Source organism: Salvelinus namaycush, chromosome 10 (genome assembly GCF_016432855.1).
Source record: "Salvelinus namaycush isolate Seneca chromosome 10, SaNama_1.0, whole genome shotgun sequence".
Taxonomy (NCBI): domain Eukaryota; kingdom Metazoa; phylum Chordata; class Actinopteri; order Salmoniformes; family Salmonidae; genus Salvelinus; species Salvelinus namaycush.
Window position 1 is genome coordinate 26,459,423 of NC_052316.1, and position 144,179 is coordinate 26,603,601.

Genomic DNA, 144,179 nt, shown 5'->3' on the forward strand with positions numbered 1-144,179 from the left:
CTGTGAACAATGCCAATTCTGGAGCTCCAGTAGCAATACCTGGTCATGTGACAAAAGCCCCTTTCTTAACACCTACAATATGTTATTCTTTTTGACCTCTCTCTGGTTCAACATCTCACTGTTGTAGCCTTTTCCGCCATTCCTCTCCATCTGCTCTATCTTCCTCAACAGATCTGTAACCTGATCGCATGCTTCCTTTTTATCATTGTTGAATGATATTTACCAGCAAAGTCCTTGGTGAGGGCTTGTAGAATTGGGTTGTTTGTCCCTTAAACTGATCAACATGGGTGAACAGCACAATGATATGTGACGCAGCATCCTTTCCAAAATTATTCTGAATCCAGTGCACAGCTTTCCTTACCTCTTCCGTCAATCTCCCCAGCCTGATCACCTGTAGAATATCATCGGTGGTTGTGTGTGGCTTCAAATACTTATCTATTTCCTTTTTCAAATATTTGTACTTCCTTCCTGGGGTGTCAATCACATTAAAGCTAGAATCCTTTATTGAAACAATAACAAAGCGGGCACCCCGCCTCAGTTTTGGAAGAAAGCTGAGGGATGGGCCTGGAAAAATGTAACCACTCAAATTCATAGACAGAGGTATGGATGCAAGGATTGACCATCCATGATTTCAAAATTATAGTTTTAACCATGTTTTGAGACTATTCAGTGTATGTTTACCAACATTGGAGCAAACCAAACTTAAATTCTGGGTTCTGATGGGGTATGACAGTTGAACTAAGCTCATGAGGCATTTATGAGTTATACTACATGACCAAAAGTATGTGGACACCTGCTTGTTGAACATTTCATTCCAAAATCATGGGCATTAATAAGGAGGTGGTCCCGCCTTTGCTGCTATAACAGCCTCCACTCTTCTGGAAAGGCTATCCACTAGATGTTGGAACCTTGTTGCAGGGACTTGCCTCCATTCAGCCACAAGAGCATTAGTGAGGTCGGGCACTGATGTTGGGCGATTAGGCCTGGCTCGCAGTCGGTGTTCCAATTCATCCAAAAGGTGTTCGATGAGGTTGAGGTTAGGGCTATGTGCAGGCCAATCAAGTTCTTCCCCACCGATCTCGACAAACCATTTCTGTATGGACCTTGCTTTGTGCACGGGGGCATTGTCATGCTGAAACAGGAAAGGGCCTTCCCCAAACTGCTGCCACAAATTTGTGTGATGGAAAACGTTATGTTGGTGCTTTTCTATTTATATATTTCTGTATTCTCTGTTTGTGCTTTTCTATAAACCAATTTCTGTGTTCATGCAAGTTACTGATTGAACGAATCCTCACTATCAGTGTCTGCAATTTGGCAGTATGCCCAGAACCTTGTTTAGAGAAAGGGATATCTCAGTTTCAAGGTCTCAGCTTAGCGAAAAGAAGCCTCGTGAGGTATTGGTCTGTCACATGCATGACCCAGTATTGGACAGTCACATGAATGAAGCAAACGTTAATGAATCATTTATCATGAATAAGCAAAATCATGCAAATATGACTTGTCAGTATATAAGAGAACTAAACGGGACTGTCCCATTAGAGCTCCTGACAGACGTTCACTATGGTGCATCAAGTTTGTTGGAACCTCTCCAGAGCGCTGACAATAGACAAAGATTCATTTAACCTGTTAGGCGGGCTGTCCCGACATCGGTACACACCCCCCACCCCCCCCACACTGATTAGCATCGCTAGCATAGCGTCACAATTAAATAGTAGCATCTAAATATCATTAAATCACAAGTCCAAGACACCAAATGAAAGATACAGATCTTGTGAATAAAGCCACCATTTCAGATTTTTAAAATGTTTTACAGGGAAGACAAAATATGTAAATCTATTAGCTAACCACGTTAGCAAAAGACACCATTTTTCTTTGTCCACCATTTTTTCTCTCCACCACTAGCTATCACCAATTCGGCCAAATAAAGATATTGATAGCCACTAACCAAGAAAAAACCTCATCAGATGACAGTCTGATAACATATTTATTGTATAGGATAGGTTTTGTTAGAAAAATGTGCATATTTCAGGTAGAAATCCTAGTTTACAATTGCACCCACCATCACAACTCGACTAGAATAAATACACAGAGCAACGTGTATTACCTAATTGCTAATCATAAAACATTTCTTAAAAATACACAACTCACAGCAATGGAAAGACACAGATCTTATGAATTCAGACAATATTTCAGATGTTCTAAGTGTTTTACAGCGAAAACACAATAAATCGTTATATTAGCATACCACATGTGCAAACGTTACCAGAGCATCGATTCAAGCCAAAGAGAGCGATAACGTAATCATCGCCAAAATATATTAATTTTTTCACTAACCTTCTCAGAATTCTTCCGATGACACTCCTGTAACATCATATTACAACATACATATAGAGTTTGTTCGAAAATGTGCATATTTAGCCATAAAAAAACGTGGTTATACAATGAAAATAGTAGCAAAACATGCCTGAAAATGTCGGTCGCCATCTTTCAGAGTGATCTAGTTTAATCAATAGCTAATCATATACTTGACTAAAAAATACAGGGTTGACAGGTATCGAAAGACAAATTAGTTCTTTATGCAATCGCTGATTTACATTTCTAAAATTATCCTTACTGTGCAATACAGGGTTCGCCAAGCGAAGCTATAGCAAACAAAATGGCGGAATATGCGTTTAAAATTTTTCGACAAAACAACGAATTATCATATTAAATATTTCTTACTGTGAGGTGATCTTCCATCAGATTCTTGGGCAATGTATCCTTTCTTGGGTCTAATCTTCTTTTGGTCGAAAGATGTCCTCTGTCCGTCGAAATGCCCACTAACGTTCGACCGGGACCCCGAAACGTGCCCAAAGCTTCAAAGAGCATCACATAGAACTTCCTCAAAATCGCACTAAACGGATATAAATTGCTATAAAACGGTTTAAATTAACTAACGTATGATGTTTTTAACACCTATAACGGGTAAAAACATGACCGGCGCTATATTACTGGCTAAACAAAGGCTTGGAAAAAGCCAAGTCCGACGTCCTTCTTGCGTTGAGCGCAGGGTCCAAAAGAACGCTACTTCCGGTATTTGGTCATTTATAGAGGCACTGATTGCGCAATCGACTCCATTCAAATTGTCACCACTTACTGACATCTAGAGGAAGGCGTGGGCAGTGTTTGTATCCTCATAGGATTTACAGAGACTTTTAAAACTGATCTGGAACCAGAGGCCAAGATGTCTGAAATCTGACACACTGGGAGGAAAAGTGCTGTAGAATGAGTTCTGTTTCACTCAGAGACATAATTCAAACGGCTATAGAAACTAGAGAGTGTTTTCTATCCAATAATAACAATAATATGCATATTGTACGAGCAAGAATTGAGTACGAGGCCGTTTGAAATGGGCACGATTTAGCTGGCTACTCAGTAACGCCCCCTGCAGCCATAAGAAGTTAAGATTGACTTCGAGTCTCCTGTGTAAGAATGTACCTTGTAACTTCACTTTGACATTAAAGTAGCTGTTGAGAAATAACGTATAAGATTTAGCCACACTCTTTCCCCCATACTATTTCCATGACAGAGTCAGTACATTCATATATTGTTAGCTGATAACACTGCCATATTTTTATTTGCATAAAAATGTGTTTAATACTGACTCTCATTCCCATAATTTCCGGAGGATGTGTTGCCCATTGTCATACGTTCTTTGTGTAGCTATTAGGGATAAAAAATTACCACAACTATGACCCTTCATATTAATATGCCCAATGAGTTGTCAATATTACTCACTTCTTCCTCTTCAGACATGTATCTATGGGATATATTGGCTGACCTATAGATGGTGATTAGACATTGACATGACAAAGTGTCACGCCCTGGCCTTAGTATTCTTTGTTTTCTTAATTATTTTAGTTAGGTCAGGGTGTGACATGGGGAATGTATGTGTTTTTTGTAGTGTCTAGGGTGGTTGTAAGGTTTAGGGGGTTTATTAGAGTAGTTGGGTTTATGTTTAGTATAGAAGTCTAGCTGTGTCTATGGTTGAGTGTAGGTATCTAGGAAAGTCTATGGTTGCCTGAATTGGGTCTCAATTAGAGACAGCTGGTTATTGTTGTCTCTGATTGGGAGCCATATTTAAGGCAACCATAGGCTTTAGCTGTTTGTGGGGAATTGTCTATGTCGAAGTGTTTTGTGTCAGCACTTATGTTTGATAGCTTCACGGTCGTCTGTTTTGTTGGTTTGTTTTGTTTTTCCTTCTTTAAATAAAAAGATGTACTTTCCACGCGCTGCGCCTTGGTCCTCTCTCAGTCCCTTTGACGATCGTGACACAAAGATATGATTTGATCTCTTAGAACACAGGTATAATGCTTTGCTTTATCAAAAACATGTCCCAGTCATTTTCCAATGGAACTATGTAAAATTGTCTTGCATGTTTCTGAAAAAGAAACAGTAAGTCTTACATTCTTTCATAGATTGAAAATGTTGACAAGACCTCCTGCTCAGTTTATTTCAAGTCATGCATACAAATGAGCTTGCTTTTAATAATTTGTTGTTCAATGTCTGTTTCTACAGGGTCGTACCTAGGGTCTGAGTTTTAGTGAGGTCGGCAGGCTTCGACTCCAGTAAAGAAGTTCAAGCTCATTTATTGCATTTCTATACAATGCAAAAATACTATTTGGAGAACAGCAAAAACAAGCATAAATTACCCTAGCCATTATCACACATTGAATGCTGCATGTAGCTTCATTCACACCAGTCAATCTCAAATAAAATAAAATTGTATTAGTCACATGCGCCAAATTCAACAGGTGTCACCTTGCAGTGAAATGCTTATTTACGAGCCCCTAACCAACAATGCAGTTTAAAAAATAAAAATAAATATGGATAAGAATAAGAAATAAAAGTAACAAGTAATTAAAGAGCAGCAGTAAAATAACAATAGCGATACTATATACAGGGGGGTACCAGTACAGAGTCAATGTGCGGGGGCACCGGTTAGTTGAGGTAATATGTACATGTGGGTAGAGTTATTAAAGTGACTATGCATAGATGATAACAACAGCAGCAGTGTAAAAGGGAGGGAGGGGGGGGGCAATGGAAATAGTCTGGGTAGACATTTAATTAGGTGTACAGGAATCTTATGGCTTGGGGGTAGAAGCTGTTTAGAAGCCTCTTGGACCTAGACTTGGCGCTCCGGTACCGCTTGCCATGCAGTAGCAGAGAGAACAGTCTATGACTAGGGTGGCTGGAGTCTTTGACAATTTTAGGGCCTTCCTCTGACACCGCCTGGTATAGAGGTCCTGGATAGCAGGAAGCTTGGCCCCGGTGATGTACTGGGCCATACGCACTACCCTCTGTAGTGCCTTGTGGTCGGAGGCTGAGCAGTTGCCATACCAGGCGGTGATGCAACCAGTCAGGATGCTCTCGATGGTGCAGCTGTAGAACCCTTTGAGGAGCTGAGGACCCATGCCAAATCTTTTCAGTCTCCTGAGGGGGAATAGGTTTTGTCGAGCCCTCTTCACAAACACAAACTATTAGCTATACAATTAGCCTTAACACATGAACTGTTAGCAGGAAAAACTGATGTGGAGACCTTGATCTGTTAGCAGAAAAGGTACTTTACAGAACCTTTTTCAAAAACAAAAATCAAACTTACAGAAAATATCCTGAAATTCTACACATTTTGCCACAGGGTGGGGAGAAAATGTTGTGCCCTGCGTACCTGGTCATTATTCGGCCATGATTATTACAAGTTTTGATAGCTGGCTAAATTAACTAACCAATCTAAAAAATGTTAACTGACATAGGCTAATGCACAACCAAGTTTCGAAATTGTACCTTGTGTATTCTACTACTCTAACTTTCAACAGTAAGTTGAGACACTGACTGAGTTCCTGAAAAAATAAAAAATATATATATTTGAAAACATTTACCAGGTTCGGACCTCTGTGTCCTCATATGTAGCTATGGCCCTGTGTTGCTATAATTTTTTGAACTCACTTTTCATTCTGAGGATGAAAAAAATCAACATGTTTGGGAAATATTTGTCAAAGGAATCAGATCCACATGTGATCTGGAAACAAACCGCCATTCATTTTACACTGAGAGGAACACAACCCATGCCTCTTGCGCTGCCTCCCCGTCTCCCCCTTTGCGTTACAGTAATGAGTTTATCCATACTGTGGCATCTAATTCAACACAGATGCACTAACTTCCACATCTGCTTTATTTATACTCTGTCCAATGAAGGCCTGAGGGTGGTGGGTGTGTGTGTGTACGAGCGTAAATACTTGCGTGCGTGTCTGATTCTGTGATGACTGAGAAGCTGACCTACAAATGTAATTAAATTGAAAACATTTCAAACAATTTTTGGAGACAAATACAACACAGCCCCACTGCAACTTCATTCACTGTCCCCAATGGCAGTAGCAAGAGTTCAAGCCAAGCTTTTATCAGGGCAGTGTGTGTTCATTCGTACGTGCAACATCTGTTTGGGAGTTGTTTTTTGTTCGTTGCTTCAGATATATTCTATAACTAAAGCAAAGTGGTTCCCTCAAAAAAGGTGGTCTTGGTCCGATTCAATTTGTACCGTGGTGCGGTTCACTGTAGGTGAGAACGCTGTCTGGACCAAACACAGGAAAAGAACCAGAGTCGCGCAGTCTTATTGGTTGTTTGACTGGGAGCATTTGATGAAATGCAGCACGCAGCATCAGAACTTGAGATCTGTGCAACATTCTGAGTATAACAACACATTTATGCAGAACAGGGGAGACGGGGGCTATACCGGGGATATAGGCTATTCAAGTCACAGTCAGTTTCCTCTCGCATTTGTTGTTGGAAGACCAGAGCAAAAGTAATATGAAGATTGGTACACACAAGTGATGCTTCATGATAATCATAGATTATTTACGTGAGCATTTCTGTCCATTAAACAAATGAATTGCATAGACATGGTTTTGTTTAGGCGTTTTAGTTCGTTTGACATTTGGCAACGTGAAATCAACTGGACCAAAAAAAAAAAAAGCTATGTAACAAATAATCTAACTCTGATTCAAACTATAGCTCAAAACTATGTGTGAAAATACCCTTAATTCTCTCTATTCCCTTTGCACCCATCCGTCTCTCCCACTCATCCCTCTGCACCTCTCATCCCGCTGTACTCTGACTCATCTGGTGACCTCATGATTACTCATCATACTGTTGGCAGTTTTAACGAGCGTTTCCAGAAACCTCCACATTACCTCTTCCTGCTGGAGATTCTGACCACAGATCAACCAGTCTCACACTGACCAACATCGACCACAGCCTGGGGAGTGATGAAAGGGTTTGAAAAAGGAGAAAACGTTTTAAAATGAGGTGAAACTTGTCCAATAAGAAACACTTGTTTTTTTTCCTATGTTGTGTTCTGCTGAACACACTTAGGTCAAACAGGACAGAGGAGGAGGAGATTCTCTCTGGGGTGGAACAGCAGGAGGAGATTCTCTCTGGGGTGGAACAGCAGGAGGAGATTCTCTCTGGGGTGGAACAGCAGGAGGAGATTCTCTCTGGGGTGGAACAGCAGGAGGAGATTCTCTCTGGGGTGGAACAGCAGGAGGAGATTCTCTCTGGGGTGGAACAGCAGGAGGAGATTCTCTCTGGGGTGGAACAGCAGGAGGAGATTCTCTCTGGGGTGGAACAGCAGGAGGAGATTCTCTCTGGGGTGGAACAGCAGGAGGAGATTCTCTCTGGGGTGGAACAGCAGGAGGAGATTCTCTCTGGGGTGGAACAGCAGGAGGAGATTCTCTCTGGGGTGGAACAGCAGGAGGAGATTCTCTCTGGGGTGGAACAGCAGGAGGAGATTCTCTCTGGGGTGGAACAGCAGGAGGAGATTCTCTCTGGGGTGGAACAGCAGGAGGAGATTCTCTCTGGGGTGGAACAGCAGGAGGAGATTCTCTCTGGGGTGGAACAGCAGGAGGAGGAGGAGATTCTCTCTGGGGTGGAACAGCAGGAGGAGGAGGAGATTCTCTCTGGGGTGGAACAGCAGGAGGAGGAGGAGATTCTCTCTGGGGTGGAACAGCAGGAGGAGGAGGAGATTCTCTCTGGGGTGGAACAGCAGGAGGAGGAGGAGATTCTCTCTGGGGTGGAACAGCAGCAGGAGGAGGAGATTCTCTCTGGGGTGGAACAGCAGCAGGAGGAGGAGATTCTCTCTGGGGTGGAACAGCAGCAGGAGGAGGAGATTCTCTCTGGGGTGGAACAGCAGGAGGAGGAGGAGATTCTCTCTGGGGTGGAACAGCAGGAGGAGGAGATTCTCTCTGGGGTGGAACAGCAGGAGGAAGTTCTTTCTGGGGTGGAACAGCAGGAGGAGGTTCTTTCTGGGGTGGAACAGCAGGAGGAGAAGGATGTTCTTTCTGGGGTGGAACAGCAGGAGGAAGAGGAGATTCTCTCTGGGGTGGAACAGCAGGAGAAGGAGGAGATTCTCTCTGGGGTGGAACAGCAGGAGGAGGTTCTTTCTGGGGTGGAACAGCAGGAGGAGGTTCTTTCTGGGGTGGAACAACAGGAGGAAGAGAATATTCTCTCTGGGGTGGAATAGCAGGACAGTGTGCTGCTCTGATGGTAATGTCAACATGACTTCATACACTGGACATTAATACAAATCACAACAGGCAGGCTGGAGAATGGGTTATTGATAGACATTTGGCTCTCATACGTTTACATCATTCCCATTCTCCCTCCCCCAACCCATTGAAACATACACCCTATCTCAATGGTGAGGAGAGATTGCCCAGGAAATTCAGGGATCAAGGAAGGTAGGGAGGGGCAGACGACTCAGCCTTCAGTGTGGATGAGAGAGAGAAGGGGGGAGGGAGAAGGGGATGTTAAATGAAAACCACATGCAGGTTGAATCTCTCTTATTGTCTTGAACTCAAACCAGCTGGCTGCTCCTGGTTCATCCTCCAATATAAACATCCCTGCAGTCTCCCATGCACACACACACACACACAGGCTTCTGATCAATACTCAACCCAAACCCTGCAATACCAACTTGAACCTCAGGGGCTAGCCATCTTCTGACGTTGGACCCCTGATATCACTATGCAATGCCTCTCTCAAGTCGGTGGGGGGTTGTGGGGGCAGGAAATAGCCTTTCCAGCTCCAAAGCCTCTGCTGTTGATCTTGGAACGCTGCAAAGCATGCTGGGGGATACACTGCAGCTGAGTGCACTAACAGGCCTGCCCTGGCCAACACACACACACAGAATGTAGAGTGTTTTATTGATTATTGCTGAGTCACATATTACTATTCCCCTTTTCCTCTTCTCCTTCCGTTTCATCCTTATCCTTTAATGACTCCATTCCCCCTTTCCTTTCCCACTCTCTCCCTCACCCCCTCCTTTTAACGCTCTCCTACTCTCTTCCTGTATTCCCACTCTCCGTTTCCTCCCTCTCTCCTTTCCCTTTCTCACAGTCTGCCACGTTGTTACATGTGCCATGAATATACACTGTTCTCATTTTCTCTTTGTCACTTTTTGTTCTATCTCTCCCCCTCTCTCGTTATCTCTCTGTGCATTGAGCTGACACCCCCCGATTCCTCCAAGGCTCCAGGTAAACAGCCCTGCCCACAGGACATCCTTTCTGTCAGACACTACAGAGACTGACGTCCCTACCCTGCCCCCAGTAGTGACACACTCACGCAAACATGCAACACGCAGTAACACACACTCGCACCACACATTCACACACACACGCACAAGGGACTGACACACACATGGACGTTCATGCACGCACACAAGGAGGCAGGCAAGCAAGGAGGCAGGCAAGCATGGACGCGCACGCATGTGCACAAACACACACACAATAACTTGTGTGTGGCAGGAGTGTGGCCAGAAAGTTGATTGTGGTTTTCTCCATCCTACGGTAACGGTTAGCAGACCGTAAGACTGAAAAACTGCGAAAGAAAGGAAGAGGTTGCAGCATGTTTCTGTTGTTGAGTCATTAGACAGCCTGTTGTTTGTCCAAACTGATCAAAGACCAGACACTCTCTCCGTTTATGACCGCTGGGGAGTGTGTATGTGTGCGACTGCGTGCGTGCGTGCGTGTGTGTGCGTGTGTGTGTGTGTGTGTGTGTGAGCGTGCGTGTACTGGCTCAATCCTCCTACCAGATGCTGTTGATCTAAATGTTACTGTTAGTACAGCTCTCTGTTTCTGAGCCAGGCACACACGCCAGGTCTGTCTGTCTGTCTGTCTGTCTGTCTGTCTGTCTGTCTGTCCAGGAGATGTGACAGCAGGAAGAACCATCAGCAGGACAGAGTAGGGGGCCGGCGACGGTATACAGCTATCGTGGCCATGAACTCAGTTATAGGACACATCAAGGGTGTTCCCGTTTCCTATATATGATGATGCCCCTTTGAGAGAGTGGGTCATTTCATGGCAGTGGGTGAGGGGTGAGGAGAAGGGGGAGAAAGGTGTTGAGACTGACAGAAACGTGTGTGTCTGGTGTCACTCTGGCTCGCTCACACACACGTTCACACACAGAGAGGACTGTAAATAGAGCTGATGGACTCTTGATGGTCTTCTTCCTGGGGAGAGAGAAGCAGGAAGAGGAGGGAAGAGAAGATGAAACCGCATGAGTGTGCTGCCATGTTGTTGGTACTCAATGCCTGAACCTCCACACACACACACACACACACACTGACACACACACACACACTGACACACACACACACACACACACACACACTGACACACACACACTGACACACACACACTGACACACACACACTGACACACACACACACACGACAGGTCTGTTTGAGTAGTCAGTGTTCCCAGATAGATCTGTCAGGCATGTGGATTATCCCTGGAGGACGATTATCAGCACTCTGACCTATGCGAAGCTCTGAAGTACCGACTCTGAAAGTCTCTCTCTCTCACATGACTCTGTCATTGTTGTTCTGCTACTGCAGGCCTGTGCAAAGGCCGGCCCGGGGGCCGTATGCGGCAGACAGTGACTGACAGGCTGACACACACGTCACAGTTACAAATTGCGCAAAAATTAGTTTTCAAAGATTTAAAAGAAAAGGAAAGTAGACAATGAATGTAGGGTGTTCCAGCAAGAGTTGACATCAAAATCTTTCTTTATTGAGGTATCAGGGAAAGCTGTGTACTTATTGTGCAAAGAGAGCATCGCTGTCTTGAAAGACTACAACTTGTCCCGACACTTCCAGACAAAGCATGCAGAGAAACATAGGAATGTCTTCTGAGCAGAGGGCAAGTGCATCGAAAGACTTGCTTTCTCAGTTGCAAAAGCAGCAAGGACTTTTCACAAAACTGCATTCACAAATGTCGGAATTGCGAGAGCTAGCTATGTATTGTCCCACAAAATTGTAAAACATTGCAAGCCATTAAATTCATTAAAGAATGTTTAATTGACTCTGCAGCAATACTTCCCTGTCAAGACGAACAGTGACGCGGCGTGTTGAGGACATAGCAGAGAATATGGAACAACAGTTGAAAAATAAGGTAAAGGATTTCTCCTTGGCCCTGGATGAGAGCAGTGATGCACGTGACACGGTGCAATTGTTGATATTCTTACGAGGCATAACACCAGATTTTGAAATTACAGAGGAGCTTGCTTCAGTGCTGTCAATGAAGAGCACAACCACAGGGAAAGATTTATTGGAGGAGGTTAATAAGTATGTGGCAAAGCTGGGACTGAGTTTTGAAAAGTTATCCAGTGTGACCACTGATGGGTGCCCAAACTTGACAGGAAATAACGTTGGCCTTTTGAAAAGGATACAAGATCAAATAGCTGAGCCGAGATCCGTTTTTATTTTGTCTTGCATTGCATTATTCATCAGGAGGTGATCTGTAAATGTGTTCTGAAAATGAGCCATGTTGTGGATACAGTCACTAAAGCGATAAACTTCATAAGAGCAAAATCTTTAAACCACAGGCAGTTTGTCTCACTGTTGGAAGAGACCGAGTCAGGTCATGCAGATCTCCCCTACCACACAAACGTGAGATGGCTGAATTTGGGGAAGGTGCTTAAAAGGGTGTGGGACCTGAAGTCGGAGATTGCTGAGTTTTTGCAAATGAAAGGAAAATGTGGATTTCCCTCAACTGCAAGATAGAGAATGGTTGGCTGAATTTCCCTTCACCATGGATATCATGGCCCTCATGAATTAACTGAATTCCAAACTACAAAGCCTTCAAGGGAAAATTACTTCTCCTGACCCGCCAAGTAGAAGCCAACAATCTCAACCACCTTCCGACACTACTAGTCTGTTCCCTATCAGATGACCAGCGGGAGAAGTATACATCGCTGCTGTGTGCTTTGAACGGTGAGTTCTCGTCGTTTTGAGGATTTCAAAGTATTGGAAAATGACATGCTGTTGGTTTCCTCTCCTTTCACCTTCATTGTGGATAACGCTCCCACTGACCTGCAACTTGATCACCTGATCACCGACAACGATGAGATAGCCTATAGAGAGGAGGTCAGAGAACTGTCAGTGTGGTGCCAGGACAACAACCTCTCCCTCAATGTGAGCAAGACAAAGGAGTTGATCGTGGACTACAGGAAAAGGCGGGCCGAACAGGCCCCCATTAACATCGACGGGGCTGTAGTGGAGCGGGTCGAGAGTTTCAAGTTCCTTGGTGTCTACATCACCAACGAACTATCATGGTCCAAACACACTTAGACAGTCGTGAAGAGAGCACGACAAAACCTTTTCCCCCTCAGGAGATTGAAAAGATTTGTCATGGATCCCCAGATCCTCAAAAAGTTCTACAGCTGCACCATCGAGAGCATCCTGACCGGTTACATCATGGCCTGGTATGGCAACTGCTTGGCATCTGACCGTAAGGCGCTACAGAGGGTAATGCATACGGCACAGTAAATCACTGGGGCAAAGCTTCCTGCCATCCAGGACCTCTATACCAGGCGGTGTCAGAGGAAAGCCCATAAAATTGTCAGAGACCCCAGTCACCCAAGTCAAAGACTATTTTCTCTGCTACCGCAAGGCAAGCGGTACCGGAGCGCCAAGTCTAGGACCAAAAGGCTCCTTAACAGCTTCTACCCCCAAGCCATAAGAATGCTGAACAATTAATGAAATGTCCACCGGACTATTTACATTCACCCCTACCTACATGTACAAATTACCTCAATTAACCTGTAACCCCCACAATGACTCTGTACCGGTACCCCCTGTATATAACCGCGTTATTGTTATTTTATATTGTTACTTATCTTATTTTTTACTTTAGTTTATTTCGTAAATATTTTCTTAACTCTTCTTGAACTGCACTGTTGGTTAAGGGCTTGTAAGTAAGCATTTCACGGTAAGGTCTACACTTGTTGTATTCGGCACGTGACAAATAAAGTTTGATTTGAATTTGAGATTATCGATCTTCAGTCTGATGCAGTGATAGGAAAGCTATTCAGAACAATGTCACTGATGAGGTTATACGCATCTCTCGATGAACAAAACTTTCCAAAGATTAGGAGTCATGCTCAGAAGATGTTTGTACTGTTTGAGTCAACATATGTATGTGAACTGACACTTTCAGTGATGAAATATAACAAGTCAAAGTACATATCATCTCTTACTGACCCTCACCTCAGTAATCCTGCGTATATCGACGTCAGAAACTATACCTGACTTCACTGCTCTAGTCAATGCCCATCAGAGACCTCACTCCTCACACTGATTGAGTAGTTTAAATGTAATGTTGAGCTCTGTCTCTTTGTTGTGTTTTTGTGCATACCCATTAACAAGAGTTCTGTCCGTGGTACTGAATGCACAGTGTACTTTTCCCTCCGTGTAGTTCATTGCATGTTTAATAATGAAAATATCTACCAAAAGGAGAGCATGGATGTGGTTTATTTCTGTGCATGTTAAAGTAAAATAATTAGCATATCTGGACGTGATTTACAGTAGATATATCTGTCAACAGTCATACACATGATGTATAATCCTGTAATATGATTCTGGCCCACGAGGGCAAAAATATATTCTAATGTGGCCCTCAATGGAAAATAATTGCCCAGGCCTGTGCTACTGGCTCAGTGTTTACTGGAAGACTCCAATTTACCTGGCTGAGCACTGAGGAGAAACGCATGTGTGTTTCTGCTGTTGGAAAGCTGTGAGTATGTCGGGTGTGTGTGCGTGTGACACTGGTAAGCAGTTATTCATAAAAGGCAATCCACCTCACAGAACTGTGATCAACACAACTCTTTCACACTACAATCTTAGAAAAAAAGTGCTATCTAGAACCTAAAAGGGTTCTTCGGTTGCCCCTATAGGAGAACCCTTTGAAGAACCGTTTTTGGTTGCAGATAAAACCCTTTTGGGTTCCATGTAGAACCCTTTCCACAAAAAGTGTACACAATTCTTTCACTACGTGACTACAACGCTTTAACAATATAACCACAACTATCACATCATAGGGGTAACTACATCGCTTTCACAATGTCAATGCAACCATTCCATAATAGTTTCTAAACGACAGATACATTGTGTTTGCTGAAACTCAGTGAGAACATAACTTCACGGTTGCTAACGACCCCCCAGGGAAAATAAATCCCATAATGCTTGTGGTTGTCTGGGTCAGAGTTTACTCTTTACAGAGGTAAGACCACGCATCTAGGACCTCAGAAATATTTGGGTGCTTTGCACCTGTAATGCCTGACTGCGGGTCTAAATATAGTATTCTTAATGGGTGTGTGTCAATACAAGCTGGACAGACCTCCACAGGGACACAAAGTTATGAAACATGTATAAATACCATATAAATAAAGTATAAATAATATCAGAGAGGAAGACTCACACCCTTCCTCATCCTCTCCTATTTCCTTATGGTTCCTGTTTTCAGGAAGTACTTTATAGAGTATCAATAAGGCACACACACACTCCACAGCCCTACTCCAGAGGAAACAGGGCTGTTGTGAACGTTTAAACAAAAAGACAATTTTAGAAAGTTCCTCCTGAGCAGGGAAACAAAGGAGGGAAGAGAGATGACGTCGCACAGCGGGAACTAGAGGGTCAACTTGTGGCACGGACGACACACCCAAGGACTTCACAGTACAAGGTTTACACACACACACTTAATGTAACCTTTCACACACGTAATACACCCACATTAATAAACACACACACCCAAGGTCTTCTGTGCCGGTCTTCTTATAGCCGTTTCCTTTTCCTCTATGCTTCGGTGGGAAGGATATTTACTGTAGGGATCATGAGGATGTTGTATCTGTGTGTGTATACTGTGTTTTTATAGCTATATTGGGATGCATTTACAGTTGAAGTCGGAAGTTTACATACATCGTAGCCAAATACATTTAAAGTTTTTCAAAATTCCTGACATTTAATTCTCGTAAAAATTCCATGTCTTAGGTCAGTTAGGATCACCACTTAATTTTAAGAATGTGAAATGTCAGAATAATAGTAGAGAGAATGATTTATTTCAGCTTTTATTTCTTTCATCACATTCCCAGGGGTCAGAAGTTTACATACACTCAATTAGTATTTGTTAGCATTGCCTTTAAATTGTTAACTTGGGTCAAACATTTCGGGTAGACTTCCACAAGCTTCCCACAACAAGTTGGGTGAATTTTGGCCCATTCCTCCTGACAGGGCTGGAGTAACTGAGTCAGGTTTGTAGGCCTCCTTGCTCTCACACGCTTTTTCAATTCTGCCCACAAATTTTCTATAGGATTGAGGTCAGGGCTTTGTGATGGCCACTCCAATACCTTGACTTTGTTGTCCTTTAGCCATTTTGCCACAACTTTGGAAGTATGCTTGGGGTCATTGTCCATTTGGAAGACCCATTTGTGACCAAGCTTTAACTTCCTGACTGATGTCTTGAGATGTTGCTTCAATATATCCACATAATTGTCCTTACTCATGATGCCATCTATTTTGTGAAGTGCACTAGACCCTCCTGCAGCGAAGCACCCCCACAACATGATACTGCCACCCCCGGGCTTCGCGGTTGGGATGGTGTTCTTCGGCTTGCAAGCTTCCCCCATTTTCCTCCAAACATAACGATGGTCATCATGGCCAAACAGTTCTATTTTTGTTTCATCAGACCAGAGGACATTTCTCCAAAGTCCCCATGTGCAGTTGCAAAGCGTAGTCCGGCTTTTTTAATGGCGGTTTTGGAGCAGTGGCTTCTTCCTTGCTGAGCGGCCTTTCAGGTTATGTCGATATAGGACTTGTTTTACTGTGGATATAGATACTTTTGTACCTGTTTCCTCCAGCATCTTCACAAGGTTCTTTGCTGTTGTTCTGGGATTGAGTTCCACTTTTTACACCAAAGTACGTTCATCTCTAGGAGACAGAACGCGTTTCCTTCCTGAGCGGTATGACGGCTGCGTGGTCCCATGGTGTTTATACTTGCATACTATTGTTTGTACAGATGAACGTGGTACCTTCAGGCGTTTGGAAATTGCTCCCAAGGATGAACCAGACTTGTGGAGGTCTACAATTTTATTTCTGAGGTCTTGGCTGATTTCTTTTGATTTTTCCATGATGTCAAGCAAAGAGGCACTGAGTTTGAAGGTAGGCCTTGAAATACATCTACAGGTAAACCTCCAATTGACTCAAATTATGTCAATTAGCCTATCAAAATCTTCTAAAGCCATGACATCATTTTCTGGAATTTTTCAAGCTGTTTAAAGGCACAGTCAACTCAGTGTATGTAAACTTCTGACCCACTGGAATTGTGATACAGTGAATAATAAGTGAAATAATCTGTCTTAACAATTGTTGGAAAACTTACTTGTGTCATGCACAAAGTAGATGTCCTAACCAACTTGCCAAAACTTTAGTTTGTTAACAAGACATTTGTGGAGTGGTTAAAAACGAGTTTTATTGGCCCCAACCTAAGTTAACTTCCGACTTCAACTGTATGTGCATACACACACACACACATATATATATATATATATATAACTGCCTGGTATATATATAGTATATATATACAGTGTATGTGTGTTTATTTATAGCTGCTGAGAAGCGGTCTTTTTGCTGATATTACCTAACCCTATTGCAACTAGCTATTAAGGTGACTGTATAACCTACCGAGTCATGAGGGCAGTCAAATTCCACGTGACCGTTTAGTCATAGTAATTAGGCTTATCCAAGCTCTGATGCTGCTAATGGTCATTAGTAGCCTACCAAACTTGCTAACTGCCTGATACTCAGCACCCTATTTTCCCTCTAATCACTTTGACATCAATGCAAATGTAATTGAAAATCTAATCAAACACTTCATGAGAGCCCATGAGCTCATGTTGCGCAACATTTCTATTGGCTATGCAATTGTGTGAGAAAACAGAATTTTGATGGCCTCTATTTAAAAGAGGAGGATCCCTTCAGCTTTCTATAGGCTAGACCTACTATATTTATTTCTCAACTTTCCTAATATTAAGCACATTACTTATATTTACAACAGGAGTATGGCCTACCTGGCTGGCATGAAAATGAACCACGGGAAAAGCGTCCTCCATTCACTATTTAAGTGCATCGATGACCTGTTTCGAGAAAGGTACATGATAATGGTCCATTCTAAATCAATACTAATTTCACACATATATTATTTAGTATATGTAAAGACAAGACTAAATCAAGAATAGTGTGATGGGTGACAATATTATATTGTGAATGACAGTGGTGTGCCGTGGGCCTGGGGCCTGGGCCTTCAGTGAGGTACTACACAGTCCCACCCGAATTAATCCACCTCATTATGATGCCATGGCTCTAGACACTATACATTTAGACAGAACGCAGTATAACCAGGCGTTGCGTCACCTTGAAATTGACAAATTGACATTTTTGGGTAAACAGTGTTTACCCAAAAACATGACACAATCAATGAGTCTTTTCAATATTTCCCTTCACCTTTTCATTGTGCAGCTCCGTTGCCCTGCGCACTTGTTCTTTGAGCTGTAGATCCACTCCGGTGTCCCCAAAAGTTTTCAAAAGCACCATTGCTTGTTAGTGCCCAGCCGTACTTTGGTGTCTCGTTGCTGCCTTGGTTAGACAACTCAAGTTTGCAAAGCCAGTGTGGCTCCAAACACCAAATCGATCACTTGCAAATAATAGGCATTCCCAGCAGTACAGTTTGCAGTGCTTCTCGGAGCCAAGGAGCCTGTGAGCCATTGACAGCGCTCGTAGTTGAAACTTTGAAAGTGGCGAGCGAACGAAGCACTTTCCCGCCTGTGACAGGCTTTGTGGCGTCGGGCGACCTCTCCTCACAATGTCTAACTTTTCTTGAAAAGTTCGTCTTGAGAATGGCGTTATAATTATATCCTCGACTAAATCGATATCTTCTCCTCCTTCCGCCATTGTGGGTTGAAAAAACAGCTTAGTAGTACGCGAATTAATTCGTTTATCAAATTCAGTTTCCTAGATCTCCATAGGACCTGCCTCTCAATATTGGTAATCCAATCAAAAGACGTGCACGCACTACGCCTGTGATAACGTGCGTCTCGGTGAGAGGTGTAGGAGTCAGGCGCAGGAGAGCAGGGATTACTGAGAAGCGTGTTTAATATAATAATTAATTATACATAGTCCACCAATACAAAATTGGCACAGATCTGTCTATATAAGGTCCCACAGATCACAGTGCCTAAATAGTGAAAACAAAACAGAAACTCGTGCCAAACGCACGGAGGAACAAACTCAGTTCCGAAAATAAACTACACGTGCGTAATAATGAGAACAAGAAACATCAACGATAAACGAGCGCAAAATACCCACAAGCATAATCCCGCACGAAATAAGGCAGGTAACAGGTGCCCTATACACACAGAAATAAACGCAATTGAAACCAGGTGTGAAAAGGAACACAGACAAAACAACCAGAAAAGGAAAAAGGGATCGGTGGCGGCTAGTAAACCGGCGACGCCGAGCGCCGCCCGAACAGGGAGAGGAGTTACCTTCGGTAGAAGTCGTGACAACGCCTGCTAGCTGGCTCCTGTGTAACACTGGAGCCAGCCAGAAGGCGTACAATAGCCAACTCTAAAGCTGATTGGTTGACACTAAATTTTCATTTCCATTCACTATAAACTACAAGCGCCCGCACTGTTGATTCTGAAGGCCTGAGGGCAGATTTTAGACCCCTGGCAACACATGATGGCTGAATATGATTGGATAAAAGATCTAACATAAAGACCAGCCCTCCAAATCTCAACCTGGGGCTGGAAGCAGTGCAACCAAGAGGAAAGCTATGAAATGAAGAGTATAACTCTTACTCTGGGGAATAATTTAATACATATTTGTGGGAAAATATATTTTAAAAAATTATATTATATTATAATTATATTCTGATGATGTTTAGGCCAGCAGAGAAGGCCTTGCAGGCCCTGACGGCCCACCACTGGTGAATGATATATTATCACTTGTGATGTCACGCCCTGACCATGGAGAGCCTTTGTTATTCTCTCTTTTGGTTAGGTCGGGGTGTGACTAGGGGGGTTGTTCCTATCTAGGTTAATATTTTCTATGTTGGCCTGGTATGGTTCCCAATCAGAGGCAGCTGTTTATCGTTGTCTCTGATTGGGGATCATATTTCTTGTTTTTGTGTTGATGCCTGTGAGCTCTACAGAACGTCACGTTTAGTTGCGCTTTATTGTTTTTGTGAGTTTCATTTAATAAACATGTGGAACTCTACGTACGCTGCGCCTTGGTCCGTTAATTCATTAGACGATCGTGACAGAAGATCCCACCACACCAGGACCAAGCAGCGTGCCCAGGAGGAGATGGCATCCTGGACTTGGGAGGAGATCGAGGAGAGAATATTCTGGACTTGGGAGGAAGTCTTGGCAAGATACGAAAGCCTGCCGTGGAGACAGACGGCAAGAGAGAAGGGAGGACAGCAACGACGCCGGGGTTCGTGGCCAAGTAGAAAGCCCAAAAGACAGCCCAATTGTTTTTGGGGGGGGCACACGGGGTGGTCGGTGGAGCCGAGGAATGAGCCAGAGACTGTCAGGGAGTCGAAGGAGGAACTCGACGAAAGATTCCGGAGAGAGGTGGTGGCGATGAGAGTGCTGCAGAACGGGCGTGCTGAGGAGCGTGACACCAGTCCGGTGTCATCTGCACCAGTTTCACGCAACTGGCCTCCAGTGCGCCTCCCCAGTTCGGTACGTCCTGTGTCTCCTCCTTGCACTCGCCCTGAAGTACGTGTCCCCAGTCTGGTACGTCCTGTGCCTGCTCCCCGTACTCGCCCTGATGTACGCCTCCACAGCCCAGTACGTCCTGTGCTAGATCCCCGCACTCGCCGTGCGAAGTGTGTCATTGTTCCGGTACAAGTTGTGCCGGTTCTACGCAGCAGGTCTCCAGTGCGCCTCCACAGCCCAGTACGTCCTGTGCCTCCTCCTCGCACTCTCCCTGAAGTGCGTGTCCCCAGTCCGGTACGTCCTGTGCCTGCTCCTCGCACTCTCCCTCAAGTGCGCCTTCCCAGTCAGGTACGTCCTGTGCCTGCTCCCCGCACTCGCCCTGAAGTGCGTGTCACCAGTCCGGTGCCACCTGTGCCGGCCCCATGCATCAGGCCTCCAGGACTCCCCAGTCCAGAGCTTCAGGCGATGGTCCCCAGTCCAGAGCTTCAGGCGACGGTCCCCAGTCCAGAGCTTCCGGCAACGAGGCACAGTCCGGAACCTCCTGAGACGGTCCACGGTCCGGAACCTCCTGCAACGGTCCACGGTACGGAACCTCCTGCGACGGTCCACGGTACGGAAACTCCAGCTCCAGGGCAGGAGCCTTACTCTCCGCCGATGTTTCGTTGCTCTTTATTGTTTTTGTGAGTTTCATTTAATAAACATGTGGAACTCTACGTACGCTGCGCCTTGGTCCGTTAATTCATTAGACGATCGTGACATGTGAATTATTTATTATCACTTGTGAATGATGCCCAGCTTAAGGCAAGAAATAGCGCATGCATTTTTCAAATCATAGTCACACCCCTCATGTAGCCTAGCCCATAGGTCTATATGTTTTGATAAGGTTTGTATCACAACTAAAGTGGCCAAATAGCTTCTTAAAATTAAGCACATTAATCCACTTTGCAACGGGTGTAGAGCCTAACTGGTATACATACACAGTGAGTGAGTTTCAAGTTGGGGAAGATAATTTTCACCATAAAAATGCACCTTTATAATAAAAGCATTACATGCATAATTGGAACATTTGCATTTATAGCCTAATGCCATGTGTGCATTGCTGCGTTTATAATGACAAGAAATAGCCTAATACAGTGTATTCGGGAAAGTATTCAGACCTCTCGACTTTTTCCACATTTTGTTACATTGCAGCATTATTCTAAAATTGATTAAATTGTTTTTTCCCCTCATCAATCTTTACACAATACCCCATAACGACAAAGCAAAAACAGGTTTAAACATCTTTGCAAATGTATTAAAAATATAAAACTTAAATATCACATTTACATAAGTATTCAGACCCTTTACTCAGTACTTTGTTGAAACACCTTTGGCAGTGATTACAGGCCCGAGTCTTCTTGGGTATGACCCTACAAGCTTGGCACACCTGTATTTGGGGAGTTTCTCCCATTCTTCTCTGCAGATCCTCTCAAGATCTGTCAGGTTGGAAGGGGAGCTTCGCTGCACAGCTATTTCAGGCCTCTACCAAAGATGTTCAATCAGGTTCAAGTCTGACTGTGGCCACTCAAGGACATTCAGAGACTTGTCCCGAAGCCACTCCTGTGTTGTCTTGGCTGTGTGCTTAGGGTCATTGTTCTGTTGGAAGGTGAACCTTCGCCCCAGTCTGAGGTCCTGAGCACTCTGGAGCAGGATCTCTGGAGCAAGGATCTCTCTGTACTTTGCTCCGTTCATCTTTCCCTCGATCCTGACTAGTATCCTAGTCCCTGCCACAACCATGCTTCACCGTAGGGATGGTGCCAGGTTTCCTCCAGACGTGACGCTTGGCATTCTGGCCAAAGAGTTCAATCTTGGTTTCATCAGACCAAATAAACTTGTTTCTCATGGTCTGAGAGTCCTTTAGGTGCCTTTAGGCAAACTCCAAGCGGGCTGTCATGTGCCTTTTACTCTACCATAAAGGCGTGATTGGTGGAGTGCTGCAGAGATGGTTGTCCATCTGGAAGGTTATCCCATCTCCACAGAGGAACTCTGGAGCTCTGTCAGAGTGACCATTGGGTTCTTGGTCACCTCCCTGACCAAAGTCCTTCTCCCCCGATTGCTCAGTTTGGCTGGGCAGCCAAATCTAGGAAGAGTCTTGATGGTTCCAAACTTCTTCCATTTAAGAATGATGGAGGCCACTGTGTTCTTGGGGATCTTCAATGGGGCAGACATTTTTTGGTACCCTTCCCCAGATCTGTGCTTCGACACAATCCGGTCTCGGAGCTCTACGGACAATTCCTTCGACCTCATGGCTTGGTGACACACACCATCTTTAAACGATGATCTAACACCAAACTACTCACACATTTTTATTTTCCTCTCGGACAGGAAAAGGAAGAGTTCTGTGTTTCTCCGTCAGCCATATTACGTGTCAACCACAACAATGACGTGACCACTGACTGACCAGCACTAACTATCTGGACAGAAGATGGCTGCTAGAAACTCTAGAAAGTTCTGCAGGCCAAGCAAGGCACCATGCTGTTCCCTCTGAGGTTAGTGGTGTTCAGTATTTGTCGCCATTTGTTGGTGTCTTGGTGTGAGACGTTTTGGAGCATTTAATTTAACACAAACATGCATGTGGTGGAGATGAATACTATGCAAAAGTCCATCTGACCCCTCCCCAGTCTCACGCAGAGGGACTCAGGTGCCTGTAGGTCTGAAAGACCTGCTGTGTGTGAGATCTGGTCCCAGTTAGACATGGTGCTCGGACCAGAGATCAAACCATATATCAAAGCAGAAAACACACACACACACCCACAAACACAAAGAATACAACTGAGCTTTCTACAAATTCCTCACTTACCCAACAGTGTGGTGTGGGGTCCCTAAGGATAGGTCTGAAAACCACTGTCCTAGAGTGTGTGATTGTCAGGCTGTGTTCGTCTGTCCATGGGTACACAGATTCATATAAAAGCGTAAACTGTATGGGCACTTAAAGGGCCAGCCCCGTGGCACGCAGACAACCCGAGTTGAAACCCAGTTGGTCATATATTCTACCCGCTGAAGAAAGTAAGTTGTAGCATGTTACCATGCAAAATACCATGTTGAAGCGTTTATCAACTAGGAAAGAGAGAGAGAGTTACAGTACGAATAATGAGCTGGGCCTCCACTGCCTAATGACAGAGACCTGCTTTACATTAAATTAACCCCTTCAAAAAACACACTCAATACAGCAAACAGACACACACACAGGATAGTGGTGGAGAGAGAGAGAGAGAGAGAGAGAGAGAGAGAGAGAGAGAGAGAGAGAGAGAGAGAGAGAGAGAGAGAGAGAGAGAGAGAGAGAGAGAGAGAGAGAGAGAGAGAGAGAAAGTGTGAGAGAGAGAGAGAGAGAGAGAGAGAGAGAGAGAGAGAGAGAGAGAGAGAGAGAGAGAGAGAGAGAGAGAGAAAGTGGGAGAGAGACAGAAAAAGCAACATAGAAGGAGAGGGACATGTATAGTCTATAGAAAGCTTGTCCGATATTTAAGTTCAGCGAGCGGCTGTGGTAAGGGTGCAGAGGTGTGTCCCTGTTCTCTCTGCTACCGCACGGCACGCGGTGCAGAGGCACCAAGTCTGCAACTAACAGGACCCTAAACAGTTCCTACCCCAGTTTCTAAGCCATAAGACTGTTAAATAGTTAGTTAAATAGTTAACCAAACAACTACCCAGACTACCTGCACTGACCCTTCTTGCACTAACTTTGAATCATTACATATGCTGCTGCTACTGTTTATTATCTATCCTGTTGCCTAGTCATCCTGATTCCTATTCATACCACTTAAATTCCAAATGGATTACGTCTTTTTTCCTCACCCATCTACACACAATACCCCTTAAGGACAAAGTGAGAACATGTTGAGAAATTTTTGCCAATTTATTGAAAATAAAATACAGAAATATCTCATTTACATATATATTCACACCCCTTTGCTATGACACTGTCACACCCTGGCCTTAGTTATCTTTGTTTTCATTATTTATTTTAGTTAGGTCAGGGTGTGACATGGGGAATGTTTGTGTTTTGTCTCGTCTTGGGTGGTTATATGGTAAAGGGGGTGTTGGGTTTAGTGTATGGGTTTGTGTTCAGTGTATGTTTCTAGGTATGTCTATGGTTGCCTGAGTGGTTCTCAATCAGAGACAGATGTCTTTCATTTGTCTCTGATTGGGAGCCATATTTAAGGCAGCCATGGGCATCATGTGTTTGTGGGTAATTGTCTATGTTCTATGTTGCATGTGTGCACTTAGTTCGGTTTAGCTTCACGATCGTTTGTTTTGTTCATTTTGTAAGTGTTTGTTTTTTCCTTCATTAAAAGAAGATGTATTTTTCACGCGCTGCGCCTTGGTCCTCTCTCTCTTATCAAGACGATCGTGACAGACACTCCAAGCTGAGCTCAGGTGCATCCATTTTCCTTTGATCATCCTTGATACGTCACTACAGCTTGAATGGAGTCCCCCTGTGGCCAATTCATTTGTTTGGACATGATTAAGAAAGAAACACACCAGTCTATATAAAGGTCCCACAGTTGACAGTGCATGTCAGAACAGAAACGATACCATGAAGTCCAATGAACTATCCGTAGATCTCTGAGATAGAATTGTGATGAGGCATACAGTACCAGTCAAAACATTTGGACACACTTACTCATTCAACGGTTTTTCTTTATTTTTACTATTTTCTACATTGTAGAATAGAGAAGACATAATATCTATGAAATAACACACATGGAATCATGTAGTAACCAAAAAAGTGTTAAACAAATCTAAATATATTTTACATTTGACATTCTTCGAAGTAGCCACCCTTTGCCTTGACAGCTTTGCACACGCTTGGCATTCTAAAAAACAGCTTTATGAGTTAGTCACCTGGAATGCATTTCAATTAACAGGTGTGCCTTGTTAAAAGTTAATTTGTTGAATTTGTTGAATTTCTTTCCTTCTTAATGTGTTTGAGCTAATCAGTTGTGTTGTGACAAGGTAGGGGTGGTATACAGAAGCAAGCCCTATTTGGTAGAATAACAAGTCCATATTATGGCAAGAACAGATCAAATAAGCAAAGAGAAATGACAGTCCATCATTACTTCAAGACATGAAGGTCAGTCAATCCTGAAAATTTCAAGAACTGAAAGTTTCTTCAAGTGCAGTCGCAAAAACCATCAAGCGCTATGATGAAACTGGCTCTCACGAGGACCGCCACAGGAAAGGAAGACTCAGAGTTACATCTGCTGCAGAGGATACCTTCATTAGTTAACTGCACCTCAAATAAATGTTTCACAGAGTTCAAGTAACAGACACATCTCAACATCAACTATTCAGAGGAGACTGCGTGAATCAGGCCTTCATGGTTGAATTGCTTGAAAGAAACCACTACTAAAGAACACCAATAAGAAGAGACTTGCTTGGGCCAAGAAACACGAGCAATGGACATTAGACCGGTGGAAATCTGTCCTTTGGTCTGATGAGTCCAGATTTTTGATTTTTGGTTCCAACCGACGTGTCTTTGTGAGATGCAGAGTAGATGAACAGATGATCTCTGCATGTGTGGTTCCCACCATGAAGCATGGAGGAGGAGGTGAGATGGTGCTTTGCTGCTGACACTGTCAGTGATTTATTTAGAATTCAAGGCACACTTAACCAGCATGGCTACCACAGCATTCTGCAGCGATACGCCATCCCACCTGGTTTGCACTTAGTGGGACTATCATTTGTTTTTCAACAGGACAATGTGTAAGGGCTATTTGACCAAGGAGAGTGATGGAGTGCTGCATCAGATGACCTGGCCTCTCAATCACCCATCCTCAACCCAATTGTTATGGTTTGGGATGAGAGTGAAGGAAAAGCAGCCAACAAGTGCTCAGCATATGTGGGAACTCCTTCAAGACTGTTGAAAAGCATTCCAAGAGAATTCCAAGAGTGTGCAACGGTGTCATCAAGGCAAAGGGTGGCTACTTTGAAAAATCTAAAATAGATTTGTCAAAGGAAGAGGACCAAAGCGCAGCGTGGTGAGCGTACATATTCCTTTTATTAGGATGACGCAATCAAAACAATAAACAATACAAAAACAACTGTGGCTATGTGCCACAAACAAAGTTAACTTCCCACACTGAAAGGAGGGAAAAGGGCTACCTAAGTATGGTTCCCAATCAGAGACAACGATAGACAGCTGTCCCTGATTGAGAACCATACCCGGCCAAAACATACAAATACAAAATCATAGAAAACAAAAACATAGAATGCCCACCCCAAATCACACCCTGACCAAACCAAATAGAGACATAAAAAGGCTCTCTAAGGTCAGGACGTGACAGTACCCCCCCCCCAAAGGTGCGGACTCCGGCCGCAAAACCTGAACCTATAGGGGAGGGTCTGGGTGGGCATCTATCCGCTCAGGTACGGGACGCAGACCCCGCTCCACCACCGGCACACCCCACTTTGGTGGCACCTCTGGTGCGGGGACCCTCGTTGCGGGCCGCGGACTGGGGAACCTCGTTGCGGGCCCCGGACTGGGGACCCTCGTTGCGGGCCCCGGACTGGGGACCCTCGTTGCGGGCCCCGGACTGGGGACCCTCTTTGCGGGCCCCGGACTGGGCACCCTCGTTGCGGGCCCCGAACTGGGCACCCTCGTTGCGGGCTCCGGACTGGGCACCCTCGTCGCCGGAGGCTCCGGACTGGAGAATGTCGCCGGAGGCTCCGGACTGGAGAACGTCGCCGGAGGCTCGGACTGGAGAACGTCGCCGGAGGCTCCGGACTGGAGGCCGTCGCCGGAGGCTCCGGACTGGAGGCCGTCGCCGGAGGCTCCGGACTGGGGACCATCGCCGGAGGCTTCATGCCATGACTCCTCACTGGAGGCTTCGTGCCATGGATCATCACTGGAGGCTTCGTGTCATGGATCATCACTGGAGGCTTCTTGCCATGGATCATCACTGGAGGCTTCTTGCCATGGATCATCACTGGAGGCTTCGTGCCATGGATCATCACTGGAGGCTTCTTTCCATGGATCATCACTGGAGACTTCTTTCCATGGATCATCACTGGAGGCTTCGTGCCATGACTCCTCACTGGAGGCTTCGTGCCATGGATCATCTCTGGAGGCTTCGTGCCATGGATCATCACTGAAGGCTTCTTGCCATGGATCATCACTGGAGGCTTCGTGCCATGGATCATCACTGGAGGCTTCTTGCCATAGATCATCACTGGAGGCTTCGTGCCATGGATCATCACTGGAGGCTTCGTGCCATGGATCATCACTGGAGGCTTCTTGCCATGGATCATCACTGGAGGCTTCATGCCATGGATCATCACTGGAGGCTTCGTGCCATGGATCATCACTGGAGGCTTCTTGCCATGGATCATCACTGGAGGCTTCGTGCCATGGATCATCACTGGAGGCTTCTTGCCATGGATCATCACTGGAGGCTTCGTGCCATGGATCATCACTGGAGGCTTCGTGCCATGGATCATCACTGGAGGCTTCTTGCCATGGATCATCACTGGAGGCTTCGTGCCATGGATCATCACTGGAGGCTTCGTGCCATGGATCATCACTGGAGGCTTCTTGCCATGGATCATCACTGGAGGCTTCTTGCCATGGATCATCACTGGAGGTTTCGTTCCATGGATCATCACTGGAGGCTTCGTGCCATGGATCATCACTGGAGGCTTCTTGCCATGGATCATCACTGGAGGCTTCGTGCCATGGATCATCACTGGAGGCTTCTTGCCATGGATCATCACTGGAGGCTTCGTGCTATGGATCATCACTGGAGGCTTCATGCCATGGCTCATCACTGGAGGCTTCGTGCCATGGATCATCACTGGAGGCTTCGTGCCATGGGTCATCACTGGAGTGAGGAGACGTATGGGCAGTCTGGTACGTGGAGCTGCCACAGGGCTCACCAGGCTGGGGAGACATACAGGAGGCCTGGTTCTGGCAGCAGGTGTAACGGATGTGAAATGGCTAGCTAGTTAGCGGGTACGCGCTACTAGCGTTTCAATCAGTTACGTCACTTGCTCTGAAACCTAGAAGTAATGTTGCCCCTTGCTCTGCAAAAGCCGCGGCCTTTGTGGCGCGATGGGTAACGATGCTTCGTGGGCGACTGTTGTTGATGTGTGCAGAAGGTCCCTGGTTCGCGCCCGGGTATGGGCGAGGGGACGGTCTAAAGTTATACTGTTACATTGATGCTGTTGACCCGGATCACTGGTTGCTGCGGAAAAGGAGGAGGTTGAAAGGGAGGTGAGTGTAACGGATGTGAAATGGCTAGCTAGTTAGCGGGTACGCGCTACTTGCGTTTCAATCAGTTACGTCACTTGCTCTGAAACCTAGAAGTAATGTTGCCCCTTGCTCTGCAAGGGCCGCGGCTTTTGTGGAGCGATGGGTAACGACGCTTCGTGGGTGACTGTTGTTGATGTGTGCAGAAGGTCCCTGGTTCGCGCCCGGGTATGGGCGAGGGGACGGTCTAAAGTTATACTGTTACACAGGCACAGGACTCACCAGGCTGGGGAGACATACAGGAGGCCTGGTTCTGGGGACAGGCACAGGACTCACCAGGCTGGGGAGACATACAGGAGGCTTAGTTCTGGGCGCAGGCACCGGATACACTGGGCCGTGGAGGCGCACTCGAGGTCTCGAGCTTAAAGCTGGCACAAACCATTCTGGCTGGATGCTCACCCTAGCCCGGCAGATGCGGGGAGCTGGGATGTAGCGCACCGGGCTGTGAACGCGCACTGGAGACACCGTGCGCTCCACCGCATAACACGGTGCCTGACCAGTACTACGCTCGCCACGGTAAGCACGGGGAGTTGGCTCAGGTCTCCAACCTGACTCAGCCAAACTCCCTGTGTACCTCCCCCCCCAAAAATTGGGGGCTGCCTCTCGAGCTTCCTCGCTAGCCGTGTACGTTTCGCCGACTCCATTCTCCGGTATCCCTCCTCGCACTGCTCAATTGAATCCCAGGCGGGCTCTGGCACTCTCCATGGGTCGACCGACCACCTTTCTACCTCCTCCCAGGTTGTCTCATACTCCTGGCCACGCTGCTTGGTCCTTTTGTGGTGGGAAGTTCTGTCACGGCCGTCAAAGGAAGAGTACCAAAGCGTAGCGTGGTGAGTGTACATATTCCTTTTATTAGGATGACGCAATCAAAACAATAAACAATACAAAAACAACTGTGAAGCTTCAGGCTATGTGCCACAAACAAAGTTAACTTCCCACACTGACAGGAGGGAAAGGGCTACCTAAGTATGGTTCCCAATCAGAGACAACGATAGACAGCTGTCCCTGATTGAGAACCATACCCGGCCAAAACATAGAAATACAAAATCATAGAAAACAAAAACATAGAATGCCCACCCCAAATCACATCCTGACCAAACCAAATAGATACATAAAAAGGCTCTCTAAGGTCAGGGCGTGACAATATTTTGATTTGGTTAACACTTTTTTGGTTACTACATTATTCCATGTGTTATTTCATAGTTTTGGTTTCTTCACTATTATTCTACAATGTAGATATAGTCAAAAAATTAAGGAAAACCCTTGAATGAGTAGGTGTCAAACTTTTGACTGGTACTGTATATCTGAGGAAGGGTATAAAACTATTTCTAGAGTGTTGAAAGTTTCAAGGGCACAGTGGTCTCCATCATTGGGAAATTGAAAAGAAATATGGAACTACCCAGACTCTATCTTGAGCTGACCATCCGACCAAACTGAGCAACCGGGCAAGAAGGACCTTGGTCAGAGAGGTCACTAAGAACCCAACAGAACTACAGTTCTTGGCTGAAATGGGAGAACCTGCCCGAAGGACAACAGTCTCTACAGCACTTCACCAATCTGGGCTTTATGGGAGAGTGGCCAGACGGAAGCTACTCCTGAGAAAAAGGCACGACGACACGCCTGAAGTTTGCAAAAAGGCACTTGAAAGACAGATCATAAAGCAAAAGATTCACTCTTGGCCTTAATGCAAAGTGCTATGTCTGGAGTAAACCAGGCACAGCTCATCACCTGTCTAACACCATCCCTACCATGAAGCATGGTGGTGGGAGCATCATGCTATGGGTATGCTTTTCAGCGGCAGGGACTGGGAAACTGGTAAGGATGAATGGAGCGAAACACAAGTAAATCCTTCATGAGAACCTGCTTCAGAGTGGAAACGACTTTGGGGAAGATTTAGATTCCAACAGGACAATGACCCCAAGCATATAGCCAAAGAAATGCTGGAATGTCTTCAGAACAAGAACGTACTTAAGTGAAAATCTGTGGAAAGACTTGTAGATTGCTTTTCACCACCGCTCCCCAATCAAACTTAACAGAACTTGAGAAAATCTACAGGGAAATCCAGATTAGCAAAGCTCTCGAGTGGCGCAGTGGTCTAAGGCACTGCATCTCAGTGCTACAGTTGTCACTACCGACTCTGGTTCGATTCCAGGCTGTATCACAAGTGGCTGTGATTGGGAGTCCCATAGGGCGGTGTACAATTGGCCCTGCGTGGTTAGGGTTTGGCCGGGGTAGGCCGTCATTGTAAATAAGAATTTGTTCTTAACTGACTTGCCTAGTTAAATAAAAGAATACAAACATACAAGTCTACTCAAAGCTGACAAAAGTGCTTCTACAAAGTATTGGCTCAGTGAATACTTGTAAATTTCATATTCAATAAAATGTTCTAAAAACATGTGTCCAGTTTGTCATTATAGGGTATTGTGTAGAATAGTGTAGCCAAGGGAGGTGATAGGTGGAAATGGGGAGGATACCAAGTAATACATTAATATATTACAGATTCAGGATACATGGCTTGTCTCAAACAGTTGTCAATAGCAGCAACATTAAGAATACAAAAACTCACAAAAATGACAGACGATGGCAAGTCTAAAGCTCAGCCCCTCAATAGGGTTCCTACTGCAGCTAATACTAGGCCTAAATACTAAAACATATCTTGGGATTACCCCTTTTTCCAGTTTTAAACAGAGTCCAACTGTCCCCTTAGTGGAACTAAAGAGTCTACAACATCCTAAATCAACTGCCTGTACATACATGATGCAAAAAACTGCTATGGAGCACAAGGTAAATTGGTGTTCAAGCGGAGAGAAAGGGAAAGCATTTATCGCGATACACCTCAACTCCGCCCACATGTACTAACCAATGAGAATGAGCATTTAATGACAACGACTTTACTTTGTTAATTAGACCAGGTAAGACGATGGAAACTATGATTGAAGTTATTTGCATTCATTAGTTTAAAACTTCTTTGGGGTAGGGGGCAGTATTTTCAAGTCCGGATGAAAATCATGCCCAGATTAAACGGCCTGCTACAAAGCCATAAAAGCTAGAATATGCATATTATTAGTAGATTTGGATAGAAAACAATCTGAAGATTCTAAAACTGTTTGAATGATGTCTGTGAGTATAACAGAACTCATATGGCAGGCAAAAACCTGAGAAAAAATCCAACCAGGAATTGGGAAATCTGAGGTTGCTCGATTTTCAACTCAGCTTCTATTGAAGATACAGTGGAATATTGGTAATGTTGCTTCCACTAGATGTCAAAAGTCTTTAGAACCTTGTCTGATGCTTGTACTGTGAAGTGTGGCCGAATGAGAGGGGATTGAGTAAGGTCTACCATAACCTGAACATGCGCTGACCATGCGCGTTCATGTGAGAGCGAGCTCTGTTCCATCACACTTCTGAAGACAAAGGAATTCTCCGGTTGGAACATTATTGAAGAATTATGTTAAAAACATCCTAAAGATTGATTCAATACTTTGTTTGTCATGTTTTTACAGACTGTAATATAACTTTTTTAACTTTTCGTCCGTACTTTCCGCTGGACTTGAACGCGCGTCGTGAGTTTGGAAAGTGTACTGAACGCTAGAACAACAAGGAGGAATTTGGACATAAATGATGGACATTATCAAACAAAACAAACGTTTATTGTGGAACTGGGATTCCTGGGAGTGCATTCTGAGGAAGATCATCAAAGGTAAGTGAATGTTTATAATGTTATTTCTGACTTCTGTTGACTGCACAATATGGCGGATATATTTTTGTTTTGATTGGGCTCTGAGCGCCGACCTCAGATTATTGCATGGGTTGCTTTTTCCGTAAAGCTTTTTTGAAGTCTGACATAGTGGTTGCATTAAGGAGAAGTGCATCTAAAATTCCATGCATAACAGTTGTATCTTTTAGCAATGTTTATTATGAGTATTTCTGTAAATTGATGTGGCTCTCTGCAAAATCACCGGATGTTTTGGAACTTCTGAACGTAAGGCGCCAATGTAAACTCAGATTTTTTTATATAAATATGAACTTTACCGAACAAAACATACATGTATTGTGTAACATGAAGTCCTATGAGTGTCATCTGATGAAGATCATCAAAGGTTAGTGATTAGTTTTATCTATATTTCTGATTTTTGTGAATCCTCTCTTTGGCTGAAACAATGGCTGTGTTATTCTGTGAATAGGCACTCACCTAACATAATCGTTTGGTTTGCTTTCGTCGTAAAGTCTTTTTGAAATCGGACACTGTGGTTGGATTTACAACAAGTGTATCTTTAAAATAGTGTAAAATACATGTATGTTTGAGGAATTTTAATTATGTGATTTCTGTTGTTTTGAATTTGGCGCCCTGCAGTTTCATTGGATGTTGAAGTACCCTAGAGGGGTTTTAAATTTAGTCGTTTACAAAACAGTGCCACATCTAATACAGGGGTGTAAAATTCATTCCATTGAGGGCCTAGTGTCTGCAGGTTTTGGGTTTTTCCTTTCAATTAAGCCCTAGACAACCAGGTGTGGGGAGTTCATTACTAATTAGTGACCTTAATTCATCAATGAAGTACAAGGGAGGAGCGAAAACCCGCTGCCACTTGGCCGGCTGTCCATGGCATGAGTTTGACACCTGTGATCTAACAGAACGTGATTAGAACTACTCCAGGGAGACAAAGCATGGGTGAAATACACGCTAATTATCTAACGCAGCACACCTGGCTTAAACCTGAACAACCAACTCAGTAGCAAACAATTAAGGGCAGGAACACCCACACTGGTAGATAGCTATGCATGGCAATGGACTATATATAAACCACACTTTAAGCATTTGAGATATCAACTAAAGACCTTTAAAATGGTGATGAGGTCAGTCTAAGGCTGTCTGATCACAATAATTGTTTTTTATTTAAATCCATTTTGAATTCTGGCTGTAACACAACAAAATGTGGAATACGTCAAGGGATAGGAATACTTTCTGAAGGCACTGTATGTACATATCTACCTCGTACCCCGGCACATCGACTCGGTACTGGTACCCAGTGTATGTAGCCAAGTTATCATTACTTATTGTATTTATTATTACTTTTATTTATCTTTCTCTGCATTGAAAAGGACCTGTAAGTAAGCGTTTCACTGTTAGTGTACACTTTTTACAAAGCATGTGACAAATACAATTTTATTTCTGTAGTTTAGGGCTCTAGAGGGGTTCTGAGTGTGGGTTTGGTTGGTTAGGTTGCAGTGGTAGTCTGTGTGTGTGGATGGTTAGGACTCCCCCCTATCTGAGATACCTACTGCAGCTCTCATCCTCCACATACAACACCTGTCCTGCCCGTCACATGCTGTTAAAGGTCCCCAAAGCACACACACATCCCTGGGTTCCTCCTCTTTTCAGTAATCTGCAGCTAGCGACTGGAACAAACTGGACTCAAACTGGACAGTTTTATCTCCATCTCTTCACTCAATTATGAGCACTTACTGAGAGTTGTGGCTGCTTCTAGTGATGTATTGTCTCTACCTTCTTGCCCAATAATGTTTGAAACATGTTTTTTGTAGCAACCATGTTGTGCTGTTGTCATGTGTTACGTGTTGCTGCTATGCTATGTCGTCTTAGGTCTTTATGTAGTGTTGTCTCTTGTCGTGATGTGTGTTTTGTCCTATATTTTTAATCCCAGCACCCGTCCCCCAGCACCCGTAGGCCGTCATTGTAAATAAGAATTGGTTCTTAACTGACTTTCCTCGTTAAATAAAAGAAATAGGGGGGGTATCTGTGTGTTGATTAGATTCCGGGGCATGTTTCTGTGTAAATGTCATGTGACTCAATAATGTTCTCTGGGAGATCACCACACTGTCTCCGATTAATAAAATGTACCCCAAATCTTACAAACACACACAGGATTGCAGTATGAACATGGAGTACCGCTGCCATCTACTGGTGAAATGACATCAGTTTCTTTGATAAATGTATTTTCAGTTCAAAGTTAATGTTTTTAGATGATACATTTTACACATGCTACAATCACATGTATGACAATGATTTTAAGAAACAGTAGTATTCACACAAATCAACAAAATATAAAGGTAATTTTGTCATGTTAATTCAGTAATGCCAGCAGCACAGGAAAACATTTAAAGAAGCTAAAGTCCTTCAAAGTGAATTTGGTTGTCATCTGTGTAACTAACTTCTAGGTTAGGAGGGTGGTGAATCTACAGTAGTGTGCACCCGGCAGGGGACAATTCAGGATAAACTCAGTAAATCCAGGAAGTGAATAGCAATTTTGACAGGACTGACAGTGACCTGGAATGTTAACAGGAATATGGACACAAACTACTCAAAGCACCATCTACACCTGGTATTAAGATGCAACTTAAATGATCCGACCAAAATGATAATGCTAGGTGTAACATCTGGGATATTCCTCCGACCAACCCCAGGCTGCCCCATTCCTCTCTATATCAGGCTGATGTTGTAGAGGTGGGTCTGCTTCCTCAGATCATATATGTTAGGTTTGGTCTACAGCTTGGGTGAAGGAGGACCAGTAACCCTCAGGCCTACAACAATCCCTCTTCCTCCTTCCATAATCCTCCTCTTCATCGCTTCTCCAGTTTTTTGAACTTGGCCTCTGCAGAGAGACAGAAAAAGAGACGAACTCACTCACCTTCCTACAGTTAGTCACACACAGGAGAAGTGTATTTTTAGCTGTTGATTTAGGACAGTGTGCTAGCGCTCTCTACTGTTGGAGCTCAGGGTGGAGAGGTAAACTCAAATAGCAGAGGGCACTCTCAGGCTGTCCTAAATCAAATCCCTAACATTAATGTTGAGCTGAACACTGGATCATGGCTATTATTAGTACATCTGCAATAGAGACTAATAACAGATGCTAATAAAGATGTCCTAGAAACTCAGAATGAAAATACAGATATTTATTTCTATTGACCACTTCAGTCAGTCTGGTGAGGGTTACACACTGGAACTCAGTAGGCTCTTCTCCCCTTACAGCCCTGGTATAAATATAGACCTGCAATATGACGATATGGTCTGTCTCTCCACAGGCATGTGTGTGTGTGTTACCCAGCTTCTTGGAGTAGGTGTCCAGTTTGTAAGCAGCCTGCTCCAGAGAAGACACTTGTTCCTCTATTTGATTTATCTGGTCTAAGTAGGGCTGCAGGCTGGCGTCTGCAACACACACAATACCATTTTTTTTTTAAAAGTCAGCCAAATTAAGGATATATTTTGTTTTCTGAAAGACCTACGAGAATTTCGTCCCCTTCACGTCTGAAGGACTAATAAACATACATTTATGGTTGAGGTCCTGCAGGTTCCTGCTGATGTTGATGCTGATGTCTTTCATCTCCATGTACTTCAGACTTGTCAGCTTGTTCATGTTCTCCAGCAGATGGTAGTCTTCACAGGTGCCTGGGAAGAGGAAAACGGGGGAGCATGAGAATGATATTTTCTCCACAACAGGAGATTCTTATGACAGTTGTTATCCTGAAGACAAGACAGTATATAGTATGTGACTATATAGGCCTGTATAGACAACATAAATGGAGAGACAGAGACAGATATTCAGACCAGTGAGTTCTCCTTGTAGGAAGACAGCCATCTTATCGAACATGTCTGTACAGAGTTCATTGATGTCTGGCTCTGCTGGCTCTACCGCCTCCTCTGCAGTCTCCACCCCACCATCACCTACACACAGACATATAGTAGTTACACCATTTTAATTTCTGAGAAACATCCCACCTCCTGATGATGTTGCTGGCCACTCCCTCAGATTTGAACTAACAGTTCTCTAAGTTCTCCAAGGAGGAAGGATGAATTTGCCACTCCCTTAGTAGGGCTACTGCATTCTAATGTGTTGGTATTAACACCAAACTCGTCTCAGCAGATAGATAAATGGTCACAGAGCAATCAAATAGTTAGATAGCTAAGTTGCTATTCTTCTTCCTTTCAATAACTAAAACAGCGCATCAACTTGCAGTTAGAACTTGTCTTTTCGTCCATTTGAGGGCAAATTTGCTCTTGAAACCAAAACAGCCAACTCAATCTTTAAACGTGAATCAATTAAATTGTAGTACGCTTCTAGAAACATAAATCCCTCTTTCATATCACATCAAAAAGAAATAAATGCAAAACACAATTCAGACCGAGCGTATGTGCTCTTAACGAAGACCCATAAGTACAATTACTTATGTGTAATGGAACTGAGTCATGAACTCACTGCTGTTGATGGGCTTCTTGGGCGCCGCAGTCACAACCTCCTGGCCCTCAGAGGCAGTCTCGCCAGGCTCTCCCCGGGGTTCTGAGCTCCCTCCCAGGCTGAGGACGGTGGGATGGGCCAAGGAAACTCTTGAGATGCAGTCCATCTCAGCAGCCTCCTCTCCCGTGGCCGCCATTTTGCATCTACTCCAGTCACATGATACAAAGCTTCACGTGACATTGATTATTTTCCTCCCCCTACAATTCCAAATTCGAGCCACACCCTTTTCCTTGACAGGTGCTTTACCATCACACAAACAATAATACCACGATTAATGTAGCTATAGTGTTCCTATTCATATTGATTGATAGTTTTATATTCTATTGTTTTCAGATTGTTCGAGTGTAACGTTAGTGAGCTCGAGCTTTCCATGCTGTTTTGCCTGTATTCATTTTGCATTATGAACACTTCGAATCAGTGTGAATCATGTTAGTTTGACAAGTGTTTGCAGAGTTAGTCAACCTAACGATATATGTTTTGGGCTAAAAAGGGGGAAAGAGGGCTCTTCTGTCCTCTGGTCGTGTAATGGGTGGGTCAGGGTAGTGACGCTCTACACAGGAAGCGTCCAGTGAACCATCGTGACAGCCTGCTGTGTGTGACTGTAAACATGGCGCCGTGCACGGTTACAGGGCTGTGCTGTTATACACCCCGTTTCTAGCTAGCCTGAGACGCACACAACCTAACCATGGAGACAGAAGAGGAGCAACACACGACGACCCTCCTCTGCATGGGTTTCCCAGATCCTGTGGCTATACGCAAGGCGCTACGCCTGGCGAAAAACGACATCAACGAGGCTGTGGCGCTCCTGACCAACGAAAGCCCCGGGCTTGGGTATGGATATGAGCCGATGGAGAGTGGCCCTGCCCCGGGCCCATGCGGAGAAGGGGAGACCACCGGGCGGACTGGGACTGGAGGGTTCGACCCACCTCCCGCTTACCACGATGTGGTGGAGAGCGAGGTAAGGCTGAAGGATGGTAGCTCGCTGGCTTCGTTAGTTAGCGAGAACACCAAGCTAGTTAGCATCAAAGCTACTAGCCAGCGATGCCGGCTAAATAGGGAGAAAGCGCTCGCTCATAGCATTCCATAGCGCGCTATACTCATGCCTTGCTGTCAAAATAGGGAGGGAAAACCCGCGGCATGCGCGACGTAATTTCTCAATCTCGGGCTACAAAATTCGACAGACCTGGGCTAGTTGAGTTGCAAATTCAGTACTTTCATGATCAATATTGAAAATGGGTGCACTAGCCAACATCAGCAACGTAGATTTGCCTAGCTTGTTGGTTACTGTATGTAGCTAGCTATCCCAACGCTTGGGGGAGGGGATATGGTCGTTGCGCGAATCTACATGGGCAAACCAGCGGGTTAGTTTACTTTAAACAACTAGTTCGTGTTTTGCAATAGTTGCCGATAAAGGTCTGCAGAGAGTGAATGTGGTGATCTCCGCACACTTGGGAAAATGCACGTCTGCATACAGCTAAGCAGAATGTAATGGAGCTACGCTAGCTGGCTAACGTTATATAGCTGTACTAGTGGAGTGAGACGGTGCGATTTCGCAACCGCCTGTGGCTAACCTGATATGGCCATTTTGTGCTAAACATTTTATAATCAAAGTTCTTTAAATTGTTTGTAGTTCACTGACAACTTGATGTCTCACGTACCCATCAGAACCACAAGTTTAAATGCCCTAACATCAACTTGCCAGAAGATACCGACCCTACCTTTACGCGTGTTTACAAGAGCTGCACTGGTGTTGGAACACAGTCATGGTTACATTAAAGTGGAACTGACAGCGTTTTAGCAACATTAAATCTCATAACAAATGTTAATATAACCCCCCCAGGAAGAATATGACCCTTTTACTTTTAAAAAAAAAATACATTTTCTGACAAGCGAGAACTTGAAAATGACCATATCTAAGTGTTCATAAAATCATAGAATGTTTGGGAATCAAATATAGTAAGACATTTGTGAAAATTCTATAGCAATATAGAATGGGAAAGCGGCTGTGCGTTTGGACAATTAATAAATAAATAAAACCTAATAAAAACATCTGTCTTGTCCAGGACCAGAGTTTACGCAGACCGGTGCATCATAGCCAATCAGAGCTACAGTAGGCCCATATGAAAATAAACCATTTGCCACATAGGCCTGCCATCATTCACTTTGAACTGGACTGTCTTTACAGGCAGTTACAACAGCACGATTATAGATCATTAGAATGCATTTGCCAAAAGCCATACACCTGAATGAATTTCTGCAAATATGTAAATAATACAGGAGTCCTCTTGGTAACTTCAGTCCTATTGATCAAACCATGAAAAGGTAGGATCTCTCCCTCAGTTGCCTATGCACATAAACAACAACAAGATCAAAACTAATGCTAGCTAGAGCGAGATGAGGTAAAATCTAATGAGGGAACATTGGATAAACCCTCAAACTTTTTCAGCTAGTTGGCCGTCAAAATTCCACTGATAAACGATGGGGAATAGTAGCCTGCTCGTTCTTCTGCAGCTTGCCTACCAATGCATGCTTGGCCCAACCCACTTTTTGACAACTGAATGGGAACTTGCCTTCCCACCCATTTGATCGATGACAAATACACTTGATATGGTAACTGTGGATAACAGTCGTTCAAGTTCAGCATAACTAGCTAGCAAAGTGATTCACATTTCTTGCTAGCTAACCAAATGACACCTGCAGCTCTAGCTATAGCCACCGAAAACGATATGAGGGGGAAAAAGTCGGTCACTCACCCACTCCTCCAATGACATGACATCCTCCCAGAAGCTAGCTAGCTAACGCTAGGCTCTGTGTTTTTCGCTTGCTAAATAAATAGCTAGCTACATAAATAAATACGGTAGCCCAGTGGTGTGAGACTCAATCAGCACACGGGCCATATTTTACAAAAAAACATAGAACTGCAACCCAAACTGGTCTTTGTTTTATTAGAAAAAAATGTATAGCATTTTAACATATTAATACAAAAGAAGAGAGAAATCATATTTGTCCAGCCTTTTCTGCTTTGCTTGCAGATGTGCATAATCAAAAAGTATTTCATAACTCCAAATAGCAAATGTACCTATAGGTTGTTGTAACATTTACACTTAGTGTCAATATGTAACGACCCAACCAAATTCACATAGAAATGTGAGTTATAGATCTATCATTCTACTTGAAAGCAAGTCTAAAAGGCGGTAGATCTGTTCTATTTTTGGTTATGGAAAATATATTTAGATGGTTCAATGATTCTCTACACTATACTAGCTTAGTATAGTGCTACGGGCTATAAACGGGACACACTAAAGCAGCGCAATTGAAGTTGGATTCACTGATGCGAGCGCATTAGGCTGTAATTTTAGACAGTAGATGAGTCAACTGTTGACTCATTTATACTCGCTTGTTTGTCATATTCGGCCCGCGATCCGTGTTTTTGACACATGCGCTAGCCTATTAGCCACTTTATGAATGACTTGTGATTATTGCCCTTGCTAGTTTGATTGTATTGACATTCCCAGCCTTAGTTACATCGTCCGTTTTTGTTCAAAATATTGATTCATTGAAACAGTGCATCTCGAATGGGTGGAGGCAGCAAACGATGTACCAGGCCAGCTGTGATTTACAACCCGATAGCAATATTTTTTGGACTACCAAGAAATGTATTGGTGAATTATATTAACAACAATGCCTTACTGTACATCATGGAAGTTTGAGTAAAATCAAAACTATTTTGTAAACCTATTATAAAGTTTGTTTTGAAGCATAAACTGGGAATATGATATTTTTGACTGATGTTATGATTGTCTGATTGTTTCATATCTGCAAAGTATTTAAAACATTGTCATTTCCGCTTTAAATGCGTGGTTTATCCCATGTCTGCAGTGGCCATACAATGGCCATGTACTATCTCCACCCGGCACAGCCAGAAGAGGACTGGCCACCCCTGAGAGCCTGATTCCTCTAGGTTTCTTCCTAGGTTCCTGCCTTTCTAGGGAGTTTTTCCTAGCCACCGTGCTTCTACATCTGCATAGCTTGCTGTTTGGGGTTTTAGGCTGGGTTTCTGTACAGCATTTTATGACATCTGCTGATGTAAAAAGGGCTTTATAAATACATTTTATTGGTACAGCATTTATTTTGATAGGTCCTCCACAGAAGTCAGAGCATTCATACTTCTTGCGCTACGGGGAGCTGTCATACACGTCCAATAAATTGGTCTGCACCGCACCACTCGTAGTGATTCAGGGCTAATATCTACAACCATCCAGCTAATTACAAGTCACTGGCTAGACGAAAAGACAAGACCTTACCTCTTCTGAGATGTTGGAGTCCCTTTCCCGGTGCTTAACATAGGAGCTCAGCCAAGATAGCATGAAGTAAAAAGACAGCACTGTTTTCCCACCTGCTTCTCCATCCCAAATCTCCCCATTCCCCCCCCCTCCCCCCCCCCCCCCCCCACAGCAAAATTAGCCTACATTTATGCTATTATTTATGTGTATTTCACACTGTCGAGGTAAAAATCAGAATATAATGCTTGTATAGATGTCGAATTTGACAAATATCCACTTTGTTCGATCAGATTTGATAAATGTTCTATCCCCACGGTCTACATTCCATTGACCTCTTTACCACAACTATTCCCATTACCTCCCGATCTCTTTCCAGGAGTTCACTCATTTTCATGTCTTTGAAATCCCTACATGAGGTATCATAAAGATGTTTTTTTATTTGTGAACTTATGATATCCTGTTGTCAAAGTTCTCCATGTTTGTTGTCAAGGAAGTGAGTTTGTGTTATATAGGATATACCGCCCCCACCTACCGTCAACCAATCATGTCAATGCGGAGCTATATGGAACCCCCCGCATTGTTACAAAATTTGGGAGGCGCACGGCATCATCGTACAGAGCTCATTTTGGCCTTCGCAAGCCTCTGGAGGCTCCGCAATTGCGTCACACCCTCCTCCGTATGGAGCCTACGGACTGCATTGCAGGATCAAACATAAATTGGCCTTTAGACACGGTGGAGCTGGCGCAAGATATGGGTTGGAAACTTACCTCAATGCAGGGATGGGATTAACCCAATATTGGACTAAAGGAGCCTAATGTTACTCCTTAGCCCATGTTCTGTTTAAAGGGGACATTTCTCTGGAAGCCAAAACAGACAAATACTCCATCGAAACGTGAATAGATTCTCAATTACGGTTCTAGAGACATAAATCCCTCTACTTTCATATCACATCAAAATTATTTCACAAATACAAAATACACACTTACTGTGCACTGTTTTAACCGGTTTTAACACAGTTGCAGCCAACAGTATATTTCAGTGACAACAGGTTTGTGGCTTCCTTTTTGTTTCAGAGATGCAGATACAGTGCCTTCAGAAAGTATTCATACTCTTGACTTATTCCACATTTTCTTGTGTTACAGCCTGAATTCAAAATGTATTAATATATTTTTTTTCTCACCCATCTACACACATAATGACAAAGTGATAACATGTTTTTAGAAATGTTTGCTAATTTATTCAAAATGAAATACAGAAATATCTCATTTACGTAAGTATTCACAACCCTGAGTCAATACATGTTAGAATCACCTTTGGCAGCGACTACAGATGTGAGTCTTTCTGGGCAAGTCTCTAAGACCTTTGCACACCTGGATTGTACAACATTTTTCAAGCTCTGTCAAGTTGGTTGTTGATCATTGCTAGACAGCCATTTTAAAATCTTGCCATAGATTTTCAATTCGATTTAAGTCAAAACTGTAACTAGGCGACTATCCAATGTCATCTTGGTAAACAACTCCAGTGTATATTTGGCCTTGTGTTTTAGGTTATTGTCCTGCTGAAAGGTGAATTTCAGTTTCTGTTGGAAAGCAGACTGAATCAGGTTTTCCTCTAGGATTTTGACTGTGCTTAGACCTAGCCCGTTTCCATTTATTCTTAAAATATACTCCCTCGTCCTTGCCGATGAAAAGCATACCCATAACATGATGCATCCACCACCATGCTTGAAACTATGAAGAGTGGTACTCAGTGACGTGTTCTGTTGGATTTGCCCCAAACATAACACTTGTATTCAGGACAAAAAGTTAATTTCAATGCCACATTTTCTACAGTTTTACTTTAGTGCCTTATTGCAAACAGAATTCGTAGGCCGTCATTGTAAATAAGAATTTGTTCTTAACTGACTTGCCTCGTTAAATAAAGGTTAAATAAATAAAATATTTGTATTCTGTACAGGCTTCCCTTCTTTTGACTCTGTCATTTAGGTTACTATTGTGGAGTAACTACAATGCTGTTGATCCATCCTCAGTTTTCTCATATTACAGTCATTAAACTAACGGTTTTAAAGTCGCCATTGGCCTTGTGGTGAAATCCCTGAGCGGTTTCTTTCCTCTCCGGCAACTGAGCTAGGAAAGACGTCTTTGTAGTGATTGGGTGTATTGATACATCATCCAAAGTGTAATTAGTAACTTCACCATGCTCAATTCAATGTCCGCTTTTTAAAATGTTTATCCACATACCAATACGTGTTCTTTTTTGCGAAGCGTTAGAAAACCTCCCTGATCTTTGTGGTTGAATCTGTGTTTGAAATTCACTGCGACTGAGGGACCTTACAAATAATTGTACAGTATGTGTGGGGTACAGAGATTAGGTAGTCATTCAATGATAATGTTAAACACTATTATTGCACGCACAGTGAGTCCATGCAACTTATTATGTGACTTGTTAAGCAATTGTTTTTCATCTGAACTTATTTAGGCGTGTTATAACAAAGGGGTTGACTCAAGACATTTCAGCTTTTTATTTTTTATTAATTTGTAAACATTTTTTAAAACAAATCCACTTTGACATTATGGGGTATTGTGTGTAGGCCAGTGAAGGCTGTAACACAACAAAATGTGGAAAAAGTCAAGGGGTGTGAACACTTTCTGAAGGCACTGTAGCTAATTGGCACAGGTAGTCCACACTGTCTTCTGTCTGTTTTCCGTAAATAAGCACTGTAACATGGAAATATGGCCGTGTGGAAATACTAACCCTATAAAAGTGTGTAGCGATTTAACCTTTTTTCGTTTTTAGAAAATTATTTCTCAGTGATATGAAAGGTAAAGTCCTTATGCTTCCAAAACCGTACCGCAAGTGATGCTTGGCAATGTTCAGACCGAGCGTCGGGGCTCTTAACAAAACTCCCCGTACAGAAGACGCCTTCGTCCATTGACTCATATGTGTAATGTAATGGATATGAGAGTCATGATCAGGGGCTAGGATGGGACATGCCACTGTACTCCAAATTGTACCTTTATCCACACTGCTCCATCAAGAAGATTGAAATACTGCTGGTTTTCCTGGAAAATGGACCATTTCGTCCTCATTCTAGCTAGCACTGGCTACCGCAGTCATTTTGGAATTCGATTCTCACGATTCTATATGTATTGCGATTTGATACTATGATTTTATTGCAATTCGATGTTCCAAACATATTGCTCCTGCAGAGGGACAAGAGAGAGCACTGATTGAAATTAGTTTTGAGCAGTCATGGAAATGTGCTCTAAACAAATTGTCTCCCTATTTAAAAAGAAGTTGGAGAACAAGCTATGAAAGAAAAATACTGGAATTTTGGTGCAGGTACAACAAACTAGTGAAAAAATTATATTGCAATATTGTCAAAACAATAAAATATATAATGAAAAATAATATCCCGATATGCAACTGTATCAACTTTTCTCCATCACTAGTGGCATATCCCATCCCTGCATTGAGGTACGTTTTCCGACCCATATCTCGCGCCGGCTCCACGGTGTCTTAATGTAACCATAATTCCGTTCCGACCCCAGTGCAGCTCAGTGTAAACAAGCAGAAACCGTAGGCTCGGTATCTTCTGGAAAAGCACCAGCATAGCTGCAGTCTTAGCCAGCTAGCATCAAGTGTTTCCAGCTAGCTATTTTCTGAACATTAACGTTACAGTGCCTGCAAAGACAACTAGCTATCTATGTAAGCGCTGTTCAATAAGCAGCTATCTAGTTAAAATACATGCTGATTCGATACATCAGCATGCATTTATGAATCTCAATGGATCACTAGAGTTTTGCATCTAGTGCATTGATTCAGTATCTAATACAATCTCACTGTTTCATCAATTATGACTTCACATTTGATTGGTTGTTTGACATAATTGTCGTGTGATGACCGCAGCTGGAGGACAGCTGTCAATCATGTACAGAATAGAGGGAGGGGGTGCTGCTTCAACAGCAAGTCAACAGTTGTCTGTTTTCACTCAGTAAATGCCGTGCATAGAGAATGCACACCTGGAGATGCAGTTTTGCAAATAATTTTATTTCCAAACTGGACTGGTGAACGGTATTGGCTCTCACTATTCCAGTTCTCTCAGATAAGTGCTAATGAAGGCGTTAATGGCTCAGTAGACTATTGAAAGGAAGGAGAGGAAGCCACTGTAGTACAGATGAATCTAGGGGAGGATTGTTGAAGGACGGAGCGGTGGAGAGGAAGCTACTTTAGTACAGATGAATCTAGGGGAGGATTGTTGAAGGACGGAGCGGTGGAGAGGTGGAGAGGAAGCCACTGTAGTACAGATGAATCTAGGGGAGGATTGTTGAAGGACGGAGCGGTGGAGAGGTGGAGAGGAAGCCACTGTAGTACAGATGAATCTAGGGGAGGATTGTTGAAGGACGGAGAGGTGGAGAGGAAGCCACTGTAGTACAGATGAATCTAGGGGAGGATTGTTGAAGGACGGAGAGGTGGAGAGGAAGCCACTGTAGTACAGATGAATCTAGGGGAGGATTGTTGAAGGACGGAGAGGTGGAGAGGAAGCCACTGTAGTACAGATGAATCTAGGGGAGGATTGTTGAAGGACGGAGCGGTGGAGAGGTGGAGAGGAAGCCACTGTAGTACAGATGAATCTAGGGGAGGATTGTTGAAGGACGGAGAGGTGGAGAGGAAGCCACTGTAGTACAGATGAATCTAGGGGAGGATTGTTGAAGGACGGAGCGGTGGAGAGGTGGAGAGGAAGCCACTGTAGTACAGATGAATCTAGGGGAGGATTGTTGAAGGACGGAGCGGTGGAGAGGTGGAGAGGAAGCCACTGTAGTACAGATGAATCTAGGGGAGGATTGTTGAAGGACGGAGCGGTGGAGAGGAAGCCTAATGTGTAGCGGCCACCAGGTGTGTATCTCTCTAGGGTTCGGGTAGGTACGTCTCTGATCGCTACACACAGTAGATCATGTCAGATGTCTTCATCGCTATGGGAAATGGTGTGTAGGGGGATGTTGCTCTCCAGGGTGTGTCTGGTGTTGTTGATTTAGTGGGATGTTGAGGTGCTGAAGACAAGCGGTCCCTAAGAAGAAACATGACACCGGGGTTGCATTCAGTAGGGCACAGCGTTGCGAAATGTTCTGAAATGGTTTTAAATGTACCCCATTTTCCAGTAACAGTGCACTGTGACATCAAAGCAGCCTTGTTTTGTTTTTAAATTAAACGTGTCCATCCAGGTTAGAAAAATATTTCACATTCAGACCATTGTACCAGACACCCTCCCTCCCTCTATCCCATTCTTTCTCCTCTATCCTCTCCCTCTCCAGCTTATGTGTTTCTGCTGTTTGTGCCTTAGGATGCATGTCACAGGTCTGTGGCCCTGCGTTCCCATCCTAATTATAGCACTACACACACACAGCCCTGCAGTCTCATATGCCAGACATACTAGGGGCTCAGTTACTTAGCTGCCCTGTGCAACACACACACACATAAAAACACACACACCGGAAAGACACAGACACCACACCCTGTCCCCCTGAGAGAAGCCCAGAGCTCCAATCCTCCCCTTCTCCTCATGCAGGAAAACAACACTAGTCCTGTTATTATTACTGTGTTAATAGGCCTAATGCTGACAGGAAACAGTGCTAACTGTCTATTGGATTAGCAGCAGCTAGTTACTACCAGGGGCTGTTTTTCTATCTATTAACCCAGATGAGTTTATTTCGAGACGTAAACATCTTTCTATGGAGATTATCCTATAAACATGCTTAGTGATCCTGGAGTTGACTCAGTCTGGGAAACTGGCCACTTGTTAATCCACAGTTATTCTGTAAGCGGTAGGTCAACAGTTGTCCAAACTGTCTTAACCTCAGATATAGGTATCTGATTGGACTGTGCTGTTCGGAGGTTTCTGATTGGTAGGTGCTTCCCAACCGTGGAATGTTTGGCTGTTGACCTTTGCGTCTTAGAGAAAGGATCATCTCCATGACTCCCTCCATCCAGACTTTAACGCTCCACATCTTTCTATGAAAGAGGAGCGCTGAAACCTGACGCTTCTCTCTCCTCCTTCCATCCATCATATATTGGTATGCATTACTGAATGGGCAGAACACACACACACACACACACCCTCCTCTCCATCATCCTGTTGACACTGTCATAAAGCATCATAAGTACAGTAGAACTATAAAGTGTTTGTGTTTCAGAGGAATAATGATGAGAATGGGAACTGTTCTGGGAGCAGTATGGAGTTCCCCACCACTAACCTGTATGAACTGGAGAGCAGAGTGTTCACTGACCACTGGTCCATCCCCTACAAGAGAGAGGAGTCACTGGGCAAATGTCTGGTCGCAGCCACCTGCCTAGCCAAACACGGTAAGAGAGAGCGAGTGTGTGGGTTTTGTGTCATGTTGTCCCTGTTGAATGCTTTTCACACATTATTCTTTTGCACCCAGTTGTCAAACAATAACTACAGTCTCTCTCGCTTTCTCCTCCGCTCACTTTCTGTCTCTCACACGCTCTCTCTCAGGTCTGGCAGATGCAGATGAGAACTGTAAGCGGTTTATGGACCGGTGTATGCACGAGGCCTTTAAGAAGGTGAGTCGTGTGTGTGTGTGTGCATGCATGAACCTTTAAGAAGACGAGGTGTGTGTGTGTGTATAAACATAACACTTATGAGTGAGCGCTGTATAACCTGTTTATAACACCAGTTTCAAGAAAGGAATCATTTTTTTAACAGGACTGTTTGGTGTAATTTTGCCACTTTCACTGACTCCTTCCTCCTGCCCTCGCTCTCCCCCTTCTTGTAGCTCCTGACCAGTAGTGCGGTCCATAAGTGGGGGACAGAGATCCATGAGGGGATCTATAACATGTTGATGTTACTGGTGGAACTGGTGGCTGAGAGGGTCAAACAGGAACCCATACCTGTTGGGCTAATGGGAGTACTGGCTATGGTGGGTATACAAACACATGTTACATATAGTACACACATGCTACTCCATCACACCTCCCTTGCAAAGGATAACCTCTCTCTCGCTGTCTCTGTGTGTAGGCCTTTAACCCAGACAATGAGTACCACTTTAAGAACCGTATGAAGGCGTGTCAGAGGAACTGGAGCGAGGTGTTTGGAGAGGAAGCCATGTTCGCTGTTTCGCCTAGCAACAACTACCAGAAGGTGAGGTCACATGGTTGCTGCTCTAGGACAAAAAAATGACTGACTGATCACCTATGTATGTGTGCAATTGTTTCTACAGGAGCCTCATGGCTGGCTGGTAGACTTGGTCAATCTGGTAAGCCCCACCTACACACACACATATCGGTGATAGTTCAGTGTTGTTGCTGTATTTAGTGATGTGACTGTGTGTTTCTCTCACCATGTCCTTTTCTTCTTGCTCTCTCTCTAGTTTGGAGAGATGGGAGGGTTCACTGCTATCCAGGCTAAACTCAATACAGAGGAGATAGAGATCGGGGTAAGGACACACACACGCACACACACACAGTCCTGAAGCCTCGCTCAGATAAATGCTCTGTTGTGTGGCTACTCTTAGGCCTCCTTGTGTGAATCGCTCCTTTTGAGGATCCTAACCGGAACCACACACACATTTGATCCCTCTCACAGCCCAGACGATCTGCACCATTAGCATGTTAATCTCTCTCTGGCACCGGAGAATGCAGCTGCCCAAGCCCCCCACCCCCTCACCCGTGGGAGATGACCACTCTGGTTTTTGAGAGTATGTGTGTATGTAACTGTGTGTGTCTCTGCAGTGTGTGTCTGCTCTGGTCCAGCCTCTAGCTGTGTGTGCAGAATACCTCAACTCCAGCCTTGTGCAGGTAACACCTTTTCCTCCAACATGCGTCAAACGTTACATCCTCAGCATTGTTTATTAGTTAATGAGGCTAATAATGACGTTTGTGTTTGTAGCCCATGTTGGATCCTGTTATCCATAAGATGATCACCTACGTTCAGAACCTTGAGGAGAAAGATCTCAAAGACAAGGTACCACAATACCCCCTGCTCTATATACCCACAATGCCCTGTTCTACATACCCTGGAAAGCTCCCGGAAACTTTTGAAATATAAGTGTCCAACGTCCAAAATCGTTCATTATGAGCTTCCATGTCTGAAGCAACTCTTTGTTTTCCAGACTGACTGTTCAGAGTTTCCTATGAATGCAGCGTAAGGTTATGGCTCATCATTTATATTCCCCTCACATCCTGTAGAGGCTGGTGAGCATCCCAGAGCTGCTGTCGGCCATCAAGCTGCTGTGTATGAGGTTCCAGACCGCCCTGGTAACTGTTGTGGACGACCTGCTCCTGGACACTCTGCTACGCATGTTGAAGACTCCTCACTTTTCCACCAAAATGAACTCCCTCAAAGAGGTGAGAGGTCAGGGGTTACAATGTCAAGAGTTAGAGGTCAAACTGCTCTCATTATTATTATGTTACTGTCCATGTGGACATTTTTTGTTATATAAACTGTATAAAATGTGTTTGTGTGTCTAGGTGACTAAGCTGATTGAGGAGAGTACTGTGTCTAAGACTGTGAAGAATGCCATTGACACAGACAGACTGCTGGACTGGCTGGTGGAAAACTCTGTCCTCTCAATAGCACTGGAGGGTAAAGACAGTTAATGTTAACAATGGAACAACATATTATTACTATTTATGTTATTCTATTATCTTGACTAGTGATTCTAGGTAACATAGACCAGTAATATAACTTTGGAGTGTGTATTCCAGGTAACATAGACCAGTAATATAACTGTGGAGTGTGTATTCCAGGTAACATAGACCAGTAATATAATTGTGGAGTCTGTATTCCAGGTAACATAGACCAGTAATATAACTGTGGAGTGTGTATTCCAGGTAACATAGACCAGGCCCAGTATTGTGATCGAATAAAAGGCATCATTGAGTTGCTGGGCAGTAAACTGTCTCTGGACGAGCTCTCCAAGATCTGGATGATACAGGCAGGACAGTCGTCCACGGTGATTGAGAACATCCACACCATCATGGCTGCAGCTGCCGTCAAGTTCAACTTCGAGCAGCTCAGCCACCTGTTTGTCCTTATACAGAAGGTCTGTATGTGTGCTTAGGAACGTTTCTGTGGGACAATAAATTGTGTGTGTTTGTATGTGTTAGTAATGATTGGGTGTAACGTGTGTGTGTGTTCCAGAGCTGGGAGGTAGAGAGTGACCGTGTGAGGCAGAAGCTGCTCAGTCTGATCGGGAGGATTGGTAGAGAAGCCCGCTCTGAGGCCACCACAGGGAAGGTGCTGGAGGTGCTGTGGGAGCTAGCCCACCTGCCAACCCTGCCCACCTCCCTGGTACAGCAGGCGTCTGAGGAACACCTGGCCATCCTCACTGATGCATACGCTGTGAAGGAGACTGTCAAACGCTGCTACATCATCAAATGTATAGAGGACATTAAGAAGGTGAGAAACACACACTGTTTCTCTCAAGGTTGAAGCGCTATGTCACTCACAGCTTTCGAGTTCAAGTCTAATATCAATTGAACACACACACAACCTGAATAAGCCAGTTTATGTTTATAGACTCAGACTGAGGAGGAGGGTAAAACCAGCGACACTCAGACCTCATTTCTTACTGGCTCCTGGGGCAAGAAGAAAGCCAAAGAAAACTCATTGGCCAAAGTAAGAGAAGCCCCTCTCCTTAAAACTCTAATGACCAATCAGCATTCACCAACAATCTTCTGACTGCTCACACCAACCAATCCTGGAGGAGGGCTGGATGGGGGGGGTTGATTTGTAACTGAATGATTGCTGTATTGTTGATTTTAACGAGCTGTTCCAGTACTACAGTGGGTGTCTAATTCTCTGTGGGTTGGGCCGGTCTTCATTGAGGTTGTAAGGGGTATGTGTGTGAGTCAAGGTGTGAGGGGTGAGTTATTGGATAAGTGATGTGCGTGTATAGTAGGAATGTAACGACTCACCAATACACATCGGTCCCGGTTCAAATGTTTAAGATCTGAGTGCATCGGTCCATAGAACCTCAAACTGATCCAAATGTAGCTTGCATCAGTCAGAAAATCCATTCAAATATTATGAATTGCTGGTTCACTAAAATGTTTTGCTCAAATAACATTCTTTCTACCTTCCGAAAATATGTGGACACCTGCTCGTCGAACATCTCATTGCAAAATCATGGGCATTAATGTTCTTTCACATTCTCCACAGTCCTTGTTTTCCTTTACCCCTTAGTCACACATACACACAGTTCATTTCCTTGTTCTCAAGCTTGTCAGTTCCTCTGTCACATCATGCTTACCAGGCAGGGTGTGCATGAACGTAGCATCACAGAACACAACAAACTGGACAACAACAGCCTGTGGGGGGGAGACAGAGAAAGACAATGTTCCTGTACTATTAGACACCTTGCTTTATCCTCCTCCTCTCCTACCTTCATCTGCTCTATATTACAGCAGTCACAAAGGAGAGGAAGGAATGCCTTTGTTTTATTCATATTGGAATGTGTTTAGTGAAGCCTGCAGAGAAGTTCTGACCCGACAGCACATCTTGTAGATTCTAAAGTCAATACGTCATGAGTTCTAGCAGATAGTCTTCACGTTGGGGTAGCATTTGCATCAGAAAAAGGCTATTCAATGTTTGCCATTGTGATTGTTTCAAAGGTTATAGTATTATGTGTGTGAATGTGCAGTATGTTTGTGCACGTGTGGACATGTGTCCATGTCTTTCAGTGTGCAGAGACTTGTATTTGTTTTGTGTGTGTGTTGGTAAACTCTGACTCAGTCCTTCCTCAGCTCTGAGGACATTGATTTCCCCTCTTAATCATCTCCAGCTTTGAGTTAATTCTCTCCCACAGAAAAACTATTCTGACATGCTGGAACACTCCTACACTACATGACCAAAAGTATGTGGACTGCTCGTCGAACATCTCATTTCAAAATCATGGGCATTAATATGGAGTTGGTCCCCCCTTTGCTGCTATAACAGCCTCCACTCTTCTGGGAGACTTTCCACTGATGTTGGAACATTGCTACGGGGACTTGCTTCTATTCAGCCACGAGCGTTAGTGAGGTCGGGCACTGATGTTGTGTGATTAGGCCTGACTCGCAGTCGGCGGTCCAATTCATCCCAAAGGTGTTCAATGGGGTTGAGGTCAGGGCTGTGTGCAAGCCCATCAAGTTCTTCCACACCGATCTCGACAACCCATTTCTGTATGGACCTTGCTTTGTGCACGGGGGAATTGTCATGCTGAAACAGAAAATGGCCTTCCACAAACTGTTGCCACAAAGTTGAAAACACAGAATTGTCTAGAATGTCATCTACATTTAAGTCATTTAGCAGACGCTCTTATCCAGAGCGACTTACATTTAACCTTTTTTTATTTTTATTTAACTAGGCAAGTCAGTTAAGAACAAACTCTTATTTTCAATGACGGCCTAGGAACAGTGGGTTAACTGCCTTGTTCAGGGGCAGAACGACAGATTTGTACCTTGTCAGCTCGGGGATTTGAACTTGCAACCTTTCGGTTACTAGCCTAACGCTCTAACCACTAGGCTACCCTGCCGCCCCATGCTGTAGCTTTAAGATTTCCCTTCACTGGAACTAAGGGGCCTAGCCCGAACCATGGAAAAACAGCCCCAGACCATTATTCTTCCTCCACCAAACTTTACAATTGGGACTATGCATTGGGGCAGGTAGCGTTCTCCAGCTCCAGTCCAATGGTGGCGAGCATTACACCACGCCAGCTGACGCTTGGGATTGCACATGGTGATCTTAGGCTTGTGTGCGGCTGCTTGACCATGGAAACCCATTTTCATGAAGCTCCCGACTAACAATTATTGTGCTGACGTTGCTTCCAGAGGCAGTTTGGAACTCGGTAGTGAGTGTTGCAACCGAGGACAGACGATTTTTACTCGCTTCAGCATTCGGCGGTCCCGTTCTGTGAGCTTATGTGGCATACCACTTCGTGGCTGAGCCGTTGTTGCTCCTAAACATTTCTACTTCACAATAACAGCACATTGGCTATGTCATAGCCAATGTTTTAAGATAAATATTGATACATTGCAAACTCTAACAAATTAATTAGTGTGTGATGGGGATTTCTAAACAAAAGTGGGGGTGGCAAACATTGTGGGGTGGTAGATGCCTGGTGGGGGGGGGGGGGGGGGGGGGGGGTGCTGCTGAGGGTGCTACTCAACTAGTGTCTAACCTGTGTGGGTGCGTGTAGTCTTCTCAACAGGGCAGTCCCCAGGCGGTCTGGGTGGTTCCAGCTCTGCGGCAGCTCCATGAGATCACACGCTCCTTCATCAAACAGACCTACCAGAAACAGGACAAGGTACACACTCACACACACATTACCCCTCACCCCCTCTCTCGCTAGAGAGCCCTTGTCCAAGATGGCAGCAGTCGACAGCATTAAAAATACACGAATACAGCACATTAACGTAATGCATTTTAAACTAACACTAGAGCCGGACCGATATGAGATTTTTGTTTTTATGGAAATTTTCAGATATCTGATATAGCTGAAATAAAAAATAAAGTCTATATGGATTGTGCTTAAAGCAGCCCTACAAAGATACTCAAAGTTGATTTCTTACATTTGAGGAAAGAAAATGAATGTAAGCCCCACATAGAATTTAGGAGCACTGAGAAAGATTACATTTTTTATTTATGGACAAATTGTGTATTACTCTAGTCTAGTAAAAATAGGATGAACTGCACGGATTCCAGCTAAAGATTTGACTTGGCTCTGAAGAATGTGCTGCCTCATACTAGCCAGCTGGAAAACAACGACATAGGTCACATTTTCAATCTATTAGTATTTAGCTATGTTTTCTTCGATTGTAGGGCTTTAGCCACTAAATTCTGGTAGTTGTCACTTTAAGGAAAAACCTCAATCACAAAATTACCCGCTGGCACAGCGCTGCCTCTCGCACCAAGCATTTCTTAGTGCTATCTGGAATCCGTGGGACGTCCCCTACAAATGGTTACGCTAAGGTTTGGGTTAGGGTCCCAAGGATTCTGGATAGCACTAACCCTCCGTGAACGGCGTCAAGTAGTCTCCCACACAGCTAGTTAGCTAGCTAGCACACGTCATGGAAATGGGGGTGATGATTGGCGAAACGTGAATTTGGACCAGTCCCTATCAAGTGGCAATGAACCCATACATCAAAACGTAGCTACGAAGTTCTACTTTGTATCCTGTAAAGGTATTTTTTCTGTGTCTGAAAACATTTGAATGACAGTGGTTGAGGAATAACCTTCGCAATGAGCAAATATAACACCCCAGATTTCACTGGCTTCATTAAAGGGCTGTAACGGCACTTACTTTACATTTGGGCATAGCATCAATTGTTGTTTCATGACACTATACGTTACAGTATATGGCCGTGTGCATTTTTGGTACTTTACTCACCACTCACCATAGAAACAGTAGTTAGTTCACTCCTCCCGGGTTGCCAGGTATAGCTAAAATGTGTAGCCCAATGACTACTCAACCTGCCCACAAAGCCTGAAAACTAGCCCAAAATGTTTTTCCTGCAGCATGAGAGGTGTTGCCACATTTAGCCAATAAACCCATTTTCCATAAGGTTGACGTAACAACGTAAGAAGCTAAATTCAGTTTTCCATCAAAATTATTATTATTGTCAGCTAACGTGACTAATAATGGAATTTGAATATGCCGCAAGAGAGAAGATAATTTGCCCTTATTAAACTCGCCAGATGTTTTCCATCAATGGATGTTGATTGAACTTGTTTGACTGCTATGATTAAGCAATAAGGCCCGATGGGTGTGGTATATGAACAATATACCACGGCTAAGGGCTGCTCTTATGCACGATGCACCACAAAGTGCTAGGACACAGCCCTTCACTGGTCTGATATACCATGGCTTTCAGCCAATCAGCATTCAGGGCTCGAACCACCCAGTTTTTCATTGTAAAAAAAAAACAAAAAAAAAAACTTATGCGCATGTCCATAACAATAGATAAATCCAACCGGAGAGTTTGAGGGATGAAAGTTTGACAGAGGATCTCAATCTCTGTTCAAAAAAACACTTTTCAAAATAATGTTTGGCTATTTTCTGGCAATTGTGCTGTTATTATGGGCTAGATGTTAAGACTACAAACCGTTATAAATGGCCTATTTGCGAGATTGACTTATGATTTCAATAGGCATAGGCTAGGCCTACTAAAATCAGGGTTCATGATTGTAATTCAGCTTGGTTTAGTTATGCTAATTGCAGGTAGCCTATAGCCCCTGATAGCCTACATTAGCTTAGGCAAGCTTGCTTAGTTCATATTGACAGACTAATGTATATAACATGAATAGCGAGGTGATTTTGAGGTAAGAAGTGCTTCTGTTGCCCAATAGCCTGCTGGAAGAGGCTACTGAGGATGGGGTCTTAATTTCAATCACTGAATCATATATTAATAATATAAATATGAACTGAAAAGGCTTGTCAACAACAGCTAGTGTTTTATTTTTTATTTTTTTTAATGTATGTTTACCTGTAGCCTAATCTGATGGATTTACCTTCAATCTAATGCATTGTAACAACAGCTGATCTGCAATTGTGATAGAATTCTGACCCATGATCACAATTGATAACTTCCAATTTCATTAAATTAACATGGCAATTAATAATTGCATAATAACACAAGGCTACAACAACAATAAACTGAAGTTAAAGGATATTTATTAAGTCCGTTTGCCAGCTCCAGGTAGGCTACACACGTGTCACATTGATTTGCAACGACTCCAGTGATATCGTCATTTCAACATAGCCTCCCGAGTGGTGCAGCGGTCTAAGGCACTGCATCTCAGTTCTAGAGGCATCACTACAGACCCTGGTTCGATTCCAGGCTGTATCACAACCGGCCGTGATTGGGAGTCCCATAGGGCGGCGCACAATTGGCCCAGCGTTGTCCGGGTTATGGTTTGGCAGGGGTAGGCCATCATTGTAAATAATAATTTTTTTCTTAACTGACTTGCCTAGTTAAGTAAAAAAAAAAATATGAAATGAATGTATCAGATGTATCACTCTCCACATTCAATGTCAGTTTCATTGTGTAGCACTCGAGACCCAAGTACAGAGCATGCATATAACCCTTCACTTGATATGGTTTTCCATAAGCAAAGTCGACATTAGAGTGCGGTTTAAACCACTTCCAATCAAATATATCTAATGTGCTGTAGAGCGCCTAAAGTGGTTTTCCTGTGCGTTGTCGCCTTATTTCAGTTCTAGCACATTAAGATGTTTTATAGAAAAAGGGTTGGAAATAGGTGTCTCCATAATGACAATCCAAATAGCCTACGGTTGGAAATAGGTGTCTCCATAATGACAATCCAAATATATTCCCAACCGTAGGCTATTTGGATTGTCATTATGGAGACATATTCCCAACCGTAGGCTGTCTCCATAATGACAATCCAAATAGCCTACGGTTGGGAATATGTCTCCATAATGACAATCCAAATAGCCTACGGTTGGGAATATGTCTCCCTAATGACAATCCAAATAGCCTACGGTTGGGAATATGTCTCCCTAATGACAATCCAAATAGCCTACGGTTGGGAATATGTCTCCCTAATGACAATCCAAATAGCCTACGGTTGGGAATATGTCTCCCTAATGACAATCCAAATAGCCTACCTACAACTGGTAAAAAGTTGAAATGCGTGCGTGCTGCTCATGTGACTCCTGCCTGCTGCGGCGCTCAGTCTCAACATACACACACCCCTCCGCCCCCTCCCCACCACTCACACACTCAGCAACAGGCTGCCTTACTACCTGATAGTAAGCAGCAGCAGGTCACAGTGAAATATATATTTTTAAGAAAAATGCCATGGCGGCCACAGTGCAATTTAGAAGTAGCCCAAAAACCTCCAACCCGCAAACAACACATTTTCATCCATTTTCACCCACGACATATTCCCAGCCTAATTTGTAGCAAATCCGCAGACATGGCAACTCTGCTATCCTCTGAATGGTGTAGTTGAGTTGGCCCGTTGGTAGTGTCCCGTCTTAAAGGTGCTCCATGGTCAATCCGAAGTCTGCATTGGCCGTGCAGCATTTACAGTGATACGGCCTCTGCAGAAGTCAGGGCATTCATACTTCTTGCGCTTCACGGAGCAACACAGAGCTGTTGTGGAGGAAGTTGTTAAGGAAGTGATTTTCTGTTTATTGAAGACTTCCCACCAACTACCATCAACCAATCATGTCAATACGGAGCCATATGGAGCCCTCCACATTGTTACAAAACTTGAGGCACATGGCGAAGGGGTACGGAGCTGGGTTTGGCCTCCGTATGTCTCCAGAAGCTCCGTAGTTGCGTCGCACCCTCCATACAAAGCCTCCGACCACATTTCAGGATCAATCATAAATTGGCTTTTAGTGTAGCGTGCCAAGGCAATATAGGCTTCTAGCTATTTAAAGAGCGATATCTTCAGTACAAATAATGAAATGCACAAAACGTCAACTTCTATGAAGAACAGTGTTTTCTCCACATCTTATATCGGTCCTTTTCAATGGATTAAACGCTGATACAAATACATCGGTAAAAGGCTAATATCGGCCGACAATATCGGTAAACCGATAAATCGGTCGGGCTCTATTACAGACATCAAAAGCCACAGACACATCTTCATAGCACATGTGCTCCCCCAGCAGAGCATCATCCAGGACTTGAAGAAGAACTTTGAGATCGTCAAACTGATTACAGGATCTCTGGTGGTCTGCCATCGACTAGCGGTGTCTGCCGCTGGGAACAACGGACTGACCGGACACACACTAGTGGATGGACGATACACCTACCAGGAGGTACAGTTCTGTCTGTCTCTCTCCTGTCTGTCTGTCTGATTTGCTTTGGTAGAAGTTTGTGGTTGAGATGCTGGATGATGGATTGAGGATTTTGATATCTGTGAGAAAACACATGAAGTCCTTGCTGGTTCCTGACTCACTCTCCCTCCCCCTCCAGTATCTAGATGGCCACCTGAGGTTCCTGGCCTTCTTCCTCCAGGAGGCAAGCCTCTACCTGGTCTGGAACAGAGCCAAAGAACTATGGGACTGCCTGGTCTCTGGACCCGAAGTCTGCGAGCTGGACAGAGAGGTACACACACGTGTTACATACTCTATATTACATAGTCTACTCCATCTATATGTATACACTAACTTTAACTGTGTGTGTGTAGATGTGTTTTGAGTGGTTCACTAAGGGCCAGCATGATCTGGAGAGTGATGTTCAGCAGCAGCTCTTCAAAGAGAAGATCCTCAAACTGGAGCCCTACGAGATTACTATGAATGGTGAAACACACATAATCACACACACATTTTATACATTATTTCGTTAGCATTTTTGATGGCCCACTCTTTTAATATTATATACAGTGCCTTCGGAAAGTATTCAGACCCCTTGACTTTTTCCACATTTTGGTATGTTACAGCCTTATTCTAAAATATGGGGTATTGTGTGTAGATTGAAGAGAAAAAATAAATAATTTAATACATTTTAGAATAAGGCTGTAACGTAACAAAATGTCTGATTACTTTCCGAATGCACTGTAGAGCTTACATAGTGGCTTTAACCAGTGTTTTTTATTTGGGATATTTCAGGCTTTAATCTGTTTAAGACCTTCTTTGAGAATGTCAACCTGTGTGACCATCGCTTGAAACGGCAGGGGACTCAACTGGTGAGTCAGTCCACACTAGGGTTGCCAATGGAGAATATATAACTAGTAACCTGTTAACTATAAGATTTTTTGTTACTTTCAAGGATTTTATGAAATGTTATCACATGACTACATGTAGTGGCGTCATGTGTGGGACTTACAAACCCTAACCCTGTTGTGTGTGTAGTGTGTGGAGCGGCTAGACCTGGCTGGGATGGACTTTATCTGGCGCATCGCCATGGAAACGCCTGATGAGGAGATCGCTAACGAGGCCATACAGCTAATCATCACATACAGCTACACCAACCTCAACCCCAAGATGAAGAAGGTGTGTGTGTGTGGGGGGGGGGGGGGGGGGGGGGAGTTTTGTGTTGCAGGACTACAATCTCTGGTATTCACTCTTTGTGTCTGTGTAGGATTCTGTGTCTTTACACAAGAAGTTCATTGCTGATTGTTACAAACGACTGGAGGTGAGTTCTTCATTCATCACAACTATCAGATGGAATGTGTTTAACTTCTTATATAAGATAATTACATACTATGCTAATAAAGCTTACTGACTTGATGAAATTAAAAGTCTCCTTGCCTGGTTCTTTCTCTCAGGCGGCCAGTTCAGCTCTAGGAGGGCCCACGTTGACTCATGCTGTTACCAGGGCAACCAAGATGCTGACCGCCACCACCATGCCGACTGTAGCCACGTCTGTCCAATCACCTTCCAGGTCCACCAAGCTGGTGATCATTGAGAGGCTGCTGCTATTGGCTGAGCGTTATGTCATCACTATCGAGGTAATCCCCTCTCTCTGGCTCTGACATCACACTGACCAAGCAATTTCAACTGGTTTTCACCCCCAACATATTCACCCGTAGTTACAAACTATTTGCATTTGAGTGATGAGAAGTGGGGTGAAAGAACGAGATGGACACATGAAAAGATGACTCTGTGTTTCTGTGTAGGACCTGTATTCTGTGCCTCGTACCATTCTACCTCACGGAGCGTCGTTCAATGGCCACCCTGTCTCTCTGCATGTCACCTATGAGTCCACCAAAGACACCTTCACCTTGGAGGCCCACAGTAACGAGACTATAGGCAGCATCCGCTGGAAGATTGCTGAGCATCTCAACTGTCCAGTCGACAACGTTCAGATCTTTGCCAACGACAGCGTGGTGAGTGTGTTATTTGTGTCTCTGTAAGCCAAAAGATGGGTGTGTGTGACTGTGTATCATATGTAACTATATGTGTGTGTTTTGTGTAACTCTCTCTCTGTCTGTAGTTGACTATGAACCGGGACCAGAAGCTGCTGTCCCAGCTGGGGTTCAATGATGAGCAGTCTCTGACAGTGAAGAGCTCTGGCACAGGGACACCCTCTGGTGGCAGCTCAGAGTCCTCCGTCTCCGCTTCCTCCTCCAGCTCCGCTGTCTTCAACTCAGCCTATGCTATGGAACAGGTACACCACACACATGCGCGCACATGTATATACAAACACATTGAGTTAATGTTTGAGTTTGATTATGTGATTTGATTTAACGGTGTATGTGTGTGTAGGAGAAGTCCCTTCCAGGTGTTGTCATGGCGTTGGTGTGTAATGTGTTTGAGATGCTCTACCAGCTGGCCAACCTGGACGAACCACGGTGAGTTACTCACGCAGATACTTCAAGGATCTGGACCTGACTCCCGAATGGTCAAAAATGTATAACGTTCTGTGTGTGTGTATTCCAGGATAACTCTGCGTGTACGTAAGCTGCTGCTGCTGATCCCAACAGACCCAGAGGTTCAGGATGCTCTAGATAACTTTGTTCCCAAAGAGTCCAGTGTCTGGAGTCACCAGGTACATATAATATATATATGCTGTGTTTAGGTTGAAATTATGATGAGGAGAGTTCAACTCCTCTGACCTGAGCCAGTGTGATAACGTGTGTGTCTCCTGTAGAAGACATTGTTCACCCTGGGTCAGGGGTCAGGCTCTCGGTCTCCGTCTCTGGGTTCTAAGCAACAGCACCAGCCCAGTGCTGCCTCCATCTTGGAATCACTCTTCAGATCCTCTGCTCCTGGGATGTCCACCTTCAGAGTCCTCTACAACCTGGAGGTGCACGCACACACACACACACACACACACACACACACACACACACACACACACACACACACACACACACACACACACTAAATATACACACACACTCTGTGACACACACAACACTCACATTTCTTCCTTTGAAATCTCTCTTTCTCTCTCATTAGGTGTTGAGTTCTAAGTTGATGCCGACCTCGGATGATGAGATGGCTAAGACCAGTGTCAAGTCTTTCTGTGAGAACTTCCTGAAAGCAGGAGGACTCAGTTTGGTGGTGAACGTGATGCAGCGGGACTCTATTCCCTCTGAGGTGGACTATGAGACCAGACAGGGAGTCTACTCCATCTGTCTACAACTGGCCAGGTATACACACACACACACACACACACACACACACACACACACACACACACACACACACACACACAGCGCATATGTTTTTCTAGCCTTGTGGGGAGCTAACATTTATTTCCATTCAAAATCCTATTTTCCCTAACCATTAACCGGTACCTCCTAAACTTAACCCCTAAGCCTAAAATAGCTTTTGCCCTCATGGGGACATGGGAAATGTCCCCACGAGGGAAAGGTTTTCCTTGTTTTGCTTTCCTTTTGGGGACTTCTGGGGATTTCTGGTATCCACGAGGATAGCAACACAAGCCCACACATACACAAATAAATATACATTGTTAGAGAGGTTGAATGTGATTGGATCTTCCTTTTCCCTGCAGGTTCTTATTGGTTGGCCAAAGTATGCCGTCGTTGCTGGATGATGATGTCATTCGAGAGGGCGACACGCTATCTAGTCGGCCATTCCGTAACGCAGGGCGACCCGGGAGACAGCTGTCGCTGTGTGGAACGCCTGAGAAGAGCTCCTATAGACAGATGTCTCTGTCTGAACGCTCCTCCATCAGAGTAGAGGAGATCATCCCTGCTGCACGTGTAGCTATACAGGTACACACACCTCTAATGCATACCTAACACACACCTAATACACACACACCTCTAATACATACCAAACACACACACACACACACACCTCTCTAATGCATATCTAATACACACACACACACACACACACACACACACACACCTCTAATGCATACCTAATACACACACACCTCTAATGCATGACTAATATACACACACACACATCTCTAATGCATACCTAATACACACACACCTCTAATGCATACCTAATACACACACACACCTCTAATGCATACCTAACACACACACCTCTAATGCATACCTAACACACACACACACCTCTAATGCATACCTAACACACACACACCTCTAATGCATACCTAACACACACACACCTCTAATGCATACCTAACACACACACACCTCTAATGCATACCTAACACACACACACCTCTAATGCATACCTAATACACACACACACCTCTAATGCAAACCTAACACACACCTAATACACACACACACACACACACCTAATACACATACACACACACACACACACACACACCTCTATTGCATACCTAACACACACACACCTCTAATGCATACCTAACACACACACACCTCTAATGCATACCTAACACACACACACCTCTAATGCATACCTAACACACACACACCTCTAATGCATACCTAACACACACACACCTCTAATGCATACCTAACACACACACACCTCTAATGCATACCTAACACACACACACCTCTAATGCATACCTAACACACACACACCTCTAATGCATACCTAACACACACACACCTCTAATGCATACCTAACACACACACACCTCTAATGCATACCTAACACACACACACCTCTAATGCATACCTAACACACACACACCTCTAATGCATACCTAACACACACACACCTCTAATGCATACCTAACAACACACACACACCTCTAATGCATACCTAACAACACACACACACCTCTAATGCATACCTAATACACACACACACACACCTCTAATGCATACCTAACACACACACCTCTGATGCATACCTAATACACACACACACACACCTCTAATGCATACCTAATACACACACACACACACACACACACACACACACACACACACACACACACACACACACACCTCTAATGCATACCTAACACACACCTCTAATGCATACCTAACACACATATACACCTCTAATGCATACCTAATACACACACACACACACACACACACACACACACACACACACACACACACCTCTAATGCATACATCTAATGCATACCTAATATACACACACACACACACACACCTCTAATACACACCTAATACACACACACACCTCTAATACATACCTAATACACACCTAATACACACACACCTCTAATGCATGCCTAACACACCTCTAATGCATACCTAACACACACATACACCTCTAATGCATACCTAACACACACCTAAGACACACACACCTCTAATGCATACCTAATATACACACACACACCTCTAATGCATACCTAATATACACACACACACACACACACACACACACACACACACACACACACCTCTAATGCATACCTAACACACCTCTAATGCATACCTAACACACCTCTAATGCATACCTAATACACACACACACACACACACCTCTAATGCATGCCTAACACACACCTAATACACACGCACACACACCTCTAATGCATACCTAATACACACACACACACCTCTAACCCTGTCGCTCCTCTGTAGACGATGGAGGTGGGGGACTTCACCTCGACGGTGGCGTGTTTCATGCGTCTAACCTGGGCAGCAGCCGCCGGCCGATTGGATCTCGTCGGCAGTCCTCAGCCAATCAGACCTGAACACAGCTCACTCCTCCCCCTCGTGGTCCGCAGCCGTGTCAGCAGCACTGGTGAGAGACACACACAAGAAACTGATGGATAATAATGGCACCGACAGCCTGAATTATTGCACCGACAGCCTGAATTATCAGCAATGAAATAGATTATCGCCTGTTTCTCTGGTATTCTGATTGTTTTGCCATCTACTGATGTCTGTCTCTCTTTCTACAGGAAGTAACTGCAGCTCCAGCAGTGAGGGCGAGGCGCCGCCCACTGCGTTGCATGCTGGGATATGTGTGAAGCAGCAGAGTGTTTCAATTAAAGACTGCATCATTGCTAGAGAGGCCCTGTCTCTACTGGTCACCTGCCTACAGCTACGGACACAGCAGCTAGGTAACACGTGTCACACACACACGTGTCACACAGTCTACCTAGTGTGTCTATCTTGTGAAGACCGAATGCTAACAGTGTTTGTCTCTATCCAGGGTCATTCTACAACCTCCCCTGTGTCAGCGACTTCATCATCGACATCCTGCTGGGATCAGCCAGTGGAGAGGTAGCTAGGGTGTGGGGGGTGTGTGTGTGTGGGGGGGGGGGGGGGGTGAGACTGAGTGTGTGTCTTATAACCCGTGTCTCTATGTCAGATCCGGCGCGTGGCGTGTGACCAGCTGTACACTCTGAGCCAATCAGACACGTCTGCGTTCCCTGAGATCATCAAGCCCAACGTGTTCCTGCTGCGAGTCGTCCTCACCTCCCAGCTGCCCCTCTGGAGCCCCACGTCTGTCATGAGAGGAGTCAACCAGAGGTACACACACACGTGTTGTCGTTGCTGCTGGGAGGCAGTAGGAAGTTAATTTGCCGCCATCTGCTGTCAAACATATCTGTGACCAATGATAGATTGACTAAATGGAAAATATAATTGGAAGCTGATATGTAGCGTTATATAGCTATAGTTGGTTATAAATGTATTTGGATGTATAGCGCCATGGCCCATTTTGTTCAGTGTGTGCCTGTCTATCTATCTGTATCTGAGTGTATAATGTTGTTCTGTCTGTCCAGGTTGCTGTCTCAGTGTACTGAATACTTTGAACTGCGATGTCAACTACTGGATGACCTGACCAGTGAGTTTACACACACGTGCACACACACACACACACACACGCACCAACAATTTTTCAACACTGTCATTGACCCAGGAGGAATGCTCCTGTCCCCCTCCCTCAGGTTCAGAGATGGAGGTGTTGTCAGTGAGTGCGGCAGCCATGTTGGAAGATGAGATCAGCTGGTTGGATAACTTTGAGCCCAGCTGGAGCTCTGAGATGGAGACCAGTGAGGCTGACAACATCCTGCAGGCTGGACACCTCCGCCTCATCAAAACACTACTGTCACTCTGTGGCACCGAGAAGGAACACCTGGGTGAGAACACACATAAGCATGTTTTGAGATTATGATCAGGAGGTCGTACGGCCATCTGGAGCTCGTAGAAGGTGTGTGATCTGAAGTCTCTGTCTGTCTCTCTCTGTGTCTGTCGGTCTGTTCTCCGCAGGTCCCTCTCTGATCCAGCAGCTGTTGGATGACTTCCTGTTCCGAGCGTCCCGCATCATCCTGAACACGTCTGACCCCGCCTCTAGCTCCCCCCCCAGCCACGACTTCCACCCCAAGTGCAGCACGGCCAGCAGCAGATTGGCAGCCTACGAGGTGCTGGTGATGCTGGCAGACAGCTCTGTGGCCAACCTACAGCTTATCACCAGAGAACTGCTGTCCATGCACCACCAGTCAGACCCCTCGCTCAGCAAGGAGTTTGACGTGAGTCTCCCACACATGCTTGAACACACACACACAACAAAGAAACAGAGGTGAATGGAGAATTGCGTGATAGAACTGAAGTGTTACAGGTGCGTGACGTTATAAGAAAGGCTAATAGGTCTTCTTGATAGTCAGTCTACCTTCAACGTGTCTCTCTCTTCTGTTCCCTCCGTGCCCCTCTCTCAGTTCCTCCCGCCGGTGGACAGTTGTTCTGTGTCAGGGTTCGTAGGGTTAAAGAACGGTGGAGCCACCTGCTATATGAATGCTGTATTCCAGCAGCTGTACATGCAGCCTGGCCTGGCTGAGGCCTTTCTGTCTATAGAGGACGACACGGAGCAGCCAGACGAGAGTGTTTTCTGTCAGGTCCAGTCTCTGTTCGGACACCTGATGGAGAGCAAGCTGCAGTACTACGTCCCTGAGAACTTCTGGAAGGTGTCTAAACATGCGCACTACACACACACACTCATTCTAATACACAGCACATACCCAACTGACTAGCCATGTTTCGGTCAGAAATAACAGGTCTATGTGTTTCTGTAGATCTTTAAGATGTGGAATAAGGAGCTGTATGTACGGGAGCAGCAGGATGCCTATGAGTTCTTCACTTCACTGGTGGACCAGTTGGACGAGCACCTCAAGGTAACACACAATAACAAAAGGCACTTGTCTTTTCCCACTAGCACTGACTTTGCTGATAAATACTTTGTGGAGGAAAAATGTACTTGATACGATTGATGTGTTGTTGTCTCACCTCGCTAGTTTATATGTCAAATGTAATGTAACACACACTCCACTATTCACATCTACTTAACACGTGTGTGTACTACAATGTAACACAACACACACCTTTATAATTATAGAGATGTTGGGTCTGTCTTGTTTTTCAGAAAATCGGCCGTGAGCAGATCTTCAAGAATACTTTCCAGGGAATCTTCTCTGATCAGAAGATCTGCAAAGACTGCCCTCACCGGTGAGCTCACAGACAGACACACACACACACAAAAACAAAAACAAAGGCAGCCATCACGTATAAACTCCTAACTATAACCTGTGATCCCTGATCATAGGTATGAGCGAGAGGAGACGTTTATGGCGCTGAACCTGGGTGTGACTTCTTGTCAGAGTCTGGAGATCTCATTGGACCAGTTTGTCAGGGGGGAGGTGCTAGAAGGAACCAACGCCTACTACTGCGAAAAGTGCAAGGAGAAGGTGTGTGTGTGTATAAAGAGGGTGTTTATTAAGTTGCTGTCCAGTGTTGTGTGATCATTTATGTTAACGCGGTGTACGTATCTCTCCAGCGTACCACAGTGAAGCGGACCTGCATAAAGTCCCTACCCAGTGTTCTCTGTATCCATCTGATGCGCTTCGGTTTCGACTGGGAGAGCGGACGCTCCATCAAATATGACGAGCAGATCAGGTTTCCCTGGGTGCTGAACATGGAGCCCTACACAGTGTCTGGCATGGCTCGTCAGGATGGGGGTGCGGAGGGGGGAGACGGCCGGGGCGAGGCAGGGGGCTCACCCAGGAAGAAGGTGACCATCTCAGAGAACTACGAACTGGTGGGAGTTGTAGTCCACAGTGGACAGGCACACGCTGGACACTACTACTCCTTCATCAAGGACAGACGGTAAGAGACATACACACACACTTAAGTGTCATAAAAAAATATCTCACGTTTAAGACAAGTACTTGTACTTTTAACACAAATGATCAACTTATCATCCTGTCCTCTCCTCTACTGTCCTCATCAGTGCTAGGGGAAGGTGGTATAAGTTTAATGACAACGTGGTCGAGGAGTTTGATATGAATGACGAGACTCTGGAGTACGAGTGCTTTGGAGGAGAGTACCGGCCTAAAGTCTACGACCAGTGTAAGTCCTATTTAACAGGTAGACCAAGTAGTGGATATCAACAAAACATTCTCAGCAGCAAAAGTTGTGATGTCCCTCGGGTAGTGTCCTTGGTCCCCCTCTCTTCCAGTTCCTTCTGTACATTAGTGGTAATATGTAACTTTTTGGGCGACCTGACCAAATTCACATAGAAATGGGAGTTATAGATCAATCATTCCACTTGAAAGCAGGTCTAAGAAGTGGTATATATGTTCTATGTGCAGTATTTCTATGCTTCCCTTAAGTTTTGTTTTTGTGTCTTTTACTTTCGGTTTTGTACACCAGCTGGAACAAGAATATTTTTCACAGCGGTTTAGATGGTACAATGATTCTCCACACTATACTAGCTTATTTTGGAACATAAACTGAAATTTGGCGAACTATTAGAGTTTTAGCAACCAGTAAATGGCGGAGCGATTTCTGCGTAGTGCAACTTTAATGACATGAAAGATCAAACATCCCTATCTGTGTGTGTGTGTGTGTAGCTAACCCCTACCCTGACGTGCGGCGGCGGTATTGGAACGCCTACATGTTGTTCTACCAGAGGATCAGTGACCAGAACTCTCCTGTTCTCCCCAAGAAGAGCAGAGTCAGCGCCATGAGGCAAGAAGCAGAAGACCTCACACTGTGAGTCTCTCACACACACACACACACACACACACACACTCACACACACACACACAGTCTAAATATACACCCACACAACTCGCACTTTAACCCTCTCTCTCCCATGTAGTTCGGCACCCTCTAGCCCAGATGTCAGTCCCCAGTCGTCCCCTCGGCCCCCTAGGGCCAACAATGACCGTCTCTCTGTCCTGACCCGCCTCGTACGGAAGGGAGAGAAGAAAGGACTGTTTGTGGAGAAGATGCCTGCTAGGATCTACCAGGTAAATACACTGGTTCAGTGGACCACGTTTTTTTTATCAATAACCTTACTTGAGACCTGAAGACTTTAATAGCACACTGTGTTCATGCTTAGGCTTTAGCTAAGAACGTTAACAGACTCTCTTGTGGTACACAGACAAACTTCTCTGTCTCTTTGTCTTTGTGTGTGTGTGTGTAGATGGTGAGAGATGAGAACCTGAAGTTTATGAAGAACAGAGATGTGTACAACAGCGACTACTTCAACTTCACTCTGTCACTGGCCTCCGTCAACGCGGTACGTGTTTGTGACTGTTTGTGTGTGTAGGATAAACAGAGACGTGTCAGCATAATTCTAGGTTGTGCCTGCCTCTCCAAACTGTTCTTATAAGCAATGTGTGTTGTATTCCAGACAAAGCTGAAGCACCCAGCCTACCAGGCCATGGCCAGAGAGAGTCTCCAGTTGGCGGTCCACTTCCTGTTCCACACCTACCTCCACACCAAGAAGAAGCTGCGGGTGGACACCGAGGAGTGGATGGCTACGGTGGAGGTGCTGCTGTCTAAAAGCAGTGAAGCCTGTCACTGGATGGCTCAATACCTGGTGGGACCTGAGGGACGAGAGATCACCAAGTCAGTACAACTATAATACTACAACACTCCACACAGAACCACTGCAGTACTAACATAACACTACTGCTTATAGTACTTACATTACTACTCATCAATCCAACTGATCTTCTCTTTCTCTCCTCCCCCCAGGGTGTGTCTGTTGGAGTGCGGGGTGAGGGAGGTCAGGGTCGTAGTGGCAGCCATCTTGGAGAAAACCTTAGAGAGTGCGCTCCACTTCACTGACTCTGGATTGGACAGCCTGACCGATGCGCTCCTCTCCCTATTGGACAAAGACGTTCCTGAGAACGTCAAACACTGCAACCAATACTTCAGCCTCTTCAGCAACTTTGCTCAGAGGGTAACACACACAAGCACCATATGAACACATTACATGCACACACAGACAGATCCACTCTGATATCCAGTATCTCTTTCTCCCAGGGCTCTGGTCCGTGCCAGTTGTTGTTGAAACACTCAGCGTATCGCAGGATGCTCATCTTCCTCCTCGGGCCCAACAGACAGAACAACCAGGTACGCACACACACACACACACACACACACACACACACTCAATTCCTGCTCATCTGCAGAGAAATGAATATGACAGGATGTTGTTGTTGATGGTTCTGGAAGCTCATCACCTTTTTCCCACTCCCTCTATCTTGTGTTCTCTCTATCTCTCTTTCGTTCTCTCGCTCTAGAATCGGAGGTGGAGTCCAGCCCAGGCCAGAGAGTTCCTGCACCTGCACTCCACTCTGGCCCTGATGACTCTCCACTCAGACCTCAACACACAGCACACACATGGTAACACACACACAGAGTGCACACATGGTAACACACACAAACACACATTACCACAGTTAGGATGCTTCCATAATACGCTGATGTGTGTAACCTGACGTGATTGTGTGTATTTCTCAGATCAAGGTGTCTGTAAGCTGAATGTAAGCAGTGTCCCTGCTTCCTCCACCCTCCTCCAGCTCAACGCTGACATCATGGCCTCGCTCTTCACCCACGAGGGACAGCCTTACCTGCTGGAGGTAACACACAGTCTCATGCATACACACACATTGACACATCTATATGGAAGAGGTTGTATTTGTAATTTGTATTTGTTTCCGTGTGTGTAGGTGATGTTTGCCGTGCGGGAGTTGTCCGGCCCTCTGACTGTGCTGATAGAGATGGTGACGTACTGCTCCTTCTGTAACGAACCCTTCTCCCTGGGAGTACTACAGCTGCTCAAGGTAAGAACTACAACTCCCAGCCCTAAACAAATCCATTATCACAGATAACTACAAATCCCAGCACAAAACGCATCCAATACCGTGTGTGTGTAGACTCAGTTGGAGACCGCTCCGCCCCATGAGCTGAAGAACGTGTTCCAGCTGCTGCAGGAGCTGCTGGTGAGTGACAGCTGGCAATCAAACCTTTCTGCGTGTCCTTGGAAACACAGTGAATAATGCCAGCTCCAGACTGCGTGTGTAATGTGTGTGTGTTCTCAGGTGGTGGAGGATCCTCTTCAGACTCAGAGACTGAAGTACGCCTTCGAGTCAGAGAAAGGCCTGCTAGGTAGGCTACCTTCCACTCGTCACTGGGCTTTTGTGTGTGTGTGTGTGTGTGTGTGTGTGTGTGACTCTGTTCTCTTGTTTGCAGCATTGATGCACCAGAGTAACAATGTGGACAGCAGCCGCTGCTATCAGTGTGTCAAGTTCCTGGTTACCCTGGCACAGAAGTGAGTTTCTCCAGAGACCCTTTTTTAGAAATATGTTCATGTCGCCCCAATAGTGTCTCAGGCTGAAAATATTGAATGGGGGTAGATTTGACCGTTGCAGCAAATACATCAAAGTAATGCACATTTTTCAGTTCTGTGAAAACCTCTCATTTCACACTTCCTGGTTTCACATAACGTGTTTGTGTGTGTCTGTCTCCAGGTGTGTTCCTGCTAAGGACTATTTTAAAGATCTGTCTGGTCACTGGAGCTGGGCAGTGCAATGGCTGCAGAAAAAGGCAAGCATCAAGCACAAATAACACACACAATCCAGCAGACTATTTCAGACCTGTCTCTCATATGTACGTGTGAGTCACAGGAGGCTGCTGAGGGGAGAACAGATCATAATAATGCCCGGAACAGAGCAAATGGAATGGCATCAAACACCTGAACTATGAGTTTGATGCATATGATACCATTGCACTTACTTCAGTCATTACCATGAGCTCGTCCTCCCCAATTAAGGTGCCACAAACCTCCTGTGGTGTGAGTGTACATGCGTGAGGCATGTTTGTGTGTGTGTGTGTGTGGGAAAGTAGAGTATGCGTTAGAGTAACAGTGTGTTTCTCTGTCAGATGTCGGAACACTACTGGACTCCTCAGAGCAACGTGTCCAATGAGACGTCCACAGCCAAAACATTCCAGCGCACCATCTCAGCCCAGGACACGCTGGCCTACGCCACTGCACTGCTCAACGAGAAGGAGCCGTCTGGCAGCAGCAACGGCTCTGACGGCAGCCCAGCCAACGAGAACGCCGACCGCAGCCTCCGACAGGTACACACAGTCTGACAGTGTGTTTATGGAAAACTTCAGAGGTAGAATGTATAAAGAGAACAGTAACAGCCCAAGAATAGAGATATTGCCACTTCTTAGAACGGGGCTCTAAATCTAGGCTGGAGAGTTTCGTATGAATCGATTTCATAAAAACTATATCTACCTATCTCTTTACTCTGAAATGCCACGTCCCATGTAATCCTTCTCTCCCCTCTCTCTTTATCTCAGGGTTCCGAGTCTCCCATGATGCTTGGTGATTCAAAGAGTGATCTGGAGGATGTTGACCCTTAGGAGGATCTATCAGACACAATCCCTACAATGGCAAGACCGCACGGCTCCATACAGCCAATCAAAGACTGCTTTTCACCTCTGATTGGCCAGAATATGGAGGGAGGGGCCCGCTTCAGCCAATCAGAACACTTATTCTCCTGGTTGCTGGGGCAACAAAGGATGCGTGAATAATCATGTGTCTTTCTGCCAGACCAGACTAATGGAATCAGAGCTGGAGGAGAGTTTAGAGACCTGACTAATGGATTACAAAGCAGTTTGTTCTCTTCCTGGGAGTCTGAAATGTCACCTAGTGGAGACTGGTGGGAGGAGTTATAGGAGGAAGGGCTTATTGTAATTGCTGAAATGGAATGGAGTCAAACATGTGATTTCCATATGTTTGATACCGTTCCATAGATTCCTTTCCAGCCATTACAATGAGCCCGTCCTCCTATAGCTCCTCCCACCAGCCTCCACTGACGTCACCCTGTTGCTTATAGTCCACTACTTTTGACCAAAGGTTCAGTGACATATGTAGTGCACTATATATAAGCAGTAGGGTGTCTTCAGATGTAGCCAGTATTGTCTCACAAGGAAGGGATGGGGTTGTTTGTTTTTTAAGTTGTTGCTCATATTTGCCTATGTAACTAAATAGACATTCATTATTGTAAAGAGCTGTTCCATAGCTGTAATTTCAAATGTAAGATTTTTTTAAAGTGTCCTGTGCTCCACTCTGTAGAGGTGTGTATGTGTGAGGCTGTGGTATAAGGTATAAACTGCTCTGGAGAAACTCAGACACACACACGTTTAACCGGGGTTTTTAAGTATGCACTTTATAGTCCACCCCAGTCTATAGTGAAGTAGAGAAGCAGTGATTAGGTCTGCTAGACCAGCTTAACCACCCTCCTCACACACCTCTTTTTATCACATCAAACTGAGTTGTCAGTGCTTTACACACACAGACACAGCTGATACCTCCTCCATAGAGAACACGTGCTCCTATGGCTGTGTCTGTCACTCCGCTAACCACAGTGGTATTTATGGTAATGCAGTCTATGGAGGGTTCTAGAACACAAACGGAACCAAGCTGCACTCTCCTCCCTGTCCAGCTGATGAACAGTGACTCACAGTGCTGGATTTTAGTTTTTTTTTTGTTTCATTTGTTTATCAGTTGACATCACTGTACTCATGCCTTATGCCACCACAGCTGCCCTTTGACACAGACACACACAAGACAGCAGAGGGTCAATGTGCCAACCAGAGGAGAGATCAGACGCAAGTTTAATTTTGGGTGCCAATGAAATATACTCTCCCTCTTATATACACACACACACAGCGTACCCTCTGTGCTTGATCATTACATTATCATTATTCAGGAACTTATTTGCAAACTGGGTTTCTCTTTCTTTGCCTTTGTTTATCTTTGCCATTGGGACACACAGAGGGGGCATGATCTCTGACACCTAAACCCCTCTTATTGACACCACAAAGTTCAAGGCTGACCACGGTACTGCAGGCATTGTTTGCAAAAAACAGGATCCCCATTATAGTGAATGGGAATATGGCAATCTTCATGTAATAAAAAATGGAAGACAATCATGGTACCAATAATTGCTTCTATTACACCAGATGTATGTCCTTGAACCGATTATTTTAAAATTGTATAGTAGCCTGCAATACCCTGTTCTGCCTTCAACTTGAGAGTCGATGAGGGGGCAGCACTGAGCTAGCCTGCAACGTAACTCAAACTGCACATGTTATGTCTACATAAATCTCCCACATGAGACACCATCTTAACGACTTCCTTGGCTTCAAATGCGCTATTGAATCTTCACATAGGAATGAATAGTGTCATGTGATCGATTGCTTTGTCCATTCATATATATATATATATATATATAGTCATTGCTCTGACATCAAACAACCCCACTCTGACCACTAACCTCTTGACCTAACCCAACCCCTGGGAGAATTCAAGTGCCTTCATCTCCCAACTCCCCTCACCTCTCTCATCCCTCCTCTCACCCCAATCCCATACCTGTCCACAGATGACTTGCTATAATGAACTGTGTGTGAATGTGTGACCATGCTGCGTATTGTCCTGGTCTCAGAAGACAGTGTCAGATGTCAGAGTGGTCAGGTGTGCCAGTGACACAGCACTCCCCACTCACAGTGCAGAATGTTGTTTGACCCTCAGCAGCACCTGTAGTCCTCCTCAACAGTACCAACTAATCAATAATTTATTTTTATCTGTGTGATAAGGGAGGGGTTAGGAAGGAGGGAAGGAATGACATGGATCCAGGATTTTATTCTGTCAGTTTGTCTGCTTTGAGCATTACTCCTGCTGAAGGCCAGTTTGCTGAGGCAGAACCCTGCATGTTGAATCCCAGTTTTCATTTGTACATCAGAGTTTGATTATGGGGAAATTTGATATAAAATAAACTGGAATGCACAGCCTTTTGTACACTTTGTGTTCTTTGTGTGTGTGTGTGAAGCAGGAGTGATCACAGTCAAATATAAAATCATTGTTTATTTCAGGTCAAGCTAGTTGCAATATGGGATAGTTCTGGGAGGAATGGAGGACCAGAGGCACAGAACCAGAGTCAGTAATCTGGTTGGTCAGGAGCTCAGAGAGGGCAGGGCCACGTATGCTGACCTTGTCGTCAGTGGAACACAGAGTGAAGGCTGAGAAAAGGGAGAAAAATCAGTCTAGAAGATTATCTCTCCCTGAAGCTCCATAGTACATGGTGTTCTTCTCCCCTGCAGCAGCATCAATGCTGTCTTGAGTTCCTCTCCTCTGGGCTCTGAGAGATCAACACCACCTGACACAGAAACACACTCTAAGTTTTGATTATGTGATTTGTTTACCCTGTGCACTCATTTTGTGTTTGTTATGTCTCTGGGAAAGACAGTGGAGACAAAGACCATACTGCTACGCTAAACCTGACCCCTGACATCTAACCGTAACCCACTATAAGGGACAGCCTTAGGATGCAGCTTAGTTAACCCAGGGTTAATCACAGGTGCTGTATTAGCTAAGCTATACTAATGTATGTGTTAGTTCTAAGTTAGACTGTTGTCTCTGGGTCAAACACTGAAGGTGAGGGAGAGGAGAAAAGGAAGAGGGGGAGAGAGGGCAGACTGAGTTCCACTCTGCTGGTTCTCACAGCCTGCAGACGACTGTAGAGCAGGGGTTGTGTGTGTGTGTGTGTGTGTGTGTGTGTGTGTGTTGGCTAGTGTGTCACCTTGCCCAAGGCCCACAGCTCAGCTCCCCAACTCTCTGTATTTTCCTCTCTTCTCCTCCACATCTTCATCTCTCTCTCCTTGAGAAGGCATTTACTTCAAGTGTAGGTGAGATTAGAACAGAACAAAGAAACTGAGTAATAACGCACTGTATTTAGTCCAACTGAGACAAGAACCAGTCAGAGATCTTTGGCTATTAATTTACTAAAGTTGATCATGACATCACAGTCAAACAGGAAGTGCAACAGTGGATAGAATGGAACCCTGCATCAGTGGGGCAGAGAGAGCGAGAATAATGCTGTGGATAACCGTGTGCTGTGACAACAAGCGTCTAGTGCTGTAACAACAAGGCACTTCTGGTTGAGATCATCTGTCTATCCTGATGTCAGCTGTGTGAATAGAAAGAATCCGTGGTGCATACATGACCACAGAAACACACACCCGCACTCACACACTGGAGAATGACACAACCTCCCCGAGCAGTCACAGCACAAACAGCTAAGTCCAAAGCAGCAAGAAAGTCAGACAGTGGTTTTAAAGGCTGGGTTATCCATTTGGACTGGTAATAAAGGCTGAGTGCTTCTGGATAGTGAATGCTTAGTGCTGGGTAGATGCTGGCAGCTGGCCTCGCTGCCTGGTGTAGCTCAGTGTTCCACTACAAATATATGGGCGTCGTGCGGACTTGAAAAGTGACATCAACAACTTCAGGTGGTGGAAAGTTAAAAAAATAATAATATTTGTTATATATGTCTTTATAGGAGTGTAGTAGTCTTAATAGTAGCATTATAAACACACTCCTCATTCTTCAAACAAATATGTAAACCTGTCATGTTAACATGTAAACAACGCTGAGGCGCCCAACCCCTTACAGCCCCTCCATTCCAGAACAACGTCTCTCCCAGCACGGGGGGGGGGGGGGGGGGGGGGGGGGGGGGGGGGGGGGGGTTGATTTAGTTCACTGTAATGGCACAAAGGGAATAGTCCAAAGTTACAGAACAGTACAGTACAGTAGTCTCCTCAGCCCTCAGAGGTCAGAGGGACCCCGGCTCTTCATGACAGAGTCGTAGGAGGGGGGTGCCTCCAGGTCCCAAGGAGGAGGGGTGGGGGGCAAGGGAAGGGGTGGAGAGGGGGGCACTTGCACAGAGTCCTCAGACATCTCTCTGCGTATCCGGTCCAACCTCCTAGAGTGAGAGAGAGGGAAGGATTATTTGGACAAAGTACACTACATGACCAAAAGTATGTGGACACCTGCTTGACGAACATCTCATTCCAAAATCATGGGCATTAATATGGAGTTGGTCCCCCTTTGCTGCTATAACAGCCTCCACTCTTCTCGGAAGGCTTTCTACTAGATGTTGGAACATTGCTGCGGGGACTTGCTTGCACGAGCATTAGTGAGGTTGGACACTGATGTTGGGCGATTAGGCCTGACTCGCATGTTGGCGTTCCAATTCATCCCAAAGGTGTTTGATGAGGTTGATGTCAGGGCTCTGTGCAGTTCATCCACGCCGATCTCGACAAATCATTTATGTAAGGACCTCGCTTTGTACATGGGAGCATTGTAATGCTGAAACAGGAAAGGTTCTTCCCAAAACTGTTTCCACAAAGTTGGAATCACAGAATCGTCTAGAATATCATTGTATCCTGTAGCGTTAAGGTTTCCCTTCACTGGAACTAAGGGGCCTAGCCCGAACAATGAAAAACAGCCCCAGACCGTTATTCCTCCTCCACCAAACTTTACAGTTGGCACTATGCATTCGAGCAGGTGACACTCTCCTGGCATCCGCAAAACCCAGATTCGTCCGTCGCAAGATTCATCACTCCAAAGTCCAATGGCGGCAAGCTTCACACCACTCCAGCTGACGCTTGGCATTGCGCTTGGTGATCTTCGGCTTGTGTGCAGCTGCTCGGCCATGGAAACCCATTTCATGAAGCTCCCGACAAACAGTTATTTTGCTGACGTTGCTTCCAGAGGCAGTTTGGAACTCGGTAGTGAGTATTGCAACTGATGACAGACAATTTTACGCGTTACGCGCTTCAGCACTCGCAGTCCTGTTCTGTGAGCTTGTGTGGCCTACCACTTCGCGTCTGAGACGTTGTTGCTCCTAGACGTTTCCGCTTCACAATAACAGCACTTACAGTGGACCGGGGAAGCTCTAATAGAGCAGAAATTTGACGAACTGACTTGCTTGAAAGGTGCATCCTATGACGGTGCCATATCGCTCTTCAGTAATGGCATTCTATTGCCATGTTTGCCAATGGAAATTGCATGGCAGTGTACTAGATTTTATACACGTCAGCAACGGGTGTGGCTAAAGTAGCCGAATCCACTAATTGTGTCCACATACTTTTGTATATACAGTCCATTCGGAAAGTATTCAGACCCCTTGACTTTTTACACATTTTACAGGCTTATTCTAAAACTGATTAAATACTGTTTTCCCTCATCAATCTACAGGTTTTTAGATTTTTTTGCTAAAAAAATAATTTAAAAAGATGATATCACATTTACATAAGTATTCAGACCCTTTACTCAGTACTTTGCTGAAGCACCTTTGGCAGCTATTACAGCCTCGAGTCTTTAGGTCTTCTTGGGTATGACTCCTCCAGCATCGCACACCTGTATTTGGGGAGTTTCTCCCATTCTTCTCTGCAGATCCTCTCAAGCTCTGTCATGTTGGATGGGGAGCGTTGATGCACAGCTATTTTCAAGGCTCTCCAGAGATGTTTGATCAGGTCCGGGCTCTGGCTGGGCCACTCAAGGATATTCAGAGACTTGTCCCGAAGCCACTCCTGCGTTGTCTTGGGTCGTTGTCCTGTTGGAAGGTGAACATTCGCCCCCAGTCTGAGGTCCTTAGCACTCTGGAGCAGGTTTTCATCAAGGATCTCTCTGTTTTTGCTCCGTTCATCTTTTCCTCGATCCTGACTAGTCTCCCAGTCCCTACCGCTGAAAACCATCCCCACAGCATGATGTTGCCACCACCACTCTTCTCCGTAGGGATGGTGCCAGGTTTCCTCCAGATCTGACACTTAGCATTCAGGCCAAAGAGTTCAATCTTGGTTTCATCAGACCAGAGTATATTGTTTCTCATGATCTGAGAGTCCTTTAGGTGCCTTTTGGTAAACTCCAAGCAGGCTGTCATGTCCCTTTTACTGAGGAGTGGCTTCCGTCTGGGCACTCTACCATAAAGGCCTGATTGGTGGAGTGCTGCAGAGATGGCTGTCCTTCTGGAAGGTTATCCCATCTCCATAGAGGAACTCTGGAGCTCTGTCAGAGTGACCATCGGGTTCTTGGTGCCCTCCCTGACCAAGGCCCTTCTCCCGATTGCTCAGTTTGGCTGGGCGGCCAGCTTTAGGAAGAGTCTTGGTGGTTTCAAACTTCTTCCATTTAGTTATTATGGAGGCCACTGTGTTCTTGGGGACCTTCAATGCTGCAGAAATGTTTTGGTACCCTTCCCCAGACCTGTGCCTCGACACAATCCTGTCTCGGAGCTCTACGGACAATTCCTTCGACCTCATGGCTTGGTATTTGCTCTGACATGTACTGCCAACTGTGGGACCTTATTTAGACAGGTGTGTGCCTTTCCAAATCTTGTCCAATCAATTGAATTTACCACAGGTGGACTCCAATCAAGTTGTAGAAACATGTCAAGGATGATCAGTGGAAACAGGATGCACCTGAGCTCAATTTCGAGTCTCATAGCAAAAGTTCTGAATACTTATGTAAATAAGGTATTTATGTTTTTGATTTTTAATTCATTTGCAAAAATGTCTAAAATCCTGTTTTCATTTTGTCATTATGGGGTATTGTGTGTAGATTGATGAGGAAAAAACACATTTAATCCATTTTAGAATAAGGCTGTAACAACAAAATGTGGAAAAAGTCAAGGGGTCTGAATACTTCACGAATGCACTGTATAGTGTATCTCCATTTACTGTACAGGGAGTCAACCAAATCCATCTTGTGCTTTAATAGCAACCATTCCTTGTCTCCCAGAATACATTTATTGTCTCCTGTCCATCCTGCTCAGTGACATAATAAGGCTTGAGGCTGAAGCCAAACGGTGGATTATCTAGTTAGCTTTTATGTTATCTCCGAACTAACCAAGCTGAAAAAAGCAATGTGAGGTGACTGATGGTTGTTCTATACTGAGCCATAGTATAGACAGGTTGGTTGTTTAGCAAAAAGAACGACGCATGCAAAACTATGGGGCAAAACAGAAGGGGTTAGCTTAGAATGTTGACAACATGTAAACGATATTTTGGAAACGATATTTTGCAATAAATGTGTACAATGACCACTTGTTGTCTCTCAAATACATCGTTACAGTTGTTGGCTAGCTAGATAGCGAATTTTAGCCATATTAGTATTGACATGAAATCAATCAAAACATCTCAAAACAAGACATGGTATCAAGAACAAGATGAAACACGCCACGATTCCCCACATGATAGTTTCTTGTCATTGTTGCTAGCCATCTGGCCATCCAGAATCACGACACCTCACGGACTTCTGCCCCTTTAAGGCATGCGCATTGTTTTCGTGAAGTTGTCAGCTAACCCATCTATGTACCCACTGAAGAATAGCTTAAAGATACAGTTTATTAGTGTTGAGCTCCTCTGGTCAACATCTGCTTCAATAATAATAACCTGATGGCTCACTGTTCCTGGCTGCTACTCTGCTCTCTTTATCTCTCTCTCTGTGTATGTGTGTGTGAGCGCTCATGCATGTATGTGTTCGTGCATGAGTCGGTTGGACACTGAGCAGAACTAACCTTGTTTAAACTTACTGACAGTTACAACAGAGCAGAGCAGGCGAGGCTAGGGGAGTGTGTGTGTGTGTGTCAGGATTTCCGCAAGGAAAATGTGGCGCCTGACATTTGACGGGCAGCATTTTACTTTACCGGACATTTGAGACATTTACCAGACCTATATGCATTGGGTACGTAACCTGATTAGGGTGTCCACCCACGGTGCTCAGAATGACAAAAATAACATCTATATTATGCTAATTCATAATTCCAGGATGCAATTGTGTGTGGTCCTTCTTACCGAATACTGATGCGCACTTTGAAGATATTAGATTAAGTGACCAATGAGTCTGATGCAACATATTAGAACATTTAGCTTAAAACGTTGATAAACAATTATTTCTTCACATTAAAACCGCAGGAGTGCGCACAAGGCAGTAGGCTACGTGCGAATGTTTGTTCCATAATTCAAATAGCGGAAAAACACCATTGTCAAAAGCGCACCGCACATGCGAGCGGTTTAATGTGACAGATTAAAATATCCGTTTCAAATTTTTTAATTGGGGAGATCTAATATGCAACAACTAGCATGGGTGGCTGTATGACTAGGATTGTGCCTTTGGCTACTGGACAATGAAAGAATGTTTAAATAATTGCCTCCACGGATATGGTCTGCTTTTGGCTAGGCTACTTTGAAGCAACGTAAGACATACCTCATAATATTTAGTAAAACGTTCAGGTTTCAAACAATTAAGTATATGTTTTCAAAATGCATACGGCCTCTAGCTTATTTGCAAAGTGGTGTGCGACGCACTTATAAGGCCTGCCTTCCGGTGCCTATGCATTTGCTGTTTGAGATGTTGTAGCAGCTGCTCTCACGCTGTCTGAAAGATTTTCCAGTCAAAGACTCTCTATCTGTATGTTGTAAGCGTGTGATACATAAAATACATAACGAATATACTGTACAGACGCGCTAATTTAATTCCACTAAATTAGTACGGGATAATCAACAAGTGGCTATGCGTTCTATAGAAACTAACCTTTCACGGAGTTGCATTATTTTCCAGAGAACGCATAAAGCCCCGAGTTGATTATCCCTTTTATACCATGGCTATAGTTTAACACATTTGCCGCTAAAAACGTGTTCATTTGCTGGTAGAAATGTGTTCATCATCCACTGAAGTAGCTAGCAAGTTTACTAGATAGCTACAGTAGTTGCTGTGGTAACTAAACAAACAGACTTGTTAGTTTAGCTAACAAACCATCAGTCCTAGCGTGCCATTATGAAAATTGAATTCAATAATGACAATGTTTTCAATTCGACTTTTGCTTTCAAAAGCAGCTCAAACATAGAACATGTAAGAATTAACTATAGCCTTTGAACTGTAAGGTGCAATTATATTGTGCCTTATAGGGAAATAATGCACGCTCTAGAATGCCCTTCAAGCCAATCAGAAACAAGTATTCAACAATGCCATGGTATAATTAAGCAATAAGGCCAGAGGGGTGTGGTATATGGCCAATATACCATGGCTAAGGGCTGTTCTTATGCAGGACGCAACACAGAGTGCCTGGATACAGCCCTTAGCCGTGGTATATTGGCCATATACCACACTCTGAGGTGCCTTATTGCTATTATAAACTGGTTACCAACTTAATTAGAACAGTGAAAAGTAATTTTTTGTCATACCCATGGTATCAGCCAATCAGCATTCAGGGCTCAAACCACCCAATTTATAATGCAAATTAACCTATAGACCGATAAGCTTGATAAGTCAAATGTATTTACATCGACTGGTATTTACATCAATGAATAGGCTAAAAGGCATTATTCCGCAATGGGATTTTTTTCTTCTTCTCCCGGACAAATGGCTGGTGCGAATTTTATTAATCGGCTTTTCTATTTTTCGATCGGCCAAAAGCCGGCTATTACCGGCTAACAGAAACCCTGGTGTGTTTGTACCTCTGGATGGCTAGGGCCTGGTGTGGGCTATAGCGCGTTCCTGTGCGGGGGTGTAACAGGAAGTGTCCAGGTACATCCGACACCTGTAGCGTTGTCATTAAAATACAGAGCCCAGCGATGGTCAGTGTTGCCCCGGTAACAGCCATCAGCACCCCCATCCACAGCCCTGGACCTTGCAGAGTCAGGAAAGTCAGGAAACCCCCTACTACCTACACACACACACACACACACACACACACACACACACACACACACACACACACACACACACACACACACACACACACACACACACAGTAAGCCAGGACACCATCTACAATTTAGTTAACATATTATTTTGGTAGTTAACACACACATCTAGAATGCGGCCCCCTCCTACCATCATCACCGGGCCTAGAGATAGCAGCACACCCTGGGGAGATGGCCGCTTTCTCTCCTCCTGTCTGCATGGTGCTACCCCCTGGCTTGGCTCACACACACCTCCACACTCCTCCTCCAACACCATCACACCCTCATTCACAATCTGCAGGAAAGAGAGAGAGAGATCAAAGACAAAGGGTTGAGAGTTATCAGATGATCACGTGTTGATTGAACTGTCAGAGGGCACATACAGTGGGGCAAAAACGTATTTAGTCAGCCACCAATTGTGCAAGTTCTCCCACTTAAAATGATGAGAGAGGCCTGTAAAATGTAATTTTCATCATAGGTACACTTCAACTATGACAGACAAAATGAGTAAAAAAAATCCAGAAAATCCCATTGTAGGATTTTTAATGAATTTATTTTAAAATTATGGTGGAAAATAAGTATTTGGTCAATAACAAAAGTTTATCTCAATACTTTGTTATATACCCTTTGTTGGCAATGACAGAGGTCAAACGTTTTCTGTAAGTCTTCACAAGGTTTTCACACACTGTTGCTGGTATTTTGGCCCATTCCTCCATGCAGATCTCCTCTAGAGCAATGATGTTTTGGGGCTGTTGCTGGGCAACACGGACTTTCAACTCCCTCCAAAGATTTTCTATGGGGTTGAGATCTGGAGACTGGCTAGGCCACTCCAGGACCTTGAAATGCTTCTTACGAAGCCACTCCTTCGTTGCCCGGGCGGTGTGTTTGGGATCATTGTCATGCTGAAAGACCCAGCCACGTTTCATCTTCAATGCCCTTGCTGATGGAAGGAGGTTTTCACTCAAAATCTCACGATACATGGCCCCATTCATTCTTTCCTTTACACGGATCAGTCGTCCTGGTCCCTTTGCAGAAAAACAGCCCCAAAGCATGATGTTTCCACCCCCATGCTTCACAGTAGGTATGGTGTTCTTTGGATGCAACTCAGCATTCTTTGTCCTCCAAACACGACGAGTTGAGTTTTTACCAAAAAGTTATATTTTGGTTTCATCTGACCATATGACATTCTCCCAATCTTCTTCTGGATCATCCAAATGCTCTCTAGCAAACTTCAGACGGGCCTGGACATGTACTGGCTTAAGCAGGGGGACACGTCTGGCACTGCAGGATTTGAGTCTCTGGCGGCGTAGTGTGTTACTGATGGTAGGCTTTGTTACTTTGGTCCCAACTCTCTGCAGGTCATTCACTAGGTCCCCCCGTGTGGTTCTGGGATTTTTGCTCACCGTTCTTGTGATCATTTTGACCCCACAGGGTGAGATCTTGCGTGGAGCCCCAGATCGAGGGAGATTATCAGTGGTCTTGTATGTCTTCCATTTCCTAATAATTGTTCCCACAGTTGATTTCTTCAGACCAAGCTGCTTACCTATTGCAGATTCAGTCTTCCCAGCCTGGTGCAGGTCTACAATTTTGTTTCTGGTGTCCTTTGACAGCTCTTTGGTCTTGGCCATAGTGGAGTTTGGAGTGTGACTGTTTGAGGTTGTGGACAGGTGTCTTTTATACTGATAACAAGTTCAAACAGGTGCCAATAATACAGGTAACGAGTGGAGGACAGAGGAGCCTCTTAAAGAAGAAGTTACAGGTCTGTGAGAGCCAGAAATCTTGCTTGTTTGTAGGTGACCAAATACTTATTTTCCACCATAATTTGCAAATAAATTCATTAAAAATCCTACAATGTGATTTTCTGGATTTTTTTTCTTCTCATTTTGTCTGTCATAGTTGAAGTGTACCTATGATGAAAATTACAGGCCTCTCTCATCTTTTTAAGTGGGAGAACTTGCACAATTGGTGGCTGACTAAATACTTTTTTGCCCCACTGTACAATCTCACTACTTTACCTTCTGAAGAGGCTTCTCCAGTGCCGAGCCAGGGATAAATGACAAGGAGATGATTATTTAGTTTCTAAACCTCTCCGTGTTCTTTTTACTCCATTTTCCTCAGCTAGTTGCACTTCCTTTTTGCTTTCCATGTGGCGTAGAGAGATCTGATTATCTAAACAAAAATGAAGAATCTCAAAAATCTAAATGTTCCGAACAACCGAGCGAGCTATAACTTAAAACTCATCCCGCTTGCTTTGCTAGAGAGCCGTTAAATCCTTTATAACGGGACATCGCGGTCGACATATTGAATTGGTTTTGCTGTGTGGGCATGGCAGGACACTTGCCCCGGGTAGTCACACAGCCCCGTTCTGCGCGTGGTCAGAGGAAGTCGGTTTCTGACCGTTATTCAGGAGGAAAGGAGAGAACAGAGAGAGGAAGGGGAGGGAGGTGAGGTGGGCAGGGCAGGGCAGGGCAGTGGCGGAGAAGAGAAGGATCTGAATGTCGTCAGTGTTTGTCAGAAATATGTTTGGATGTTGTCTGAACTAGAGGACGCTGCAAAGAACCCAGATGACGCTGGCTGTGTCATCCCACAGGCACAAACGGATTAAATCAATGTTGTTTCAACATCATTTTACAATTTATTGTGTAGTGGAATATACGTGGGAAATACATTGGATTTGAAATAAGTAATCAACATAAACTGTTGTTTTTGGGACACTTTTCACCCCACTTCGATGCAAAGTGTTCGTAGCATGTTAGGAGAGCATTTTTTATAACCCGAACCCGAACCCTTTTCCTGACCTCAGTCTCCTAACCTGCTATGTTAATTATCCTAACCTTACTAAAGTGTCGTGAAAGGAGTGTTTGCTTTTTACATTTTTGACATTTAGCAGATGCTCTTAGCCTCTTATCCAGAGCGACTTACAATTAGTGCATTAATTTTAAAATATGTGGGACGACCGCATATCACAGTCATAGTAAATACATGTTCCCTCAATTAAATACCTATCAGCAAAGTCAGAGCTAGTAAGGAAGAAAAATGGTAGTTCACGAAAGGCATTTTTTGGGGGTGCTGTGGGATTATTTAAAATACTCTTTGAAGAGGTAGGGTTGTGTTTTCGGAAGATGGGCAGGGACTCTCTGCCATAGTTTCATTTTGAAGCTTGTTCCAACATTGGGGTGCAGGACAGAGAAGAGCTTGGGCTGGGCTCGATTTGGGGTGTAGGGTTTGAGCATAACCTGAAGGTAGGGAGGGGCAGTTCCTCTTGCTGCTCCGTAGACAAGTACCATAGTTATTTTGAGGGTGACATTTCAACCACAAGATTGTCATTTTAGTAACCAAATTTCAACATAGACAAACCTTTAAAACAATGTCAGATCTTCAATGTTATATCCACTATCAGAAAGAACTCAAGGCTGGGCAGCACCTCCTACTGGAGAGCTACCCTTTGGTCTCTCATATATCATTAATGATGCTATTTAGGTCTACAGTGCCTTCAGAAAGTATTCACACCCCTTGACTTTTTCCAAATGTTGTGTTACAAGGTGGGATGGAAATGTATTTCATTGTCATTTTTTGTTAACAATCTACACAAAATACTGTGTAATTCTAACATTTGTAAAATATTTATGAGAAATAAAACGCTGATATATCTTGATTACATAAGTATTCAACCCCCATAGTCAATACATGTTAGAATCACCTTTGGCAGTAATTACAGCTGTGAGTCTTTCTAGGTAAGTCTCTAAGAGCTTTGCACACCTGGATTGTACATTATTTGCACATATTATATATTTATTTATTATTCAAGCTCTGACAAGTTGGTTGTCGATCATTGCTAGAAAGTGATATTGTCTTGCCATAGATTTTCAATTCGATTTAAGTCCAAACTGTAACTAGGCCATTCAGGGACATTCAATGTCATCTTGGTAAGCAACTAGAGTGTATATTTGGCCTTGTGTTTGAGGTTATTGTCCTGCTGAAAGGTGAATTTGTCTCCCAGTGTCTATTGGAAAGCAGACTGAACCAGGTTTTCCTCTAGGATTTTGCCTGTGTTTAGCTCTATTCTATTTATTTTTATCCCAAAAATCTCCCTAGTCCTTGCTGATGACAAACATACATGTTGCAGCCACCACCATGCTTGAAAATATGAATGTGTGCTCACTGATGTGATGTGTTGGATTTGCCTCAAACATAACACTTTGTATTCAGGACACAATTGATTGCTTTGCCACATTTTTATGCAGTTTTACTTTAGTGTCTTTGCGAACAGGATGCATGTTTTGGATTATTTTACTCTGTACAAAAGTTTATTAGCTATGATAGGAGAAAACTGAGGATGGATCAACAACATTGTACTGTAGCTACTCCACAATACTAACCTAAATGACAGAGTGAAAAGATGGAGGCTTGTACAGAGTAAAATAATCCAAAACATGCATCCTGTTCGCAAAGACACTAAAGTATATATATATATAAACATAAATCCACTTTAACATTGTGTGTATTGTGTGTAGGCCAATCTTGTGTGTAGGCCAATCTCAATTTAATCAATTTTAAATTCAGGCTATATAGCATAACAAAATGTGGAAAAAGTCAAGGGATGTGAATACTTCTTATGACTATTGTTTCAATTCAACCCAGAATTCAACAAAACATTGAAAATACAATCGGCCTATAGTTTCAAGCTCTGGTTGATTTCAAATGTATGATCTTTAGTGATATTGAATTGTGTTTGTTTGTCAACAGAACCAAATATCAACATTTGAAGGACATGTGTCTTCTGCTTGGATAGTTATATCTGTGCCACTGACTTAATAGGCTTTAATTCCAGTTTGTCTACAAATTAATATTGATATATTAGATTCACGTCTCCATCTCAACCAAAAATCTAAGTTAAAGAATAGGCATTTCAGTGCATTTAAAGATTGATTTGATTTAGTCTTATTCTTTAATTTAGATTTTTGGTTGAGATGGAGTAATGAATCCAACACATCCAATACATTTTTAATTTGTAGAGAAACTAGAATTAAAGCCAGACTAAGTCAGTGGCACAACTATCCAAGCAGAAGATACATCTCCTTCAAATGTAGATTTTTGGTTGCGTTGATAACCAAACACAATTCAATATCACTTTTGAAATACAATAAATAGCCTATTAAATTGGAAATTCAACTAAGTTTTGGCTGTCTTTTTGATTGGTTGAATATAGGTTGTAATCTCATTGATCAATGTCTCAACTATTCACGTTGAAATTATATGGTGTGCCCAGTAGGATGTGTGTGTTTGTGTGTGTGTGTGAAAGAGAGAACGAGAGACACTTTTGTTTATATTCTATTTCACTTGCTTTGGCGATGTAACATGTTTCCCATACCAATAAAGCCCTTTGGATTGAATTAAGAGTCAGACAGACAGACAGACAGACAGACAGACAGACAGACAGACAGACAGACAGACAGACAGACAGACAGACAGACAGACAGACAGACAGACAGACAGACAGACAGACAGACAGACAGACAGGGAGACAGACAGACAGACAGGGAGACAGGGAGACAGACAGGGAGACAGACAGACAGAGAGGGAGACAGACAGACAGAGAGGGAGACAGACAGACAGACAGACAGAGAGGGAGACAGACAGGGAGACAGACAGGGAGAGAGGGAGGGAGACAGACAGGGAGAGAGGGAGACAGACAGGGAGAGAGGGAGAGAGGGAAAAAGGGAGACAGACAGGAAGAGAGAGAGAGAGAGAGAGAGAGGGAGAGAGGGAGAAAGGGAGACAGACAGGAAGAGAGAGAGAGAGATATATGCCATTCCCATTGTGTGGTGTAATTAATGATCAATAGACTAGTTAAAATGTGTTGGCCTATGTAGGATATTATCTCTGAAGCCGAACATACAAACAGTCAACATACAAACCTCTGTTCATCTGGGTATTATAATCTTCAGTGATTATACTGTAATGATTAACTGGCCAGTCGGGGTTCTCTACTACTAGCATATGGTGATTGAAATATAACCTAACCTGGAATCTAATTCCCAAACTTATACAACCAAATTGCACCAAATAACAATATGTGTATTTATAAAGTACCATCATGTAATCATTAAAACGTGATGAAGTACTTGCCAGCCAAGGAGATACATCTGGGCTGTTTGTGTATGTGAAGCCTGTTTCTTTCTTTCTTTAGCTATCCATTGATGTTGATGATGATGCTGTTCCCTATTGTTGATTAGTGACGTTATTGTGGGGGTAATCAGCACCAGGGATGGGGCCCGAGCTGTACACTCTTATTTAAAAAAAGTGCTATCTAGAACCTTAAGGGGTTCTTCGACTGTCCCCTTAGGAAAACCCTTTGAAGAACCCTTTGAAGAATCCCATGTAGAACCCAGAGGGTTCTACATGGAATCCAAAAAGGGTTCAACCTGGAACAAATAAGGGTTATGCTATGGGGTAGCCAAATAACCCTTTTGGAAAAAAATTCTAAGAGTGTAGGAAGTTGGTGTCTCTGAGCACCATTCTATTATCCTCCTGGTGAATCTCTTCTGGAGGTGTCTTGGGACGGACATCCTGGTGGCAGGACAGGGAGATCATCAGGTGACTGACCACTAGAGGTCCTCATACACACATGTATGTATCACATCTGGATTTTTCGTGTGGATTTCAATAGGATTAGATTGCATGAATTCAATCCAAGTACTCAAACTATTTTGTTGAACTTTACATAATTTAACAGTATTTCAGTTTTATATTCTGTTACACATGCATATACTGTTCCCGAGTTAGCGGAGGCAGGGAGAGGCCCTGAGTGTGGTAAAGTATATGAACAATTTGAAAATGTGTGAATGTCATTTGAAAGGCATTTTGTGAAAACATGCTAAACTACAGGTTGTTGAAGACAGACAGACAGAGACATGTTGCTATACGTGTTGATTCAGGTCCATCTCCTATTCCTGTCACTAACTCTTGGTTGACAGCTGATTAGAGGAGCCTAAGTGAAGGGTGTGGCCACAGTGTTCCTCTTGCGGTGTGGTTGGTGAAGGCAGTGTGTGGGCCTGTCTGAAGTGATGTCACACTTCGAAGCTGATCTCCCGTGATTGGCCAAACAGGGGTTCCGAGGCCAGGTGTCCGTCTGAGTAGGCACGGCGCAAGTGGGTGGAGCTACAGGTGTTCTTGATGGCGACCTCGTAGGGAGGTGGGGGGCCCAGCCAGGGGGGATAGTGGGAGGGGGGGCTGAGCGGGGGGTAGTCCACATCATCACCCCCATTCACACCTCGCTGCTGGTGCTCGGAACTAGACACACAAACACACACCCACATAAGGAACAGTTACAGTACATGCACAGTGCGTTGTGAACTTGAATTGACCTTTTATGCACTTTAAAGGCCCAGTACAGCCAAAAATGTGATATTCCTGTTTTATACAGTGCCTTCGGAAAGTATTCAGACCCCTTGACTTTTTCCACATTTTGTTACGTTACAGCCTTATTCTAAAATGGATTAATTAAATAAAAATCCTAAGCAATCTACACACAATACCCCATAATGACAAAGCGAAAACAGGATTTTAGAAATACCTTATTTACATAAGTATTCACACTCTGCTATGAGACTCGAAATTTAGCTTTCCATTGATCATCCTTGAGATGAGCACTCCAATCAAGTTGTAGAGACCTTTGGTAAATTCAATTGATTGGACATGATTTGGAAAGGCACACACCTGTCTATATAAGGTCCCACAGTTGACAGTGCATGTCAGAGCAAAAACCAAGCCATGAGGTCGAAGGAATTGTCCGTAGAGCTCCGAGACAGGAGTGTCGAAGCACAGATCTGGGTAAGGGTACCATAAAATGTCTGCAGCATTGAAGGTCCCGAAGAACACAGTGGCCTCCATCATTCTTAAATGGAAGAACTTTGAAACCACCAAGACTCTTCCTAGAGCTGGCCGCTTGGCCAAACTATGCAATCGGGGGAGAAGGGCCTTAGTCAGGAAGGTGACCAAGAACCCAATGTCACTCTGACAGAGCTCTAGAGTTCCTCTATGGAGATGGGATAACCTTCCAGAAGGACAACCATCTCTGCAGCACTCCACCAATCAGGCCCTTATGGTAGAGTGGCCAGATGGAAGCCACTCCTCAATAAAAAAATAATAATATATTTAACCTTTATTTAACCAGGTTAGCTAGTTGAGAACAAGTTCTCATCTACAACTGCGACCTGGCCAAGATAAAGCATAGCAGTGTGACACAGACAACAACACAGGCTTACACATGGAATAAACAATAAACAAGCCAATAACACAATAAACAAGTCAATGACACAGTAGAAAGAAAAAAAAGAAAGTCTATATACAGTGTGTGCAAAAGGCATGAGGAGGTAGGCAATAAATAGGCCATAGGAGCGAATAATTACAATTTAGCAGATTAACACTGGAGTGGTAAATGAGCAGATTATGATGTGCAAGTAGAGATACTGGTGTGCAAAAGAGCAGAAAAGTAAATAAAAACAGTATGGGGATGAGGTAGGTAGATTGGGTGGGCTATTTACAGATGGACTATGTACAGCTGCAGCGATCGGTTAGCTGCTCAGATAGCTGATGTTTAAAGTTGGTGAGGGAAATAAAAGTCTCCAGCTTCAGCGATTTTTGCAATTCGTTCCCGTCACTGGCAGCAGAGAACTGGAAGGAAAGTCGGCCAAATGAGGTGTTGGCTTTGGGGATGATCAGTGAGATATACCTGCTGGAACGTGTGCTACGGGGGGGTGTTGTTATTGTGAACAGTGAACTGAGATAAGGCGGAGCTTTACCTAGCATAGACTTATAGATGACCTGGAGCCAGTGGGTCTGGCGACGAATATGTAGCGAGGGCCAGCCCACCAGAGCATACAGGTGTAACGATCGTTGTTTGAAGGATGGTCGGACCAAGATGCAGCGTGGGGTAGGTTAATCATATTTATTTATGTGAACCAGCAACAAAACAATAAAGAGTAACAAAACGAAATGTTCAGCTTTGTAGGGCTAAAAAGCAACAATACAAAATCAAGATCCCACACAAAACAGGTGGAAAAGGCTGCCTAAATATAATCCCCAATCAGAGACAACGATAGACAGCTGCCTCTGATTGGGAACCATACCAGGTCAACATAGAAATGCAAAAACTAGGGATTGGAGGGACGCCATGTGCGACTGACGTGTTTTCCGTTTGCTCCCGTGGTATTTTTAAAGTTTATGTGAATTTTGCAGCAGAACCGTATTTATTTTCATATATTACTTTGGTGATCCCTTCCCGTAAAAACCAAGACTACTTTACTTCCAAATGTCAGCATGTCGACGAAACATAAGGCCAAAAGCATGACTTTGAGAAAACCCGGCCTACAAGACACACTCTCATCACCGCCCTCCCCTGAGCCTGACGGCCCGGGGACTGATACTTTACCCGGGGGGGCGGCTTGGCCTGGCGGCGCTGAAGTGAACATTCTCGAGGCCATCAAACTACTACGCTCTGAGATAGTTGAAATGAAAACGGAGGTGGTTGCTACGATTGAGGCCCGAATAAAGGAGGTTTCTGATACTTTAAAAGCAGATCTAACCATCCTGCGGAACGAGATGGTGCCAGCAATCACATCACTCAAAACAACAATGGCGTCGCACGCTACAACGATTGCAGCACTGGAGACCTTCGCTACAAATGTCTCCGACTTAACTACATCCCTGGAGGCTGACGTGAAACGCCTAGCTGCGGATTTGAAAAAGGTGAAGGAGAGCTGTGTAAGTTTAGAGGGATTCTCTCGCCGCAATAACCTGAGACTTGTATCAGTCCCAGAGTCAGCGGAAATGCCTCGCGCCACGGATTTCGTTTCTGGGCTGCTGAAGGATGTTCTTGCCTTAGATGAAAAGCCCCTGATTGATCGTGCCCACCGGTCGCTGCGCCCAAAGCCCCGGGATGGGGAGAGTCCCCGTGACATAATTCTTCGAGTGCACTTTTTCCATGAGAAGATGGAGATTCTCCGACGAGCCCGCAATACCACTCTGAGCTTTCAAGGACAGAGCTTCTCCATCTACCAGGACTACTCCCCCACTGTTTCCAGGCAGCGCGCAGCTTTCGGACAGGCCAAACGACTACTTCGGGACCATCCAGGTGTGAAGTACGGACTGCGATTCCCGGCCGTTTATGGCTATCTCATGATGGTAAAGACTACACATTTGAATCTCCGGATGAGGCTCTCTCTCACATTCAACGTCACATCAAGAAGTCTTGAACTTGCTCATAGTTCAGCAACTGTTGCTTGCGAACTGTGGATAGTAAGTAACCCACCTGTGGTACAATTATGTTTAGCTACAACATGCTAATTTTGTATAGTTGGGGAGTTGGCGAACCCATTCAGGCTTATTTGATGTGATCTAATGTTTTGATCATCTAGTGTGCTTGCCTTACAAGCATTCAGTCATTTTAATTTCATTGTATTGAGGTTTTACTATACTCCTGTGTTTTCTAGGCTGTCTTGCTCACCTATTCAGTTTGTTTACATAGTGTCTCAGTGACTCAAAATATTCTTGGTTATTTGCTTACTGCATCCGTTTGCATTGACCCAGTAAACAGTAAATGCTTCCCGAGGCGACACGTTTTTTGGGGTCTTCACTTAAATTTTAAAAGTTCTGAGCGTCATTTATGCCCAGCAAGCGTTCAACGTTGCGCACACGTAGTTTTTTGGTCTTGGTTGTAAGCTGTCTTACTACGATTTCCTTACTTCAAATTAGGTTTTCGGCTGAGAGCCTTTATACATTTTATTTATTTTCTTTATTTTCTCTCTCAAATGCCTGTTATAAGACTGGGAATATAATTATATACATCTGCAAGTGGTGCTTTTGTAATTTCGTCTGCACAAGGGATTCACTTTAATTTTTTTTTATTTAAAAAATGATTATCTCTTTTTGCTGTTTGATCCACTAACAAAACGCGACTTTAAAGAGCGGGCCTGTGGGTTTAGGTTTAAGACCGCACTCTCACAGACATACTGTGCGAAGAGAACATGTTCTATTTAGGCTTGTACCTCGTTTGGGGAGGTATTGTCTGGGATGGGGGGAGGGGGTGGGGGGAGGGGTTGAATTGTTCAGTTCTAATGTTGTCATTCTGTCTTTTTTGTTTTTTTTTCTGTACTTTTTCCAAACATCTACCACCGTACATTATTACTCTGAGACAAGTTATTCTGGGGTTTTTGGGCGCTCATTGCTTTTCCATTCTATGCTCTAATGACAGGGTTGTATAACGGGAATGCCCAGAGGGGCCGAAACAATGCGATCAAGTACATCTCGTGGAACATCAAAGGGGTTAATAACCCAGTGAAGCGTAAGAGGGTGTTGACACACTTAAAGGGTTTGAATGCAAATGTTGCATTTCTACAAGAGACTCACTTGAGGACTGGTGAGCACTTTAGGATGCGTAGGGACTGGGTTGGTCAAGTGTTCCACTCTAACTTTCATAGTAAATCAAGAGGGGCTGCCATTTTGGTTGATAAAGCCACTCCCTTTGTAGCTTCTGAGGTTATTGCTGATCCTAAGGGACGATACGTCATAGTAACCGGTAAACTGTTTTCTACCCCTCTTGTTTTGGCTAGTGTTTATGCTCCCAATTGGGATGACACAAGTTTCATTTCTTCCTTTTTGTCTGCTATACCCAATTTAGATTCTCATTTGTTGATTTTAGGGGGGGATTTCAACTGCAAAATGTCCCCAGTTCTTGACAAGTCCTCACGAACAACTACAGGCCCATCTAAATGTGCCCTACTTATTCAAGCCTTTCTTCAGAAATATGCCATGTTTGAGGCCTGGCGTTTCCTACATCCTACAGATAGACAGTATTCCTTTTATTCTCATGTTCATCAAACATACTCCCGGATTGATTACTTCTTTTTGGACAAAAAACTTCTGCCTAACCTTCGGCAGTGTACTTACAAGAGTATTGTTATTTCTGACCATTCACCATTAGTGCTTGAACTAGAGTTTCCCCAGCGACCTCCTATGTGTTATCAATGGCGTCTTAACCCCATTTTACTCTCAGATAAGGAGTTTGTCAATTTCATTTCTTCTGAAATCACCTTATTCCTAGAAACTAATTCAAAACCAGGTATGTCCTGCTCTACCATATGGGAGTCTCTCAAAGCATACCTACGTGGCCAAATTATTTCTTATACAGCCAACCAAAACAGAGTTCGCTCTCAGCGACTTCGGGACCTGAGCGAATCCATAGCCACATTGGATGAGAAGTATGCTACGGTTCCTTCCTCTGATCTGCATAAAGAACGCCAACTACTCCAATCTGAATTTGATGAGCTTTCTACCAGGCAAGCTGAACAGTTACTCTTGCGAGCTCGGTACAGAGTGTATGAACAAGGCGACAAGGCCAGTAAACTCCTTGCACATCAGATCCGTAAATCTGAGGCCTCACGTTTAATCCCACAAATAAGGACCCCGTCTGGTGCCACCACAGTTATACATAAAGAGATCAATGATCAATTCAAACAATTTTACTCTGCGCTATACACCTCTGAATCCCCTCAAGACCCTTTGCTGATTGATTCCTTCTTTAATGGCCTGAATATGCCTTCAATTGATACAGACACCCATGACTGTCTAGAAGAAGAATTTACACCTGAGGAGATTGCAACAGCAGTGTCCGCAATGAAAAGTGGTAAATCACCGGGTCCGGATGGTTTTCCAACCGAATTTTACAGGACGTTTTCTGGTCTGCTTTGCCCATTCTTGTCTCGAATATTTGCAGAGTGCCTTAATACCTCAAAGCTACCGCCTAGTCTTTATCAGGCTTCAATTTCATTACTATTAAAGAAAAACAAAGACCCCCTGGAATGTGGATCCTATCGCCCAATCTCGCTTTTAAACTGTGATTACAAAATCCTAGCCAAGCTTTTAGCCATCCGTATGGAAGGCTCGCTGCATCAAGTAATACACTCTGACCAGACTGGCTTTGTGAGAAATAGGCATTTGTTTTTCAATATTAGGCGCCTTATGAATATACTGTACTCCCCAGCGTCGGAGGACCCAGAGGTGGTGGTCTCACTTGATGCAGAAAAAGCGTTTGACCGCGTTGAGTGGGATTACCTAACAGCTACCCTTTATAGATTTGGCTTTGGCCCCAAATTCATTGCGTGGATAAAGATTCTTTATTTTTCCCCCATGGCTTCGGTACGGACTAACAACTTGTCCTCTGACTATTTTCCCTTGCACCGCGGATCCAGACAAGGCTGTCCACTCTCCCCCTTGTTGTTTGCTTTGGCAATCGAACCTCTCGCCATTGCACTACGCTCTAATGATGCCATTCAAGGAATAAGCAGGACGGGCTCAGAGCAGAAAGTCTCGCTATATGCGGATGACCTCCTTTTGTTTATCTCTAACCCTGATACCTCATTGCCACGCGCCTTATCTGTTCTTAAAAGGTTTGGATCAATCTCAGGGTACAAGCTGAATCTAGGCAAGAGTGAGCTTTTTCCTGTAAACAAGGCTGCTTTAAAGTGCTCTTTTACAAGTTCTCAGTTTAGGATTGTCCGGGATCAATTCACCTACTTGGGAGTTAAAGTGACAAGGAAATATTCAAATCTGTTTCAGGAAAACTTGGTTGCTCTAGCAGACAGTTTGAAACAATCTTTTACTTTTTGGAATGCGCTACCTCTTTCTCTTATCGGAAGGATTAATGTCATTAAAATGAGTGTGTTGCCCAAATTTCTATATTTATTTCAATGTTTACCCATTTTTATTCCAAAATCTTTTTTTATTTCACTGGATCAAACATTCATGCATTTTATTTGGGATGGCAAGGTACCATGGATTGGTAGAAAACATTTACAGAAGCCTAAGTCATTGGGGGGTTTAGCTCTACCAAATTTTCAGACATACTATTGGGCTGCAAATTTCAGAGCCCTTCTGTACTGGCTGCAGACTGATCCTACTGGCCCTAGACCAATCTGGGTCCAGATGGAGTCTGAATCGTGTAAACCTGCTGCACTTTCTTCTGTGTTGTGCTCGTCTCTCCCAGTGTCCCTAGGCAAAAGGTGTGTCAACCCAATTGTAAAGCAGTCTCTTAAAATTTGAATCAGTTCCGTTTAGCCTTTGGCCTCCGAGGCTTTTCTCTATCAGGCCCAATCAATCAGAACATTTTATTTCCTCCATCTTTGAATGATGGGGCTTTTGGCATCTGGCACTCACTAGGCCTCTCCTCACTAGCCCAATTATTCTTTGATGATACATTTGCCTCTTTTGCTCAGCTACAGGAAAGGTTCAACCTCCCCCAATCCCACTTTTTCCGCTATCTCCAGACTAGGAACTTTGTCAGAGCTAACACACCTGAATTTCCCCATAGGCCTGCGAATACAGCTATAGAGAGCATCCTGGAGCTGAACAAGCTTCCTAGGGGCGCAATTTCAGATGTATATGCAATCATTCATGACTTACAGAACCCTTCTTTGGTGCCCTTAAAGACTCGATGGGAAAAGGATTTGGGGGAGGAACTTGGGGAAGACACCTGGGAATCTGTGCTGCGCAGGGTGCATTCGTCCTCTTTTAGCACTAGACACAGCCTCATTCAATTCAAGGTGGTTCACCGTATCCACTGGTCTGGGGCCAGACTTGGAAGAATATTCTCTGATTTTGATCCTACCTGTGTCAGATGTAAAATTGAACCAGCCACACTGTTGCATATGTTCTGGGGCTGTCATAAACTGTCAGGTTTCTGGGAATTAATATTTAAATGTTTCTCTGATATATATAACACTGTTATAGATCCCTCTCCCCTTACAGCCCTTTTTGGAGTACTGCCCATAGGTACCCCCCTGTCAAGAATCCAGTCGGACACTGTTGCTTATACAACTCTTTTAGCTAGACGGCTAATACTACAGAACTGGAAGATGGCAGCTCCCCCATCTTATAAATATTGGGTGAGAGATGTGTTGTGCTCTCTGAAACTAGAACAAATTCAATTCAATTCACGTGGGAACCCCAAACTGTTTAATGAGGCTTGGGCTCCATTCCGGTCTTACTTTAAACAGTCCATCCTCTGATGGCATTCCTATTAAACTTCTTGCCACTATAGGGGGTGCTGTTTCGCATTAGCATAATTTGCTCTACAGATTAAACTGCCTAGTACTCAATTCTTGCTCGTACAATATGCATATTATTGTTATTATTTGATAGAAAACACTCTCTAGTTTCTATAGCCGTTTGAATTATGTCTCTGAGTGAAACAGAACTCATTCTACAGCACTTTTCCTCCCAGTGTGTGAGATTTCAGAAATCTTGGCCTCTGGTTCCAGATCAGTTTTAAAGTCCCTGTAAATCCTATGAGGATACAAACACTGCCCACGCCTTCCTCTAGATGTCAGTAAGTGGTGACAATTTGAATGGAGTCGATTGCGCAATCAGGGCCTCTATAAATCACCAAATACCGGAAGTAGCGTTCTTTTGGACCCTGCGCTCAACGCAAGAAGGACGTCGGACTGGCCTTTTTCCAAGCCTTGGTTTAGCCAGTAATATAGCGCCGGTCATGTTTTTACTCGTTATAGGTGTTAAAAACATCATAAGGTAGTTAATTTAAACCGTTTTATAGCAATTTATATCCGTTTAATGCGATTTTGAGGCATTTCTATGTGATGCTCTTTGAAGCGCCGGGCACGTTTCGGGGTCCCGGTCGAACGTTAGTGGGCATTTCGACGGACAGAGGACATCTTTCGACCAAAAGAAGATTAGACCCAAGAAAGGATACATTGCCCAAGATTCTGATGGAAGATCACCTCATAGTAAGAAATATTTAAGATGATAAATCGTTGTTCTGTCGAAAAATTTTAAACGCATATTCCGCCATTTTGTTTGGTATAGCTTCGCTTGGCGAACCCTGTATTGCACAGTAAGGATAATTTTAGAAATGTAATTCAGCGATTGCATTAAGAACTAATTTGTCTTTCGATAGCTGTCCAACTTATATTTTTTTAGTCAAGTTTATGAATAGTTATCCATGAGACAAGATCACTGTGAAAGATGGCGTCCGACATTTTCAGGCTAGTTTTGCTAGTATTGTCATTGTATAACCACGGTTGTTTGTGGCTAAATATGCACATTTTCGAACAAACTCTATATGTATGTTGTAATATGATGTTACAGGAGTGTCATCGGAAGAATTCTGAGAAGGTTAGTGAAAAAATTAATATATTTTGGCGATGATAACGATATCGCTCTCTTTGGCTTGAATCAATGGTCGGGTAACGTTTGCATATGTGGTATGCTAATATAACGATTTATTGTGTTTTCGCTGTAAAACACTTAGAACATCTGAAATATTGTCTGAATTCACAAGATCTGTGTCTTTCCATTGCTGTGAGTTGTGTATTTTTAAGAAATGTTTTATGATTAGTAATTAGGTAATACACGTTGCTCTGTGTATTTATTCTAGTCGAGTTGTGATGGTGGGTGCAATTGTAAACTATGATTTATACCTGAAATATGCACATTTTTCTAACAAAACCTATCCTATACAATAAATATGTTATCAGACTGTCATCTGATGAGGTTTTTTCTTGGTTAGTGGCTATCAATATCTTTATTTGGCCGAATTGGTGATAGCACCTGATGGAGTAAGAAACTGATGGAGTTAGGAAAGTTGTGTCTTTTGCTAACGTGGTTAGCTAATAGATTTACATATTTTGTCTTCCCTGTAAAACATTTTAAAAATCTGAAATGGTGGCTTTATTCACAAGATCTGTATCTTTCATTTGGTGTCTTGGACTTGTGATTTAATGATATTTAGATGCTACTATTTAATTGTGACGCTATGCTAGCGATGCTAATCAGTGTGGGGGGGGGGGGTGGGGGGTGATCCCGGATACGGGGTTGAGGTTCGGTAAAGGTTAAAACCAAAATAAGTCTGTATTTGACCCCCCTGTGACTTAGGGGTTGGATGAGCATTTCTCTGTGTTTTTTTCTGGGGTGGGGGTGGGGGGCATTAAGGTTGATGTGCTTATTGATTGTGACCTGTGGATGCCTTGTTCATCCTGCCCGGGCAGAGACTAAGGTGTGAGCTTGTTTTTCCCAGTTATTTTTATTTTTTAATTCTGTTCACGCCTACATAAAATTATTATTATTCATTTTTTATTTTAAAGCATTGTAACTTTTTATTTTTGGTCCAGTGGATGGTCGGTCTGTGGCCTTGACTGTCTGTGAGTGGTTGCATTTCTCCACCCCATCCCTTGACTGTTTACAGGAACAATGGTGAGGTGTTTGCTCTGTCCCTATACTATAGATTGCCCTTTAACCTTTTGTAGCCTTCTGCCTGGTGTGTTTAACTTGTCTAAAGTATGGTATCTTTAAAGTTATTTTTTTTATATGTATTATTTGTATTTTTTCTAGTTGAGTATATTATTTATATTGCTTTGTCTTGTCTGTGTGTGTAAAACTTAATAAACAGAGTTTTCAAAGAAATGCAAAAACTAGAGTACCCACCCTAGTCACACCCTGACCTAACCAAAATAGAGAATAAAAAGGATCTCTAAGGTCAGGGCGTGACAACAGGTCGCAGTGGTGGGTGGTATAAGGTGATTTGGTAACAAAACGGATGGCACTGTGATAGACTGCATCCAGATTGCTGAGTAGAGTATTGGAAGCTATTTTGTAGAAGACATCGCCGAAGTCGAGAATCGGCAGGATAGTCAGTTTTACTAGGGTATGTTTGGCGGCGTGAGTGAAGGAGGCTTTGTTGTGAAATAGAAAGCCGATTCTAGATTTGATTTTGGATTGGAGATGTTTAATATGAGTCTGGAAGGACAGTTTACAGTCTAGCCAGACACCTAGGTATTTATAGTTGTCCACATATTCTAGGTCAGAACCGTCCAGGGTGCTGATGCTAGTCGGGCGGGCAGGTGCGGGCAGCGAACGGTTGAAAAGCATGCATTTGGTTTTACTAGCGTTTAAGAGCAGTTGGAGGCCACGGAAGGAGTGTTGTATGGCATTGAAGCTCGTTTGGAGGTTAGTTAGCACAGTGTCCAAGGAAGGACCAGAAGTATACAGAATGGTGTCGTCTGCGTAGAGGTGGATCAGGGAATCGCCCGCAGCAAGAGCGACATCATTGATATATACAGAGAAAAGAGTCAGCCCGAGAATTGAACCCTGTGGTACCCCCATAGAGACTGCCAGAGGTCCGGACAACATGCCCTCCGATTTGACACACTGAACTCTGTCTGCAAAGTAGTTGGTGAACCAGGCGAGGCAGTCATTAGAGAAACGAAGGCTGTTGAGTCTGCCGATAAGAATACGGTGATTGACAGAGTCGAAAGCCTTGGCCAGGTCGATGAAGACGGCTGCACAGTACTGTCTTTTATCGATGGTGGTTATTATATCATTTAGTACCTTGAGCGTGGCTGAGGTGCACCTGTGACCGGCTCGGAAACCGGATTGCACAGCGGAGAAGGTACGGTGGGATTCGAAATGGTCAGTGATCTGTTTATTAACTTGGCTTTTGAAGACTTTAGAGAGGCAGGGCAGGATGGATATAGGTCTATAGCAGTTTGGGTCTAGAGTGTCACCCCCTTTGAGGAGGGGGATGACTGCGGCAGCTTTCCAATCTTTAGGGATCTCGGACGATACGAAAGAGAGGTTGAACAGGCTGGTAATAGGGGTTGCAACAATGGCGGCGGATAGTTTTAGAAAGAGAGGGTCCAGATTGTCTAGCCCAGCTGATTTGTAAGGGTCCAGGTTTTGCAGCCCTTTCAGAACATCTGCTATCTGGATTTGGGTGAAGGAGAAGCTGGGGAGGCTCGGGCGAGTAGCTGCGGGGGGGCGGAGCTGTTGGCCAGGGTTGGAGTAGCCAGGAGGAAAGCATGGCCAGCCGTAGAGAAATGCTTATTGAAATTTTCGATTATCATGGATTTATCGGTGGTGACCGTGTTACCTAGCCTCAGTGCAGTGGGCAGCTGTTCTCCATAGACTTTACAGTGTCCCAAAACTTTTTGGAGTTAGAGCTACAGGATGCAAATTTCTGCTTGAAAAAGCTAGCCTTTGCTTTCCTGACTGACTGCGTGTTTTGGTTCCTGACTTCCCTGAACAGTTGCATATCGCGGGGACTATTCAATGCTATTGCAGTCCGCCACAGGATGTTTTTGTGCTGGTCAAGGGCAGTCAGGTCTGGAGTGAACCAAGGGCTATATCTGTTCTTAGTTCTGCATTTTTTGAAAGGGGCATGCTTATCTAAGATGGTGAGGAAATTACTTTTAAAGAACGACCAGGCATCCTCGACTGACGGGATGAGGTCAATATCTTTCCAGGATACCCAGGCCAGGTCGATTAGAAAGGCCTGCTCACAGAAGTGTTTTAGGGAGCGTTTGACAGTGATGAGGGGTGGTCGTTTGACCGCGGACCCATAGCGGATACAGGCAATGAGGCAGTGATCGCTGAGATCCTGATTGAAAACAGCAGAGGTCAAGTTGGAAGTTGTTCAGGATAATGTCTATGAGGGTGCCCATGTTTACGGATTTAGGGTTGTACCTGGTGGGTTCCTTGATGATTTGTGTGATATTGAGGGCATCTAGCTTAGATTGTAGGACTGCCGGGGTGTTAAACATATCCCAGTTTAGGTCACCTAACAGAACGAACTCTGAAGCTAGATGGGGAGCGATCAATTCACATATGGTGTCCAGGGCACAGCTGGGAGCGAGGGGGGTCGGTAGCAGGCAGCAACAGTGAGAGACTTATTTCTGGAGAGATTCATTTTTTTAATTAGAAGTTCGAACTGTTTGGGTATATACCTGGAAAGTATGACAGAACTTTGCAGGCTATCTCCGCAGTAGATTGCAACTCCTCCCCCTTTGGCAGTTCTATCTTGACGGAAAATGTTGTAGTTGGGTATGGAAATCTCCAAATTTTTGGTGGTCTTCCTAAGCCAGGATTCAGGCACGGCAAGGACATAAGGGTTGGCGGAGTGTGCTAAAGCAGTGAGTAAAACAAACTTAGGGAGGAGGCTTCTGATGTTAACATGCATGGAACCAAGGCTTTTTCGATCACAGAAGTCAACAAATGAGGGTGCCTGGGGACACGCAGGGCCTGGGTTTACCTCCACATCACCAGAGGAACAGAGGAGGAGTAGGATGAGGGTACGGCTAAAGGCTATCAAAACTGGTCGTCTAGAGCGTTGGGGACAAAGAATAAAAGGAGCAGATTTCTGGGCGTGGTAGAATAGATTCAGGGCATAATGTGCAGACAGTGGTATGGTGGGGTGCGGGTACAGTGGAGGTAAGCCCAGGCTCTGAGTGATGAGAAGAGAGGTTGCATCTCTGTGGGTTATAATAGGTGAGGTCACCACATGTGTGGGAGGTGATACAAAGGAGGTATCTAAGGCATGTACAGTGGGACTAGGGGCTCCGCAGTAAACTAAAACAATGATAATTACCCTAAACAACAGTATACAAGGCATATTGACATTTGAGAGAGACATAAAGCGAGGCATAAAGCAATCACAGGTGTTGATTGGGAGAGCTAGCTAAGACAACAACGGGTAAGACAACAACAGCTAATCAGCTAAAACAACAACAACAGGTAAAATGGCGATGAATGGGCAGAGAGGTTCGGTTAACTACACACAGGGCCTGAGTTCGGGGCTAGGGCCGACAGATAAACAAAGGTAAACAAAGTGGAGTACCGTGATTAATGAACAGTCCAGCAGGCATCAGCTATGTAGCCAAGTGATCATTGGGTCCAGTGTACAGCAATAGATGAAACAGGGAAGCCGCTAGGTATTCGTTACTACGCTAGCACGCGGGAGACACGGCGTTTAAAGTTAGCAGTCCGGGGTAAGTAGAAGCATCTGCTCCGTCGTCCGGCAAAGGCCGGTTGAAGGCACAGCTGATGGAATTACGTCTGCGGACCAGTCGTGGTGGTACGGTGGGGAGCCGTGTCGACGAAGGGACCGGGCCAGATGGCGAAAGAGGTATTGTAGTTGTTGTAGCACATGACAGCCCGCTTGGAGTTTGCCAAAAGGCACCTAAAGACTCTCAGACCATGATAAACAAAATTCTCTGGTCTAATGAAACCAAGATTGAACTGTTTGTCCTGAATGCCAAGAGCCACATCTAGAGGAAACCTGGCACCATCCCTACGGTGAAGAGTGGTGGTGGCAGCATCATGCTGTGGGGATGTTTTTCAGCGGCAGGGACTGGGAGACTAGTCAGGATCGAGGCAAAGATGAACAGAGCAAAGTACAGAGAGATCCTTGATGAAAACCTGCTCCAGAGCACTCAGGACCTCAGACTGGGGTGAAGGTTCACCATTCAACAGGACAACGACCCTAAGCACACAGACAAGACAACGCAGGAGTGGCTTCGGGACAAGTCTCTGAATATCCTTGAGTGGCCCAGCCAGAGCCTGGACCTGATCAAACATCTCTGGAGAGCCTTGAAAATAGCTGTGCAGCAACGCTCCCCATCCAACATGACAGAGCTTGAGAGGATCTGCAGAGAAGAATGGGAGAAACTTTCCAAATACAGGTGTGCCAAGCTTGTAGTGTCATACCCAAGAAAACGCAATGCTGTAATCGCTGCCAAAGGTGCTTCAAGAAAGTACTGGGTAAAGGGTCTGAATACTTATGTAAATGTGATATGTCCATTTTTATTTTTTATAAATAAGCGAAAATGTCCCAAAAGAATTGTGTGTAGATTGATGAGGGGGCAAAACAATTCAATACATTTTAGAATAAGGCTGTAAAATAACAAAGTTTGGAAAAAGTCAAGGGGTCTGAATACCTTCCGAAGGCAATAGACAGTTTATTAGGTACACCCATCTAGTACTGGGTTGGCCCCCCTTTGCCTACAGAACATCCTGAATTCTTCGGGGCATTCTACAAGGTGTGGGAAATGTTTACATGGATGTTGGTCCATGCTGAAGCAATGGTCAAATCAAATCAAATGTTATTTCTCACATGCTCAGAATAAAACATGTGTAGATCTTACAGTGAAATGCTTACTTACAAGCCCTTAACCAACAATGCAGTTAAGTAAAAATAAGATTTAAGTAAAAAATAAAAAATAACAGTAACAAATATTTAAAGAGCAGCATTAATAACCATAACGAGGCTATATTACGAGGGTACCGGTGCATAGTCAGTGTGCAGGGGCACCGGTTAGTCGAGGTAATTGAGGTAATATGTACATGTAGGTAGAGTTATTAAAGTGACTATGCATAGATAATAAACAGAGAGTAGCAGCATAAAAGAGGGGGGGTGCAAATAGTCTGGGTAGCCATTTCATTAGCTGTTCAGGAGTCTTATGGCTTGGGGGTAGTTGTTAAGGAGTCTTTTGAACCTAGACTTGGCGCTCCGGTACCGCTTGCTGTGCGGTAGCAGAGAAAACAGTCTATGACTAGGGTGGCTGGAGTCTTTGACAATTTTTAGGGCCTTCCTCTGACACCGCCTGGTATAGAGGTCCTGGATTGCAGGAAGCTTGGCCCCAGTGATGTACTGGACTGTACGCATTACCCTCTGTAGTGCCTTGCGGTCGGAGGCCGAGCAGTTGCCATACCAGGCAGTGATGCAACCAGTCAGGATGCTCTTGATGGTGCAGCTGTAGAACCTTTTGAGGATCTAAGGACCCATGCCAAATCTTTTCAGTCTCCTGAGGGGGAATAAGCTTTGTCGTTCCCTCTTTACAACTGTCTTGGTGTGTTTGGACCATGATAGTTTGTTGGTATTGTGGACACCAAGAAACTTGAAGCTCTCAACCTGCTCCACTACAGCCTTGTCGATGAGAATGGGGGCGTCCTCGGTCCTCCTTTTCCTGTAGTCCACAATCATCTCCTTTGTCTTGATCACGTTGAGGGAGAGGTTGTTGTCCTGGCACCACATGGCCAGGTCTCTGACCTCCTCCCTATAGGCTGTCTCCTTGTTGTCGGTGATCAGGCCTACCACTGTTGTGTCATCTGCAAACTTAATGATGGTGTTGGAGTCGTGCCTGGCCATGCAGTCATGAGTGAACAGGGGGTACAGGAGGGGACTGAGCACGCACCCCTGAGGGGCCCCTGTGTTGAGGATCAACGTGGTAAGGGTTGTTATCTACCCTTACCACCTGGGGGTGTCCAGGATCTAGTTTCAGAGGGAGGTGTTTAGTCTCAGGGTCCTTAACTTAGTGATGAGGTTTGAGGGCCCTATGGTGTTGAAAGTTGAGCTGTAGTCAATGAATAGCATTCTCACATAGGTGTTCCTTTTGTCAAGGTGGGAAAGCAATGGCTCATCCGTGACAAGGATCGGCAAGTTGTGCATTCTGAGATGTCGTTCTGCACATCACTGTTGTACTGCGCCATTATTTGTCTGTTTGTCTGTTAGCTTGCACGATTCTTGCCATTCTCCTTCAACCTCTCTCATCAACAAGCTGTTCTTGCCCACAGGACTGCCGCTGGCTGAATGTTTTTTTGCTTGTCGCACAATTCTCGGTAAACGCTTGCCTTGACACTGTCGTGCGGGAAAATCCCAGGGGGGGGGGGGGGCTTTCTGAGATACTGGATTTGACGCGCTTGGCACTGACAATCATACCAAACTCAAAGTTGCTTAGGACACTTTTTCTTTGCCCATTCTAACATTTAATCGAACAGTAACTGAATGCCTTGATGCCTATCTGCCTGCTTTATATAGTAAGCCATGGCCAGGTGACTCACTGTCTGTAGGAGTGATCAATTTTTGTGAATGGGGTTGTGTACCTAATAAACTGGCCGGTGAGTTTATTTCCACACACTGAGTCTAGAATAATATTGTGAAATTGTGAACATTATTATAATGCCCTTTCAGTGTAAGAACTGTTTGAAAATACCGCCTGAAATGTCTGCCTGTTTTGGTGGGACAGTCCTTGCAGTCCTTGCAAAATTCTTGCATGAGGGATTTCTGTTTGGTAAGAAGCTATTTTTGTTTCTTTTTTACCATATTAATTGAAAAAAAAATCACAGTAATGTACTTAATTGTTACCCAGAAATTATTTGATATTGAGATAAAAACGGCTGCATTAGACCTTTAAATTCAACAATACCAATTCAAGAAGGATGCTATACACCTCTGCAGTAGGGCTGATTGTGACTCTGGGAAGTGTCCAACAGGACCAGGGTGGCTGAAGAGGACGTGGCCCAGGTCAGGATGGGCGTACCGGCCAAGGTAGTTGAGGTCTGGGTGTGGATAGGGGTAGTTGGGGTGTTGTCCCTGGTGAGGATAGTGGGGGATGTTGGGGTACTCTCCCTGGCTGTACTCTACGTGGTTCTTGTTGTTCATGGCCCAGAATAGCCCCAGAATCAGCATGATGGCTCCCAGAACCACGCAGCACAGAGAGAAGGCCTGCAGGCGACTCTACAATCATAACAACATCATATTTGTATTAACATGAATTATAACAATAATAGTAATACATTTCACATTGTATTTCTTTATAGTACCCACCTGAGGGGAGGTGAGAAAGGCAGTGGAGCCACCTGTCACAATGAGGAAGAATCCGAGGAAGATGGCTGCTTGGTGGAGGGAAGGCATCGCTCCGGAACCCCCGGGGATGGTGTTTGTTAGTCTCTGTGGTGTAGGGAAGGCATCTCCCTCTCCATGGGACCACCGGGGATGGAAAATATTAGTCTTCCCAGTGGAGTAACCCCCTGGTAAATAACCCTAACCTCCGTTAGGCGTGCTCTGTCCCGGTCAGTTCCATGGGACCAGGTCCAATTCTAAGTGTGCTTCCGTGTCGGTTATTTGGGATTCAAGAAGCAATGAGATGATGAATGGTGCTGAAGTTAAAGGAGAGTTAAAGTTTAAAAACATTCCCACAGAGTCCCGTTACCTCCAGGTATTAAGACAAATAAAACGGGTGAAATGTTGGTCTTTTATTCCTTCCAGGCTGGATAACGAAATTAAGACAAAAGATGAAATGATCTCCATCAATTTATTTTAGAATAATAGACACATTTCCCAATGATATCCAGAGGCTCGCATGAAAAACTGTCAATATAATACAGTTTCTTAGATAAAGGCACATTTTCTCTGAAAGCAGGAGAGCATTGCCCGGGAGGGCTGAGTTTCTGTATGAGTGAGAGAAAGAAAGAGAGAGAGAGAGAGAGAGAGAGAGAGAGAGAGAGAGAGAGAGTGTGTGTGTGTGTGTGTGTGTGTGTGTGTGTGTGTGTGTGTGTGTGTGTGTGTGTGTGTGTGTGTGTGTGTGTGTGTGTGTGTGTGTGTGTGTGTGTGTGTGTGTGTGTGTGTGTGTGTGCGCGTGTGCGTGTGTGCGTGTGCGTGCGTGCGTGCGTGTGTGTGTGTGTGTTCCGGATTGGAGAGACAGACAAGCTGACAGCAGAAACCATTAAGGATCCTTACTGGCGCCCCACCCTCTGTCTAATGTGTGTGTACCACTCACCAGCCTAGTAATGCTCCATTCATGTGTGTGTGTGCGCGCATGCCTGGGTGTATGTGTGTTTTCATGTTCACTCCTTTTTATTTGACCCAACAATTGAAAGTGAATTAAACAGATTTTCATTGAAGATGTGAAAACACCTTAATTGAAACCAATCAGTCAGAATTCCCTCCCATCACTGTGACAGTTCATAGATGTCACTAAAGCAATGTACAGTCGTGGCTGACACAAATTTTAATTTTCACAAAGTCTGCTGCCTCAGTTTGTATGATGGCAATTTGCATATACTCCAGAATGTTATGAAGAGTGATCAGATTAATTGCAATTAATTGCAAAGTCCCTCTTTGCCATGCAAATGAACTGAATCCCCCAAAAACATTTCCACTGCATTTCAGCCCTGCCACAAAAGGACCAGCTGACATCATGTCAGTGATCCTCTTGTTAACACAGGTGTGAGTGTTGACAAGGACAAGGCTGGAGATCACTCTGTCATGCTGATTGAGTTCGAATAACAGACTGGAAGCTTCAAAAGAGGGTGGTGCTTGGAACCATTGTTCTTCCTCTGTCAACCGTGGTTACCTGCAAGGAAACACGTACCGTCATCATTGCTTTGCACGAAAAGGGCTTCACAGGCAAGGATATTGCTGCCAGTAAGATTGCACCTAAATCAACCATTTATCGGATCATCAAGAACTTCAAGGAGAGCGGTTCAATTGTTGTGAAGAAGGCTTCAGGGCGCCCAAGAAAGTCCAGCAAGCGCCAGGACCGTCTCCTAAATACGATTCAGCTGCGGGATCGGGGCACCACCAGTACAGAGCTTGCTCAGGAATGGCAGCAGGCAGGTGTGAGTGCATCTGCACGCACAGTGAGGCAAAGACTTTTGGAGGATGGCCTGGTGTCAAGAAGGGCAGCAAAGAAGCCACTTCTCTCCAGGAAAAACATCAGGGACAGACTGATTTTCTGCAAATGTACAGGGATTGGACTGCTGAGGACTGGGGTAAAGTCCTTTTCTCTGATGAATCCCCTTTCCGATTGTTTGGGGCATCCAGAAAAAAGCTTGTCCGGAGAAGACAAGGTGAGCGCTTCCATCAGTCCTGTGTCTTACCAACAGTAAAGCATCCTGAGACCATTCATGTGTGGGGTTGCTTCTCAGCCAAGGGAGTGGGCTCACTCACAATCTTGCCTAAGAACACAGCCATGAATAAAGAATGGTATCAACACATCCTCCGAGAGCAACTTCTCCCATCCATCCAGGAACAGTTTGGTGACAAACAATGCATTTTACAGCATGATGGAGCACCTTGCCATAAGGCAAAAGTGATAACTAAGTGGCTCAGGGAACAAAACATCGATATTTTGGGTCCATGGCCAGGAAACTCCCCAGACCTTAATCCCGTTGAGAACTTGTGGTCAATCCTCAAGAGGCGGGTGGACAAACAAAAACCCACAAATTCTGACAAACTCCAAGCATTGATTATGCAAGAATGGGCTGCCATCAGTCAGGATGTGGCCCAGAAGTTAATTGACAGCATGCCAGGGTGGATTGCAGAGGTCTTGAAAAAGAAGGGTCAACACTGCAAATATTGACTCTTTGTATCAACTTCATGTAATTGTCAATAAAAGCCTTTGACACTTATGAAACGCTTGTAATTATACTTCAGTATTCCATACCCTTTGACTTATTCCACATTTTGTTGTGTTACAGGATTATTTATTTTTCACACAATAGCCCACAATGACAAAGTGAAAACATGTTTTTAAAAATGTTTGAAAATGTATTTAAAATTAAATACAGATATCTAATTTACGTAAGTATTCACACCCCTGAGTCAATACTTTGTAGAAGCACCTTTAGCAGTTACAGCTGTGAGTCTTTCTGGGTAAGTCTAGAAGAGCTTTCCACACCTGGACTGTTCAACATTTGCCCATTATTATATTCAAGATTCTTCAAGCTCTGTCAAATTGGTTGTAGATCATTACTAGACAACCATTTTAAATCTTGTCATAGATTTTCAAGTAGATTTAAGTCAAAACTGTAACTCGGCCACTCAGGAACATTCACTGTCTTCTTGGTAAGCAACTCCAGTGTAGTTTTGGCCTTGTGTTTTAGGTTATTGTCCAGCTGAAAGGTAAATCCATCTCCCAGTGTAACGGCAGTCTAAGTCGTCCTCCTCATCGGACGAGGAGAGGCGAGAAGGATCGGAGGACCAATGTACAGCGTGGTAAGTTTCCATGATTTAATAACACGAAAACTAGACAAAATACAAAACAACAAACGAACCAACCGTCACAGTCCCGTGTGGCACAAACACTGACACAGGAAACAACCACCCACAAATCCCCAACACAAAACAAGCCACCTATATATGATTCTCAATCAGGGACAATGATTGACAGCTGCCTCTGATTGAGAACCATATTAGGCTGAACACAGAAACAGACAAACTAGACACACAACATAGAATGCCCACCCAGCTCACGTCCTGACCAACACTAAAACAAGCAAAACACATAAGCACTATGGTCAGGACGTGACAGTACCCCCCTCCTGAGGTGCGGACTCCGAACGCACCCCTAAAACTCAAGGGGAGGGTCTGGGTGGGCATCTGTCCCGGTGGCGGCTCCGGCGCAGGACGAGGCCACCACTCCACCATTGTTTTTGTCCCCCTCCTTAGCGTCCTTTGAGTGGCAACCCTCGCCCCCGACCCTGGTCTAGGAACCTTCACAAAGGTCCCCCCTAGATAGAGGAGACAGCTCAGGACAGAGAGGAAGCTCAGGACAGAGAGGTAGCTCAGGACAGAGAGGTAGCTCAGGACAGAGGGGCAACTCCGGACTGAAGGGCAGCTCCGGACAGAGAGGCAGCTCTGGACTGAAGGGCAGCTCCGGACTAATGGCAGCTCCGGACTGAGTGGCAGCTCCGGACTGAGTGGCAGCTCCGGACTGAGTGGCAGCTCATGACTGGAGGGCAGCTCATGACTGGAGGGCAGCTCATGACTGGAAGGCAGCTCATGACTGGCGGGCAGCTCATGACTGGCGGGCAGCTCATGACTGGAGGGCAGCTCATGACTGGCGGGCAGCTCATGACTGGCGGGCAGCTCATGACTGGAGGGCAGCTCATGACTGGAGGGCAGCTCATGACTGGAAGGCAGCTCATGACTGGAGGGCAGCTCATGACTGGAAGGCAGCTCATGACTGGAAGGCAGCTCATGACTGGCGGGCAGCTCATGACTGGAGGGCAGCTCATGACTGGAGGGCAGCTCATGACTGGAAGGCAGCTCATGACTGGAGGGCAGCTCATGACTGGAAGGCAGCTCATGACTGGAAGGCAGCTCATGACTGGAAGGCAGCTCATGACTGGAGGACGGCTCTAGCGGCTCCTGACTGACGGGCGGCTCTGACGGCTCGGAACAGACGGGCGGCTCTGACGGCTCGGGACAGACGGGCGGCTCAGATGACGCTGGGCAGGCAGGCAGTTCAGACGGCGCTGGGCAGGCAGGCAGCTCAGACGGCGCTGGGCAGGCAGTCAGCTCAGACGGCGCTGGGCATGGTACCGGCACTGGAGGTACTGGGTTGGAGACACGCACCATAGGGAGAGTGCGTGGAGGAGGAACAGAGTTCTGGAGACGCACAGGAAGCCTGGTGCGTGGTGTAGGCACTGGTGGTACTGGGCTGGGGCGGGAAGGTGGCGCCGGATATACCGGACCGTGCAGGCGTACAGGAGCTCTTAAGCACCGAGCCTGCCCAACCTTACCTGGTTTAATGCTCCCCGTAGCCAGGCCAGTGCGGCGAGGTGGAATAGCCCGCACTGGGCTGTGCTGGCGAACCGGGGACACCATACGTAAGGCTGGTGCCATGTACACCGGCCCAAGGAGACGCACTGGAGACCAGATGTGTTGAGCCGGCTTCATGGCACCTGGCTCGATGCCCACTCTAGCCCGGCCGATACGTGGAGCTGGAATGTACCGCACCGGGCTAAGCACACGTACAGGAGACTCTGTGCGCTCTTCCGCACAACACAGTGTCTGCCCGTACTCTCGCTCTCCACGGTAAGCCCGGGAAGTTGGCGCAGGTCTCCTACCTGACTTCGCCACACTCCCCTTTAGCCACCCCCCAAGACATTTTTGGGTGAGCCTCTCGGGCTTCCAGCCGCTCTGCCTTGCTATAGCGCCTCATAATGCCGCCTCTCCGCTTTTGCTGCCTCCAGCTCCGCTTTGGGGCGGCGACACTCCTCTGGCTCTGCCCAGGGTCCTTTACCGTCCAGAATTTCCTCCCATGTCCATTCCTCCTGGTACCGCTGCTGCTGTCGCTGCTGCCCGTTTCCACGCTGCTTGGTCCGAGTTAGGTGGGTGGTTCTGTAACGGCAGTCTAAGTCGTCCTCCTCATCGGACGAGGAGAGGCGAGAAGGATCGGAGGACCAATGTACAGCGTGGTAAGTTTCCATGATTTAATAACACGAAAACTAGACAAAATACAAAACAACAAACGAACCAACCGTCACAGTCCCGTGTGGCACAAACACTGACACAGGAAACAACCACCCACAAATCCCCAACACAAAACAAGCCACCTATATATGATTCTCAATCAGGGACAATGATTGACAGCTGCCTCTGATTGAGAACCATATTAGGCTGAACACAGAAACAGACAAACTAGACACACAACATAGAATGCCCACCCAGCTCACGTCCTGACCAACACTAAAACAAGCAAAACACATAAGCACTATGGTCAGGACGTGACACCCAGTGTCTGGTGGAAAGTAGACTGAACCAGGTTTTCCTCTAGGATTTTGCCTGTGCTTATCTCCATTCAATGTATTTTTTATTCTGAAAAACTCACCAACCCTTAATGATTATGAGCATACCCATAACATGATGCAGCCACCACAATGCTTGAAAATAAATGTTATTTGGGGATTTGCTACAAACATAACAATTCGTATTCAGGACAGAAATTGACTTGCTTTGCCAATTGTTTTTTGCAGTATTACTTTAGTGCCTTGTTGCAAACAGGATGCATGTTTTGGAATATTTTTTATTCTGTACAGGCTTCCTTCTATTTAATCAATTAGGTTACTATCGTGGAGTAACTACAATGTTGATGACTCATCCTCAGTTTTTTCCTATTATAGCCATTAAACTCTGTAACTGTTTTAAAGTCACCATTGACCTCATTGTGAAATCCCTGAGTGGTTTCCTTCCTCTCCGGCAACTGAGTTAGGAAGGATGCCTGTATATTTGTGGTGACTGGGTTTATTGATACACCATCCAAAGGGTAAATAGTAACTTCACCATGCTCAAAGGTCTATTAAATGTCTGCTTTTTTTTCTCTTTCTTTTTTTTACCCATCTACCAATAGGTGCCCTTTTTTGTGAGGCATTGGAAAACCTCCCTGGTCTTTGTGGTTGAATCTGTGTTTGAAATGCACTGCTCCACTGAGGTACCTTACATATAATTGTGTGTGTGGGGTACAGAGAAGAGGTAGCCATTTAAAATGTATGTTAAACACTATTATTGCACACAGAATGAGTCCATGCAACTTATGTGACTTTTTAAGGAACGTTTTACTCCTGAATGTATTTAGGCTTGCCACAACAAAGGGGTTGAATACTTATTGACTCAAGACATTTCATCTTTTCATCTTTATTAATTTGTAAAAATGTCAAAAAACATTATTCTGCTTTGACATTATGGAGTATTGTGTCTAGGCCAGTGACAAAAAAATCGCAATGTAATCCATTTTAAATTCAGGCTGTAACACAACAAAATGTGGAAAAAGTCAAGGGTAGTGAATACTTTCTGAAAGCACTATAGTTAAATGCATTAGATTTTGCATTGGTTAGGGTTTCATGTAATAATCAGTGTAGTTTTATTACCTGGTTTATGGCAGTAATATGGTTATATAATACCGCTATATAAAATGTATAATTACTGTGGTAGTTATATGTAAGTTATAATAAATAGGTTATTTAAAAAATGGTTAACCACTGTAGGCCTAGTTTGATATCAGTTTAGATGAATGGTTTTAACAATGTTTTATTTACACGGTATTACTTAACTGTTGCATGTAAATGAAGGTATGCGCCGGGTGAATGGTGTGACGGGATTTCTGCTCTCTGATTGGACGAAGCGCGCTAACGTTGCAAATGGAGTCATCCCGATTGACGCGTCTTTAGCCAAAGAGCGCCGGCCAGAGGCGGGGCTAGCCGACCGCACAGCCAGACTCGCCTATCAGAGAAAAGGACAGGAGTGGCAGGATTTTAACTTCAATATTTACCCACCTGTCTATGTAGTGATGTGTGCATTAATGTATGTGTATGTGTTGGCATAGATAATCTATGTGGATTTTAAAAAGCAAAAGTTTAGAAATCTTGCATCGCTCGCTCCCAACTAAAGGCAATAGAAAAATCGATTGTTCCTAGAAGGGAGATATTCTCTGGAACAGTCTTAACTAGACCATCATCAGGCCAGTAGACCAGCAGCGCAGGGAGGATGGATCCGTTGTTGTATCTCGGTGGACTGGTAGTTCTCTTTCTGTTGTGGATCAAGGTGAAAGGCTTAGACTACGTGATCGTTCACCAGAGATGGATATTCGTCTGTCTATTTCTGCTGCCGCTCTCAGTCATATTTGATGTCTATTATTACATGCGCGCGTGGCTCATCTTCAAAATGTGTTCTGCGCCAAAACAGCACGACCAGCGCGTGCGGGACATCCAGAGACAGGTAGGTCCACGTGGCTAAATTACAACGACAATGTGTGTGTGTGTGTGTGTGTGTGTGTGTGTGTGTGTGTGTGTGTGTGTGTGTGTGTGTGTGTGTGTGTGTGTGTGTGTGTGTGTGTGTGAGAGAGAGAGAGGGAGACTGCTGTGAGGATCCTGGGGTGAGGAAAAACTGTAATCCCTCTCTTCCTAAAGAGATTTTTTGCAGCATTCACTGCATAGGTCTTGGAGTTCAGTGTGTGTGTGCATTCTGGGAGCTCAGTATTTGAGCATGGCATCAGATACTGTATTTCCTTCTGTCATTTACAAAGTTTAAATTCTTTCTTCCATCTCGAATGCTCTGTAGTGATTTATAGGGATTAGCAGGAGTAGGGCTTTAATCAGAGACCCCAGAGAAAGTGCAGTGCCTTCTGTGCCATAAAGGTCCAGACCTTTAGGCAGAGGCCATAATACTTACATACAGTATGATACTGTGTGTGGGTTGCAGGTACGTGTGTGGAGGAAGGAGGGGGGGAAGACTCACATGTGTACAGGTCGACCCGGCTGGCTGACTGTCTCTCTCAGAGTTGGGAAATACAAGAAGACTAACAAGAACATCATGATCAACATGATGGACATACTGGAGGTGGACACACAGAGACAGGTAGGACAAACACGCTCACACGCTGTAGCTCTGTATATAAAAGTATGTATGCGTGTGTAAACCTGTATGATCCGGGCAAGTATATGTACAACAGGTGGTTCGTGTGGAGCCCCTGGTCAACATGGGTCAGATCACTGCTCTCCTCAACTCCCTGGGCTGGACTCTGCCTGTGCTGCCAGAACTGGACGACCTCACTGTCGGTACGCTATGCATATCATTATCATTATATCTGCATATCATCAGCATATATTGTTGGCTCAGGTTTTATGGTGTATGGTGGTATATGTGTTTGTGTATGGTTTTGAGTTATATGGTATATAATGTATATATTGTTGTATGGCTGTTATATGGTATATATGGTGGTATATGCAATGATGTATATAAACCCCGGATTGCTGATGCTATGTATTGGCCATTGGCTTCTTTCACGCTTCTGGGTTTGTAGAACGGAAGTTTAGCAAAGTGGTATTGTTTATGTTCTGGTTTATGTTCTGGTCGCTAGCAACAGCGCAGAATTATCAAGCTTGCATAATGGCGGCACAATCCTCTCACCGATGCTGTTGTAGTGTCCCTTTTTGTTCCAACAACAAACAAAAACCATACCTCAGCTTTCACGACTTCCCAAGGATGCGACTTTACGTGACAGCTGGGTGAGAGCAATTAGAAGAGATGAAGGCCCTGACATCACTATTTTACGTGGGAGCACCTTCGTCTGTAGCCTGCATTTTAACCTGGCAAACTGTCGGCCATATTGGCACTCAGTCCTCCATAGGAATGAATGGAATTCTACACTATTTCAATTAAGGACAAAATGATATGTATTTAAGTATTTTTGTTGTTGTAGTGGGGACAGTAAAATTATACTTTAAGGAAAATGTTTTTACATCTATTTATTTAAATTTTAGTGTTTAGTTCACATAATAAAATGTATACTGAACAAAAATATAAACGCAGGCCTCCCGAGTGGTGCAGCGGTCTAAAACACACAGTGTTGCAGCGTCACTACAGCCTGGGGTTCACAACCAACCGGGACCGGGAGTCCCATAGGGCGGCACACAATTGGCCCAGAGTTGTCCAAGTTAGGGGCAGATAATGCCAAGAGTGTGCAAAGCTGTCATCAAGGCAAAGGGTGGCTACTTTGGTAGCCACCCTTTGGCTACTTTGGTTACTACATGATTCCATATGTATTATTTCATAGTTCTGATGTCTTCACTATTATTCTACAATGTAGAAAATAGTAAAAATAAAGAAAAACCCTTGAATGAGTAGGTGTGTCCAAACATTTAACTGGTACTGTATATAAACGCAACATGTAACAATTTCAAAGATTTTACCTTGTTATAGTTCATATAATGAAATCAGTCAATTGAAATAAATTAATTAGGCCCTAATCTATCAATTCTAGGGCATAGGCCCACCCAGTTGGCAGCCAGGGCCACCCACTGGGAAGCCAGGCCCAGCCAATCAGAATGAGTTTTTCCCCACAAAGGGCTTTATTACGCATAGAAATACTGATCATGCTGTTTAATCAGTTTCTTGATAAGCCACACATGTCAGGTGGATGGATTATCTTGGCAAAGGAGAAATGCTCACTAACAGGGACGTAAACAAATTTGTGCACAAAATTTGAGAGAAAAAAGCTTTTTGTGTGTATGGAACATTTCTGGGTGGCACGGTGGCTTCAACCCAGCGCCCCATGTCAGTCATCTAGCGTATATACAGTATAATTCATTGGGTATATATTGTTGTCGGCTGTGTTATATGGTATATATATGGTGGTATATGTTGTTGTTATTGTTGTTGTTCTATAGAACAACTGACCGATTGTCATCCAGAGGGGTATACTACAAAGCAGGATCAATGAGTTAGTCAGCTGACTTGCCTATATATTCTGAAATAACCTTTTTTTTTTTAAGATAAGCTTGAAATGGGCATGGACTAATTGACTCAACAACCAAAAAGACATATCTACGTTTAGTTTTCTTAATGAACCAGAAAATCAATAGTTATTTCTGGTTGTTGATCAAAGTTAGCTGGCTATCTCATTGATTCTGTTTTGTAGTATAACCTCTGTAGCTGAGTGTTTCCATGGCATCTTATCTATCAGGGTTGTTTATTTCCTGTTGGGAGCATCATCACCCTCTCTTATTGGATTAGAGGATCAATTGTTTATAGATGGTAGAGTTCCGAGGGTGAAACTCAGAGGAAATGGCTTTGGAGTGCATAGCACTCCTGGATCAGATTCCATAATGGTTTTCTGGATCCATAAATGTTAGAGCAACAGCTTAATGTTTTCTCTTCAGCATGCTGTAGATTAATCTGGAGCACCACACACACACACACACACACACACACACACACACACACACACACACACACACACACACACACACACACACACACACACACACACAACTGACAAACTGTTTGAGTGTTTACGTTGCTCTCTGCTTCACCTGTGAGGAGATTGAGTTCCCCAAGTCCCTAAAGTGTTGTTGTTGTGTATGTCTGTGTGTCCTGTATTGTTGGTGTTGTATATTGACTGTGTCCCTGAGCACTAGTATGCCCCAATTGTCTTTTGTTTACTAAATAATCAAGCCTACCCACCCCATCCCTCCCTCTGTCTCCCTCTCACGCTCCCTCTCTATCTACAGGAGGTCTGGTGATGGGTACAGGTATAGAGTCATCCTCTCATATCTACGGACTCTTCCAGCACATCTGTGTTGCCTTTGAGCTGGTGCTGGCTGACGGCAGCCTGGTCCGCTGCACTGAGGTGAGCAGAGCTCTCTTTACTGCTCAGATCTTTAAGAGAACCTTGGTGTCGGAGCAGAGCAATACTACAGGCTTCCAGTTCTGTAGCTCACAGAGCAATGCTACAGGCTTCCAGTTCTGTAGCTCACAGAGCAATGCTACAGGCTTCCAGTTCTGTAGCTCACAGAGCAATGCTACAGGCTTCCAGTTCTGTAGCTCACAGAGCAATGCTACATGCTTCCAGTTCTGTAGCTCACAGAGCAATACTACAGGCTTCCAGTTCTGTAGCTCACAGAGCAATGCTACAGGCTTCCAGTTCTGCAGCTCACAGAGCAATGCTACAGGCTTCCAGTTCTGTAGCTCACAGAGCAATGCTACAGGCCTCCAGTTCTGTAGCTCACAGAGCAATGCTACATGCTTCCCGTTCTGTAGCTCAGAGCAATGCTACAGGCTTCCAGTTCTGTAGCTCACAGAGCAATGCTACAGGCTTCCAGTTCTGTAGCTCACAGAGCAATGCTACATGCTTCCAGTTCTGTAGCTCAGAGCAATGCTACAGGCTTCCAGTTCTGTAGCTCACAGAGCAATGCTACAGGCTTCCAGTTCTGTAGCTCACAGAGCAATGCTACATGCTTCCAGTTCTGTAGCTCAGAGCAATGCTAGAGGCCTCCAGTTCTGGAATTCACAGAGCAATGCTACAGGCTAGAGGTCGACCGATTAATCGGAATGGCTGATTAATTAGGGGCGATTTCAAGTTTTCATAACAATCGATAATCGGCATTTTTGGACACCGATTGTGGCCGATTACATTGCACTCCACGAGGAGACTGCGTGGCAGACTGACTACCTGTTACGCGAGTGCAGCAAGAAGCCAAGGTAAGTTGCTAGCTAGCATTAAACTTATCTTATAAAAAACAATCAATCTTAACATAATCACTAGTTAACTACATATGGTTGATGATATTACTAGTTTATCTAGCTTGTCCTGCGTTGCATATAATCGATGTGGTGCCTGTTAATCTCTCATCGAATCACAGCCTACTTTGCCAAACGGGTGATGATTTAACAAGCGCATTCGCGACAAAAGCACTGTCGTTGCGCCAATGTGTACCTAACCATAAACATCAATGCCTTTCTTTAAAATCAATACACAAGTATATATTTTTAAACCTGCATATTTAGTTAATATTGCCTGCTAACATGAATTTCTTTTAACTAGGGAAATTGTGTCACTTCTCTTGCGTTCCGTGCAAGCAGAGTCAGGGTATATGCAGCAGTTTGGGCCGCCTGGCTCGTTGCGAACTGTGTGAAGACCATTTCTTCCTAACAAAGACCATAATTAAATTGCCAGAATTGTACATAATTATGACATAACATTGAAGGTTGTGCAATGTAACAGCAATATTTAGACTTAGGGATGCCACCCGTTAGATAAAATACGGAACGGTTCAGTATTTCACTAAAAGAATAAACGTTTTGTTTTCGAAATGATAGTTTCCGGATTTGACCATATTAATGACCTAAGGCTCGTATTTTTGTGTGTTATTATGTTATAATTAAGTCTATGATTTGATATTTGATAGAGCAGTCTGACTGAGCGGTGGTAGGCAGCAGCATGCTCGTAAGCATTCATTCAAACAGCACTTTCCTGCATTTGCCAGCAGCTCTTCGCTGTGCTTCAAGCATTGAGCTGTTTATGACTTCAAGCCTATCAACTCCCGAGATTAGGCTGGTGTAACCGATGTGAAATGGCTAGCTAGTTAGCGGGGTGCGCGCTAATAGCGTTTCAAATCGGTGACGTCACTCGCTCTGAGACGTTGAAGTAGTTGTTCCCCTTGCTCTGCAAGGGCTGTGGCTTTTGTGGAACGATGGGTAACGATGCTTCGAGGGTGGGTGTTGTCGATGTGTCCCTGGTTCTAGCCCAGGTGCCTATAAGAACATCCAATAGTCAAAGGTATATGAAATACAAATGGTATAGAGAGAAATAGTCCAATAATTCCTATAATAACTACAACCTAAAACTTCTTACCTGGGAATATTGAAGACTCATGTTAAAAGGAACCACCAGCTTTCATATGTTCTCATGTTCTGAGCAAGGAACTTAAACGTTAGCTTTTTTACATGGCACATATTGCACTTTTACTTTCTTCTCCAACACTTTGTTTTTGCATTATTTAAACCAAATTGAACATCTTTCATTATTTATTTGAGGCTAAATTGATTTTATTGATGTATTATATTAAGTTAAAATAAAAGTGTTCATTCAGTATTGTTGTAATTGTCATTATTACAAATAAATAACTAAATAAAAATATAAAATTGGCCGATTAATCGGTATCGGTATTTTTTGGTCCTCAAATAATCGGTATCGGTATCGGCGTTGAAAAATCATAATTGGTCGACCTCTACTACAGGCCTCCAGTCCTTAGCTCAATGAGCAATGCTACAGGCCTCCAGTTCTGGAGCTCACAGAGCAATGCTACAGGCCTCCAGTTCTGGAGCTCACAGAGCAATGCCACAGGCCTCCAGTTCTGGAGCTCACAGAGCAATGCTACAGGCCTCCAGTTATGTAACTAACAGAGCAATGCTACAGGCTTCCAGTTCTGTAGCTCACAGAGCAATGCTACATGCTTCCAGTTCTGTAGCTCACAGAGCAATACTACAGGCTTCCAGTTCTGTAGCTCACAGAGCAATGCTACAGGCTTCCAGTTCTGCAGCTCACAGAGCAATGCTACAGGCTTCCAGTTCTGTAGCTCACAGAGCAATGCTACAGGCCTCCAGTTCTGCAGCTCACAGAGCAATGCTACAGGCTTCCAGTTCTGTAGCTCACAGAGCAATGCTACAGGCCTCCAGTTCTGTAGCTCACAGAGCAATGCTACATGCTTCCAGTTCTGTAGCTCAGAGCAATGCTACAGGCCTCCAGTTATGTAACTAACAGAGCATTGCTACAGGCCTCCAGTCCTTAGCTCACAGAGCAATGCTACAGGCCTCCAGTTCTGGAGCTCACAGAGCAATGCTACAGGCCTCCAGTTCTGTAACTAACAGAGCAAAGCTACAGACCTATAGTCCTTTAGAAAACATAAAGCCAACACCACTGGAAATGGCAGTTAATCTGGAAACAAAGGGTCCACAGTACAACTAGAGAGAGAGAGAAGGAAAGGAGAAAGAAGGAGGATTGCTTCTGCAATCTGCTACGTGGCTCTCTTACAGGAGGGGAACTGATGTTCTGTGTGTGTGTGTGTGTGTGTGTGTGTGTGTGTGTGTGTGTGTGTGTGTGTGTGTGTGTGTGTGTGTGTGTGTGTGTGTGTGTGTTCTCTAACAGGAAGAGAACTCTGACCTGTTCCACGCAGTTCCATGGTCCTGTGGAACTCTGGGGTTCCTGGTTGCTGCAGAGATAAAGATCGTCCCGGCAAGGTATTGGGTTCGTCTGCAGTATGAGCCAATCAGAGGGCTGGAGAACATCTGCCGTCGTTTCAGTGAGGCGTCTGAGGACAAGAACAACACGTTTGTAGAAGGACTGCAGTACTCACTTGACGAAGCTGTTATCATGACTGGCACTATGACTGACACGGCTGAACCCGACAAGGTGAGAGAGAGAAAGAGAAAAAGAGAGAAATAGAGGAAGAATGAGAAGGTACGTCCAGAAGGACAATAGAGGAGAAGAGTGCTGTAACCCTGCACTGTGTGTGTCTGTGTGTGCTTCAGATCAACAGGATCGGCCTGCACTATAAGCCGTGGTTCTTCAAGCACGTTGAAAGATACCTGAGGGAGAACAACACAGCAGTGGAGTACATCCCTCTACGCCACTACTACCACAGACACACACGATCCATCTTCTGGGAGCTCCAGGTACACACACACACATACACACACATACACATCAAAATGTAATTTTATTTGTCACATGTGCCGAATACAACAAGTGTAGACCTTACCATGAAGTGCTTACTTACAAGCCCTTAACCAACAGTGCAGTTCAAGAAGTTAAAATATTTACCAAATAAACTAAAGTAAAAAATGTTAAAGTAACACAATAAAATAATAATGAGGCCACATACAGGTTGGTACCGGTACCGAATCAGTACGTGGGGGTACAGGTCAGTTGAGGCAATCTGTACATGTAGGTAGGGGTTAAGTGACCATGCATAGACAACAAACAGCGAGTTGCAGCAGCGTACAAAACAAATGGAGGAGGGGGGGTGGTGTCAATGTAAATAGTCTGGTGGCCATTTTATTTTATTGTTCAGCAGTCCCATGACTTGGGGATAGAAGCTGCCAAGGAGCCCCCCGGTCCTAGACTTGGCGCTCCGGGACCGCCTGCCGTGCAGTAGCAGAGAAAACAGTCCTCTTTATAGGCTGTCTCGTCATTGTCGGTTCTCAGGCCTACCACTGTTGTGTCGTCAGTAAACTTAATGATGATGTTGGAATCGTGTTTGGCCATGCAGTCGTGGTTGAACAGGGAGTACAGGAGGGAACTAAGTACACACCCTTGAGGGGCCCCAGTGTTGAGGATCAGCGTGGCCGACGTGTTGTTGCCTACCTTTACCACCTGGGGGCGGCCCGTCAGGAAGTCGAGGATCCAGTTGCAGAGGGAGGTGTTTAGTCCCAGGGTCCTTAGCTTAGTGATGAGCTTCATGGGCACTATGGTGTTGAACGCTGAGCTGTAGTCAATGAACAGCATTCTCTTTTGTCTAGGTGGGAAAGGGCAGTGTGGAGTGCGATTGAGATTGCGTCATCTGTTGGGGCGGTATGCGAACTGGAGTGGGTCTAGGGTATCCAGGAGGATGCTGTTGATGTGAGCCATGACCATCCTTTCAAAGAACTTCATAGCTACCGACAGGAATGCTACGGGCGGTAATCATTTAGGCAGGTTGCTTTCGCTTCCTTGGGCACAGGGACTATGGTGGTCTGCTTGAAACATGTAGGTATTACAGACTCAGTCAGGGAGAGGTTAAAAATGTCAATGAAGACACTTGCCAGTTGGTCCGCGCATGTTTTTAGTACACGTCCTGGTAATCCGTCTGGACCCGCGGCTTTGTGAATGTTGACCTGTTAAAAGGTCTTGCTCACATCGGCTACCAAGCGCGTTATCACACAGTCATCCAGAACAGCTGGTGCTCTCGTGCATGCTTCAGTGTTGCTTGCCTCAAAGCGAGCATAAAAGTAATTTAGCTCGTCTGGTAGGCTCGTGTCACTGGGCAGCTCGCTTCTGGGTTTCCCTTTGTAGTCCGTAATAGTTTTCAAGCCCTGCCACATCCGACGAGCGTCAGAGCCGGTATAGTAGGATTCAATCTTCATCCTGTATTGACACTTTGCTTGTTTGATGGTTCGTCTGAGGGCATAGCAGGATTTCTTATAAGCGTCCGGATTAGTGTCCCGCTCCTTCAAAGTGGCAGCTCTAGCCTTTAGCTCGATGCGGATGTTGCCTGTAATCCATGGCTTCTGGTTGGGATATGTACTTACGGTCACTGTGGAGATGACATCGTCAGTGCACTTATTGATGAAGCCGATGACCACTTCCGTATTGAGCGATTCACTGGTACTTTAGTTTTAGCTTGTAAGCAGGAATCAGGATGATAGAATTATGGTCAGATTTGCCAAATGGAGGGCGGGGGAGAGCTTTGTATGCATCTCTGTGTGTGGAGTAAAGGTGGTCTGTAGTTTTTTTCTCCCTCTGGTTGCACGTGACAAAAATTTGGTAAAACGGATTTAATTTTGCCTGCATTAAAGTCCCTGGCCACTAGGAGCGCCGCTTCTGGATAAGCATTTTCTTGTTTGCTGATGGCCTTACAGAGTTGGTTGAGATCGGTCTTAGTGCCAGCATTGGTCTCTGGTGGTGAATAGACGGCTACAAATAATATAGATGAGATCTCTCTTGGTAGATAGTGTGGTCTACAGCTTATCGTAATGTACTCTAGCTCAGGTGAGCAATACCTCAAGACTTCTTTAATATTAGACATCACGCACCAGCTGTTATTGACAAATAGACACACACCACCACCCCTTGTCTTACCAGACGTAGCTTCTCTGTTCTGCCGGTGCATGGAAAATCCCGCCAGCTCTATATTATCCGTGTCGTCGTTCAGCCACAACTCTGTGAAACATAAGGTATTACAGTTCTTAATGTCCCGTTGGTAGGATTATTGTAATCATAGGTGATCAATTTTATTTTCCAATGATTGCATGTTAGCCAGAAGAGCGGATAGCAGTGGGAGTTTACTCGCTCGCCTACGGATTATCAGAAGGCAGCCCGATCTGCGCCCCCATTTCTTCATGCAAATGACAGGGATTTGGGCCTGTTCGCGGGAAAGCAGTATATCCTTCTCGTCGGACGCGTTGAAGGAAAAAGCTTCTTACAATTCATGGTGAGTAATCGCAGTTCTGATGTCCAGAAGTTATGTTCGGTCATAAGAGACGGTAGCAGAAACATTATGTACAAAATAAGTTACAAAATAAGTTACAAACAATGCAAAAAAAAATACTAAAATAGCATAGTTGGTTTGGAGCATGTAAATCGTCAGCCATCATCTTCGGCGCCATCTTATTCTGGTACAGTTGTCATATATACACATACACACACACACACACACACACACACACACACACACACACACACACACACACACACACACACACACACACACACACACACACACACACACACACACACACACACACACACACACACACACACACAGTGCATTAGACAGATGATACAAAGTGACCCTTTTATCCTGCAGATTTCAGCATGTCATCATCTCCTCCCCCAGCACATAACTCTGCATTAGTCTCCCTAATGTACACACACACACACGCTGCCATTAGGAAGCCATGTGTGGTTTGCTGGTAATTGTTCCTTTCCATAACCTTAAATTATGTTCGAAATTTTCTCTGACAGACGGATGATGTTGTTGATGGGGAGGAAGGGCGGAGGTGGGGTAGCCCCCCCCCCCCCCCCCCCCCCCCCTCCCCCGTTATATACACTGCTCAAAAAAATAAAGGGAACACTTAAACAACACAATGTAACTCCAAGTCAATCACACTTCTGTGAAATCAAATTGTCCACTTAGGAAGAAACACTGATTGACAATACATTTCACATGCTGTTGTGCAAATAGAATAGACAAAAGGTGGAAATTATAGGCAATTAGCAAGACACCCCCAATAAAGGAGTGATTCTGCAGGTGGTGACCACAGACCACTTCTCAGTTCCTATGCTTCCTGGCTGATGTTTTGGTCACTTTTGAATGCTGGCGGTGCTCTCACTCTAGTGGTAGCATGAGACAGAGTCTACAACCCACACAAGTGGCTCAGGTAGTGCAGCTCATCCAGGATGGCACATCAATGCGAGCTGTGGCAAGAAGGTTTGCTGTGTCTGTCAGCGTAGTGTCCAGAGCATGGAGGCGCTACCAGGAGACAGGCCAGTACATCAGGAGACGTGGAGGAGGCCGTAGGAGGGCAACAACCGAGCAGCAGGACCGCTACCTCCGCCTTTGAGCAGGAGGAGCACTGCCAGAGCCCTGCAAAATGACCTCCAGCAGGCCACAAATGTGCATGTGTCAGCATATGGTCTCACAAGGGCTCTGAGGATCTCATCTCGGTACCTAATGGCAGTCAGGCTACCTCTGGCGAGCACATGGAGGGCTGTGCGGCCCCACAAAGAAATGCCACCCCACACCATGACTGACCCACCGCCAAACCGGTCATGCTGGAGGATGTTGCAGGCAGCAGACCGTTCTCTACGGCGTCTCCAGACTCTGTCACGTCTGTCACATGTGCTCATGTGCTCAGTGTGAACCTGCTTTCATCTGTGAAGAGCACAGGGCGCCAGTGGCGAATTTGCCAATATTGGTGTTCTCTGGCAAATGCCAAACGTCCTGCACGGTGTTGGGCTGTAAGCACAACCCCCACCTGTGGACGTCGGGCCCTCATACCACCCTCATGGAGTCTGTTTCTGACCGTTTGAGCAGACACATGCACATTTGTGGCCTGCTGGAGGTCATTTTGCAGGGCTCTGGCAGTGCTCCTCCTGCTCAAAGGCGGAGGTAGTGGTCCTGCTGCTGGGTTGTTGCCCTCCTACGGCCTCCTCCACGTCTCCTGATGTACTGGCCTGTCTCCTGGTAGCGCCTCCATGCTCTGGACACTACGCTGACAGACACAGCAAACCTTCTTGCCACAGCTCGCATTGATGTGCCATCCTGGATGAGCTGCACTACCTGAGCCACTTGTGTGGGTTGTAGACTCCGTCTCATGCTACCACTAGAGTGAGAGCACCGCCAGCATTCAAAAGTAACCAAAACATCAGCCAGGAAGCATAGGAACTGAGAAGTGGTCTGTGGTCACCACCTGCAGAATCACTCCTTTATTGGGGGTGTCTTGCTAATTGCCTATAATTTCCACCTTTTGTCTATTCCATTTGCACAACAGCATGTGAAATGTATTGTCAATCAGTGTTGCTTCCTAAGTGGACAGTTTGATTTCACAGAAGTGTGATTGACTTGGAGTTACATTGTGTTGTTTAAGTGTTCCCTTTATTTTTTTGAGCAGTGTATGAGACATAGACCAGGGTTGTGTTCTGTGGGACATATAATAGCCAAACTTTCTGAAATAGAAAACTAAAATGTGTTTCACTCCATTTCAAAACTGTTTTTCCCTACTGGACACAACTGTGGAGCTGGAAAGCTGATTGCTGTAAACATGAATGTGTGTTTTTGTCTCCAGGACATCATCCCGTTTGGTAACCACCCAGTGTTCCGGTGGTTGTTTGGGTGGATGGTTCCTCCTAAGATCTCTTTGTTGAAGCTGACCCAGGGAGAGACCATCAGACAACTGTATGAGCAGCACCATGTTGTCCAGGACATGCTGGTCCCCATGAAACACATCCAGACCGCTATCGCACGCTTCCACCAGGACATCCATGTAAGACACACACACACACACAAACTAGTACATTTCACATAAGACACATAGCTACATTGCATGCTTCCTCAACGTAACATACCCTAATACATTATACACACAAGTGTGACTGAGTTGGTATATCTCATTTTAGGGGTGTGAATGAGTTGGAACAGTATATCTAATTTCAAGGGAGTGACTGAGTTGGTATATCTCGTTTAAGGGTGTAACTGTCTCATTGTAGGGGTGTAACTAAGTTGGTATGTCCCTCCCTGCAGGTGTACCCTTTGTGGTTGTGTCCGTTTGTGCTCCCCCTGGGCCGGGGGATGGTTCATCCTAAAGGTGAGGAGGCAGAGCTGTATGTGGACATTGGAGCGTACGGAGAACCCAGGGTTAAACACTTCCAGGCTAAAGCCTCATGTAGACAGCTGGAGCAGTTTGTCAGAGAGGTGCATGGGTGAGTTTCTGTACACACACACACAAACCCTTATGCACCCCAACAGCTGTATGCTGAGGGTCTATATGGAATGATGGGAATAAGGCTCCGATTGTGCTGAAGTGTGTGTGTGTAGGTTCCAGATGCTGTATGCTGATGTTTACATGGAGCGTAGTGAGTTCTGGGAAATGTTTGACGGGACGTTGTATCACCGTCTGAGAAAGGAGCTGGGCTGTCAGGACGCTTTCCCTGAGGTATACGACAAGATCTGCAAAGCTGCACGACACTGACCTCTGACCACTAACCCCTGATCCTTTAACATCTGCCATCCCACTAGTAATACGATGAAGATTAGAGCCTTTAAGGAGTGTTCTCAGCCTGTTTGTATTGTAAAGCCCAGTGAATGTGAATGTGCTGATGAAACAAATACAGCCTTAACACCAGCCTGTTTTGATATATACTAGCGTTCAAAAGTGTGGGGTCACTTCGAAATGTCCTTGTTTTTTAAAGAAAAGCACATTTTTTGTCCATTAAAATAACAGCAAATTGATCAGAAATACAGCGTAGACATTGTTAATGTTGTAAATGACTATCGTAGCTGGAAACGGTAGATTTTTTATGGAATATCTACATAGGCCCATTTATCAGCAACCACCACTCCTGTGTTCCAATGGCACGTTGTGTTAGCTAATCCAAGTTTATCATTTTAAAAGGCTAATTGATCATTAGAAAACTGTTGTGTTAACTATGTTAGCACAGCTGAAAACTGTTCTGCTGATTAAAGAAGCAATAAAACTGGCCTTCTTTAAACTAGTTGAGTATCTGGAGCATCAGCATTTGTGGGTTCGATTACAGGCTCAAAATGGCCAGAAACAAAGTCTTTCTTCTGAAACTTGTCAGTCTATTCTTGTTCTGAGAAATGAAGGCTATTCCATGCGAGAAATTGCCAAGAAACTGAAGATCTCGCACAACGCTGTGTACTACTCCCTTCACAGAACAGCACAAACTGGCTCTAACCAGAATAGAAAGAGGAGTGGGAGGCCCCGGTGCACAACTGAGCAAGAGGACAAGTAAGTTCTTTGTTTCTGGCCATTTTGAGCCTGTGATCGAACCCACAAATGCTCAACTAGTCTAAAGAAGGCCAGTTGTATTGCTTCTTTAAATCAGCAAAACAGTTTTCAGCTGTGCTAACATAATTGCAAAAGGGTTTTCTAATGATCAATTAGCCTTTTAAAATTATAAACTTGGATTAGCTAACACAACATGCCATTGGAACACAGTGATGGTTGCTGATAATGGGCCTCTGTATGCCCATGTAGATATTCCATTAAAAATCAGCCATTTCCAGCTACAATAGTCATTTACAACATTAACAATGTTTACACTGTATTTCTGTTATTTTAATGGACAAAATATTTAGCTTTTTTTTTTTTTACAAGGACATTTCTAAGTGACCCCAAACTTTTGAATGGTAGTGTACAACTTCTGACCCCTAACCCCAACACCTGCCTGTTCTGACCTCTAAGCCCCTAACATGTTCTGACCCCCAACTCTAACCTGGTTATTTCTACTGCCTGGCAGAGAGAAAGGAGATCACTGCTATTGTCCACAAATGTTTTTGTTGGTGTATGATGATAATAAAGTTTGTTTTGTCAACAGCAAATCTCTACTACTTTCTACCAAACATCTCATGTTGATCAATTTTGATTTTAATATAGTTGAAAAACTAAACTTGAAATCTGATGGGTTGTAAAACATGTATCCGGAGTCTTTGTTCCATGCTGCTTCGATGTGTGTGTGTCTAAGCTGATTTCATCAAAGTGTTTCTTCCGGGCGGCACCAGGAAACTCAGTCTGTCCACCGGAACATTTATCGCACGCAACCTCTCCCTGAAACACACAGTGCAATACACACACACACACACACACACACACACACACACACACACACACACACACAACACTCACTGTATACTGATAGAAAATGTGATATTTCTTTAATTTCAGGTGAGGTATCACTGTATGTGCATGTGTGTGTGTCTTACTGTGTGTGTTTGTCTCTGTCTGGTTTGTGAAGATATCTCTGTGTCCGGGAACTGAAGGAGGAGGTGTAGCCATTGTCAGTCTTACTCCGCCCCTTTTCTGCAATGTCATAACGACCAGGACCAACCATGCTCTGATTGGAAGAGAGAATGTTAGAGTTCAGGGGACAGGGTTAGAGGTCAGAGTTAGAGGTGAAGGTTAGGCTTAACTCACATAATTTCCGTTCTGCAATCTCTCTGTCCTACGGCTGGCACGGGGGGCAGAGGAGAGGAAGGGGGGATGGGTGTGACTCTCTGGACGGGACTGTGGAGAGACGACTTCATACCATCCTGGCCCTGGGAACGTCTGAAGGGAGAGGGATAGAAAGGCAGAATAGAGGGAGAAGAGAAGGATATAATATGTTTTCTTTCACCTTTTGGGGCAGGGGTTGGATGTTAAAGGTTAGCTAGAACGGTTGGAGTGCATTGGGGCAAGGTTAGGGGTCAGAGGTTAGGGTACTCACAGCAGGTCGAGGGCATTGGGACGGGGTGCTGTGGTAGATTCTCTCTGTTGGAACAACTGGGTACTGATCCAACATTCCAAACACACCGTGGTTCCGCTTTTCACGACGACACAACTCCTCTCCAAAGCCCCCACACCCACTAGGGTACTCCCCTGGAGTTAGATTTACACACTTCTACACATGTACACACACACAATAAGTTGATGTTGGTCCCTCGCAGTTTTATGTGTTCTGAGGTGTGTGTGATGTAAGAGTGTGTTACCGGGGTAGCGAAGTATCCAGCGGTGATGGGTTTGTCTCGTGGTCCAGTGAAGAGGTCATATGCACCTCTCCTGCTGCTGCCGCTGGCCAACAACGCCTCTGTGCTGCTCTTTAGAGTATAGGTACAGGGACTCAGCCCACAGTCCTACACAGACACACACACACAGTTAGTTGTAGTATAGCGAGTTTTATAAACTGGTTCAAGCCCTGAATGTTGATTGGTTGACAGCCATGGTATATCAGACCATTTAACACGGGCATAACAAAACATTTATTTTTAATGCTCTAATTATGTTGGTAGCCAGTTTATAATAGCAATAAGGCACCTTGGGGGTTTGTGGTATATGGCCAATATACCACGACTAAGGGCTGTAGGCACTCTGCGTTGTGTCGTGACTAAGACCATCACTTAGCCGTGGTATATAGGCCATATACCACACCCCCTCGTGCCTTATTGCGTAAGTAACCGATACCTTGTTGTTTTCAGTTATAGTGTTGTGTGTGTGTTTGTCGTACCGTACTGTTGCCTTCTGGGAAGCGTTGCAGCGAGGAGCTGAGGTGCATGCTGGGAGCCCCATTTGACCCCGACCTCTTCTCCTCCAGCGCTGCCCATGGAACACCCCCAATACCATAGCAACCAGGGCCTGGCGTCCAGCTCTGTACACACAGTTTAAGAAGGGGTTGGGGTCTAAGGCACTTTGAGTATCATGGAGAAAGATTGATCTTAGTCGTTTGTAGCCAGTTTACACCTGCTATTAACATGGTGTTAACATGTGACCTACCAACAGTATGCTGAGTATAACATATTGTGTCCTCCTGCCCTCTAGTGGTGCACTGTGGTACCTCTGTGTGTGTGTGTTGTGGTACCTGTGCGTTTCTGAACCGCTCTTCCCTGCTGTCACACACTCCTCTCACACTGCCTGGTTTCTTCTGCAGCTCCTCTATAAAGTCTGCTACTCTGTAGGTTCCTGGACCCACTTTAGTTTTCTATGGGACAGACAGAGAGACAGAGGTTAGGGGTCAGGTGTGTGTGTGCACATGTGCGTGCATGTGTGTGTGACCCACCAGGAAGCGTTTGTTTTCCCAGGCCTCCCTGTAGAGGAGGTGAGGTATGGCTGCCAACCTGGCAGTCTCCTGGGCCCTCTGCCACCCCGGCCCTTTGGCCCGCTCTGCCACCGACCGTTCACTGAAGTCCCCACGGCCTGCAGCATCATACGACCCCGGGCCCAGCCGCCGCTCCTGACATAAACAACACATATATCCTTATATGTTTGTTATGATTTTGAAGCATAGAGAGGAAGTTTGAGAGAGAGAGTTATTTCACTTTTGTTTAATATTTAATTCACTTGCTTTGGCAATGTAAACATATGTTTCCCATGCCAATAAAACCCATTGAATTGAGGGGGGGGGGGGGGGGGGGGAGAGAGAGAGAGAGAGAGGTTGGGAGTTACAAGTCATACCAGGTCATTGGTCATATTTTTGCAGTAGGGGATCTCGGTGTAGGTCCCTACTCTCTTATTGGCTGGATGGACCGCTGACACATCAAACCTGCACACGCACATTACAGTAAGACATCAGGCCGGCAGTGCTACGGATAACAACATCCATATTGTTTTCTTATTAATCTCCATGATTCGCCACTTCCTTTTGGCGCTTGTTTAATGTCTTACCTCGATGTCTGTGTTCCAAACGGGGCTCCTTTGAACTTTTTTTCAGCCATTGTTTATTTTAGCCTCCCCTGACACAAGAAATGAGATCTGTGTTTTTGACAGAGACGTAGCTATGGCAACAGTGACGTATACGAATATCCCATCATGTATTGTTGATAGTATCTCCTAGCAACGTGAATTCTATCTTTATTCTCTTTTTATACAGCAGCACTTTGGCAGGCAGGGTTGGGATCTCCAGTTTGCTGCCAAATTGGGCTACTTTCAAAACGATGTCGCGGGTCAAACTGTATTGATCGCGGGTTGCAGGTTTTTGGGCTACTTCTAAATTGCACCGCGGCCGCCATGGCATTTTTCTTTAAAATATTTCACTGTTACCTGCTGCTGCTTACTATCAGGTAGTAAGGCAGCCTGTTGCTGAGTGTGTGAGTGGTGGGGAGGGGGCGGAGGGGTGTGTGTATGTTGAGACTGAGCGCCGCAGCAGGCAGGAGTCACATGAGCAGCACGCACGCATTTCAACTTTTTACCAGTTGTAGGTAGGCTATTTGGATTGTCATTAGGGAGACATATTCCCAACCGTAGGCTATTTGGATTGTCATTAGGGAGACATATTCCCAACCGTAGGCTATTTGGATTGTCATTAGGGAGACATATTCCCAACCGTAGGCTATTTGGATTGTCATTAGGGAGACAAATTCCCAACCGTAGGCTATTTGGATTGTCATTAGGGAGACATATTCCCAACCGTAGGCTATTTGGATTGTCATTAGGGAGACATATTCCCAACCGTAGGCTATTTGGATTGTCATTATGGAGATACATATGCCCAACCCTTTTTCCATAAAACATATTAACGCGCTATGAACTGATGCGCATCAAGAAATAAGGCGACAATGCACAAAAAACGACTTTAGGCGCTCTACAGTGCATTAGATAAAGTCGTTCGGAGATGGTTTAAACTGCACTTCTTTTGTCGACTTTTCTTATGGAAAACCACATCAAGTAAAGGGTTTTACGTATGCTCCGTTCTTTGGTCTCGAGTGCTGCGCGATTGGAATTTTTAAATGGAAGATTTGGAACTCACTTGCATGCTTCTGACATGGGGAAAAGTACACAATGAAACTGACATTGAATGTGGAGTGATACTCCACATACCACTGGAGTCGTTGCAAATCCATTGTGCCACTTGTGTAGCCTACCTGAGCTGGCAAACTGATTTAATAAATAGTCTATAACTTCAGTTTATTGTTGTTGTAGCCTTATGTTATTTAAAACAACAACAAAAACACTGGCTGTTGACAAGCATAGGCCTATTCAGTTCATATCCATATTATTAATATACGATTTAGTGATTGAAATTAAGACCCTATCCTCAGTAGCCTCTTCCAACAGGCTATGGGGCAACAGAAGCACTTCTTACCTCGAAATCGCCTCGCTATTCATGTTATATACATTAGTCTGTCAATATGAACTAAGCAAGCTGCTAAATCGTTCATCTTACATCTTGCCTAAGCGAATGTAGGTTTTCAGGGGCTATAGGCTACCTGCAATTAGCATAACTAAACCAAATGTAATTACAATCATAAACTCTGATTTTAGTAGGCCTAGCCTATGCCTATTGAAATGACAAGTCAATATCACTAATAGGCCATTTATAACGGTTTGTAGTCTTAACATCTGGCACATAATAACGGCACAATCACCAGAAAATAGTTTTAACATTATTTTGAAGTTCGTCCAAGTGCTTCTTGCACAGAGATTTCGAGATGATCTGTCCAACTTTCATCCCTCACCCTCCTGTTGGATTTATCTATAGTTATGCACATGCGCATAAGGGATTTATTTACAATCATAGCAGTCAAACTAGTTAAATCAACATCCATTGATGGAACATGATCTGGCGACATATTGAAATTCCTTTATTAGTCACGGTTAGCTCGCAATAATTAGACCTATTATTTTTATGGAAAACCAAATTTAGCTTCTTACGCCGTTACAAATGACTTTGATATTCCTTCATACTTTGCTCGATAACGTTATGGAAAAAGGGTTAATTGGCTTTATGTGCAACTCGTCTTGTTGCAGCAAAAACAATGTGGGCTCGTTTTAGGGTTTGTGGGCGGGTTTTGAGTAGTCATGGGAGAGAAGTCTTAGCTATACCTGGCAACCCTGGCAGGGCAGTTCCGGACGGGCGGTTCCGGACATGCGATATCAGTTTCTTGACATCATCATCATGATGCTGGAGATAATAAACAGGAAAATAGACTACAAAGAACTCTCGTCTTACAAAGTTGAATACCAGTAAATGATATATCAACCCCACGGAAAATCCCTAGTTAGTTGCAGTAGCAGTGCGTGAGTCAAATCACTGGGGAAGACATATTACAGCCAATGGGTTGTGATAATGGTGTTGTTTGCTCTATAACCTGTTAGTTCATATGGCTTGCGACCATGTTATATAGGCCTAAGGCCGATACAATAAGAAGACGCTGGCAGAATAATTCACACATTTGTTTCTTCACAAAACCGGAGAGCAACCTCTGTTGGGTGAAGTGCACAAAGCGTATTGCATGTAACAAACAGTTACATGACTTACAGCATGGTCAGGTAAGTTAATGTTCCTGACATTTTCAGACCACTAAACAACTATTGATTTAAAACCATGGAGAGTTACCGCAAGTCACAAAGAAAACAGGAGCTGTCTCCACTATTCCAGCACCATTTCAACATCATCAAATCACCTCTGCTTAGTCTAATACAGTGACAACTAAAATATACTAAAAACAATTTAGTCCAATCAACTTAAGCTAAATATGATGTGGCTGTCCATGGTTCTGATTTGTGTGTTTGTGCGTGCGTGTTAGTGCAAGTAGAAAAACATGTTGACTCACCCTACTTGTCGAGAAATGCCAATGTCATCCTCCTATCTTTCATTTTGACAAAATGGTCTATCACTCTGTCATAAAGTTCAAGCTTTTATTTTATGTTGTCCTGCTACCTGGCTAAAATGCTTGTTTGCTAGCCTAACTTCATTTCATGGTCATCGTTAGCTAGTTAACATTAGCCTTCTACATCTAGCTACATATTGAACTTCCATACTCTCCAACTAGGGGCACAATGTATGAATTTATGGTTGGATCAGAATCGCCTTTATAGTCATTGGCCAGTACGGAGAATTAACCACAAGTACAAATCCCTATCTCCATGGTTATTTAGAGAAGGAACCATTTTAGCTAGCTAGCAACCGGAGGACAACAACACAACGAGATGCAACAATTCAAGTTGTTTCTGTCAATGAAGTATGCTCTCAATGCAATGTGATTAACACTTTTTTTTGTTTTGTGCCAAGACCATTCATAGTTGAGCTCACTCAGTTTAGCTCAATGCTGATTGGCTTTTATTATTTATTTTTATCAAGGGAGGCCAAATGCTTGCTGGCTTCCCTTGCATTCAATGCTACTGGTGGCAACAATGTCATTCTCTTTTAGACCAGACAGCATCAGATAGATTGCCAACAGAGACAGAGGGGTGCTGAATGAAAATTATGAAACACAGAGAGATGAAAGATAAATTATTTAACGTTTTTTGGGGAAGTCTGGCTTTATCAGGAATCAAGGTAAGACCCAAGTGCAGACTGTGTGACGTAACAATTATTATTTTAACAGCAGGGGCAGGCAAACAACAGGTCAAGGTAGGCAGGGGTCGATAATCCAGAGTAGAGGCCAAGGAACAGGACGGCAGGTAGGCTCAAGTCAGGCAGAGGTCGGTAATCCAGAGGTGGAGCAAAGGTACAGGACGGCAGGCAGGGTCAGGTCAGGCAGAGGTCAGGCGGGCGGGTACAGGGTCAGGACAGGCAAGGGTCAAAAACCAGGAGGACGAGAAAAGAGAAACTGGAACAAGCAGGAGCTGAGACACAAAACGCTGGTAGGCTTGAACAAACAAGACGAACTGGCAACAGAAAGACAGAGAACACAGGTAGAAATACACAGGGGATAATGGGGAAGATGGGCAACATCTGGAGGGGGGGTGGAGACAAGCACAAGGACAGGTGAAACAGATCAGGGCATGACAGGCTTCCCTTGGCATCCACAAATACATGCCACTGGTTAGTTGAGCATGCATAGGCTACAGACTTAATATACCCCAGTGGCTACAGACTTAATATACCCCAGTGGCTACAGAGCATGAAGTCTATTCTACAATTGTTCTGCAGGGACTCCTCAACTTCAAACTGCAAAATGCACATCAACCCTAGTTTTATGTTCAAGAGAGGAGTTTAACCAGCAATATATCTTTCAATAAAATTATTTCAGTATAATTTCTGATCGGTGTTTCCTGTATGGCGAAATACCCTAGCATTTTATGAGAGCAAAGATCATTTACTGATAATGCGTTATTGTATGTCTTGTATTCATGAGCTAACAAGGAAGCTTCACTCTGAGTCTGTATTACATTTAATATGCTTCTGCATGTTCTTCTTCCTAAATAGATTTGCAATCAGCTAATTTGTTGTTAATAGCCAGCAATCAGCTGGAAGAGTAGAGCTGCCCTCCACAGGCAGACCAAGTGTAATGTGGGAACCCATGTTTCTCATGAACAATCAATGATTCAATTTGAACCTAAGATGTGCTTGACAAAAACCTTCACTGGTGAAAAGTTAACCACATTATAGGTAATGTATCCAGGGCAGTGTGAATGGTTAATCATGACAGTTTCCCTGAATTGTAAAAGTGTAATGTTACATTAGGTCTACCTTCATCTTTGTTATGTTACCTTAGTACTGTAGAAGCTGATGTGACACTGATGTGTCCCCCAAATGGCACCCTATTCCCTATAGGGCTCTGGTCAAAAGTAGAGCACTATGTATGGAATAGAATGCCATTTGGGACAGAATCACTGATACTCGTAATAAAGGTATTATTAACTGTAAACACCCAGAAGAGAAGTGTCAGCTATCTTCCTTGACCTCAGTGTGACCCGTGGTGGAGCATAAGTCTGAAGGTGTCAGCTCTCCAGGTTGGGAAAAGTACTAAAGATATGTTCAGAGGTGCTGGATGTACTGTATTATCAATTATTGTCAATTACATTATTTTGTCTTGCCAAATACCCCTTAGGCTCTACCCTTGTTGAGGGATCTGAATTTGATCACTCGGTTGTCGCTGAGAATTTTCCTGTGCCGCATGATTTACATAAATTCACTGAAAACCTGCAATAACACACGGTTATATTAACAGTATTGCACTTTTCAAGTAGCCTCATTTTGGCCAGCTAATAGCCTAACTACTGATCAAGCAACATTACATCAGCTGAAAAGTGTGACTGGATTAAACGTTAAAATCCTGTTGCTGCATGATTATTGTGCTGCAACAATACTGGTCATTTTAAGATCCCATCTGTACAGTAAAGCAGGCCCACTGGGTAAACAAAAGAAGACTGGGCCTGTGTGTTTATCTTCCCGAGGTCTGCCTCCCTCTCACATTATCAAACCTCTTCCAATTCTCTGAGGCTTGGACAAATAGTGCTGACACTGCTGCGCACGCACTGCTGTTCTCACAAACATGCTGCTCTTTGGGCAGGCCATCTGTACTGTTGGTGACAACTGTTATAGGGCTGTTACATTTTTAAAGGTGGGCAGGGAGGGTTTTAGCTAGCAGCTGTGTGTGTCATAGTTCAACCAATAAACCCTGGTAGTGGCCACCCCAAGGTCTGTTTGATTCCATTGTTGGCCTGCTCCTTCAACTTTAATGTCTGACCACTGGGACTTTGACTGAGCCAGCAGCACAGCAGACTCTTTCTTAGTTGTGTTCTTATCCTCAGGAGGGGATGTTGGTGTGGGTCCTGTTTCTGCTCTGTCAGGGGGTGGCACCTGCTCTGACACAAGACCTCTGCCAGCGCGGTGAGTGACTCAGAGTAGCTAGGTTTATAAGACGCTCACATCCTCATAGTTGGAATTACTTGGTGTTTGTTTTGTATTCTTTAGTTTGTACGTATTGCAATTTGTACAATACCAGTTTATTGCTTCCCTGAATGTTTGTTTCAGCTAATATTCCAATATTTTAATGTAGGGAGAAAGAAAGTTTAATATGTCAGCTGATCAGAGTCTTGAGGAAGAAGGTACTGGTTGTGAGTGTTTACTTGACTTCAAATGGTCTACACAGGATGTTGTTATCTTGTCTGCATTAAATTTGGTTAGTTTAACAGCAGCGAGTGCCTGAGTGGGCAGAGGGCGAACACGCAGTAAATATTAAAATACTTTATGGTTTGTGGTACAGATAGTGTCCTTCATACTGTCCTGATAAAGAACTGTGAGACTAGATGAGCAGGGTGTCCTATTCACTGTTTGTTTCGTTGGTGTCCTGTTTTTTGTTATTGTACTGTTTGTTTCATTGGTGTCGTGTTTTTTGTTATTATACAGTTTGTATAAACTGATGTGACTCAAGTCAACATCTTCGTGACTTATTAGACTAGACTATTGTATGCTAATGTTTTATGATGTCTAAAACATTGAGCATACAATATTTGAGGTAGGGGAGAGAGATAAAAAAAACTGTTATTCTCTCTGTAGATGCTCCAAATGGCTACAAAGTGCGCATCAGCCTCAAAACTGCTTTGGGAGAGGATGCTGTGAGTACTATGCTTACCAAAAGATACAGCAGATTATTAAATTATTTTCAGAAATGTTCTCTGAAATCAGTGATATGCTCTAAAATACAGAAGGGGGTCCTATCGATCAAGAGCTTTGAAATGCTATTCATTTATTATTTTCAACACAGAAAAATGTGTTTGAATATTGTGATTGGTGATGAGATTATACTTTTTTTGTCTGCAGTATGAATGGAATCAGAGTGAAATGTTCTTTTTCCGAGCTACTATGGCCTTTGCCATGAGGAGGCACTTCCAAATGGAAACATACAAGTAAGAATATCTACAGTGCCCGAAAAATGTCTGACACATTATTTAATCAGTCGCTGTTTGAACTCAATACAAAGCACATGCTACAGTACATCAGCATGTAGTACATTATAAATTGGGTTGTTTGAGCCCTGAATGCTGATTGGCTGACAGCCGTGGTATATCAGACCGTATACAACGGGTATGACAAAACTTTTATTTTTACTGCTCTAATTAAGTTGGTGAGCAGTTTATAATAGTAATAAAGGTTTATTTCCAGCCTTCCTGTGAGCATGTTTTATGACTTCTGTTTAAGTCAATAAAATAGTCTTCCTGGTGTGTTGTGTAATGCTGTCAACATGGCATTTCTGGCATTATGATGTTTGTGGGACTTTTCCAGTGTCGACAACATTATCCTGTGTGTTCAGACTTCGAGGGTGTCCTTCTGGTTTGTGGTGACATCACCAGACAATGCCACCATGCTTATTCCTAAGGCAGATGTGGAGAAAGCTGTGAGGTAATGCTCTGGTCTACTTTAAAAGAAAATGTACTGGTCTACACCTGTAGATAAACTAAAGTAAGAAAATGAACATAAGCATCCACCTGAATACCTGATAAAACAGAAAATAGATATGCTTACAATGTGAAACACAAGGCAAGCGGTATTTAGACAGATTCAAGTACAGTTTGAGATAACAGACCTGTAAAAGAAGAGATGTACTATCTGGACCTAAATGAACCCCTTCTATAACCAACAGGATGGCAAGGCATCGCATCAACAACGCCTTCCTCCTGTCAGATAGGACCCTGGAGTTTCTGGGCATCCACCCTACACTAGCAGCGCCAGTCAACCCTGACACCCCTCCCTGGCTCATCGTGTTTGGAGTGGTCATCGGTGCTGTGTGTGCTGGAATCATTGCCCTGCTCGTATCCTCTCTGCTTCAAAAGAGACGGTGAGTCTACCCTTTGACAATACTTCAGTCTTTCTGTTCATAATGAAATGTTTGGTTATTTAACTGGTGTTGATGGTTCATCTTGATCTAGGAAAGAGAAAGGGATGACAGAGGATGGGCAGGATGAAGAGGACATGCAGGTGAAAGGAGTGGAGAATGGCATCAACCTGGATGGCACCTACAATAGAGGATTCACAGATGATGATCGCTTTACAAAGCTGTAAGGGCTTTTCCGGTACAATGCTGCCAAGTAAGCACTCCAAAGACACTTTTATGCTCTGTGTCTAAAGTTTCAAACTGCAGCGGGTATGAGATTTGGTAAAACAGACTCTAGCCACTAGTTAAATAAATAAGTGAAAAGAACAGTAAGACATTTCCCACTGGGCACAGACGTCAGTTCAACTAATGTGAATTCAATGTGAAAACAAAAAATGTCACCATGACATTGGATTTAGGTTACAAGTTTGGTGAAAAAAAATACACAATTCCCCTATGTTGATGACTTTTTGTAAATCCAATCAGTTTTCCACATTGATTTAACTTCATCACATTGAATTTTGGTGGAAATTATGTGGAAACAACGTTAATTCAAGCAGTTTTGCCCAGTGGGTTCAATCCAATTGTAACTGTATAAAAAGGCGTAATGCATATTTGTTTATACTCAATGAATGAATACACATTATCTCAGTGGTAGTTTATAAATCATGCACAAGATTACAGGTTGGGTTTCCTTTTTACTTTATTTTTGTGGTAGGCTATATGGCGAATATCACTTTTCAGTTACAGTTGAAGTCGGAAGTTTACATACACCTCAGCCAAAAACATTTAAACTCTGTTTTTCACAATTCCTGACATTTAATCCTAGTAAAAATTCCCTTTCTTAGGTCAGTTTGGATCACCACTTTATTTTAAGAATGTGAAATGTCAGAATTATAGTAGAGAGAATTATTTATTTCAGCTTTTATTTCTTTCATCACATTCCCAGTGGGTCAGAAGTTTACATACACTCAATTAGTATTTGGTAGCATTGCCTTTAAATAGTTTAACTTGGGTCAAACGATTCGGGTGGCCTTCCACAAGCTTCCCACAGTAAGTTGGGTGAATTTTGGCCCATTTCTCTTGACAGAGCTGGTGTAACTGAGTCAGGTTTGTAGGCCTCCTTCCTCGCACACACTTTTTCAGTTCTGCCCACCAATATTCTATAGGATTGAGGTCAGTGCTTTGTGATGGACATTCCAATACCTTGACTTTGTTGTCCTGAAGCCATTTTGCCACAACTTTGGAAGTATGCTTGGGGTCATTGTCTATTTGGAAGACCCATTTGCGACCAAGCTTTAACTTCCTGACTGATGTCTTGAGATGTTGCTTCAATATGTCCACATAACTTTCCTACCTCATGATGCCATCTATTTTGTGAAGTGCACTAGACCCTCCTGCAGGAAAGCACCCCCACTACATGATGCTGTCAACCCTGTGCTTCACGGTTGGGATGGTGTTCTTTGGCTTGCAAGTCTCCCCCTTTTTCCTCCAAACATAACGATGGTCATTATGGCCAAACAGTTATATTGTTGTTTCATCAGACCAGAGGACATTTCTCCAAAAAGTATGATCTTTGTCCCCATGTGCATTTGCAAACTAGTCTGGCTTTGTTATGGTGGTTTTGGAGCAGTGGCTTCTTCCTTGCTGAGCGGCCTTTCAGGTTATGTCGATAAAGGACTCGTTTTTACTGTGGATATAGATACTTTGTACCTGTTTCATCCAGCATCTTCACAGGGTCCCTTGCTGTTGTTCTGGGATTGATTTGCACTTTTCGCACCAAAGTACATTCATCTCTAGGGGACAGAACGCGTCTGCTTCCTGAGCGGTATGACTGCTGCGTGGTCCAATGGTGTTTCTACTGGGGCGGCAGGTAGCCTAGTGGTTAGAGCATTGGACTAGTAACCGAAATGGTTGCAAGATCGAATCCCCGAACTGACAAAGTAAAAATCTGTTGTTCTGCCCCTTAACAAGGCAGTTAACCCACTGTTCCTAGGCTGTCATTGAAATAAGAATTTGTTCTTATCTGGCTTGCCTAGGTAAAATAAATACTTGCGTACTATTGTTTGTACAGATGAACGTGGTACCTTCAGGCGTTTGGAAATTTCTCCCAAGGATGAACCAGATGTTTGGAGGTCTACAATGTTTTTTCTGAGGTCTTGGCTGATTTCTTATGATTTTCCAATAATGTCAAGCAAAGAGGCACTGAGTTTGAAGGCAGGTCTTGAAATACATCCACAGGTACACCTGTGACTCAAATGATGTCAATTCGCCTATCAGAAGCTTCTAAAGCCATGACATCATTTTATGGAATTTTCCAAGCTGTTTAAAGGCACAGTCAACTTAGTGTATGTAAACTTCTGACCCACTGGAATTCTGATACAGTGAATAATAAGTGAAATAATCTGTCTGTAAACAATTGTTGAAAAAATTACTTGTGTCATGCACAAAGTAGATGTCCTAACCAACTTGCCAAAACTATAGTTTGTTAACAAGAAATTTGTGGAGTGGTTGAAAAACACATTAATGACTCCAACCTAAGTATATGTAAACTTCCAACTTCAACTGTACAGTATGTGTTATCCATGGCTTTAGTTAAGCATTTCTGCAAACCAAGTAGGTGACAATGGTCTATAATTTTAATATTGTCAAAACTGTGAAATTATAGAAAGAATCCATAAGCATGTTCATTTAGAGATCATGAATGCTTCTTCTGAGTGATCGCAGATCTGAAAATAATCTAAATGTAGCAACAGTTCAATAAATTTATTTGAGAGGGAGGAAAACCCCATGATAATTGATTTAACTAAGAAATGCATGTAGTTAAGTGTTAAATGCCTATTAATGTTTTTTACTGCTTGTTTTGCACAATGTGAAACACTGGAGAAGAACACGTGAACAGATTGGTTTAAACTTTAAACAGGTTTTATAGTGGATCTTCTTGTAGTTTGACATAATGGCCATTTTGATATTACTGTAGATTGTTAAATTATTGAAAAATATACAAATTGTGTGAATCAGAGGATATGCAAACCATCTGTGATTTAGATGTCTCCCTCTTTCCTATAGTGGAACCTCTAGTCTGTTGAGATTAAAGCAAATTAAACTTTATTAAGGACTTGAGCTTCCAATTGGCTCATTTATCCCCCTCTGTTACTATTCCCCAGGTCGATGCTGTAAATGAGAATGAGTTCAGTCAATTTACCTGGGGGGAAAAAAAAGTGTTACCTCTATTCAGCTACAGCATACGACGAAAGATTATGGACATATGATGCAACACACATTCAGTCAATGCCTGCAATTACACATGTATAAGGGGTAGATGTGGGGTCAGCTTAACAATGATTAAAATGTTACACCCTGTCCCAACCCAGTTCCTCAGTAATAATTAAATGGCTAAATGGGCACATACCTGGTTGACCGGGGTGCCGGCGGTGGAAGTCGGCGATGAGGGCTGGGTACAGGATGTCTCTAGCGGGGACCCAGCACCTCTCCTCCGGGCCATAACCCTCCCTGTCAACCAGGTACTGGAAACCCCTTCCCCATGGTCGAACACTCAGGAGACGTCTCACTGTACGCCGGATGACCATCGATGACACGGGGAGGAGGGGTGGGCCAGGAAACAGAAGACAATGGGCTGTGAGGAACAGGTTTAACACAGGGCACATGAAAGATGGGTTGTATACGAAGGGTACGGGGCAGCAGAAGACAAACAGCATTGTTGAGATGGGAAACAGGCCAATAAACTGGGGGGAGAGTTTGTGGGATTCCACCCGGAGGGGCAGATCTCGGGTGGATAGCCATACCTTCTGCCCGAGTGTAACGGCTTTCTTCTTCCTCCTCTGATGAGGAGTAGTAGGAAGGATCGGAGGACCAAAATGCAGCGTGGTATGTATCCATAATGTCTTTTAATGAGAATGAATACGACAAAATACAAAACTAACAAAGTGAAACAAAATGAAAACCGAAACAGTCCCGAATGGTGAAAACACTGAAACGGAAAATAACCACCCACAAAACCCAGGTGGAAAAAGGCTACCTAAGTATGATTCTCAATCAGAGACAACTAACGACACCTGCCTCTGATTGAGAATAATACCTGGCCAAATGAAAAAACCAACATAGAAAAACGAACATAGATAACCCACCCAACTCACGCCCTGACCACACTAAAACAAAGAAATAACAAAAGAACTAGGGTCAGAACGTGACGCCGAGATGATACCGGAGAGCCGGGCGATCCGATGGCGATCCGCTTGTCGTCGATACCTGGCGGTGGTCTTGAGGGCCGACCGGGTTCTCCTCCAGGTACGACGACAGCAGCGGGGCTGATACCCCAGGGAACATTCAAAGGGCAATAGGCCCGTGGCAGAGCAGGGAATGGTGTTACAAAATTCAAAAGGCACTCGCACATCTGAGCAATCTTATTTGCAGGTGCATGGCAACAATTGAACAAGATGAAGGAAAGAGGAAACTGCACACTGCTCTTGATAGTATCACTGATCTTTAATAAGCTTACGTATCGGCCTCACGGCCTTCGTCAGAGCTTTTGTGATTTAAAAAAACCTAGCCCCACCCACATCCGTTCCACACATCGAAGGGGGTTGGAGGCAAAGGAAAAACAAATAAGTGCTACCAAATATAACAATATGCATTTCATAAATATTACAAAAGTGTATGAATAAGATGTATGAAACACGTCTGTAAAACCACAATGAGGACATAGGAAGTTTTCATTAGTCATTGGGTACATCGTTCGAAAAACAGAATAATCTTAAATAGGCACATAATTCACAACATAACATACATAGGCATTTCATCATTAAGTCCTTTAGGAAATAATGTCTGGAGGGTGAAAATCCAAAAACATTCTCTTTTACTATTATTAATATCATCTCCCCTGTCTGATATCTTAACTTTATCTATGCCACAAAATCTAAAAGGTAGAAAAGTTTTCCGTTGCGGAGAACGTCATTCACCAGACCCTGAAACACAACAGGGGTGTTGGTGAGACCAAAGGGCATGACCAGATATTCGTAGTGGCCGCTGGCCGTGTTGAAGGCGGTCTTCCCCTCTCGTATCCGCACCAGGTGGTAGACATTATGTAGATCCAGCTTGGAGAACACAGTGGCCCCTTCGGAGTTGTCAGGTCCCGACAGCAATTACAGACGCCCCCGGGGCGGCGTGGTGCTAGGGGGAAGGTCAATCCCGCAGTCACAGGGGCGGTGCGGCGGAAGGGAAGTGGCCCGGGACTTGCTGAACACCGCCCGGAGATCCTGGTACTCCGCGGGAATGGCGGAGAGATCCGGAACCACCTCCGAGGACCCAGGAAGATGTCCTGGGGAAGGTTGCACCGACTTCAGACAATGGGCGTGGCAGAACGGACTCCAGCCCATGATGACACCCATAGACCAGTTGA

The 144,179-nt window shown here is 44.3% G+C and overlaps 5 protein-coding genes across 5 annotated transcripts; 3 read left to right on the forward strand and 2 right to left on the reverse strand.

The window, feature by feature from the left end:
* Positions 1–34,257: 34,257 nt before the first annotated feature.
* On the reverse strand, positions 34,258–38,382 carry LOC120054903 (biogenesis of lysosome-related organelles complex-1 subunit 2-like). The gene is made up of 6 exons (XM_039002628.1): positions 38,334–38,382; positions 36,577–36,758; positions 35,928–36,044; positions 35,649–35,768; positions 35,424–35,528; positions 34,258–34,974 (listed from the first exon to the last, which is right to left on the reverse strand). Exons 2-6 carry the CDS (start codon positions 36,749–36,751, stop codon positions 34,943–34,945), a joined length of 549 nt encoding a protein of 182 aa, XP_038858556.1. The 5' UTR covers positions 36,752–36,758; positions 38,334–38,382; the 3' UTR covers positions 34,258–34,942.
* On the forward strand, positions 37,222–73,841 carry LOC120054270 (ubiquitin carboxyl-terminal hydrolase 24-like). The gene is made up of 56 exons (XM_039001690.1): positions 37,222–37,573; positions 47,090–47,258; positions 47,413–47,480; positions 47,693–47,836; positions 47,935–48,057; positions 48,137–48,172; positions 48,287–48,352; positions 48,648–48,713; positions 48,805–48,879; positions 49,104–49,262; positions 49,386–49,500; positions 49,749–49,960; positions 50,059–50,316; positions 53,096–53,203; positions 57,545–57,694; positions 57,852–57,983; positions 58,066–58,177; positions 58,487–58,563; positions 58,730–58,870; positions 58,959–59,012; positions 59,146–59,328; positions 59,497–59,706; positions 59,814–59,987; positions 60,086–60,171; positions 60,260–60,368; positions 60,471–60,626; positions 60,782–60,975; positions 61,341–61,563; positions 63,314–63,476; positions 63,637–63,798; positions 63,891–63,961; positions 64,050–64,210; positions 64,465–64,526; positions 64,630–64,821; positions 64,952–65,211; positions 65,398–65,643; positions 65,752–65,850; positions 66,099–66,181; positions 66,279–66,420; positions 66,510–66,838; positions 66,963–67,081; positions 67,585–67,726; positions 67,836–67,986; positions 68,163–68,258; positions 68,373–68,590; positions 68,720–68,927; positions 69,011–69,100; positions 69,271–69,373; positions 69,491–69,609; positions 69,700–69,813; positions 69,907–69,972; positions 70,072–70,138; positions 70,223–70,301; positions 70,501–70,576; positions 70,913–71,110; positions 71,339–73,841. Exons 1-56 carry the CDS (start codon positions 37,301–37,303, stop codon positions 71,399–71,401), a joined length of 7,752 nt encoding a protein of 2,583 aa, XP_038857618.1. The 5' UTR covers positions 37,222–37,300; the 3' UTR covers positions 71,402–73,841.
* A 14,791-nt stretch (positions 73,842–88,632) lies between these two features.
* si:dkeyp-51f12.2 (uncharacterized protein LOC100151460 homolog) lies at positions 88,633–106,100 on the reverse strand. The gene is made up of 3 exons (XM_039001692.1): positions 106,014–106,100; positions 105,637–105,923; positions 88,633–88,855 (listed from the first exon to the last, which is right to left on the reverse strand). The coding sequence occupies exons 1-3, from the start codon at positions 106,098–106,100 to the stop codon at positions 88,633–88,635; spliced, it is 597 nt and encodes a 198-aa protein (XP_038857620.1).
* A 7,137-nt stretch (positions 106,101–113,237) lies between these two features.
* On the forward strand, positions 113,238–126,976 carry LOC120054904 (delta(24)-sterol reductase-like). Its single transcript, XM_039002629.1, has 9 exons — positions 113,238–113,687; positions 114,171–114,326; positions 114,421–114,526; positions 116,981–117,099; positions 120,397–120,660; positions 120,780–120,923; positions 125,796–125,993; positions 126,251–126,429; positions 126,545–126,976. Exons 1-9 carry the CDS (start codon positions 113,457–113,459, stop codon positions 126,696–126,698), a joined length of 1,551 nt encoding a protein of 516 aa, XP_038858557.1. The 5' UTR covers positions 113,238–113,456; the 3' UTR covers positions 126,699–126,976.
* A 6,168-nt stretch (positions 126,977–133,144) lies between these two features.
* LOC120054508 (collectrin-like) lies at positions 133,145–139,156 on the forward strand. The gene is made up of 7 exons (XM_039001944.1): positions 133,145–133,487; positions 136,698–136,776; positions 137,446–137,504; positions 137,710–137,795; positions 138,172–138,288; positions 138,530–138,724; positions 138,816–139,156. Exons 1-7 carry the CDS (start codon positions 133,332–133,334, stop codon positions 138,946–138,948), a joined length of 825 nt encoding a protein of 274 aa, XP_038857872.1. The 5' UTR covers positions 133,145–133,331; the 3' UTR covers positions 138,949–139,156.
* The last annotated feature ends 5,023 nt before the right edge of the window (positions 139,157–144,179 follow it).

Excerpts from the sequence above, each read along its gene's own strand:
- LOC120054903 (XM_039002628.1), bottom strand. The coding sequence starts at position 36,751 with ATGGCGGCCACGGGAGAGGAGGCTGCTGAGATGGACTGCATCTCAAGA. Across the intron at positions 35,769-35,927 it reads CCTACAAGGAGAACTCACTG|GCACCTGTGAAGACTACCAT; the intron begins GTCTGAATATCT and ends TCCTCTTCCCAG. Across the intron at positions 34,975-35,423 it reads CACCTACTCCAAGAAGCTGG|AGGCCAAGTTCAAAAAACTG; the intron begins GTAACACACACA and ends GTCTCTCTGCAG.
- LOC120054270 (XM_039001690.1), top strand. The coding sequence starts at position 37,301 with ATGGAGACAGAAGAGGAGCAACACACGACGACCCTCCTCTGCATGGGT. Across the intron at positions 48,353-48,647 it reads CAGAGGAGATAGAGATCGGG|TGTGTGTCTGCTCTGGTCCA; the intron begins GTAAGGACACAC and ends GTGTCTCTGCAG. Across the intron at positions 58,178-58,486 it reads CTACGAGATTACTATGAATG|GCTTTAATCTGTTTAAGACC; the intron begins GTGAAACACACA and ends GGGATATTTCAG.
- si:dkeyp-51f12.2 (XM_039001692.1), bottom strand. The coding sequence starts at position 106,100 with ATGCCTTCCCTCCACCAAGCAGCCATCTTCCTCGGATTCTTCCTCATT. Across the intron at positions 105,924-106,013 it reads CCTTTCTCACCTCCCCTCAG|AGTCGCCTGCAGGCCTTCTC; the intron begins GTGGGTACTATA and ends TTATGATTGTAG. Across the intron at positions 88,856-105,636 it reads CAATCAGCCCTACTGCAGAG|TTCCGAGCACCAGCAGCGAG; the intron begins GTGTATAGCATC and ends TTGTGTGTCTAG.
- LOC120054904 (XM_039002629.1), top strand. The coding sequence starts at position 113,457 with ATGGATCCGTTGTTGTATCTCGGTGGACTGGTAGTTCTCTTTCTGTTG. Across the intron at positions 114,327-114,420 it reads AGGTGGACACACAGAGACAG|GTGGTTCGTGTGGAGCCCCT; the intron begins GTAGGACAAACA and ends TATGTACAACAG. Across the intron at positions 126,430-126,544 it reads TTTGTCAGAGAGGTGCATGG|GTTCCAGATGCTGTATGCTG; the intron begins GTGAGTTTCTGT and ends GTGTGTGTGTAG.
- LOC120054508 (XM_039001944.1), top strand. The coding sequence starts at position 133,332 with ATGTTATATAGGCCTAAGGCCGATACAATAAGAAGACGCTGGCAGAAT. Across the intron at positions 137,505-137,709 it reads CTGCTTTGGGAGAGGATGCT|TATGAATGGAATCAGAGTGA; the intron begins GTGAGTACTATG and ends TTTTGTCTGCAG. Across the intron at positions 137,796-138,171 it reads TTCCAAATGGAAACATACAA|TGTCGACAACATTATCCTGT; the intron begins GTAAGAATATCT and ends GGACTTTTCCAG.